At 41.7% G+C, this 144,179-nt stretch overlaps 2 protein-coding genes and 1 long non-coding RNA gene across 3 annotated transcripts; all 3 read left to right on the top strand.

Moving 5' to 3' along the window:
* The first annotated feature begins 25,091 nt into the window (after positions 1-25,091).
* Positions 25,092-28,050, top strand: LOC307014557 (piggyBac transposable element-derived protein 3-like). The gene is made up of 2 exons (XM_079642535.1): positions 25,092-26,864; positions 27,036-28,050. Exons 1-2 carry the CDS (start codon positions 25,811-25,813, stop codon positions 27,764-27,766), a joined length of 1,785 nt encoding a protein of 594 aa, XP_079498661.1. The 5' UTR covers positions 25,092-25,810; the 3' UTR covers positions 27,767-28,050.
* Positions 28,051-44,699: 16,649 nt separating this feature from the next.
* Positions 44,700-46,201, top strand: LOC307015316. Its single transcript, XR_013801468.1, has 2 exons — positions 44,700-44,761; positions 44,870-46,201. It is a non-coding gene; the product is annotated as an uncharacterized lncRNA (long non-coding RNA).
* Positions 46,202-48,162: 1,961 nt separating this feature from the next.
* ptchd4 (patched domain containing 4) lies at positions 48,163-141,355 on the top strand. Its single transcript, XM_079643717.1, has 3 exons — positions 48,163-49,142; positions 80,208-80,703; positions 135,377-141,355. The coding sequence occupies exons 1-3, from the start codon at positions 48,543-48,545 to the stop codon at positions 137,050-137,052; spliced, it is 2,772 nt and encodes a 923-aa protein (XP_079499843.1). The 5' UTR covers positions 48,163-48,542; the 3' UTR covers positions 137,053-141,355.
* Positions 141,356-144,179: the final 2,824 nt, after the last annotated feature.

Here is a 144,179-nt window from a genome sequence, read left to right as displayed (position 1 = left end):
TTTGGAAAAGACCAGCTCACCGAGGTCTACCAACCAAAAATAAAATCCCAAATTGCAAGGGTTGCTGAATAACACGTTTAATTTATACATGGGATAACTACAATAGGGCTGCAACAAACGACTAATTTGATTATCGATTAATGAAACGATTAATCGACTATTCGGACTCTTACTGTATGCCTTGCACAATTTCTCAAACGCTCTTATTTAGCCATCAACTTTTAGATTTAGCTTGAGGTTGTTTTAGGCATGTGGAAACTAACAATGAAGACAATAAAGATAAATACTTGATTCGAAAATACATAAATTGACTTAACAAATTGTGAACAAATATAACATTGATTTGTATTTAAATAAAATAAATAATATTTCACATCAAAAGAAACAACAATGTTTTAACAAATCGTATTAAATAATCTGATGACAGAACTGTAAACAGAATAGCTGAAACTTTAACAAAATAAAGAGTAACTCAGTTACCTCTCATTAACCCATGTTTGTATAATCGAGTTAACTCCGTGTGTTGCTGCTAGCATACATAACACCTGACGTGGAAACGTTACTCTTGGATGGGGCTACAGAGCTACTAGAAAGACAGTCGAACCCTGTGCATTCCTCCGTCTGGATGTGGTGCACTTTTGCTAAATGTTTAGACAAATTGCTCCTGTTACCGCCCTTACATGCTCAACACTCTTGGCAAGGAGCATTGTCCACCTCAAGACGGGTACCATTTAACCACACCTTGGAGCGCTTCTCTCCGCCATCTCCTCCGTGTGTTGCTGCATGTAGCAGCTGCGTGTGTGTAAACTGCCCCGCTCCCTCGCACACAGACGGGGGAGAGAGATATCTGGTCTGGATCGGAAAGGTCGAAAATACACCGACCATAGACGCATTTGTTTGTCTTTTTGCATGTTAGAAACGATTTGGCGACACTAAGACTGCGAGATAATGTTTTTGTAGCAATAATACATGACCTTTCTCTTTCTCAACTCGCTACTCGGAGGGAAGTCGCTGTCATATGCCTTTTGAACACTCCGATAATGCCTCTCCACGTTACCTTTCTTTGGCAGAGCGACGCTTGCTTTACAAATAAGGCAAATAACCTTTGAATGTGACATCACAAACAAATATTCTTCCTCCCATTCTGTGTGGAAGTGGTATGTCTTTTGCTTTTTGCTCGGGCTCGCACTCATTTTGTTGTTTGTCTCTCGTTTGTCTCTTTAACTTAATTTGAGTTTTCCCAGCACTTGACTGATTTTGTATCGCTTTGCATTCTGAATTAACAAACTGAAAAGCAATAGGTCGCTTTTTCTGTCAATCAAGTAAACTCCTGAATTAAGTGGCAGGGAGGCCAAGGGAGGAGGGATCAAAACCTGTTTTGTCTATTTTAACGGAACTGGATTTTTTATTTTTTATGAATGACTCGCGATCTACCAGCATTGCCGGTCGACCGCGGTCGACGTACTGGGCACCTCTGATCTAGACGATAGTACTAGTAAAAACTAAACTAGATAGTTTAGTGTTTCTTCATCTATGTTTTCTTTTGCTTCCCTTCAGCGTTTACTTGTTTGTCTTCATCTGCTGTTCCCTTTATGGTTCCCTTCTTGTCTTTCTTCTTCCGCTTTTCCCTTTATCGTTTACTACCTGTATGTTTTTCTTCTGCTGTTCCCATTAGTGTTTACGTCCTGTATGTTTTTCTTCTGCTGTTCCCATTAGTGTTTACGTCCTGTATGTCTTCTTCTGCTGTTCCCTTTAGTGTTTACGTCCTGTATGTTTTTCTTCTGCTGTTCCCATTAGTGTTTACGTCCTGTATGTTTTTCTTCTGCTGTTCCCATTAGTGTTTACGTCCTGTATGTCTTCTTCTGCTGTTCCCTTTAGTGTTTACTACCTGTATGTTTTTCTTCTGCTGTTCCCATTAGTGTTTACGTCCTGTATGTCTTCTTCTGCTTTTCCCTTTAGTGTTTACTTCCTTTCTGTCTTCTTCTGCTGTTCCCTTAAAGGTGTGGTATATAATTTTGAAGAAACCAGCTCGAGTGCGCTAGAATTCGAAAGTACACAACCTGAACAAATCAGACTTCCTTACAGAGCCCCTCCTCCAAGACACACAAACGTGTACATGACCAATGAGAGCACGAGATAAGTTTGTGCATGAGATGGAAGGCTGACAGGCAGGTAGGCCATCCAGTTATTTTAGCCGGGCTAAATTAATGATTGGTCGTGCTTTTTACAGTACTACGGCTTCCACAGATGACAATTTTGTATGTATTTATTGTCAAAGCATTTAAAATATTCATTGCTATCGGGATGCGGTATGTCTTCTTCTGCTGTTCCCTTTAGTGTTTACTTCCTGTATTTCTTCTGCTGTTTACTTTCTGTCTGTATTCTTCTGTTGATTTATTTTTCGTCCATCCCTCTGTCTTTCCATTCACTTGTTGTTGTTTTTTCTTTTTTTTCTTTAATGCAGACAGTTTAGCCATCATGAATCATGTTTCTTGCTCTCCACGAAAAATAAATTAATGGTAAATAAATATTCCTAATGTGTTTTCTGATGGAGGTAAACTAATGTGTGGTTTTAGCCACTGCTTATGTTAAATTGGCTGGACCTTTTTCTGCAGATTGATTATAATCTGTGCAGTAGCTTAATCAGATCATCCTTAACAAATGTCTGCTATCGTAAAAAGAGCAGAAAGCTCAATGAAAGCGGATTAACAATGCAAGATAACACATTAAGATAAACAATTAATATTGTGTAAATCGACCCACCCTTCTCTGCATGGAACAGCCATCAAGCAAGCCCACTTCCAATTAAAAACAGACTGACAGATTTAAGTGTGTTGTAAAAAGGATGGACGCACTGGTGGACGGCTGCTCTGGAGGTGATTCACCATGCATGTGCGCGTGTGTGTTCGTGTAGGATCGCAAGTTCAAGGAGGAGAGGTGACAAGCCTTCCATTCAGGGACTGCCAGAACAACTCACCGAGCCTAAACAGAGGTGTGTTTTACCCGGCAAACTCTGGGGCAGAGCCGGGAGGACAATAAGGAAATACCACAAACTGCAGTTCATCTATTGGCCGATAGGCGATGACTGCAGAAAGGATCAATTTCCATAGACCCCCATGTTAAAATGCCCAACTTTACAGCAGAAATAAACATGTTTCTACCCATGGATGCAATAAATATTATTATGAATATAGTTAGGTTCCACCTTCATGATTATGAATCTGTGAGTGAATTGTTTTCTAACACGACCCTTTTATTTATATTAGGTCTTAACGTTTTTGCATAAATTAGGGCGTGGTCACTTTGATGGACAGGTACGTGCCTCACTGTCAGCTAACAGCAACTTGTCCACTCTGCTAGGCTACAACGTAAGCTACTTGTAGTTACTGTACTTGATATATATATATATATATATATATATATATATATATATATATATACAGATATATATACAGAGTCCGGCATTATAGCTGGAGATCAAGGAATGCAGCGAAACGCGGACTTGGTCCGCCTGCAGCCCGCTGTAGTATTAGCTAAAGAAATAATGTTGAACAAGGCTTATTAAGCTGAACATCGCCACAATTGTTCTGCTATGCATCAGTAGCCTACTTATTTTTATTTTATTAACGTGTGAATGACAAGCATTAAGTAGACCCTCCAGAAAAACGCGGGCAAAAATCCTTGATTATGCGATTAAACATGCAGGGTTTTTGTGTGATTTTATGCGGTGAAATTGCGGGAAGTTGCGAAATATGCGGAAAGTTGCGAAAAAGAATAGATTTTTTTTTACATATTGGGCTGTCTTATTTATTCTCTCTCACGCACAACCTGCCACTAACGTTAAACCCCTTTCCTATTCAATTAAACACATTCAATGTTTATTTATTGTAAAAGCAATTGGGCTATTTTAATCTCTCTCTCTCTCTCTCTCTCTCTCTCTCTCTCTCTCTCTCTCTCTCTCTCTCTCTCTCTCTCTCTCTCTCTCTCTCTCTCTCTCTCTCTCTCTCTCTCTCTCTCTCTCTCTCTCTCTCTCTCTCTCTCTCTCTCTCTCTCTCTCTCTCTCTCTCTCTCTCTCTCTCTCTCTCTCTCTCTCTCTCTCTCTCTCTCTCTCACACACACACACACACACTAACACACTTTTCTCCACCTCATTCTGTTTTCATTTACTCGTTCGTTATCTGACCATCTTCAATCTTGTAGGCTATTCACTTCGTTTCTTGTAGCCCTCGAAAGGGTTTTGGAGGTTGATGCCTCGGTGAACGTGAGTTGTTTGGCTTTCTTGTCCGCAGCAGCAGAAAGCATTTTCGAATGTTTGAATGACGTTCACTCTACGGTGTTGTTTACCTTCTGTGATGCGCGAGCTGATGACGTCGCGTCATCATCATCACTACTTCACGTCAAGACGAGTTAACTTTTTTTTCTCTCAACTTTGTGTGGAAAAATGCGAGGATTATGCGGCCTTTTGATAAATATGCGGCCTTTTAAAAATCTGTGCCATTTTGCTGATTATTTGGTAAATTCTGCGATCGCATCTTAGCCTAAGCTAGCTCTGGAACTTCCAGCTCGGTGGCAGCAGGCTCCACCTCTTTGCCCTTATTTGGATCAAACTGGAGCAGGCGGGAGTGAGACTCTGACGTCACTGTTGAGACGTTAGTGGCCGACTCCGCCTAGTAAGGGTTTCTCGGCAACTTTGCAGAATCCTATGGGTGACGTCACGGACACTATGTCCATTTATATAGTCTATGGTTTTACCAAGTTGAAAACACATATCTCCAATACCTGCAATCCCACTCTCATAAAGGCACTGATGTTCTCCCTGCTGGTAGAGTGATGCAATGTTTGAGCGTCAGTGAAGCGAGGAGGCCAGAAAGTTGCTAACTCTGCACTCTCTGTCTCTGTGGAATAGGAGCTCTTCTCATGTGGGTAAGTGGTGGAAGAAACCCATAAGGTATCTCCAGCTCTCCCTCTCTCTGCTGCACAACTTTAAATCCTTTAGAGGGTTGTTATGTAGTGCATCTGCAGATTTATATAGCATGTTATGCATCGTCCTGAAGTGTAAGCACTGCTGCATATTCCACATGCTTCCTACATCAATTATTAACACTGTGCATTTGTGCAGTTGTTTCTGAAAAAACAGAAGGAACAGTCAAGCAGGAAAGGAAACATACTGCACATTGTAATCATATGGTGCATCCTAAAACAACAGCATACAACCAAATCAAAAGGATCTATTCTGCTCATTTTCAGGTTCGTATTTGTATTTTGTGCCTCTACTGTGACATGTTTAGATGCTTTAATGTTCAAACATTAATTTTTTTCTCATATTGTCTGTTGTTCAGAAGTAAATCATTTGAAACTGAAATATACAACTTGGCATGATCACTGTTATGTCAAAACCTTTAAGATAGCAGTCTTTTCCTTTTGTTACAATTCTCTCAGCACAGGTTAAACAATCAGGATATGATTTTTTCATGTCAGCTTCATAGCTTTTGACCATTTAATTTATATGACAACCAAGTTAGTTGCCCCTAGTATTTATGTTTGTCTAGGCTAAACATCCACATTTAAGCCTCGATCGTACATGACACAAAGTCGAGAAAAAGGAAATAAATGTATTTGTGAACAATGAATCACAAAAACATCAACCAGCATCTCATTTCAACCCAGTCTCACGGCATTTCGTGTTATAGTCACAACATTTAATCTATTGATTCGTGTTCACCAACACGATTTTCCCCTTTTTTTCGTGTCACACAGAACAATTTTAAAAGTAATGTATTTCTATTGGTAGTATGTTTCGTGCCTGCACCACGTCTTTTTGTCCGGTCAGGTCTTTGAAGACCGGAAGCTGTGGGGTTCATAAAAACATGTTCTTACTCAATATCAAGCCACGATTATTGTTTTTATTTTAAATCGTATAATGTTGGACTTTTTTTGCCGTCCGCGAGAAAAAGAAATGGGGCTCAGAGCCTCAGAATACTGAAATCTGTATTTTTTTAAATCTTTTTTTCTTTTCTAACACACTGTTATTTACTCAACAATAACATACAATTATCCTTGTTTTTATTTATTTGTTTAATTCTATAATCTCTGGCTTTTTTGCCGTTCCTCAGGTACTGAATTTCAAAATAAAGTCACCGGAAACAGACGAAGGCCTATAAGGGACATTTCGAGCATCATTGCGATACACAGCCACTGAACTGATTGCCCAAGATCCTCAGCTATGGTTTAAGCTCGGGGATTTGGATGTTGTAGCCACAATGCACGTTGGGATATGGTGTTTATGCAATATGAAATCCGAAAAACATTTTGAAAAAAAGAAAAAATACTTTGATCCGAGTGTGCTTGCTTTTCTCTTTGAAAGTCATTACATAACGGCATTGTAATACACGGTCCCTCTGCATTAAATATTACACATCTGCCGTAGTTCTTTATTTATAGAGCCCTGATGAGAAGACTTATAGACAAACTGTGACGTGTATCATAAATATATCAGCAATTAAACAACATCTTCAATTTATTTTATTTTTATCACATCTTGTAATCATGTCTATAATTTTGAGCACCAAAGTATTGAAAAGTATCGATAAGAGTATCGAAAAATGCCTGTATCGATAAGCAGTATCGGTATCGGTATCGGTATCGATCAAATCCTAACGATACCCATCCGTAGTTATAAGTTAGCAAAATCAATGAAATGTAGGTAAATTATGCTTGTGGGTGTTGGCAGCTCATCCCTTAAAAAAGATTCCTCAGATTGATATAATAAGGAGAAATAGGAAGGGTATATTTCAAGCTTGTTATGTAAATAAGTCATTGGGGTTTTTACTTTTCAACTATATGTTAGAAAATGTTTCCAACTTTAATTGACTGAATTTATTTGAAAAGTGGTCTTATTAACACATGAATAGCCTACTACTGTGTAATATATTTTTACATTTATATTTAAGAAGTACAATATAAGACAAGCAAAAGTCTCATTTGTGGGCCATATTCCATTATACTTTTTGAATTTGCTGTGGGCCGATTCAAAATGCGCCCGCAGTTTGGACACCCCTGCTCTAGACTAATGGTCATTAGAGGCTGAGTTGAAGTGAAGAAGAGCATTCATCTAGGGACAAAGGTCTGTGTTTGTTTTCTTGACATAATTATAGACTCTGTGTGCATTTGAAAGATTATTAACAATGTCAATCAACCATTAAAGCCAACACCTGCTGCTACACACTTCATGCAGCGCTCCATGGGATGGATTCAGCAGGTTTAGATGTGCTGTTGTGCAGGAAATAGGGGGCATTCATGTACTGTCACTGTTCAAAAAAGATATTCATATGGAAGACAGAAATAGAATCATAAACCCCATTGAGCGCAGATATTTTTGGGATACGAATGACACTGCTGATGTTCCTTGTGCTGACTGTGAGCTATTTTTAAATATTGATTGAAGTATCAGAAAGAATAGCTTTTTTAAAGATGCGAGAAATTGACTCTTGTTGGTGCAATGTGCAAGCTTTGTCAAAATGTAAAACATAAAAAAATAAATGAACTATCATTGTAAACCGGGAGTTGAGCAAGTATGATTTTTGTTGCAGATATAATAAAAATGTCCATGCTAACTAACTAGCACCGGTCTGTCCTGTCTTCTCTTATCATTGCCTTCAGATCGCAAGGTTTCCTACAGCAAAAAGCAGTGGATTTTTCCGTTGGACTTTTTGGAACATTTTAGAAAATAGGATTCCACATTTTTTTTAATTAATGCAATCGTCAGAAGTAATAAGCTATCCTTACAATCTATATCACAGTCACATGGCTGCGCATCACCACAGCTAAGCCGAAGGCAGCTAATGTTCAGTGTGATGACGTTTAGGAGTGTCATTTAGTTTCAAAATAAGCAACCGCTTCAAGCTTCAAACATTATTTCATGCATCTACAAACACATTCAAAAAGGTTTACTTGAAGACTCGGAACCTGAAGTGGTAAAGTGCTTACTAATTTCTGGGTTGTAAGACTCATTCCTGCACCAGAGTGTATAAAGTTGAATCATTTGTTTTAATTAAATAAAAAAGTTGTGGAAACATGGAAATGCCTCAAACTGCTTTGCTTCGTTCTCAACAATGGGCAAACACCTGTGAGATTAGTTTACCATACTTCCAAAATGTTGCCATCAGTTCCTAACAGTATAAGTAGGGTTATTGGTTGTTCCTACTAAGAAAATGTTTTTATGAACCACACAGCTTCCTGTCTTCCAAGACCCGACCGGACAAAAAGACGTGGTGCAGGCACGAAACATACTACCAATAGAAATACGTTGCTTTTAAGATCGTTCTGTATGACACAAAAAAAGGGGGAAATCGTGTTGGTGAACGCAATAGATTACATTTATTTCGTGACTATAACACGAAATGCCGTGAGACTGGGTTGGATTTTGTCAATATACATTTGTAGGAATGTTTTTACTTGTGCGTACATGTTGATCTTTTAGTGTGTTTCTATGCATACAATTGCATTTGAGCATCCCAGTGTAACTATTCACTTGCTACAGCATATGTGTGTGAGAGTCTTTGTGGAGTTGCTGATGAATGGCTTTCATTAGCAGTGAGGATGACAATGGAGCCCTAAGAGCACCCTGCGGGATTACAGGACATCTCCAGCATTCGGGAGACAACCACTGAGGCAGAAAATCACTTTCATTACGTGACACAAACCCTACACACACTCAAAAGATGCACAATCCAAAACACATAGCATACAGAAGCATACTTCATTAGAATGGCTGAAACCAACTCAAAGAAACAGACATTTATGCAAAGATAAAAATACACAGGTTTGTTTGTGTCTTTTCACAATCTCTAACAAGTCCAGCACACTTAAAAAAAATGTCAAGTTGTGCTTATGGTCACCTGATGAATGGAATTCCAAAGAACCCTCTCTTTTTTTTATCTCCACCAACTTTTAATTGAAACATCTGCATTCTTGCTGCTAAATGTGTATAATTTGTTTACCAACTAGTCTCTCCTTTCTGTCTGCATACCACTGGTAATGGACAGGTAGTGCGCACTAAAAATACCTTCATGGTACGATAAGGTGGATGGCGGAACAATTAATTAAAGCTTGTAACAATCAGCTTATATTTTTGGCCTATAGCTACCACTAAAATGATTCACGTTGTTCTTAAACCAGGCAAAGAGAGGGGCTGATCATTTTAGGTCATCATCTCAATAATACCCACTTTCCCACCCTAACTAAAAGTACAGACAGACTTGGATGGGCATCGCAAACATTTATTATTATACAACACAGCAGAGGTGGGAGTAAGTCCTACATGTGCAAGTCATGAGCAAGTCTCAAGTCCTGACCTGCAAGTATAAAGCAAGTCCCAAGTCATTTGGAGTCAAGCAAGTAGAGTCAAGTCATTGCTCAGGTCAAGTCAAGTCAAGTCATACAAAATTCTGATGAACAACCCCAGTTTTAGCATTTAAATCAGTTAAAAGACAGTGGTTATGAAAATGGATTCAACCCACCCTATGATCTTCATTACATAGACAGTTAATGATTTGAAATCTAATTTAGACCGATGACAATCATATTAGATTCATATACCCCAGAACTGTAGACAATATAGCTAGGACTCAAAAAGTCTGTTCAAAAAGGCAGAATTCCAGGTAAGAAAATCATATATGGCATTTGCCATTACACATATTTAATTTAAATGTATGTTAACACTAGAGCCGCCAACAGCGTCAGCACCTACATAGATATCATTTTCAAATCATTTAATTTGTTCCTCTTCATAATTTCCTTATAAACTAAGTAGGACGATTTAAAACTCACTTAATTGGGTTAATTTTGAAATTGCTTCAGTTTATCATCATAACAGATCAAAAAGTTCAGATTCATTTTACAATAAATCAAGGAATGATGCACTTCTACAAACAAAAACAACAAAATTAAAACATTTAAACAAACTACTAAAAGTAGATGAAATACATTATTCAAAAGTTTACAGTAACTCCTGATTATAACACAGGGGAAATAAACGAGGCATCTCTTTTCTCTCTCTCTCTCTCCCTCTCCTGACAGCCCGTCAGTATCAGGGTTAGTCAAAATGAATCCCTTGGCGGTTCTAGTGTTAATTTACCGTTTTGTCTTCTCTTTGCAATGCTTAATCGATTTGAAACCAAGTCTAACGTAGCTTAAACTTAACGTTAGCTTTCTAGCTAACACAACACATGCAAATAGCCTACCTTTCTCTGTGGGTGTTTTTGTAGTGACGAATGAAGTTGGATGTTGTGGTGGTCGTATCACTGATCTTTATGCTGCAGACCCTGCATACCGCTGTTTTCTTCTTATTAGCGTCATCGACAACATAATCCTTGAATCCAAACTTCACTATTTTTGGAGTAACGCTAGCCGCTGCCATGTCAACTGAGACTCCTGCCTCCTGCGGGTTGCCAGGTTTGCGCGCATGGCGCTATAATCACCCAATCACATTTTGAAAAAACTAAACATAATATATCAATACAAAAACAAACGCAAATATTTAATTTTAAAAAGTCAAGTCCTTTCAAGTCATCCATCTCATGCTTAAGTCAAGTCTCAAGTCATGAGTACCAAGTCAAAGTCAAGTCAAGTCTTTTATCAATGTTAGTCAAGCAAGTCTCAAGTCCAAAATATTCGACTCGAGTCCCCACCTCTGCAACACAGTACTAAAGGAATGTCCAACTCAGAAATGCAGTCTTGCTAAAACAGCTGTATAATCTATTTGAAAGCAAAAAACAAAACAAGTAATCCAAGGGAAACAAAACTTTGCAAAAAGAATACAAATATCCAAAAAGGAAGTCACTCAACCGGCTACCGAAAATGGAAAAGAATGTATACTTAAGCTTGGCTTTTGCCGCTCCTTCCTCTCTAGTCCTCAGACTCCTTTTGTTCAAATGGTCCTTTAACAGCCGAGGTAACACCACCACTTGGAGCTCAACTCACTCAAGCAAGCTGCCGGACTTCCTCTTCTCCTTGCTTCTACCAAACACCAGCAAACAATTCCCTATCAACCCAACCCAACCCCCCACCTCCCTCCCTCTCCTCACCTGAACACCTGATTATTACCTACTGGGAGTCGACAGGTTAAGAGGGACACACTGCACACTCTATAAACAGATACATTGTTCCCTAGATTGGTGGATATGTCTCAAGCTCATGTAACCCACACTCACTATAAAGCTCTGCACAGTTGAGAGGAGCTGCACATTTCGAGTGAAGATTTGACCCAGAATTACCCATTTCACACTGCTACATTTTTTTCATTTAGTTTTTTCTTATTATTATTCAAAATATACCAATCATAGCTGCTTTAATGCTTCATGTGGATGTGTACCGTTTGTTGGCTCTGATTGGCTTGTTGGATTTAACCAAGATCTTGTTACAAGCTCAGCCAATGACTTAACCAGAGTTATGAAATATGTATGTATAATATCCAAGTGACAACCGCCACCATCAATTACAGAAAAAGATGCTTGGTTGCTGCAGAACACTGTCATAATACTATCAGGTTACCGGTAGCGCCCCTCTTCCCTCTGACCGGAGGCTATGGTTTCTGAGGGAGGCACTTGGCATCCAATCAGAGGCTAAATGGAATATGGTCACTGTGCAACCTTTAATTAAGCCCTTCACAGTGGGGAGGATTTATGGTCTTGGAAGGAGTAAAGGATGAGTATATAGTATTTTCTTACTCACTCAGGGCAGTCATCCATATAGCATTTAAGTGTCCGCAAACTGTGTGTACAGATGAGGACTGAATTAAATAGTACATTTGGAATGCCATGTAAAATTCAAGAGCAAGAAAAATAAAAAGGTGGGTAATGCATTGAAAAGTGATATAATCACGAGCTGCTGAAGACTGGGAAGATAAGCGGACCAAGAACTCTTTGATACCAATGTTTTTTTTCTAAAGACCATTTGTAAAGCCTTCTTCAGCATAGCTAATAGTGTGTCACAATGAAAGGTGTTTATTTCAAGTCCACAGCAATTGAGGGCCGCTATGAAGAATGAGCTTTTGGAACACTAAGAGCCTGAAATTCACAGTGCACATACTTAAATTCGGCAGTGTTCATGGTGCAGGTTTATTGAGCAGAACTGGAGCTTTTTCATTTACATTGGCAAATGCATCAAGAAAGCCTGTGACGTTCAAAGAAAACACAAGAGAACAGGAAACACTACTGCATCTTTTGATCAGGAGGCTTGTTTGGCAGGCTGGTGAATGAGGTTTTACTCCTGCCAAGAAATTATTCAGTAGCAGAGCTAGCGACTGTACATGCCCTACTTTTTCTGCTACTTCTCCAATTTTTCTACATTGCTCCAACAATAAGAGGTGCCGCTTGGAAAATCTGACTCTACTAAAACAGGATTAAGGTCTGATTTAACAACATCTGTCTCCATCACTTATGCAATTAGATCTTGGTTCTGGTGGTTTCTTCAGTGGCTTCCTTTTGTGTTCAGACCGTAAAGTGGCTTTGATGATGATTACTACTGTAAACCCAAGAGTACACAACTGGTATTTACAGTGTAACAAGCATGAGTTAATCCTAATCCTGAGCTCTAATTGATTTTGCAGTGATGAGATGTTCACTGTAAGACATTAGACCAGAGCTAGGTTTAATCCATGTCTTTCAAACTGGTCAAAATGAAGGCAGCTTTACATGAGTCAGCGAGATACTGTAGTTTTTAATGTTATTAGCACAATTATTCAATTGTTTCCTCTTAGCATGTCGTTTGTAAAATGTTTTTTGATATACTTTACCCAATGGGTGGCTTCTATAATCTGTCATGGCTCCGTATAGTTAACAATTTATCTGTGATTTTACGCATCCATACAGTAGGGCCCATAGAGCACTAGAGTTAATTAATCCCGCCTCCCAGTGGCTCGGCCTTGGCTCATTTACATGAAATAAAGCACAAAGATCTCTCTGGATTGACTATTAGTGAATTTAGCCATTTTCAATAGACCCATTGTATAATTTAAATAACATTTCAGCAATATTGTCTTCTGATTTACAGATGTCTTTTTCCAAACGTCAATGGAAAAAAGTATTTTTGGGCCCGATGGTGTTTTGCCTTGCTTGTTGTAAAGTAACAAAGCATGATTCATTCCAACCGAGTGTGGTGTCTCACATTAGAGTTAATGCTAACCCTTTAATGTGAAGATGGTGCAGAATCTATTCCCATTGACCTGCAAGCTCAGCAGCACTCAGTGGTGAAATCTGACTGAAATGCATGAAATGGATTCCAAATAAAGCGCTGCTGAAGCTACTTCTATAACAAAACTAATGTCGTAACTGCCAAACAGACCTTGCTATGTACAGTATCATTTAACATTTTGTATTCCTCCCCTTCTCCATTCATTATCAAAAGCACATATGTTCAGCAATACCTAAATGCATGCCTCTATTTAAAACATAATTGGATAATATGGAGTAATGACTGGGGTTTAAGTGTGTGTGTGTGTGTGTGTGTGTGTGTGTGTGTGTGTGTGTGTGTGTGTGTGTGTGTGTGTGTGTGTGTGTGTGTGTGTGTGTGTGTGTGTGTGTGTGTGTGTGTGTGTGTGTGTGTGTGTGTGTGTGTGTGTGTGTGTGTGTCCTTCTTTCTATCACCGGTTATATAATGGTATTAACAGGTGCGCTATTTTGTGAATTAAAACATTTAGAGACATCCCATAGTGGCCAGTTAGCGGGCATTGCTGTGCTGTTGTGCAAGTATTATTTGTACTCCTTTCAGGTGTTCATGTGTTTGCTCAGCGGTCACCGTCGTTTTTGTAATGAACGTGAAAGGACAAAAACTGAAAAGCAGTCCAGCGACAGTGACATTATTTAATTATCACCAATTTGGCAGAACACTGTGCTTGTTACAGTTACTGTGGTGTCCTATTTTAGCTGCTTTACCCTCATTAACTTCTCCCGGATCTTTATCCTGTGGATTTAAAAGCTTCATGACGTCATGCAGCAGTACAACTCTCTGCCTTAACAGTTAATGGATGTGCTGGTGGGGTGCGGTTTTACTAAAACCAAACATTTTTACATGTGTCATTATTTTTTGTATTTCAATAATTTTCTTCTTTGGCATGGCTCTCATACCCCTGCCATTAAGTATCTTTCCAAGTTTCATCCTCCGTTTTAAAGGTCCCATGTCATGGCCATTTCTACTGATCATAATTCCATTGTTGAGGTCTACTAAAATAGATTTATACTGTGCAATTTTCCAAACTCACATTGGCTTCGCATACAGCATCTATGTAAATCTATGTGTATTCACCGGTATTCAGTCTCTGTCCTAAACGGCTTGTTGGAGCTCCTGCCCCCCCCTCACTTTGAGCCCAGCTCTGAGCGGAACATCAGTTTTACAATGGCGTCGGTACAGCCGTATATGTTTGAACCGGAGTCCGATCCTGAAAGTGAGACAGACCAACGTAATAGACCTGATCAACCGACCCAAAATAGACTAGAGCAGACGGTTTCACAGTGGAAAGTTTTTATTTAGTATCGCTCTTACATTTCAGATGTAAGTTATAACATTATGTAGCCAGCTAGCTGAAAACACCAACAGTAGCTAGCGGGGAACGTTCTCACAACTTTGGGTAACGTTACCTATTGGTTCTAATAAGGTTTTAATTAAACGTTTTAATCTGATGTTCAAAGAACCTTTTTAGGATGTTTATTTTTTCAAATAATTTTCCTTTAAGGTTTAAGGTTAACTAAGACAAAACGTTTTAACTGCAACATTCAGAGGATGTTTTGAGGATGTTATTGAGGCCTGAGATGACAGAAAGTTTTTTTATAAAATGTTCCTTTAATGCGATATGTTAACAAAGGTGGAACGTTTTGCCTGCAACATTCTAAGGATGTGTTTTGGACGTTGTTGGGTAACATATTAAAGATGTTCTTTATAAAACGTTCCCTCAATGTTACATGATAACAAATGAAGAACATTTTCAAAGCAACATTCTGAAAATGTTTTCAGGATGTTATTGAGGCCTGAGATGACAGAAAGGGTTTTATAAAATGTTCCTTTACTGTTACATGATAACAAATGAAGAACATTCTCCAAGAAACATTCTGAAAATGTTTTCAGGATGTTATTCTTTTTTTATAACACGGTCATGGTCAACGTCAGATTTATTTGTAGAGCGCTTTAAAAAACAAACTTGTTGCATTTGTTTGAAAAGGATTTTTTTTTTTTTTAAATCTGATGTCACCATATTTTCCTTTTGAAAAAAACAAAATGCGCGTAATTCATGATAAGCTGTAAGCAGATATTGCATGTTTGCAGTGGCATGTGTGAGTTCCCAGCTAGAAATGTTTGTTACCATCCGTTGTTCTAGGAATGTTTTCAGCGGGACGTTTTATTTTGGTTCCCAGAATGTTCTTCTGAAAGGTAGGATAACGTTCTCCAAAAACATTCTTAACATTTTTGGTGATAACCTTCTTAAGATGTATGAGCGCATTGAGACAATGCATAGGACGTATACAAACAAATGTATGCATGCCAATATTCACTCACATGCACTTATAATCACACCAAGGTATGTAGGCCCACAGTATTCATAATATCATATGTGTAAAATATCCGAAAATAATCACACTTTTTTCAGACTATAACCAAGCCTGTTTTTCAGGTCTCAGGCTCGAAAATGACATTCCCAGAACAAATGACCATATCTTCCCTTCTAAAAGGGTTAAATTAATAATATTTTGTCTCAAAGTAATGATAAACCTGTGAGTTGAATGTAGAAAAGTCAGAATCAATATAGATGTTTTTTATTTTAAAGAAAATTCAGATTGAACATAGTAAAAAACTGTAAATTATAGTGTCCGTCCAAAAGATTATTTTTTACTTATAGTGAAAACTTGTCACGATCTGTCTGTGTTGTGTTTTGTCTTGTCTAGCTCTGTCTTTGGTTTTCTGTCTGCGTTGTGTCTTGTATAGATCTGTCTTTGGTTTTCTGTCTGCGTTGTGTTTTGTCTTGTTTAGATCTGTCTGTGGTACCCTGTCATTAGTTTCCCTGGTGTGTCTAATTTATCAGATTGTGTTCACCTGGTGTCCCTGTGTTTTCTCTTCCCTCCTCAGCTGTGTCTTGTTTGTATGATTAGTCTTGTGTGTATTTAAGTTCTGGTTTTTCTGTCTGTCTTTGTCGGTTCGTCTTGTGATATGGCTTGTTCCTTGGTGATTGTTCTGTTCAGTCTTTGTTTAGAGTTTAGAGTTTAGCCTTGAAATAAAGGAGTTATTTTGTCACTTTAATCTGCATTTGGGTCCTGCTTCCTACACACACCGTAACATTACGAACCGACCAACAAATGGACTCAGCAGATGATCCATGGGAGATAGAATTAAAGCATTTTACCTTCTATCTGGCTTGCTGCTTCGATTGGTGGAAGGGAGCGTCCAGTGTTCGGCAGAAGAGGGCCGCTCTGGTAGAGGCGCACCGGTTGGCAGCAGAGAAACCATGTTTTGTTGAGTTCTTACCTGACTGGATTTTGGACTTCCTTTCAACATGTGATTTCCGCCTCCAGCCCCTCGTCTCCGGCCGACTCCAGCACCTCGTCTCCTGTTGGCTGTCCGTCCGACGCCAGCTCCCCGTGTCCTTTCGGCGTACCGGCCGACTCCAGCACCTCGTCTCCTGTTGGCTGTCCGCCCGACGCCAGCTCCCCGTGTCCTGTCGGCATACCGGCCTACACAAGTTCTCTCTCAAGTTCCCTCTCAAGTCTCCTCTCCTGGGCCCTCTCAAGTCTCCTCTCAAGTCACCTCTCAAGCCTCCTCTCGAGTTTCCTCTCGTTTCCTCTCAAGTCTCCTCTCGAGTCCCCTTTCAAGTCATCACTCAAGTCTCCTCTCGAGTCCCCTCTCGAGTCCCCTTTCAAGACACTTCTCAAGTCACCTCTCAAGTCACCTCTCGAGAGCCCTCTCAAGTCACCTCTCGAGACCCATCTCAAGTCCTCTTTCAAGTTCCCTCTCAAGTCTCCTCTCGAGCTACCTCTCGAGTCCCCTCTTGAGTCCCCTTTCAAGACACCTCTCAAGTCACCTCTCAAGTTCCCTCTCGAGTTCCCTCTCGAGTTCCCTCTCTGGTCCCCTCTCGAGTTCCCTCTCAAGTATCCTCTCGAGTTCCCTCTCGAGTCTCCTCTCAAGTCCCCTCTCGAGTCTCCTCTCGAGTCTCCTCAAGTCCCCTCTCAAGTCTCCTCTCGAGTTCCCATTCAAGTTCCCTCTCGAGATCCCTCTCAAGTCACCTCTCAAGTTTCCTCTCGAGTCTCCACTCAAGTCCCATGTCCTGTCCCGTTGGGGGTCCCGCCGACTACTCTTCTGCCGGGGGTCCTGCCAACCCTATGTCCTGTGCCGATGGAGGTTCTGCTGGGGGTCCTGCCGGCTCCGTGTCCTGTCCTGTTGGAGGTCCCGCCGACTACTCTACTGCCGGGGGTCCTGCTAATCCCATGTCCTGTCCCGTTGGGGGTCCCACCGTCTACTCTCCTGCCGGGGGTCCTGCTAATCCCATGTCCTGTCCCGTTGGGGGTCCCGCCGACTACTCTCCTGCAGGGGGTCCTGCCAACCCTGTGTCCTGTCCAGTTGGGGGTCCCGCCGACTACTCTTCTACTGGGGGTCCTGCCAACTCTATGTCCCGTGCCATTGGAGGCCCCGCCATCATCTGTCTTGCCGGGGGTCCGACCAACACCTGGTCCTCTTCCGTGGGGGATCCTGCCGAGGCCTATCCCACCGGCTCCGGTTCATGTTCGGCCGACACCAGGCTCTGCTCGGCCTCTGGAGCTATCTGGTCTTCGCCCTCAATCCCGGCCCCCTGAGAGCCACATTCTTCGCCCTCGATCCCGGCCCTCTGTGAACCGCAGTCTTCGCCCTCGAGCCCGGTCTCCTGAGAGTCGCAGTCTTCGCCCTCGATCCCGGCCCTCTGTGAGCCGCGGTCTTCGCCCTCGATCCCGGCCCCCTGACTCTTCCTGCCGCGGTCTTTGCCCTCGGGCCCGGCCCCCTGACTCTTCCTACCGCTGCCTTCGCCCTCATGCTCGGCCGCCCGAGTCCCCCACCTTAGACTCTGCCTTGCCCCCGGGCCGTCCGCCCGAATCCCCCTTTTTGAACTCTGCCTTGCCCCCGGGCCGTCCGCCCGAGATCCCTTCCTGGTCCTCTGCTGTGCCCCTGGGCGGTCAGCTCAGTCCCTTCCTCCTGACCCCCTCCACCCACCCTGGTGGCCTAGTGATACGTCGATTCAGTCTTTGTTTAGAGTTCAGCCTTGAAATAAAGCAGTTATTTTTGTCACTTTAATCTGCATTTGGGTCCTGCTTCCTCCACACACCGTAACAAAACTACCCTTGGATGATGGTAACGTAGACTAAAAGCTTTAGGAATCCAAAGTAAAACTATGAGTACCCTGTATCAAAATTGATGCAAAACAAGTGACATTTGACCTTTTTAGAGAGGTTTAGCAAAAAATACTCTACCTCTGAGGTGATATGGGTGGAAATGGGGGTTTTACCGTTTCTCTGGAACCCATTGGTCGATTTTGGTGATTGACATCTCTTTCTGACCGTTAGAGCCAATAGGGAATCTCTCCACTCACACACATGGTAAAACAAAAAGGTGGGGGCTTCGGGGACACAGTTTTGCATGAGAGTGAAGCTATAGAGCTATAGCTCTAGCTCTGACATCTGGAAACCGAAAAGCAGGTTTATTTCTCATGGATTATCAGAAATCATTTCAAAGGGACACAGACACATTGGATTAACTTCAGCAGCGTTTTTATCGTTTTAATGCCATTGAAGACCACTTTTGACCAGACTACGGCACAGGTGAGCCATGTTAGCGTTTTTAGCTACCTAGCGCCATATGTTTTGATGTCTGTTCTTGTTATTATTCTCGTATAATTGAGTGATAATGAAGGGTACCCTTAGATTCAGTGTCACCTCATGATGTGAAACAATGGGTTGCATGTGCAGCAAAGATAAATAAGGTTTATTGAGTGAATGTCGGTGCAGTCATCTGTTAGCATTTTTCGCTCGTTGCTAATTCAGAGGCTCAGCGTTAGCATTGTGGGGGTTTGTTTGAAAAAAAAAAAAAAGATCAGTTGGATGAGTTTCTTCCCGTTACATGAATATAAAACATTCATAGTTTATTAAATGAACATGCCCTCAAACACTGTTTCCTGCAAGATGTTGCAGGAGGGCCCCGGTGCCGGGGTCTCTCGGGCTTAACAGGATAAAGGTTGTGTCTCGTATGTAGGTTCTAACTGTTAGATAAGCTATCTGGCTGTGTGTGGTTTGTGAGGGCTGCGTATAAACAGTGTCTGCTGTTTATGCATATTGGATAAAAATCGTTATTGCACCCTTTAGATTTGAGACCGACAGACATATAGAGGAACGGACCGACTGTCGCTGCCCGTCCCTGAAACCCTTGTTACAGTTTGTATGTGTTTGTTTCTACTGTGTTTCACTCTCTCTCTGCCTGCTGGTTTGCTCTACACGGCTGGGAGCAATCTCGAATCAACCACACCTACAACCTGCTCATCAGCCAAACTATGACGGCCCGTCCACACAGCGGCGTGCGCTTGCCGGCGGGCGGGTCTGAAACTCGACCAACAACCAATCACATGAATCTCCCGCCCCTGACACACAAGTAGCGGTTTGATTGACTATAACTTATACTGGCATATGATTCGATTGGCTGACGCTTCTGCCGAGGCGTCAAAAGTTGAATATTGCTCAACTTTTGCAGCGAGCCACGCCAGCAACGCTCCGCGTCGCTTTCCACAACGCAGTTTGGCGAAAGGTGACGTCACCCCATTCAAATTGAATGGTGAAGCTTTCAACGCACGCCGCTGTGTGGACGGGCCGTGTTGGAGATTTGGATGTTTAAAACCAACCTAGTCTCCGCGTGTTGTTTGGTAAACTGGGTAAATTCGTAAAAAGGAAGGGATTAAGAAACACCAGAGTGCAAGTTAAACAATAATCTTGTTTTAATGACACAAAGTAACAATACAAATACAAAGGAAGTACTTCCTGCTCTTTCTCCTGTCTTACTCTCTGGTCAGCCTGAAGAAAAAGACAGCGAACCAAAGGAAAACATAGGCTTTCATACTAAAAACACAGGAGGAGGTGTGTGGGTGCTTTCCCCCAGAGGTCATCTTATTGGGAGAGACCAACACATGGCCTGTCGTACCCAATCAGCGCGACACAGCAGAAGAAACCCGGAAACAAAAAGTCTCTTTCAGTTTGACGAAAACCAGATACCTTTTGGTGTCTGGAACGAACCTGCTCTAAACAACAAGTTTCCTTATCTTATTTCACATCTTGCAGCCAGCACACACACATCCCCTTTATGGCTCTTTGTCCCTGTGTCCATCTTCCCCCCCTCAGGTTACCACACACAAGTTAAAAGTATGTTTTAAGATATAGTTGTTATAGTTGGCTAAATATACGTAATACATGTAAATTACTTTCATATCAATAATAACGAGGAACACATTACTTATGCTCTTAAGAAGTATTAGAGATGCTTTTCAAATAGTCAAACTTCACACAGGCCCAATATAGAGAACACACTAATTTGTCCCGCAGCCTTTCCAGTCATTTGAGCTATTGTTCACATCTTTACTTCAAATAAAAGGTCTCACATTGCATATTTCCAGCTTCCTTTACACATACTGTTATTATTAATACAAAGTAATCAACCACACACATCTATTTAAAACAAGTAGATTTCCCTGATAATTGACATGCTGAAAATCTTAAGAAGAATGTCCCCTCCCCCAGCTCTCTCGTCCCTTTCATAAAAGCTGCTTCCATTTCATATAGAGTAATAAAACATGTTTAAGCTAATTTCTCCACAATGTTTGTAGCCATTTAGTACCCACACATGAAAGAATAAAAACAGAGGTATAGTTGAACAGTAATCACGCAGCACATATATTTACTGCAATGAAAGCACACACATTTGCCCTAAGTATGTGTAACGCACCCTCTTCTTTTATGAGGGAAACATTCCAGAGTTTTGGAGCTATCCCCAAATAAGGATGTCCCCTGCTCACATCCCTCTCTAAACACAAAGACTTCACCTCAATATATTGGAGGAAAAATATACTTTGTCCCTTCAAATTTAACACACATGAATATATATAAGGTGACATTAAAATGAATATACCAGATTGAACTTTCCTGCCATAACACGTTACTTTAATCCTTCAAATAATTCAAATAATACTTCAGCCGTCAAAGCCTGCAGCCTGCACTCATTCCCTGCCGGATCGTTGGCGTGAACGGTTTGTTGCGTGCCGCTCTAGCTTTTTACCATTCTTTGACAACTTTGCCTGCTTTTGCCTCACACTCATTTTTATGTCTCTCCCAGGAGGAATCCAAAGCCTTCCACACTCCCAAGACCAGCCAGGCCTTTCCACCCTGGAACAACAGTTTCCCACTGCTGCCATAACCAACCTCCACTCCCAGCTCCCCTTTTCTAATAAACAAGCTACTTTCACCAGCTGATTCCGATTCATCCTTTTACATATGTTATTAGTAAAATTCCAATAGTTAAGTAAACTATCAAAATCATCCTAATGACCACAGTGGTCAGTCCACTTACCCAGGAATTTTGAATTGAACAATTACAGGAATATTATGTCTTTATGTTCTAACAATGTAAAAATATGTTAGTAAATTGTTACCACAGAACATTTGCATAATGTTTTAAACATAAAGCATGTTATCCTTCTCTAAAATAAAAACATTCTGTCAACATAAACAAATCTAACTTGCAGCTGAAAACATTTTAAGAACAGTAGGGCATTATGTTCTATGTTATCTCATCAATGTTATCAAAGACATTTTAAGAATGTTTTTAGAGAACATTCTCCTACCTTTCAGAAGAACATTCTGGGAACCAAAATAAAAGCTTCTGCTGAAAATATTTTAAGAATAGTAGGGCATAATATTCTACCAATGTTATCAAAAACATTTTAAGAAGGTTATCACCAAACATTTTAAGAATGTTTTTAGAGAACGTTATCCTACCATTCAGAAGAACGTTCTGGGAACCAAATTAAACTTCCAGCTGAAAACATTACTAGAACAATGAATGTAACATTCTCAGAATGTTTTTAGAACCAACTATTTCTAGCTGGGCACCCTGTCATGTGTTGTCTGCCGGATACGCCAAGAGTTCAAATGCAAATCACAAAATATTAGAGAAACTTAGTTGTTTTAAGTCTGTTAGCTTGCCAGCTAGATTAATATGCTAACCTACGTTTGCTTGTTGTTCAGTGTAATATGCCAACCTACTATGAACAACAGCTAGTGGTTCATATTAGGCTGGCAAGAACATGTTTACAATTGCTGCATTCGACTCAGTGAATCATCAGATCTTGATTCGCATCCTCCTTCGCATCGGATCCTCCTTCGCACTCACTAAGAATTTGGAGGTTCAGGCTCTGCACTTTCCGTCCTCACCTCATACCTCAAAGACCGGACCTACAGGGTTACTTGGAGAGGGTCCGAGTCCAACCCTTGTCAATTAACTACAGGGGCCCCTCAGGGCTCTGTTCTCGGTCCCCTCCTCTTCTCCCTGTACACAAACTCGCTTGGATCAGTCCGCAGCCCGCATGGCTTTTCATACCACTGTTACGCTGACGACACCCAATTAATTCTGTCCTATCCCAGCTCAGAAACCCAGGTCGTCGCAGGCATCTCTGCTTGTCTAGCAGACATCTCTCAGTGGATGTCTGCTCACCACCTCAAGCTCAACCTTGACAAGACTGAACTGCTTTTCCTTCCGGGAAAAGATTGTCCCACTCTTGACCTAACAATCAACATCGGCACCTCTGTTGTTTCCCGAGTCAGACTGCAAGGAATCTGGGTGTGACCCTAGATAACAAACTGTCCTTCACTGCAAACATCGCTGCAACAACCCACTGCTGCAGATACACTCTTTACAACATCAGGAGGATACGTCCCTTCCTGACCCAGAAAGCAACTCAACTTCTGGTCCAGGCACTCGTAATCTCACGCCTATACTACTGCAACTCCCTCCTGGCTGGTCTACCTGCATGTACCATCCGACCTCTGCAGCTCATCCAGAATGCAGCGGCTCGTCTGGTCTTCAACCTTCCAAAATGTTCCCACACCACTCCGCTCTTCCGCTCATTTCACTGGCTTCCAGTAACTGCTAGAATCCACTTCAAGACACTGGTACTTGCGTACCATGCTGTGAATGGATCAGGCCCTTCCTACATCCGGGACATGGTTAAACCATATACCCAGGACTTGCACTCCGCTCTGCATCAGCCAAACGGCTCGCTGCACCCGCGCTGCGAGGGGGACCGAAGTTCTCATTAGCAAAAACATGTTGGTTTGCTATCCTGGCTCTAAAATGGTGGAATGAGCTCCCCATTGACATCAGGACAGCAGAAAGCTTACACATCTTCCGGCGCAGAATGAAAACTTTCTTTCAACTCCACTTTGAGCGATAGAATTACTATCAAAACACTTATATACTAATAAAGGACTGGCTTATCTAAAGCCAGTTGAGTAGCACTTGAAATGTTTTGGCTCTATGAAACCTGATTTACTTAATGATTCTGTTTTCTTCAAGTTTGTATCTTCTTGGTCGAATGCACTTATTGTAAGTCGCTTTGGACAAAAGCGTCAGCTAAATGCAATGTAATGTAATGTAATTGCAATCTTATACTGGTAGTCTGCTACGTTCGGTCATTCATTGTAACTGGCATAAAAACCATGTTTTCCCTAGCAATCTCATGTCTAGCTCTTGGTAGCCTTATTTTTTAGCTCTGTAGCATACACGCTAGGAACGCCAACTATGATGTAATTAAGTTTTGCGACTGACCGTACGCTAAATCACCCGGGGTATACTGTCTGAGTATTTTGTGTGTGAATGCAGACATTCTCCTGCTATGAGATAAATGTAAGGCCATCTGCTGACATTGGAGTTGATATATGGAAACGCTAGCAACTTAGGTAGCCCAATTAGCACTGTGTCAATGGCTTAGCAGCCCGATAAACGTTTACCCATTTAAAAAGTCGTGGCAGATACCTTGTTTGTATTAAACATCATAAATACACAAACAACACTGAATACTTACAGGTTGTGTACCCGAATCTCCGTGCCCTACACTGTGCATAGGGCACTGAATCTCTGAAAGGTTTGTGAAGCTTTGTTCCGTGAAATGCCGTGCACACAGTAAAATACCGGCCCGAACATCTGAAGGAACCGTGTTAAAAATAAATTTCAACCAATGACTTTGTCGTGGTTCTGCCCTCGGTAAGGCATGCATTGAAGATTTCCCCTCACAATACAGGAAACAGACCCTCGTTTGCAATACTGGATACAGTTTTGAACTGAACCTGAGCTTCCAACAGTATATGTTCTGCTGGTAGAGGGTGTGGCATCTGGGTATTGACAAGTCAGGGAACCCAGGAAGAGAACAATGGAAAATGAGAAATCTCCAACGAGGCGTTTTGGGGCAGCATAGATAGGTCTTTGCTGTGTTAGAGTTTTACTCGCTACAGGGTGTACGTTGAGGGTTTTTGACTGCAGACCGTTTACCAGTGGCGAACCGTCAGGGCCTTCAAGGTATTTAGAGAATACCCTGGAACACTCAGATAAAACAAACAAAAACAATCGATTTAATTATATAAATAAAATGTATATAACATGAATAAATGAGAATTGTATCTGTGTCGGTGATCTGTAATATTACAGTGTTACGTTGATTTGTTTGTCCTTCTCGGGCCATGCACTACGCATTTCAGTGGTTTTGTGTTAGAAAAGAAAGCAACCAATCAGATCTTGTCCTTCAACCAAGGTATTCAACATCCTTGATCGAATGCCATGGCCGTTGCACTGAATGAGAGCGTACGTTTGGACTGAAAGTTTGATCAACCAATCATATATTGATTTGTAGCCAATGGGCGTATTCTTCCAGAGTTTCCCTCGGTTCCAGGGTACTCTAGAACAGGGGTTCCTTTATTGTGCCAAGGACCGGCAGATACATTAAAAAGAAAATCGCGGACCGGTTGTCAATTTTAACTGATTTTAACCCATAAGAACCTGAGGTGACGCGCATGTCACACACAATTTTAGGGTGTAGCAGGGGTGTCACTTCAAGTATACCCTTAATTTCAACTCATATAGTCCTGAAGCGACACCCAAGTCACATTTCTGAAAGGTCATGTGACCATTGGGATGACCTCATGTTCAATTAGCAGCCACCTTTCCTGACTGTTTTATCCACAAGCTAACTTCAGTCTGCCAGCTAATTTGCCCCTCTGCCCATCCTGAGGATAAAAGGTAAGATCCATCAAATCCTATGGTTGAAATATTGGATAACATGTTGTTTGTCGAATATAAATCATTGTTTAGACTTTTTATTTTTTATTCTGTGGTAAAAGAGCAAGTAAATATGTGTGTGACATAGACGTCACTGCAGGCATTTAGACTAAACTGGTAAAAAAAATAAGTGTTGTGACCTATATGTCACAATTAGAAAACTTGTCATTATCTGATCAGTTTACTTAATTCAATTATACTCAGTAATATATTGTTATTATATTATATATATATAGCTAGCTATAACTAGTAATAACTAGTTACTTATACTACTATCTAGCTAGCTACCTACAACATGGCAGGTTTAGGACTAACGTCATGTGGCACTTTACCTCACAGCTGGAAATGATAATTACCGTGCTGTAGGGTAAAGTGCTACCAACGTTACATGATGACATCAGCTGAAAGTCATGATTATTTTCCATATTTTCTTCTCTAGATGAACAGGAAAAATAGGTGGGATGGAGACAAGGACATCCAGAAGATCCTGGAAATAATCCTGGATGGAAACGAAAGTGAGGTGGAGGGATTAGGTGGTGAGGATGAAGATGAGGATGAATTTGATGATCCTGTCTTAGATCCTGATTATCAGGAGGAGCCATATGAGTCGGAAAGCGACATAGGGGAAGAGGAACCACCTCAACCAGAGGGAGAAGAACCTCCTAATGAAGAACCTCCGACTGCAGCATCCCACCGTTCTACTGGCCAAGAAAGATTCTTATGGCGAAAAAAAGCTTTTGAAACACCAGACCACACCTTCAAAGGAGAGAGGGTCCAACCTCCAGATGAGCTCCCCACTCCCCTGCAGTACTTCAGGAGGTTCATTACAGATGAGATGCTTGTGGCAATGATGGAGCAAACCAACCTCTACAGCGTTCAAACCTCTGCCACCCACAAGAACGTGCAGACCACAGTAAAGGAGCTGGAAATCCTAATCGGCATGTACCTGCGCATGGGACTTTGCCAGCTTCCAGGAAACCGTGTCTACTGGGAAAACGACACAAGGATTGGCATGGTCGCTGACAACATGTCACGCGACCGTTTCCAGACCCTCCTCACATCTCTCCACTTCACCGACAACGAGGCTCCATCCAACAGGCAAAAAGGGGATAAGTGCTGGAAGATCCGTCCATGGCTTGACATGTTCCGCAAACAATGTCTCCAGATCACCCCGATGGAGCACAACTCCATCGATGAACAGATGGTCTCGTTCAGAGGAACGCGCTGCCCCATCAGGCAATATGTGAAGGGCAAACCCCACCCCTGGGGATTCAAGATCTGGGCCCGTTGCTCATCCAACGGAATCCTATGTGATTTCCAGGTCTATGAAGGTGGCACTGGGAAAAGAACCACACTTGGAATGGGAGGAGATGTGGTCGTCAAGTTGTGTGAAACTCTTCCATCAGGCCAGAACTACAAAGTGTTCGCCGACAACCTCTTCTCTTCAGCCGCACTGGTGCGAGAGCTTCGTCAGCGGCAGATCTTCTACACAGGTAACACACACACACACACACATACATACACGCACACACACACAAACACACACACACACACACACACACACACACACACACACACACACAGGTAATAACAACATACCTATGGTCTCATTCTCCTTTGTTTCTAGTTTTGACTCATCTTGTCTTATTCTTTATGTATTACAGGAACAGTCCGCAGCAATCGCCTGGCTGGATGTCAGCTTGAGGATGACAAGAGTCTTGCCAAGAGAGGCAGAGGATCTTTCGATTGCCGGGTGGAGAAAGAGGGGTCCATGGCCATAGTAAAGTGGCATGACAACAGACCTGTCACCTTGATCTCCTCTCAAACAGCAGTGGAACCACAAGACAAAGCTAGGCGCTGGAGCAAACCCCAGAAGGCATTCCTTGACGTCATCCGGCCTAATGTCGTCAAAGAGTACAACACCTTCATGGGGGGGGTGGATCTCATGGATAGATGCCTTCTCCGGTACAAATACCACATGAGATCACGGAGATGGTACATCTACCTCTTCTGGCACACCCTCATGGTAGCCCTGGTCAACGCGTGGCTGATCTACAAGAACGACTGCAAGCTGATCGGTGAGAGAGCACTGAATCTAAGAAGATTCCAGGCAGAGGTGGCAACTTGCCTCATCCTCATCCAGGCAAGAAGGGGGCGCCCATCACTTGACATGAACACTCCATCTCCTTCAGCACCTCCCACGAGAAAGAGAGTCCATGTTGGAGTTCCTGATGATGTCCGTAAGGACCACTTTGGACACTGGCCCGTGAAATCTACCGAGCGTGGCCGCTGCACAGTCTGCAAAACAAATGCAACCACCACCCTGTGTGAGAAATGCGACGTGCATCTCTGCTTCACAGAAGAGAGAAACTGCTTCAAAGGCTACCATTTCTAAACAGCCAGCAGTAGGCTTGGAAAGGATAGTGTAGGATGACTGGGAGGAGAAGAGGAACGGGAAGTTGTTGAGATTTAGGTGTTGTGGAATTAAAAATATTCCTGGTGATTATTGACACTCTGTTTCACGTGTTCCAAATGGTTCCAAATCTACCAGGCAACATGTTTTCTATTGTTCAGATTGTACTTTTCCTGCTGTTGATCTGAAATAATTTCTAGCCGGACATTGTTTTTTTTATTATTCAAGTGGCATTGGATGTTGATAAAAATAAAAAGTCAGCTACATTCTCAGTCTGATTAATTTTAGACAAATGAAGATTGACATTGACCTAACAGACAAAGATCCACCTCTCACCTGGTCCAGTTTGAAATGTCAGACACCTGGTGTGAAAAATGAATGAATGGCACTTGTTCTACACTAGTAATACATGGCATATTACATATAATAGATATAATACATATTGTATTGTCTCTTGAGGACAGTGTGGGACATGGACATGGTCTTTGAATAGAGTGCAATTGCGTTATCAACACAGGTGAGTAAGGTGAGCACTAATGATCAGTCCCTTGCTGCAGGTGTGGTGCTCTGGCGACAACACTTGACCTTTATTTGATGATAACTCCTTCTGGGAAGGTCTTATGGACCTTGGGGAATGGACTTGATATAATTGTTCCTTGGGAAATGTAGATGTTAAAAAACATATGGCATGCCTAGGTGTAGAGATGTTTGGTGGGGGCACTTTTGGAGCCAATAATGGCATGCGGGCCCTTTTGGGGGCAATCGGAAATGCAAATACTCCTTTCTCTCTCTGTGCTCTTTCTGAGATGGTTTGACCATGACTTATTCATCTGAAATGGATTCCATTCCTTCTCAGCTTTCCAACCATACATAATATGCCTATGGTAACATCTTTGGAAGCTTCAGAGTTAATGGAATGTGCTCAGGAATGTCAGAAATGTCAGAAAACACTGTACATTTAATAATTTAATTTAACAATCAAATAAGACTGCAGTGACACTGATGTCCCTTTTCAGATCTCTGTCATCTGGTGGTGGAATTTAGATTTTTTTTTTAGACATGTGTTCTATGTGCTCTATTCAACCTGTGTTATGCTCCCACTAATTTTTATTGAGCCAGAAATTGGTCCAGGTTCTTATGGGTTAATATGTACTCGCCGCCAGAAGGTAGCAACAGAGGCTAATTGTATATGTAACAGCCTGAACAAATACTAGAACAATATGCATCTAAAATATATTAACAACGTTTAAAAAAGAACCAGTGTCATTTTTTGGTTTTTCGGAAAAACTGAAAACCAAAAAACCGACATTATTCAGTCTTTAAACCGAAACGGGAAAAAAGATAAATCAACATTTTGGTTTTGTTTGTATGATTTATGGATAATAGGAAAACGAGGAGAAGGCACATTATGAAGGAGATGTCCGGTCGCCAGAGTGTGTGTGTGTCTGTGTGACACTGGCATTTGTTTTCAGAAGATATTATGATAGTGTTGTTCGTTCCGGTGCACTCTGACAGCATTTAGCACTACATCGAGATTAAGATTAAACTAACTTATTTTGGGAACACCCGCATATAGGCTACCTATGGAGTTAGCCACTGTTATAGGTGCGAAAATTATAAAAAAATATTATGATAAAATATTTTTATATATTTATAATTCTGCAAATATTACGATAAACTCACAGCTGTTTCGCGGCCCGGCAGTAACACCCCCGCGGCCCGATACCAGTCCGCGGACCGGGGGTTGGGGACCCCTGCTCTAGAAGGCCCGCTCGTTAACTGGCTCGAGACATAGGATAGATGAATGCAACGAAGCAATTCATGCCGTGTTATTGTTTTTAACGTTGAAATAACAAGTGCAACAGGTGAAGATGAAGTTGTTGCGGAATTGTTGTGAGTTCCCTTTTCAAGACAACAATTCAGTGAAAAGACGGACATTATAATGCCGGGGGGGGGGGGCGGCGGGTGTGTGTGTCTATATTTTTAGAGACCCAAAAGTGACAAATGAAATAGCAAACAAAATGAATCAAAGTAAAATAAAAACGAAAAAGTACACAGGGGTTGTTTGAAATAGCAAATGTCTACACATGTACATATGCATACATATCAGCATGCATATATACATTCAATACACATACACACATACATGTGACCATACATACACATCTATACATATACAGTATATTCAAATGGTGTATAGAAACAGTCAAACAAGGGATGGTCGTCTTTGGGATATGTAAATTCTCCACTTTTTCCATATTTCTTCAAATGTGTTTTCCTGAAGCCTCATTGAGAAGGTGATTCTTTCCATAACATAGATTTCATGGATTTTGTCGTACCAGTTGTCAAGAGAAGGGATATCCGCTTTGAGCCATTTTCTAGTTATTGCTTTTTTTGCAGCAACGGTAAGAATTCCAAATATTTGTTTTTTTTGGAGTTTGTGGGGATTGAATGTACGAGCCCAAATAGAAATTCGTCCCAGTTTAAAGGGATTTTTTCCTGTAGCACTATTTCAATTTCGATATGGATCTTTTGCCAAAAAGTTGCCATTAAAGCGCAAGCCCAAAACAAATGGTAGTGATGTGCTAACTGAGAACCACATTTCCTCCAGCAGCTGGGAGGCCCTAGATCAGTGGTACTCAACCTTGTCCTAATCAGGAGCCACATTGACGAAAAAATATTTTTGCAAGAGCCACAATCCAAAAACGCTCCTTTCCTCCCTGAAACCTTTATGCATTTGAGAATATGGATAATAGTAATATGTTACTTAAGAATGAAAAGCATAATGTACAGTGCAATAACTGTGATTTCTTATTTTCACTGCAACCACAAAACACACAAAACAACAGATAACAGACAGCATGTTTACTGATAATCACAGTCCATATAACAGCAGATTATACACAGCAGGGGTTGTCAGAAGAGTAATGTTGACCTTACTTCACACTCAATGTGATTTCTGACACTCCTTCTGCCGCACAAGTGATTTGAAGTCGGGCTCTGCGCTGGAAACGGCGATCCGGAGGGCCTCTGTTGTGTGCTGCAGACTCAATCTGTTTCGGTTGCGACATTTTATTTTTGTGAGTGCAGAGAATGCTGCTTCACACCGGTATGTGGACGGAAACATTGAGATGATGCGTCTTGCCAGTCTGGAGATATTTGGTAGATGCCCCACCAGTTTCCAAAAGTCCACGACATCTGTAATCCGAAATTGACGCTGAAGTTCATCTGAGCTCTTTAACTCCACGAACTCCATTTGAAGCTGCACAAGTCCGAGCTGGTCGCTTATTTGCTTCATTTCATTGACTTCAATCAGGAATGGGTTTTTCACAAGTAGAAAAATATTGCTATGGTCCTTGAAGTCGTGGAATCTGGATGTGTAGTTTTGCTTGAGCTCAGTTAGCACCTCACAGAATTGAGATTGACAGGTCAGGAGAGCGTCTGCATGCCTCGCCATCACTTTCTGCACGGTGGGGAAGAAACGGTAATCAGAACCACGGACACTTTGGTCGAGTACATCCAGTTTGTCAGAAAATACTTTGACAGCCGTGTAGAGCTCATACACGGTCTTGTTTCTTCCCTGCATCTTGAGATTAAGTTCGTTCAAGTGCTGCGTAATGTCACACAGGAACGCAACAGACAGCACCCACTCTTTATCATCCAAAAAGGAAAATTGGGAAGTCTCCCCTTGGTCGACAATGAAGGCTTTCAGGGGTTCAATCAAGTCCATTAAATGTGCAAGCATACATCCTTTAGACAGCCATCTGATCTCGGTGTGTAACACCAAATCTCCATAGTGAGTGTCAAACTCCTCACACAGCAGTTTAAAATTTAAGTGGTTTCTTGCACGGGCCCTGATATAATTAACCACTTCGATTACATTTGCCATCACTTCATTCAGACATTTGAACTTAGCAAACAAGGCTTGTTGATGCACAATACAATGGTATGAGAAAATACCCTCAGCAGCAACCCCGCCGTTTTTAAGCGTCTCTTTCAGCAAGGCCACGGCTCCGTTCCTCTTACCAAGCATCGCCGGTGCGCCATCTGTCGTGAATGCTGTGATTTTTTCTGGGCCAATGTTAAACTTCTGTAATGTTTCCAGCACAGCGTTTTTTATTTCAATGCCCGTTGTTCCATTTTTCAGTGAAACCATGTCAAGCAGTTCCTCTGTAATGTCAAGCTTACTGTTGACCGCCCGGATAAAGATTAGTAATTGTGGCGTGTCATTGACATCCAAGCTTTCGTCCATTGCAAGGCTGACAAACTCAGCGGATGACAGTTTGTCCTTAAGAGTATGTGCAATGTTCTCTGAAATGTCTGATGCCCTCCTAGCTACAGTAGAATCCGACAGTTGCATTTTTTTGGCCTCTCGTTCCAGGTCTTTTTTCTCAGGAAACAACGTTGAACAAGCCAGCAGTATGCAGTCCTTCACCATTTCTCCATCAGTATATGGCTTCATCTTTTTCATCAGTTCATGTGTGATTTTGTAGGATGCCTCTGTCGCTCTTTCACTCGTATTAGTGTGGAAAAAGTTTTTTTGAGCAGTTCGGTTCTGTTTGAGTCTAGCCAGCTTTTCCGCCCTCAGCTCTCCACCTTTCGGAAAGTCGGTACTGAACTTCGGGTGTTTTGTGTCGTGATGGCGCTGCAAATTGGACCTTTTAAATTGTGAAATGATGTTGTCACAAAGCAGGCAGGTGCATTTTCCCGAACCGGTGGAGACGAAGAAAAACTCCAGTTCCCAGTCCTCTTTAAATGTTCGATATTCCTCTTCATATTTCCGTTTAGTCGTAGCCATTTTTGCATAGTGCTGTATAGTTTTCCCAGTGTGACGTAGCAATTATCTCGCGCGAAACAATCAGAGCGCGAAACCTGACATAATATTTGATTGGCTATTCAGAGGGGGAGGGGCGACGACTGATGTGTGACTTGTGAGTGATAATGAAATGTTGATGAATTCTTCTGACTTTGTTTTTCGTTTTTCAAAGATTTTTTAAATTTTTTTTTTTTTTAAGTAGGACTTAAAAGAGCCGCAGTTAGTCTTAAAAGAGCCGCATGCGGCTCGCGAGCCGCGGGTTGAGTATCGCTGCCCTAGATGATGTGATGACTGAGCAGGGCTAAAAAAGTACCTGCTCAGCATCTTCCAACTAAACATTCTGTAGGTGCCTGAGCTCGAGATCTTCCATTGAAAATTACAATAATTTGTCCAGACTTCGTCAAGGATGTTTTTTTTGGTTTCGTTTTCCCATTTGTGTTTTATATAGAAAGTATTTTCCTTTTTAATATCTTGAAGACCTTGGTAAAGTTTTGAGATTACTTTCATCCCTGTGTCTGATGTGTATGCACTGGTGAAAACTATTAATAAAGGGTTTTCAAGGGCCTTCTGGCTGTCTGACAGGGAACTATTTAAGTAATGGCGTACCTTTAGAAATCTAAAAAAATCACCGTTATTCAATCCATATCGTTTTTTTAGTGTTTGAAAATCAAACATGGTTCCTTTGCTGAAAAATGTGCAATATGAAGTAAGGCCATGTTTGGCCCAATCTTTAAATGTTTTATCTAGCTTGCTCGGGGTGCAATCAAAATCATGTGAGCACCATCTTAATATCTTCATTTCCTCCAGCAAGTCACTCCTGGTAAGGACCCGTAACCATAATTTCAAGGAGAGGTTTATCTAGCGGTTATCTTTTTCCAGTAAGTTTTTAACATGTCTTTTATCCCCTAACCTTGCCTCGATGGGTACTCCTCCTGATACATTATTCTCAATTTCTTTCCATCTAGCTCTGTAGTCTGGCTTTCACCATCAGAACAAGCTTCTTAATTGGGCTGATATATAGTAGTCCTTCAAGCAGGGGAGCGCTACTCCTCCCTTGTTTTTTGCTAGTTGAAGAGTACAGAATCTAATCCTTGGTTTCTTCCCTTGCCAAATGTACCTTGATATGGTTTTATCCCATTCGTTAAACTGCTTGTCTGTGATTTCAATTGGTAGATTCTGGAAAAGGTATAAGAGTCTAGGTAAGATTCAAAGCTCAGCACTGGGATCAAGTTCCATCTATTTATGTCTTCTTTTATTTTCTGACTTAGAGGGTTGAAATGTAGTGTATACAATTCCTCTGAATCTTTAGAGATGCTTACTCACAGATATTTTAAGTGGTTCAGATCCCAATTAAGATCAATGATTGAGTTTATATGTTGGCTTGGCTTGTAATTAAAGATCAGTATTTGGGTTTTTGTTATATTGAGTTTGTACCCTGAGACAAGACTATAAGTATCCAAAAAAGTCAGTAAACTCAAGAATGATTCATCTGGGTTTGACAGGTACTATATTAATATATCATCAGCAAATAATGATAATTTATGTTCCTGACCATATACTTCTACACTGGTAATATTGTTATTTTGAGTAACCCCCAAACTCAGAGCTTCGATATAAATTGCGAATAACCGAGGGCGAATTGGACATCCCTGTCGTGTACCTCTCTCAAGGTAAAAAGAATTTGATATGGCTCCGTTTATTTTTATTCTTGCATAAGGGTTGTCGTACAGTGCTTGAACAGTATTAATAAAGGTCTTGTGAAAGCCAAACTTTTCAAGAACTTGGTATAGGAATTTCCAATTAACTTGATTGAAGGCTTTTTCTGCATCGAGGCTTAAACGTACTGCCTGGAGTTTGTTTTTGGATATATGTTCAACTATATGTAGAGTTCTGCGGATATTATCTTGAGTTTGCCATTGTTTGATAAATCCTGTCTGATCTAGATTTATTATCTGAGGGAGGATTTCTTCGAGTGTTTTTGCCAAAATGTGGGTAAAGACACTTATTTGACGATAGCTTCCACAGTCACAATTGTCTTTCCCTTCCTTCGGTATCAGGGAGATTACTGCTTCGCCCCATGAGGGGGGGGGGCTATGCCTGTCTGAAGCACGTGGTTAAAAGCATCCCTCATTGTTGGGATCAGTAGATCCTTCATTTCCCTATACCATTCAGAAGGGAAACCATCTGGGCCTGCGGCTTTATTGGGTTTTAAGTCAGCGATTGCCTTTTCTACTTCTTTTCCCGTAATTTCTATAATTAATTTATGATTTTGCTCATCCCTCACTTTAGGAAAAGTTATCAAATCAAGGTAACTCCTGATGTTGGTTTTATCTATTTTAGGCTGTATTTATAGGTTTTTGTAGAAACCGACAAAAGTTTGATGTATGTCTTCTAAATTACTATGTATAATACTTGTTTCAGGGTCTTTTATTTTATAAATTGTGTTCTTGATCTGTTTTTTTAGTTTATAAGCCAATAGTTTTGCTGATTTACCTCCTACCTCATAATAACTTTGTTTTTGAATGTCGTTTCAGAGGATTTCATGGAGTTCGTTCTTTTTTTCTTTATCTATTTCCATTTTAGTTTTTGTATTTAGTGTTTTTTTATGTATATTTTCGAGATGTTTTAGTTCTGTTTGAAGCTGATTTGTTTTCTCTTTTCTTTGCTTATTTATGTTTGAGGAATATCCAATTATTTTTCCTCTTAGGACAGCTTTGCATGCATCCCACAAGATTATTGGGGACACTTCAGATAATCATTTATATCGGTCCTGATTTGAGGCCTAATTTGGTTAAGAATTCCTGTGTTCAGTCTCCAGATTGTGCTTTTCCTTTCTAGTCCTAGATTTAATGGAGCATGGTCCGAGAAGTCCATGGTCCCTATACTGCAATTTTGAACCCTATACATTTTTTTCTGATACATAAACAGATAATCAAGCCTTGAATATATTGAGTGTGGGTGTGAGTAAAAGGTCAAATCTTTCGTAGACGGATTTAGGTCTCGGCATACATCCGAGAGCCCTACGTCTCCCAAGATCAATTTAATGTTCTTGGTGATTTTTTTCCCTCCAGAGGAAAGGGGTTTTGATGTATCTAAAGTTAGGTTAAGTCTAACATTGAAATCTCCCCCACAAATTAGAATTCCTTGGGCCTCCAATGTTATTAATTTCAAAAATGTGTTTGTAAAATGACCATTCAGATCCTGGGGGGGGCATATACATTCAGGAGGGTAACTAAAGTACCCTCCAAATTTCCCTGAATAAGTACATATCTCCCATCTTTGTCCTTTTTTTCATATGTGCATTCAAAATTTAATTTACTGGAGATTAAGATTGTTACGCCCCTCCTGGATCCCTTTCTGTAAGAGGATGAATATGGACTGAAGTTCCACTTTTTAAGTTTTTGGTGTTCCTGTCCTGTTAGATGAGTCTCCTGAAGGAGGGCTATTTCTGTTCCATCTATTTTTAATTTTGACATTACTTTATTCCTTTTAATTGGATTTCCCAGACCGTTCACATTGTATGTAATTACTTTAATTGACCCTTTACTTTTCATGGTGATTATTTGCCTTTATTTTAAATCCATGAGTTCCTACATTTAAATAATTTCTCGCATCCCCTGTTGTATATATAACATTAATAAAATCCAAAAGTATAACCAAAAAAAGTATAACAAAGTAATATCCACAAACATAAGTGGCATTGACTTCCAGGTTTAAGGCCACATATTGGGCCTTGGAGTGTTGGAGTGTGGAGGGAAAGTCTCTTCCTCTTAGTGATGGAAGGGGACCCTCTTCAGCCCTTAAACTGATACAATGGTCCATAGAATACAGAGAGTAGCAATCCATGTGCCCGTGGCATAAGCCTTCTATTCAATTTGGTCTTAATTTATCAAATATCCCGATGTCGAAGCTTTCGTAACCGTTCCTTGAAATTTTGCTTGGAGCTCGGGTGCAATCGACCTCCTCGATTTCTGCTGGGTTCCCAGGTCAGCCGGTTAAGCCGGTCCAGTAGCGAGCTCGGATTTTTTAGGACAGTCACTGTTATCCCTCTCTTCACCATGCCTGCCGTTGCCTCCTCAGCCGAGTTGTAGACCACTGGATTATCATCATAAAACACTTTTAATCTAGCCGGGAATGGGCTCTGGAATCTTATGTTTCTTTCCTTAAGAGGCGCTTTGGCTTCCGCATACTGCCTCCTCCTTCTCTGCAATTCAGGTGCGTAATCATGGTCCACGTTGACCTTTTTTTCTTTGAAAGAAAAACCCTTTTTCTGCCAGGCTTTTTTGATTACGTCTTCTTTTAATTTAAAACTTGAACATTTCACCACGAGTGATCTCGGTGAGGCTTCGGCCGGAGGTTTGGGGCCGAGCGCACGGTGCGCCCTCTCGATCTTTAGCATAGAGGGGGTCAGTTCCAGGCCTTTAATTAGTAGCTCTTCCACAAATGTGATCACCGGTGTTGACATGGCTTCTGCTCCTTCCTCTACTCCGTAAATCATTACATTCTCGCGGCGTGCTCGTCCCTTTAGGTCCGTCAGTTTAGCCTCTGTCTCTGCCTGTAGCTTAACTAGGCCAGATACCACCTCTTCCCATGACTGGATCCTGGTTTCGGCTGCGTCAATTCGTTCCTCTGCTTCCTCCATTCTTTTGTTAATTTTATTGATGTCTTCCTTTATTCCGGTGAGTTGTCAGCTATTTAAAGCCTCTCTGCTCCTCTCTGTCTGCCCTCTGCTTTCCCCTACAGGCACCTGGTTTTGGTTGAGTATGTTATGAGTTTTCTGAGTTGCTTCACTTTGTGCACTTCAACACTCTCACACTTATACATGTCCATGCAATCCTCACCCTGCATTTACACTACTGATACCACTGACATCCACACTTCATGCTTCATTTGTTTTGCACTTAATTAATTTGGCTAATTTGAACTACATGCTTTAATAAAACGTATTTTGTTAAATATGGTGTGTGTCTCCTCTTTGTTGTGGCCTTTTGAGCCATGTCATAACAATACTAATTGGCAGATGCATACACTAGTTATCAGCATGAAGGACACATTTTTTCATTGTCTGTTTATGTGAAATATGTAGAAGCCATCATTAAATTGTAGACCAATGCATGATTAAATACACAAAAGAGATGAAGCTCAGCGCAAGTTCAGGCAGGAAGACCTATCACTTTGTATTGCGCGTCATGGCAATACTCGCTCCCTTCACTAAATGATAGGGAGCGCCACTCCTCAGCTAACCTATCACTTCCCTCCGTTCACAAGCCTAATCATCGCACCTGTTAATCCCTCTATATATGCTCTCCCCTTTTCCATCAGCTGTCTTCCAGGTGTCAACGCGCAAGCAGCAGCAGGGCTTCGTCCCAGCTCCGGGTATATATTCATCAGCTCCGCAGTCTTGCGGATTAAGCTACAGGCGGCGTTCCCCAGTTGGCTAGCGGTTCTAGCCGGCCACCCCGCAAACCCGGACGTGGAAGAAAAAGACAAGGATACTGGGCTCCACGGAAGTTCCTCCAGCTTAATGGAAATGGGCTATTTCAGGCAAACAATTGACACACGCCTTCAGTCTCTCGAGAGGGCATCACTGGCATCAGGGACGCTCAAATGCGGCGCTTCCGGCCTTCACGCGGAACGGGCCCTCATCGCTTGCGAAGCTTCACCCACTTCCGGCTTCAACCACAACCCCTCTCGCAGGCAGGCAGGGCTCAAGCTACATCTCATCGAAGCTACTTCTCCTCCCGGCTCAGTAGCAGTACTGGTCTCTAAGTGCGTCTTAGGTGGCAAGCAGGTAGTGATGGCGAGATGAAGCCTTATGAAGCTTTGAAGCTTTCCAGCCAATTGGTTCGCAAAGGGTTCATCTCATGAGGCTTCATCATGGGCTTCATTTGAACATAAACCCCCTGTTGGTCAAAGCGTGTAAAACAGGCAAATTGGAAATATCAACAGTTGTGCTCTATCTCATACCGAGTTCCCAATGAGTAAAGCCTTAGAATAACTCTAAACAACGAACATAAAATCCTATTTTCATGTTAACAATATTGTTTTCATTCCAGTTGAACAATTGTGATTGAAAAGCCTATAGGAGGCTGGTAAACATTGCAAAGAGGGATTCATATTCCTTAATATTATTCATAAACTTAACCACGTTGTAGCCTGAGAAGGCTAAACCATAATACATTTATTAACTGCATTATCTCATTTAGCTGAAGCTTCTATAAGCAAACCCTGCGGTCGTGGGTCGGCTGCTTTCCAGCTGAGCCACAGCCCACACGCTGAATCTACCCAAAAACACTGGATATATCTAATCTGCATTTATTCATTTATTTATTCATGTTTTATTCCTACATTTATTTATGCTTGTATCTATTTATACTTAGGACATTTTCCGACCTCTATATAAGTGAGGGTCTGAGCTCTTTTAATTTCATCGTGTCACCAGCGGACCCGGGTACAGGAGGGGTAATATGGTTCTTGTTATACATCCATGGGTATTATGAGCGTCGTGGCTCAACGGTTCAAACGATCCGAATCGCTTCCCGAAGCAGTCACGTGGTATCGACAGGCAGCGAGGTTCGCTTGTCATCGATGACGTCACTGGCCCAAAACGATACAAGCCTCGATACATGCTTCACAAAAAGATTCGGGGATTACTCGACACACGCTCCGAAGCCTCGGCGCAATACGTAACGGGTGTAACGCGTTACAGCATGGAGTTATGCAGTTCGGGTAACTACTACCCGTCACAATGCTCAGTAAGTACCGCTGTTTCAAGCTTCAACACAGCCACGGATGCTGCCCATCCGTGGTTTTTGGGGGTTTCTTTCAGGGAGAAAGAGAAGCTCATGTAAGATGATAGAAGACAGTCTAATCACCCAACCAGCACATCAGCATCTACGTCTCACCGTGGCGTAATCAAACTGCTAATTAAGCTAGTCCTATACCAGGGCTCGACAGTAACGGTTGCCAGGTTGCCATTGGCAACCATTTGGAAAATGTCAACCACTTCTTGGACTTTGGTTGCCATCAGTGGCAACCAGTTTTTAAGATAAGAAATAAGGACAGCAAAACGTGCACCCCAAAATAGATAAATGTTCATATTCGTTTTTAGAGTGATATTTAATTGTTGTGACCAGTCGGAACCTGATACTTAAATTGCACGTGCATTGGCGTGATTAAGGAGCCAGAAAGCGATGCACGTTTACTCGCGTGCGCGGTGCGCCGTGCGTTTGTTTTACAACAAAATGGCGAAGCAAAAATAAGTTGCTTGACTGTGTGATAAAAAGTTCAGCCAACACCTCAACTTCTCCAATGAATGTTCAATGTGATTCAACTGATGGAGCAAGGTAAAACCCGAACGAAAAACAAAGAGGAATGTTTTCCATTCACTTCCGGTAAAAGTTCCTTCAAAATAAGAGTCCCGATCTTATTACTACCAAAATAAAAGTGCAAAACGAAACTTTACCATAGAAAATGGTTGCATTAAATTATAATCACTTCTATAAAAAGGTAACACATTTTAAATATAGTTAGACAAATTAAAGGTAATTTACAGCATCAATAATTAATATCAAATGTTTAACTATGAATGGTTTTCATTTATTTAACATTAGAAATGTATTAGTCTGGCCAATCCAAGACTTCAATGCTGAAGGGGCAATGGGTCTATGGTGGGGGTCAGCACAAAGGTCAAGAAAACCCACATTTGAAAGGGAGACAACGGATGATCAAGAAACTGGTGACTTGCTCAATTCATTTGTGAGGGATCTACGAAGACAGGACAACAGCAGCACTACTGGTATTTTGTAGACCAGCAATTGAGGGTGGACAAGTTTACTACCACTTAGGTTCAAATAAGTGCGTTAATTACTTATTGTAAAGCATTTGAACATTCTTGTGTCACATGTTCATTTTTAAGTTGATGTATAACTGTATAGCATCTTAATTATTTAAAATATAAGGTATCAAAAAAAAAAGGGCAACCGTATTTTCAGTTGGCAACCAAAAGCGGATGCCTGGTTGCCAGCCTGGCAACCACTTTAAAAGTTAGCGTTGAGCCCTGCCTATATCATGGGTCATGTCTCAGCATTTACCTAAGCAAATATTATTTCATGCTGCTCATATTGCACTCATATATTTGGTTTCATGCTCACATGGCTTATGTTAAGCAGGGTATGATATTCATGCATCATTGTACTCAAGCTAACAGCCGCATTACATTGTCTACATCTCCCTCTTCGCCGGGCATCGGCTCGTGCCGGCTATCCAAGATCTCTCCAGCTTACCTCTGGTAAACATGCATATAACTGGTGGTGGTGTCTTAAAGGCCCAGTGAAGTGCATGTTTTTGCACCAAAATGAAATGGCAGTTTCATTCCTTACATATCATTGTGCCTGTTCATGGCTAAAATAATTTTTAATAATTCATAATTAATGAATGAATGAATTATTAATTTTGCCGTCTGAGCCTAACGGAAGTTGCAGACGATAGTGGCTGTGACGTCACAAGATGTACCCAGTTGCGATTGTAAACATGGCGGAGACTCTGGAAAGTGATACTAGTGTGAGAGAAATGATTGATTTGGACAGCTTTTCGGACAGGATAGATGAGGAAAGTGATCAATCTGGTGCACTTTGAGGGCAACATTAAGAGATTTATGGATACAGCTCTCAACACTCATATGAAACATATATTTCAATAATCAAAAAACATTGGAAGGATTTCTTAACCTATTTTATACAACTAATATTACATAGATGGAAATATTTGTTTACATAGATGACCAAACCCACTGAGATAACTTAGGCTACAGTTTACCTCCCTGAGCTGACGTTATCTCTCTCAGTCCCACAGGAGAGCACTCTCCCTCTCCTTATTGTTGAAACAGCTAATCTCCGTTAGCTCCGAGCTAGCACCAGATGCTAACAACAACCCTGTAACTCTGTCAGTCTCTCTTTCTCTCTCTCTCGAATCGACCAGTGGCCTTTATTTATCATGATCAATCAAATAATCTACGAAACAATGACACCAGCCAGGCTCACCTTCATCTTTTGGGAACAGAAACATCGCCACTTCGGCAAACTTGACATTACTACAGCCAGCGGCAATGCATCGTTTCCCCTGTGTTTTTCATCCCTCTTTCTTCACTGTCGCCTCCATTGTCAGGTTTTCTCGATTGGCAATCACTTCCAGTCGACTCCGACACACTTTCCAGGAAAATACTAGCTCAAAAACGTTGAGAAATTCGACTTTGAAAAAGAGAAAAAATGAACGGTGGTGAATGTAAACAGTGCGGCGGCGTCCATCTCGTGACGTCACGCAGTAGATCGCAAGCCACGCCCACGAAGGCGAAGGTCGACTGCAGATTTCCCCGGAAAATTCAAAACTCGTCAAATTCGTTGCTATTCCAACATCTTTTGATATGGGTTCCAATGAACAATTTTGGTCATTACTATACGTATTAGCATAACAGATCATGCACAGGTGCACACTTCACAGGATCTTTAAGAGCATTTCAGGGCTCGTTCAGGATAGGTGCAGCAAACCTGCCGCAATCAAGGTAATTGTTCCTCTTCCCTACAACAACCGCTTCTCATCCTACATTCGTCCGAACCCCAGTGCCGTGCTGGCTATCCAAAGGTCTCTCCAACCTTCAAATTGGTACGTATGCATATAACTGGTGGTGGTTCTTAGCATGTCAGCACGTATATTCGCCCCGCGGTTCATGTTTATCCTTGCATGTCTAACCCTCTACGTCCAGGTTGTAACCTTCGGGTCTGTATAAAATGTGTCCCTGCGAAGTCAGGTTGCCCCGTACGTCCGGGATGCCCCGTACGTCCGGGAAGCCCTGTATGTCCAGGACGCCCTGTATGTCCAGGATGCCCTGTACGTCCAGGAAGCCCTGTACGTCCAGGGAGGATGCCTAGGAGGCATCAGTATGTCTAAATCCCCACATGTATTGACCTCTCATTTCATCCATAGATTTCCACTGCATCCCACAAGGTAAGATTTCATCACGTTCAGTACTTCATACTTTCACTTCTTTTGGGGGTTCATCGGAAACGGTTCTTCCCTTCCCGAATGACATCCTACAAAACCTGGGCCTAATCGCCAAACACCATTTCATTCACTTGTTATAAACTGTCATCATTATGTTTCATTTATATAATGTGACCCGATAATAAACATGTATTCCATACATCACGTCTCTCCTGATTGAAATGAAGCTCAGCGCAAGTTCAGGCAGGAAGACCTATCACTTTGTATTGCGCGTCATGGCAATACTTGCTCCCTTCACTAAATGATAGGGAGCGCCACTCCTCAGCTAACCTATTACTTCCCTCCGTTCACAAGCCTAATCATCGCACCTGTTAATCCCTCTATATATGCTCTCCCCTTTTCCATCAGCTGTCTTCCAGGTGTCAACGCGCAACCCTCCTCCACTCCTTCGCCTCCTGCTTCCAACTCAGGGCCAAGCCCAACCTTCTCCCTTCCAACCGGACCTAACCACTTATCACCACCACCAGTGTCTAGACCCGGGGGGGGTTCATCGGAAACGGTTCTTCCCTTCACGAATGACATCCTACAAAACCTGGGCCTAATCGCCAAACACCATTTCATTCACTTGTTATAAACTGTCATCATTATGTTTCATATAATGTGACCCGATAATAAACATGTATTCCATACATCACGTCTCTCCTGATTGAACTCATATTATACATTAATAATTGTGTATTAGTTCTATCTTTATAGAGAACATTATACATTTAGAATCAGATTTTGAGACAGTGAGCGGCTGGGAAAGTCACACCGCCATGGGGCACAAACAGTTGCTGACGTGATGTTTTCTTCGCATTCTGAGGCATTCCATAAGGAGGGTCAGGAACTCACACTTGGGATCACCAGTGTCCACTCCATCCTCAGTTTGTCCCTCATCATCAGTGAACTTAACTGACGTTGAATGAGAGGGGTCGAATGAGGCACCTTTCAAGCCGTGGATTGCTCCATCCCACACATTGGCTCTATTCATATTGAACCTGCTGCGAGATGTATTTGTTCTTTTTGCAGAGAGTTTTGCAACAATGTCCTCCACAGTCAGGTATTCTGTGCTGGGAAAGACAAAGTGATGTATTGTAATATTAAATGATGAAGCTAGTAATAAGATTTACAGTATAGAATAGACAAATTAAGTGGTAATTGTAACAATTAATACCTTTCCTCTGCAGTTTGCTCCATTTTTTCTTCTGGCTCAGACTGGCTATCAATAATGATAAGTGCATACATATTTGTGTAGTTGCTGCAGTGAGAAGACAGTTGAATAATTACTTTCAAATACATAATATATTTATGACAGTCATATTTACAAAAGGATGTCGATCCTCTTCCTGATTTTTTTCTTTAATACATTGGGTTCTAAACTGACAACAGCACTTTTGTCATACACCTGCACAATCCTTGTAAACATTTGAAATGGATGCAAGAAACAATATCTGATCTTTGAAAAATAATTTGTGTGTGTTTTTTGTATCGTCTTCACTAAGATAGTACTAAGATACATACTAAGATCTTCATATTAGGTTGAATAATTAAAACGAAGGTTAGTTATAATCAAATATAGTCAATTATATTGTTGTATAACCCACAATGAAAATGCTTCATATTTTATGATTTTCTATATTTACAGTATAAACAAAACACAAGTGGTTTGTTAAATTTTGTGTGTAAGGCCTATTATGGTTTATGGGTTTCACTGATAAGAGAGGAGGCAGTTGCTTCTCTCTCCCCTCACAGCAGTACAAAGGGAGGGGGGCTCCGGACTTAAGGAGAAATACATTGAGGCCCCAAAAAGGTGGTTATGTCATAGCCGAGAATAATATTTTGCAAGTCCTGCAGAATAGGGGTCATGTCCTTTTTACACAGACATGGGAAGGTGTGTCTTATGACATAGCCATAGAATATGTCTGGTCATGTCCAGTCCTGTACATCAGAGGCCATGCCCAGTTTCCACAAATATGGGTATGGAGGAGGTGCTTTTAGGTTTTTCTATCCTGTTTTTGAGCATAAAGGCACTGGCAGAGAGGGAGCTAACGAGAGAGAGAGAGAGAGAGAGAGAGAGAGAGAGCTGTTGAGTTGCAATTATAACTTCCACAAGCTGAATGGTAAGACTCAGTAGCTCGGCACTAAAGCTAAAGTTAGAATCAGTGGATATGTATTTTGTCGTTTAGTTTTCCATAGCACAGATTCATGCATATTTTACTTTTCCTCAGGACACTGACGATGAAGAACAACTGCTCAGAGGTGTGTCTGTGGCCATCCTCACCGTCATTGAAGATGAAGATGCCGCCATATCACCAATGTGCGAGACGTGGCTGTTGTGTTGGAAGGGACCATTGTACTGCATGACCTACCAGACCTCTCTACTGCCTTTGGCCTACTTTATGCAATGAACATGGATTACCCAAAGGAGATCCCCGGGCGCTGTACAATAGCTGCCCACTGCTCCTAGTACTAGAGTCCTGGTAGGATGGGTTAAATGCAGAGGCCAAATGTCACTGTGTGTGCTGTGTGCTCTGCATGTGTGAGCATTAAAGAGGGTTTCATCCCTCCCAATTCTATTCTAGATGAGGTATACCTTTGAAGCCATTCAGTCTATCTTTTACGAGCTTGGCTCTCAATGCTCGCTGCACATAAGGTCTCTGAAAACAAAGCTTTTGCTGTGAATGTTAATGGGGAAGCCATGACAAGCCATGACATGACTTTAACCTATATTTCGCCTGTTCCAGTGCATTGCGGTTAGTGCTCATGTAAAACCTCACAGCATTCATTTCATTTTAGGTATATAAGTTGTCTTCTGAAATAGAGAATCAAAGAATATGTGGATCTGTAAGTTGCCAGTTCAAAAGAGGGGCATATCCAGTATTTCAACTGTTCAGGTTCATTGTTAGTGACCAAGAAAAAACTTAAATGTATGTAAATGCTTGCACATGCAGTCATTTTAAGCATGAAGTCCCATTTGCCTGTGAAATTGAAATGTGTGGAATTGTGAGTTGCCAGTTGACAAGAGGCACTGGATTGTAATATTTGTTTATTCTTAAATTATTTGATTGTGATGTGCTGAAGAGGCTGAGGCCTGATTTATCACAATGATGTCAGGTGTGTGAATCCTATTTTGGCCTGATGGATAAAAGCAGAAGCAGAAACGATCCTCAGAATCTGTGTTCAAAGGTCACCATCATTTTCTGTTTAAAGAAGCTTTGCTAGATGTTTATGATGTCAAGAAATGTCCTTAACTTTTTACAAATTCCATATCTTCAGCATGTGAAGAATGCATGTTGTCAACGTCTAGCAAAGCTGCTTTAAACAGAAAATGATGATGGCGTGGGGACAGCGAGACACAGAGGAACTCAGCCTGAGCACACACACACACACACACACACACACACACACACACACACACACACACACACACACACACACACACACACACACACACACACACACACACACACACACACACACACACACACACACACACACACACACACACACACACACACACACACACACACACACACACACACACACACACACACACAGGCTGTGTGTGGAAATCCGCGGAGCCGTGGCTGAGAAAAGATAAGGCTGAGTGAGTGTGTGTGTGGACCAATCCGTGGAGCCGTTACGTCACTATTCCCGTCACGTCACTTTACTCAGGGAGAAAAAAATGGAAAAAGAGAAATCTCCAACGAGGCGTTCTGGGGCAGCATAGACAGGTATTTTCTGTGTTTTACTCCCTACAGGGTGTACTTTGAAGGTTTTTGACTCTGCAGACCGTTTACATGTGATTGTTTTGTGTGCTAAAGTGGACAAAAGATGTCAACATGTTCATATAATTGAATTCAATCATAATAAATAACTGAATAAATAATGGGCTCTTTTTTTGTTTGTTCATTTTAGTTCATTTTCAATGTCTGACATCAATGTTGATTGCATTCTTCTGAGTGACAATATCTCAATGTTGATTCAATGACTTTTTGCTATCCGATAATAAAATTGTTTCAATGTATAATGCAACGCATACTAGTTGAATCAATGTTAATGCAATTCAACATCCTTTCAATGTTGATCATATCGAAATTGAATCAAGTTTGATTCATTGTTGGGATTGATTGAAAAAGCAATGTTCTTTCAATGCTGATCACAGCGAGCACTTTCACTGTTAATTTCAATGTCTGACATCATAGCGTGACAATATCTCAATGTTGATTCAATGACTTTGCTATCTGGGAAACCTTTCCTCTTTAAATTATTGTATTTGTCACATTTTTACTGTCCTACAAAAAATATTTTTGTACAATCTAATTTATCTTGTCTATGTATGCACCATTTTCACCAAAGCCAATTCCTTGTATTGGCGAACCTATTTGGCAATATATCTGATTCTGATTAGCTTTCTGAAAATCAGGCCCGCTATACAATAGAGCTAAATAGTCCTGGTCTATAGACTTTTTTTCAAAATGTTCATCAAATCTGGAGCATGGGCACTGACTTAATTGAGGGCATGATATTTTATGGGAGCTTTCTTATTCATGATGCTTAGACTGTAGCGTCGCTGGCAGTGGCTCAGTCAGTAGGGGCTTGGACTGGGAATCGTAGGGTTGTTGGTTCAAGCCCCCGAACAGACCTATGTATGGATTGCTACTTGGAGAGGTCCCAGTTCACCTCCTAGGCCCTGCCGTGGTGCCCTTGAGCAAGGCAACCCCCCCACCCCCATTGCTCCCCTGGCGCTGTACAATAGCAGCCCACTGCTCCTAGTACTAGACTCCTGGTACTAGGATGGGTTAAAAGCAGAGAACAAATATCACTTTGTAAAATAAAGAGGGTTTCATCCTCCGATTCTATTCATAATATGCATTTAAAACACAAGAAGTAGCAACACCAATACATCCCGAACGGGCAATGCACTGATCCGAATCAGAAAGGCTTTTTTAGTCCCAGGGGAAATGTACATCGTCAAAGAGACAATAATGACACAGAGTTTTTATTATGTGGAATCAAATAATAATTACACAAAGAGTAACAGCATTATAACAAGTGAAATAATTAGAAAGTAATGAAGTAGCTGCAGGATGACTGTGTTAAACACCATAATTACTATAGGTAAAATATTGCAGTGTTATATTACAGGTGTTTTTATGTTTAACAAAATATTGCACAAAATATGTGTTATGTCTGTGCAGTGCAAATAATGACGAGCCACCTAAACAGGTTTTTTAAATTGTATTTTGAAAAAAGAAGAAGATTGCTCTGTATGGCTTGATCTTAACACACCACCTTGCCTGGCCTGCAGTGCACACTGAACTCAGCATGAACACAAGGCGGGTTTTCCCCATTCATGAACACTGACTCATCATCCCTGTGCTTTTCGGCCACTAGCAGCGGCAGGAAACATATTTTACAAATCTCATGTTGCCTGTTGCCTCCGCTGTTCCTAAAAATAACCAGGCATCACCCTCCCCCCCCCCCTCTTCCTCCCTCCCTCCTCTCCTTCATCCCCTCCACATGGTTACAGTTAGGTACATAAATCAGGCGCCGGGGCTGGTGTGAAGTGGCGGACTGGCAGCAGACAGCGCGCATATGCTCTTCACTCCGCCGCGGCTCGTCGCTGCCACTGCAGCCGCTGCAGCTCCGCACACCGGCGGCTCTTCTCCAGCACTCGGAGGCAGAATGGCGTGAGACCAGACACCACGGACTCGTCTCTTACGGCCGATGCGCGATGGTGTTCTGACTGTCTGCCTGTCTGTTTGTGCGTCCGTGCGTCTTGCAGCGAGATTGCTGCAGTGCTGTTTTTCCAGGTATTGTGGCGCGCGTGTGTGTGAGAGTGAGTGAGTGTGTGCATGGTGGTTCTCGAATTGGACTAAGCCGGGAGTCTGATGTCACATGTGCTTCATCGGAAGAGACGGGGCATCTGCAAGCGGGATTTTGTGGAGGATGCTGCGGCAAGTGATACACAGAGGGCTCAAGGCTTCGTTCTACTGGCTGGGCTTATTCGTTAGCAGGCACCCCGTTTTTTTCCTCACCGTCCCCGCGGTGCTCACCATCATTTTCGGATCTACCGTGCTGAGCAGATTCAAGCCGGAGACGGACCTGGAGGTGCTGGTTGCCCCGACGCACAGCCTGGCCAAGATCGAGCGGAGTCTCGCCAACAGCCTGTTTCCCATCGACCAGTCGAAGCACAAGCTGTACTCAGATTTGCACACCCCGGGCAGATATGGCAGGCTGATCCTGCTGGCCAAGTCCGGGGGTAACATCCTGGAGCTGGCCGACCAGGTCCTGCAGGTCCACAAGCAGGTGTTGGATTTGCACGTGAATTACAAGGGATTCAATTACACGTTCGCGCACCTCTGCGTGCTGAGCCACCGGGACAAGCGCTGCCTTTTGGATGATATCATCACCATCTTCGAAGATATCAGGCAGGCTGTGCTCTCCAACAGCACTTTCCATAAGGTGCCCGTGAGCTATCCAAACACAACGCTAAAGGTGAGATTTAATTTGCATGACTGTCAAGCCAGGCCAGGCCTACACACTCCTACCCCCCTTTCCCAAAACACCTCCCCATCAGATTTGTGGTGACAGAGCAGCAGCAGCAGCAGCAGCAGCAGCAGCAGCAGCAGCAGCAGCAGCAGCAGCAGCATGTAGCAGGCTGGCCCTCTTTCTGAATGGGCTCCTGTTAGCTCAGGCTGTGATGGGGGGCTGCAGATTGTCACATATCAGATGGTGAGTGAACCCTCTCCATTACACACAGCCGGCTTTGCCGTTTTCACCCTCCCTTGTTGGTGCACGTGAATTGGTTGGTTGCATGTACTGCCTGCTCTCTGTCCTTACACACATTCACACACACACACACACACACACACACACACACACACACACACACACACACACACACACACACACACACACACACACACACACACACACACACACACACACACACACACACACACACACACACACACACACACACACACACACACACACACACACACACACACACACACACACACACACACACACACACACACTCACAATCACACATAGGGATATCCTGCCTTTTTTTTAATGCATTGTCTCCCTTTTGCCTTCTGCTGGCTGCACATGCAGCATGACATGTAGCTAATAGATTCCACTGCATTCATTTCTAGAGTCTGCCTCTCATTTTCTCAGTGAGGTGATTGCAGCTGTTTCGATCATTTAAAGCCATACAACAAGCATAGGAAGAAGCTGTAGACCACTCAGTAGGCCCACACATGCATCAAGTGCAGATGTGCTCTGAAGATGGAGCCTGGTGCTAGGTGTACGGGGCTATACACTGAAAATATGTTGCACACATGCATAATTTGATATATTTGCCAATTTTTTCCTTTTAAAACAGATTCAAAATATATGTTGTCAGACACATGCAATTAGTGCTGCAAAATTAATCTAAATTGGATCGAAATGGCAATATGGACTAGTGATGTACTCAGATTGCAGGAAGCTCACTCTTCGAGCTGGAGCTGCAGAGATATTCCCTGCCTACACATAGTTTTTTTACAGAGTTATACAACATTTTTGTTTGGTACAGAGCTTTTCACCATGGCCATTTAAAAATATTTTTCAATGATAATGAACAGATTGATGAAAAATTAGAATCATATAACAATGTAGAAATCCCTCAAAATTATCGCAATTAGTTATTTTATCAGAATCCTGCAGCCCTACATGCAAAACATATGGGTTTAGTTTTACTTTGCTGCATGAAGTGCTTTTAGTGTCCTTTAGGTTGCACATTTAAAGTAGGCCTACAGTAAGGCACAGATTGAATATAAAATGGATATATGCACATACACTAACAGCTAGCTTATTCTACAGAATGTGACACAAGGGTGATGTACATGCCACTGTACATCAGCCACACACATACTGTGGGCCCAACCTGACAGCAGCACATATTTAATGTATCACAGCCTGGTCTCCAGCATGGTGGGCTGTAACTTCCATTGAGAGCTGCCACAGCAGTGAGAGCTATCTGAGCAGCAGCACTCAGTGGCGTAACTATCAACGGTGCAGCCGGTGCAACGCACCGGGGCCCCGAGCCGGCAAGGGGCCCATGCAAAAAAAGAATATATATATATTTTTTAATCAGTGCATGTGGGCTATCTAAGCTACTTAACAGATGGCCCTGAGCACAATAGAGATTGTAATTAAAAATGTGAGCGGACGAAATGACGCACGAAGGGTTTGGGGGGCCTTCCCCTAGAACATTTAGATTTTTGCAGGTCTTAGATGCTGTCTGGTGCATTCTCTAGACTGAATTACAAGATGAACCAGCACAATATTATATTGTACAATTTCAATTGTATTCTTAATTTCACTTGTTTGTTTGTTTGTTCTTGTTTGTGTTTGCTCGCTTGCATGCCCTGTATAGCTATAAGAAATACTTAAGTTGTTGGTCAAGACACTTTCCATCTGATGAAGGCAAATGCCTTCCCAGGTGTAAAAAAGTAGAAAACATTACATTCAGTTATAACTGCCAAAACAAACATTATTAACACTATTATGGCCCCTGTTAAAAATGTTTGTAATGTTATCTACTGTAAATTGGTTGAACGAATGCCTCCTCATCCGGAAGCTGACCGAGCAGACCCGAGCAGCAGTCGAGAGGAGCTGAGCGCATCCGCGAAGCACACAAAATGGCGACGTCAGAGTTCCCGTTAGCCGGCAAATCTAAATCTCTTCGTTCAAAATGTCCGATCAAAATAATTTCCCTTAATGCAATACCGCTTCAGTTGCGCCACTTATGAGACAGACAAGAAGAGTATGTGACAGACAAGAATAGTCAATTCTAATGTCTAACACTTAATGTGGAGAAAGAGATGTCTTGTATGGGTTGATTGTGCGTTGATCTGTTGGTAATGCCTCGGGGTTCCGGTGGGCATGTAAACAAATGCATAATGCTGCGCTATACTTTGTGGCCTCACCCAGTTGCATAGCGACACTTATTGTTTAGGTTTCTTTTAATAAGCAGGTACAGTAGTCATATCATTAGCTAGAACTAGCTGGATCTGATCGATATGGACATAAACGCGAGTGAAGTCTAATCTGACGGGAGAGATAGATCAGCTGCTGCTGACGAGTCGACACACAGCTCTGCATGATCACATGCAGCGGTGAGTGGACAAAACCATGGGCGTGGGAAGGGGGGTGCTGAGGGCGCTGCAGCACCCCCTAGCGGCAGGCAGGGGGTGCGGAGCTCCCCTGTCTGAATTATTATTTGACGGTTATTGCTGCTCCCGCTGTGCATAATCTGTGTAATATGTAGCCAATAAATTCCACATTGTTGGTAAAATAATATTTTGGCCTGCCCCGAATGTTTTTTCTGTAGCCCCGGACAATTCTACCTCAATAATATAATACATTAACCGTGCTTTACGTAAACCTCATCAAGACACTAGAAAGGACGGCAGGACTATAATTTCCCGTGTTCAGTGAATGCAACAGAGGCAAGACACCAGACCAATCAGAGAGTTGCATGGAAATAAAAGTGTGCTTGTGTCATTCAAGCTCCCGGCTCTGTGTGTGTGCGGAAATAGCGCATTTAGTGTGTGTGAGAGAGGGGGAGAGAGAGAGGGACCGGTGCCAGCAGCAGGGACCGTGTTGTTAGCATCTGGTTAGCTAGCTGCACTAACGGACATACGGAGCTGTTTGTTCCACAACAAGCTGGAAGAGAGCTCTCCTCTCAGACTGAGAGGCTCAGGTGAGCTAAAGGACTCTCTGAGTGTTTAGATAGTTAACTTTAGTCTAAGTTATCTCAGTGGGTCTCAAACGGTTTGGTCAAAAATTATTCAAAAGATTATTTCCGCGGCACACCTTCATATGATCATTATAGTTATAAAAAAAATAAGAGAATAAAGGAAAAACAGTTATGAAATACAATATGGCAGTAAAACAAGAATACAGTTTGAAAGGGGAGTGATTTGTAAAATATCCATAAAGAAAAAGAACATCTGCTTACAGTTGTGTTTCATCTGGGTGTTGAGAGATGTATCCATAGATCTCTTAATGTTGCTCTCAAAGTGCACCAGATTGATGCTTTTAACTTCAATATTTAAAAAAAATCTTCCCGGCGGATCATCCCCCCGGACCCCCCGAGAGGAGGTGAGGTCCGCTCCCCACTCGTAAAAAATAGCACTTTACCCCTGACTATATGCCGTGAGCTGATTATCGAGCCTTCATTGTAACAGTCGCGGGTTTACTGTGTGTTTGCGTGGGGAGTTTTTTTGTGCGTGCTCTATAGTGCCCGTGTTCACTGGAGTGCAGCACCTCAGCACCCCCACTCAAAATACCTTCCCGCGCCTCTGGACAAAACACACACTTCAGGTTAGAATATCACACGTAGCTATTTTAATTACCTCTCAAACTACCTAAACTAGTTATAGATATGTTTTGTTTTACTGTTGGGTCACTCATTACTGGATCCGCCAGCTGCATGATACTGGCATAATAGATTGCCCGGTCGGGCAACCAGCAGGTGAGGCTTCATTGCCCGAGCTAAATACTAGATGGCCCCGGGCCATCGGGCAGTCATTAATGTCGAGCCCTGTTAATATTCTTTTTTAATATTTTTTTGTTGGGGCCCCAATGGCATTGACCGGTTCACGCAGTCTTCAAAGTAACCAAGCAACCTAAATTAATTTGTAATTTGTCTGTCCATTGACCTTGCTCCCTTTCCGTTTAATCAACCTGTACTGTACTGTAGCTAGCAGCAGCAAGTTCGGCAGTATTATACAACATGTAATAGCTTGCATTTATAATGTACAGCAAATCAAAGCACAAGAGCAGCGCTCAAAAGAGAAAGGACAAGAGAGAACAAGGAGATGTAACAGCTAAACTGACAAAATCAGACCGTTTTTTTTGTCATACATCATCCGCGAAATCGAGTGCTAACGTTAGCAATGTTGACGTGCAGCGGCAGCCGGAGCCGGAAGCTAACGATAGCTCACCACCATCACTGCCATCTAGCTCCACAAGTGAAGCTGTATCCGTGGCCGTGGCTGTGCAACCTTCTTCTCCAGCCAGCCGGGAGGAGAGGCTGGATTTGGCTGTGCCCGGTGGTGGTCCAACAGTTCCCCCAAGGGCCCCAACCGATAGGGGAATCTATGGCGCTATTGAGACCCCAGACGCCAAGATCAAAAGCTATATTATAGCAACCGGTCTATGTAGGCCTACTGGCCCATTCCCCAGAGACAAACATTAAGGAAACAGGTTTAATCCTCTTCTTAGTTCGCTGTGCCGTTGTCAGGCTGTGGTTGTCTGAGGCTAGGGCAGGCTGTTGTTGATAGCCTATACATGTGGCGCTTCTGAGTGGTTGTCTATGTCCGTGTGTGTGTGAGCGCATCAGCGTGCGCTTATGTTTGGGGCGATGGGGGGGGGGCCCAAAACAATATTTGCACTGGGCCAATCACAACCTTGTTAAACCACTGAGCAGCCGCGTTTGATTGGAGTAGTGAAGCCATTCATCGTCCTGTTGCACACTGTTTGCCTGCTCATATTCATGTGAAGGGGTGCAAAGATTGTTCTTGTTTTGGATTACAAGTGGGCACCAAATATGGGTTGGGTCTTGTGTAGTTTATGATAGATTAAGGCTTCAACTCCAAAACTTGATAAATTGTTGAGTCTAGAAAATGGTTACAAATTGTCCATCAGTTTTTCCAAATCCCAAGATGGGTTCCCCCATATGTCAAGTAAAACATATATTTAGTTGGGATGCTCCGATCGATCTCTGCCGATCGATCGGTGCTCTCTAAACATGCCGATAGGTAGAGCCGATCACAAGACGTAAAATACATGACACTTTTCTCTGTGCGCGGCAAAACAGGCTCGCAAATATGGCTTGACCGGTCTGGCAGTATTTTAAGGTGTCCGAAAAAGACAGTAAATTAGCGCTATGCAACGTGTGTGAAGCAGAAATCCTGCTGCTCCACCCACTGTGACGGACCGGTGAGAGGAGCAAAACACACACTAAGAGCTGGACCTAACACACTTAGCTTTTTTATCTACCTCTGGGACAAGCTAAACTAGTTATAAATACATTTATTCTTCACTGTCGGTCACTCATTAATGGATCAGTGAGCTGCATGAGATACTGAAAGGCTGTCAGGAGAGAGAGAGAGGGAGAGAGAGAGAGAGAGAGAGAGAGAGAGGGAGAGAGAGAGAGGGAGGAAAAGAGAGCGCTTCCGCTCATTTCTCCTGTGTTATTATCCAAAGTTAATGTAAACTTGAATAATGTACTTCATTTGAATGTACTAATTATGTTGGTTGTTGTTTGTGGAAGCGCCAGTGAATGAGCCCCGTTTACTGAGTTTTAAAAATCACTTAAATGGAAGATCCCCATAGCCCCCACCCACTCGATCGGATCGGCGATCGGCACCAAAATTGGCGATCGGAGCATCCCTAATATTTAGTCCACTTTCATAAAGAGACACAGAAACCAGGAATTGTTCACATCAGGACTCCGATAATTCTTTTTTTGACCTTAAATAGAGTAATGGACTATTAAGTAAAACAATAATTGAATGATCTTTGCCCCTCCAGTCCCAATAAGCCGCTTAATTCCATAATTAAATATTGCTGTTGTCTAAAAGATGCATCCCCACATTTTTTAAGTTTTAAAATGTTTTCATTATTTGAAAAGTGTCCCACGATTGGTTGATATCATTTGACCTATGAGATAAATAAACAGGGCTTTGTTTCTCTGCTCATACAAGTGAGCATCTTTACTGCATGGTTTTACAAAGTATTGGTGACAGTCATACTTTTTTTTCCAAGGGTAAAATAGCACCTATGTTATAAATAGAAATAGAAAATGTCAGAGTTAACTCTGGGTCAACAGTCCTCCAACGCTGGTTCACTTTAGGGGTGCAACAACTAATCGACTTAATCGATTAAAATCGATTACCAAATTAGTTGGCAACTAATTCAGTCGTCGATTCGTTGGTGACGTCATCACATGTGTTCTACACCCCGTTAAGCTCCAACGTTATCGCTCTTTTGTATGGGTACAGGAGACATTTAAAAACATATGTTATGTATTATTGCTACATAAACATTATATCGCAGTCTTAGTGTCGCCAACTCAGTTTCTAATATGCAATATGACTACAAAATGCGTCTATAATGTATTTTCGATCTTCCGAATTCAGACGAGCGATCTCTCCCCCGCCTGCTTGCGAGGGGGCGGGGCAGTTTACACACACACGCAGGAGATAGCGGAGAGAACATGCTCCGAGGTGTGGTTAAACTTTATCCGTCTCGATGTGGACAATGCTCGTTACCAAAATTGCAATAACAGTTTATCATATAAAGGCGGTAAAACGAGCAATTTGTCTAAACATTTAGCAAAAGTGCACCACATTCAGACGGAGAAATGCACCGGGTTCGGCTGTCTTTCTAGTAGCTCTGTAGCCTCTTCCAAGAGTAACCTTTCCACGTCAGGTGTTATGTATGCTAGCAGCAACACGCAGAGTTAACTCAGTTATAAAAACATAGGTTAATGATTAGAGGTAACTGAATTAGTTATTTTGTTAAAGTTTCAGCTATTCTGTTTACAGTTCTGTCATCACATTATTTAATATGATTTGTTAAAACATTGTTGTTTCTTTTGATGTGAAATATTATGCATTTAATTAAAATAAAAAGCAATGTTAGTTTTGTTCACAATTTGTTGAGTTAGTTTACCTTATTTCTTGTCAAAAGAACCGTTAATACTATCGTTGAAAGGACCGGATTGATAAGCAGTATTGATATAAGTAGTAGTACAGTTAAAACCTTAACGATCCGAATAATCGATTAATCGTTTCATTAATCGATAGATTAATCGATTATCAAATTAGTCGTTTGTTGCAGCCCTAGTTCACTTCTTACCGGGATTGATCGTGATGGTAACTTATTGCACCTAACCTCCGGAGTAGGTTATGTTCCAGAATTTCTTATAGAAGAGCACCACCTGTTGGCCATTCTGGTACTGCAGATTGTAACATTGTATTACACAAATCTCAGATGCGTATCCAGAAAATTATTGGAAGACGTCATCTTGGGATAATTGTGATGGTCACTTTTCTTATGTTCAAATGATGAATAGAGAAAACAATCAGATTAGCATCTAATGAAATAATCTTCTGCAGCTAATGATTATCTCATTGTCAATTGACCTACTGATGGTTTTCTTTGACCAGTTGGAGTAATCATTTGGTCCATGATAAGACGACAGAAAATAGTGAAAAAATATCGGTTACAATTTTGGTATTGTTTCCAAAATGTTTTTCCTCTAAAATGTCTTATCGTAAACATTCTGACTTGTATCTTGCCAGGTTTGTCACAAGAGAGGTCTTTTCCTTTACTGAAGAGCATTGAAAAAACTGAAACGTTGACTTTGATTAAATTTACTTGTAGCTTCCTCCAGTAAATTACACAAGGCTGAGGTCTTGATTTAAAATACGGGGTTTATTTCGTGGGACCTATTTCAACCCGTGAGAACTGGGTTATAAGACAGAAACATATAAAAGGTAAACAATAAATAAATATGTAATGCATGTCATCACTGTTAATGCTGCTAAATAAAACGGCACACATATCCCACACAGCATGTAGCACAAGCTAACAATAGCATGTAGCACAAGCTAGCGCATAGCATACATACATACACTAGGGGTTTCACAACTACCAATATTTACTAGTCGAAGCATTTTTCAAAATAGTAGTCGACTAGTCGTTACGTCATAATAAAGACACACAAAGAGAGGTGTACAACTGTATTTTATATTGGAACTCATACAGTAACATTAAACACTGCATTTTAATTTGTGTTACATGGCTGAGTAAATAACAAACAGTAACTGGACTCACCAAAATCGACAGCAAAAAACTCTTGTTTACATAAATGCCACGTAAATCCAGTGCGCAACACTTTATTCGCTGTCCTCCACGATAACGTCCACCTTTCCATATTTTTGGTTTGGTTTGAACACCAACGCATCGACATGTGAGGGAAGGAGGCTTGACCGCTTTCGGGTGACAGTGTTGCCTGCCAGGGAAAAAACCTTCTCACTCGGGGTGCTTGTGGCTGGAATAGCCAGGTAGCTCCTCGAAAGCGGGGGAAGCGGTGCAGGTTTTCTGCCCACCACTCCAGTGGATTATCCATTGTGGGGATATGCGGTGTCCACTGGCAGTAATCCCGTAGCTCATCATCCGCATCACTGTTGACCCGTGTTTTCTTGCTGTTCGTTTGCCTCTGTTCAGTGCTGACGCCGGACCGTTGCTCACTGGTGCTAGCATTACTGCTAGTGCTAGCTGTCGGCAGCGGGTGTCTCATCTTCAGATGGTTGCGCATAGCAGATGCATTTGTATTGTACTTCATTACAGCTGTACACAACTGACACTTCACTGTGGAGTTGGTTACATCTTAGTTGAAGTACTTCCATACATAAGAATGTCGGACGTGTTTTGGAGCATTTTGCAGCACCTCGTTTACCTCAATCTTTTTCACGACTTGTCGACTAGGGCCTACAGCGCCGACTAGTGGTAAAGGTAGTCGACTAGTCGACTAGTCGATTAGTTGGTGAAACCCCTAACATACACACACATAAACACACAAACCTGCAGCTCAACCACACACAATTACACAAACAACCAGCACAAACACTTACCTCGTAGGCTGCTAGTCACCTAGAGGGGCTGATAACTTTAGCTGCATTTCCCCCTTAGTTTCCTTCGTTTTTCTTTAGCATCCTGCATTGCTCTGCAGTTGCAACTACCAAGTGCGTCGATTAAACAAACATGTGTAACACAAAACAACGCAGATTAGTTCCGCCTCTATTGTTGTTAGACATAAAAAGGTAGGAATCAAAAATACAATGTGGAAAGGCTTAAAGATGTGGCATGTGATATTTGCATATTTGAATATTCATATTTCTAGAATTTCCTAGAGAAGACAAAATAGGAAAACATGATCAATAAAAAAAGTATGTTTTTTTATTTCTGGTTTTGAAGGTAGATTTGACTTCCTTCCTCTCCACCTGTCCTCACTCTATATCAGGCCCTCTACACTCTCACTGTTCCCTAATCTTTCTCCTCTCCGTCTGGCTGTTTGACGAGCTGTCTGGGCTAATTCATTTGACTGATTTTTTCTACCTCATCCTCCTCTTTCATGTCAAAACAGGGGTTTATTTCTGTGCTTCTTATACAGACAGAGTCTTCGTAAAGTACTACTTTTTGCTGAGCTGAGCTTTATCTCTGTTCCCAGGAGAAAACAATTGAAACATGTACTGTTTGTTTTGCCCTGTCTGTTGTATTTTTATCTTTTTTTTAATCTTTTTAAACTCAGATAATACGAAAATAAAATACAATAAATCGTATGATAAAGAAAGATCAGCATATGGGGCTTAAAGAGCAAGTTAGACAATTCCAACAATCCAACACCCATCGTACAATCAGGTTCTATTGAGATGTGACAAATTGACTGTACTGTGGTATAATCTTACTATAAACAAAGATAAATCACATCACCTTGCTGATGTCTGATGATAATTAATTAGAGCAGGGGTTTTCAAAGTGTGGGAAGGTGAGCCTCCCCTCAGAGAACATAAGAACAGCCGCGCCCCCCCCCCCCCCTCCCAATTATTATTGCTATTATTATTATTATTATTATTATTATTATTATCATTATTGCTATAATGCAGGGGTATTATATCCAGTGGAATGCCCTTACCTACTGGCCTAGTTAAATTAAAGTGGTTACTTTTTTTGGGCTGGGCAGTGTAGTTTTACACACCTTCTTATTTGAGTTTCTCAGGACTTAAAACTTTTTACTGGGGGGCAGACCCCCACAAAGAAGAAAATATATTTACACACGTAAGGTCATCATCTTAACAGTTTTGTATGCTCATCGAGTCATCCTTGAGCAGAGCATCAAGTTGGCATGCCTATTACAGCTGAATGCGGCGGTTACCATTTTGTTCAGCAAAACGCCTCACAAACTTATTAAGATCTAAAGCTTTAGTGCGCAAGTGACGTTTTCTGCCAGACGCTGTCTCCTCTCTCACTTTAGGTAACTTCACTAAAAATCGATCCATGTTGCCGCTTGCATAAAGTTAGCTGAAGTTAACTAGCTGAAATTCTTGTTATTTCTTTCTCACGCTGCACCACCCCTGAAGCTCTCAAGCACCCCCTGCGCCTCACACTTTAAAAACCGCTGACTTAGAGTATGTCGATTGCCTGGTGAAGTGCCAAAGTTGTTGCACCAATGGATTGGCAACACTAGTATATATTTTATACATGAAAAGAAGAACAACACATTTATAATAAGGATCATAGAGTTCACGTATATGCCATACTAGCTGCATGGCTATACAGATGGCAATGGCAGTTGGCTTGTTGAATCTTTGGTCTGTGATCAGTCCGCAACTTTCGTCCGAACTGAAATAAGCCATGACTAATTGATGGATTGTTGTGAAATGTTCCCATATTTGTCCTCTGTTGCCACTGAAATGTTTGGCTTGCATAAAACATGTCTTGTCAGTTAGGGTAGGGTTAGGTTTGTGTTTGTATTTCTATGACATTTGGTAGATACATTGATGATTTCTGATAAGCAGGCCAGTTAAGCCTCAATGAGTATTGACTTCTCAGAAACAAATGTGAAACTTACATGAAATTGTGGGGCATCCAAAGTATTTGAATTTATCACGAGACAACTTTAGAATTCAGTTTACCATAATCGTGATATTTCTTGTTGTCTTAAGGCGAGACACTACAGGTGAATAGGGTAATTTTTTTAACTTAAAGATATCAGCTAGGAATTTCTCCAGTTAATTACTTAGATTAAGACAATTGTTTTTTGTATTACGAAAATAAAAATAGCATGTTTAAATATGCAAATGAGCCAATCATCTCATTAAATATGCGCATATTTTAATAGATTTCAGGAACACAAATCTGAACATTGGATAAATCCAGGGTCAAAATTCTTATTTCATTTTGTAGTCATATTAAAATCTAAAGTTTTTTACCGAAGGGATTTTGGATATCTCTTTTTATCACTCAATAAATCAGAAAATACTGTAAACAGCCCTAAAATATCAATTTTGGCCATGTTTTTAGGTATAACATGTTATATAATTCAGGCTATGAATGACATATGAACAAATACTTCTGTAAAAACCTTCAGAATATTGATAGGAATATAACTGGAAGGTTTGGTGTATCTACGTGCTACTGAAGTGGACATTTCTCTTTCAGAATAGGAGAAAAAACTAATTTTGAGAAAACCACCTTTAAAGATTGCAGTGTGGCGCTAGCTAAAACCTCTTGTTCTTTGGATGACAGCTTGCGCCTCGATGCACTCCGTGACGGTATTTCATGTTCGGGGTCATTTGTTTTTTGTCTAACCTTGCTTCGTGCAAGTGACAATTGTTGTCATCTTCTCTGTGAACGTTTTTTTCGCCGTTCTTTTGCCATTTTCAGATTTAAATTTCCAGCTAAAGCTAAACCAGGAAGTGTTTTAGCACACCACGTGACGCATCTGAACGAATCACGTTGTCAGAAATTGACACCAGCCAATGAGATTTCGTTTCTTGGTTTAAGACCCCTTTGTACTTTCATGATTGGTTGCTGATACAAAGAAAATTACCATATTTGGATTCGATGAGATTGTGCAGGAGAGACGGAGCTTTCCAACGATACCTCTGATTACACGGTGCAAACAGCGGTCGCGGTACTATGTGTTACGTTAGAATGCTAACTTTTGGTACAAATAGACAAACTATAGTAAAATAAACACCTAAATGTGTATTTTGTATGTTTCCTTCCAAAAGCCTGAAAGAAAACATGTTAAAAATAGCACAAAATCTAAAAATTGACCAGTGCATGAAAAACAATGTTTTTGCCTGCCGTGTCTCGCCTTAATGAATTACATTTGTTTCCTGAACCTTAGCATACTGCAATAGTGGAAGTAGCTCATCAGAAAACTCTGCTTAATATAAATCAATAAGGGATTGTTTTGGAAGGTGATTACAATAACCATCTTTTTGTGGTGCATTACATCCTATATCCACACAACGTTTCAATGTTTTAATTCTGACCCAATGATTCGATTGCAAAGAAATTAGTGCGTTATCTTTTCCAACCCACCTAGCCAACATTTTCTAAGTTTCATTTGTTAAATAAAGATCAAATAGGGAGTTATTCCAATATAATACAATAACTGAGATGCACAATGCAGTTTTCCCCTGTGTCAGACCTAGAAGTCAATGTGCCTAACCTCCTAAACAACCCTGGTCCCTTCTGATATGGTCTGTTCTATCACAGTTTATGGCAAACAGTAGGACCAAAACGCAGAATCCTAACACACAGGTATATAGAACTAAAGGCGAGCTTTGTTTAAAGTATAGCCAGTATAACAAAAGATAAAAAACATGAAGCTAAGGGAGCAGGCTAAGGTTATACTGGGATAGCACAAGGAACTCAGGAGGCAAATCCACTAGGGAACACTAGGAATTGCTCATGGAACAAACACACACAGGAAACATGTCAAACCACACCAGGGATCATAGAAGAGGAACCGACAGAGGATACTGGGAAGGGCAGCCATATATACAGACAGAACTGATAATGTTGACAAGACACAGCTGAAGACGGCAGAAAAAACAAATAGGCAAAAGGTGATTACAGGTGGATAGAATCAGGGCGGGCAGATAATCACAAAGACCGGAAATACAAATACAATAATTGAAAGCAGACAAGTCACAAGGAGAGTGTTCAACAAATAACCAGGAAACATAAAAAACAAGGTCATGACATTTTCTGTCGCGCTAACCTTTTCACTACATGGTTCAGTATGATTGTTTTGTTCATGTAAGCTGCTTGCCTAAGACTCTGTTTACTAATCAGTGGATGTGAAACTGCTGTTGCATTCACATTATGTCAGTCCACATAAGTGTTTTAAATGCTATCTAAGAAAATTAAAAAAATCTAAGAAAATCTAATTACTCGTAACTGGATAAATGTCATTCTTGTTTGTTACTTTTCCAGTGTCAATTTTTGTCACATCGTATGTGGTGTATATATGTACATCTTAGGAATGTCCAAATTTGCAGGATCTTTGCCCCCAGAAGCCAGTTTTTCAAGATAAGTTAAAACAATCCAATGTTCAGAGAGTCTGGCCGACTTCTAATCGCTTCCCTGGGAAAATGTTTCCTAACATAAAATGTCTCCGGTGTGGCACGATCGCCGCCAGTTCAGCTGTCAGAACAAAATAAGTGTTACTTGTCTTGATTGGATTTTGTGTTGCTACAGTAATTGTTTTAGCCAATTATCCTCAATACCGATTTGATGTCTAAAGATAATTAAATACTTAAGATGTCATTTTAGGATAATAAGGGACTTCATAAAAAGCAGTTCTGGTGGCTCTTGGTTTCTGTTGACAAAAGCTCTGACCGTCAAACTAGATTTATATAAAAAAGTCAGAGGTGTGCTATTTCTGAAGTACATACACATTCCAACATTAGTGTGTTCGTCAAGATTAAGCTTCACGTTTTATTCAGGAGTCGTGAATGATGGATTGATTTAAGTCATGGGATAGTTTGGGTTGTATACTGCCAGGCAATGTCAAGCTAAGGTCAATGTCGGTTTTACACCCCCTATTCTCTATAATAAATAATACAATCTAAGGTGAGAGTGGCACTGACAAGCAGCAGGAACACAGCTGGAGGTCTGACAGTGTAAATACTGCAGGGGGGGGGGGGGGGGGGGTCTGGAGAATGGCAGAACAGACAAGGCACTGGAATTGCAGATGGGTTAGCTATATGTGGTTCAATAATTGGCTTGCCCTAGGGTGCGTTTGAGTACATGGCAATATAAAATGGTCAATGCAATCATTAGATGTCTCCCAAAACTGCATAGAACTTGGAAATATCTTCAGCATTAGCCATTCAGCATATTATAACAGTTCTGAATTATTTCCCAACCCTGCCAAAATAGATAAATTGGTTCCATGGATAACAATGAATAGAGTGAAAGTAGAACAGCTTGAAAAGGTTGCATTTTTGGCCAAAAGAAAGAATGCATGATTATTTCTCAATGGAAACCAGAAACAAGTAAGGTTTTGATTTGATTATGTTATCACAAAGTGAAGGTTGCTGTTTCTAGGAATGCCTGGAGATGCGTACGTCCAATTAATCTGCAGAATGACACCAATATTTGTTTCCTACTTTGCTGCAGGCATGACCTCCCTACACTGCCACTGATTGGCCAAGTCTTGTACCCTTCATTGGTTGGGATGTTTTGATAAGGAATAATAATTGGTTTGGGTGAGGGTGAGATGAGGGTGAGAATATCATGGCCAATCAGAGGCAAAGAAGGTTGTGGCATGCCTTCCACCTCATTTTACGTAATAATTAAATATATGTCATAAACCTCTATACAACCAGACTATTTTTTGCCATATTAAATAATCAAATTCAGTTTTCCAATCTGGAGTTTTCTGCTCAGTCAGGTGACAAAAACACTACATGATGCAACTCAATAGCATCTTTCGCTTGCAACACAATATCTTTCTCATACTCTTATCAAAGACTGTAAATACACAAACACATATATATCCCTTTTCACATAACTTTTCACAGAAATTCAACTGTGAATCCCAAAGCTGAACTCTAGGCAGGGGCGCCGCCAGGGATTTTGGGCCCCATGAAAAGATATCACATTGGGCCCCATCACCAGGCCCAGGCCACGCCAACCAAGCACAATTGCTGTAACCACACCTCCAGAACCCAACCCACTCATTTATGCTTTAAATAACTCTACCTGTACAGGCTTGCCTCTATCTTGTAGTCCAATACTAAATGCACAATATTTACTGACACTGAGCGGTGAACATATAACACTGTGCAGACTGCAAATTCTACTGCAACATTCTGCTGCAGTAGAATTTACTATTTGATATAAGACTAACATTCCTGACAATAGATCTCAATAGTCATCTTTTATGGTGTACATGCCTTTTTAATAACATTTTTCAATGGAACATTCATAAATCTAAATAAATATAACTTAAATATACATGACCTCTTAAATTAAAGTAAAGTGAACATTAACACCAATATTATCATTTATAAAATGCTATAACAAAAGAAATAACATAAGCAACAGATTTTTTCAATTAAAATATACATACCAACTACAAAATAAGCGGGTATTAAAGTGTAAATGGACAACAAAACGGAAATGGAAATGGAAAGGCCTGATGGTGGTGTTAAATTAGAGCCTATTACCTGTTCTCAGTCTTGTGTGTGTAGTGATCCAATATCGTTACCATAGCCTTGCCCTTTAACAGTTATTACGAGCCCTTGCTCAGCCTTCACCAAGAGCCCAGCGCCTAGCCTTCTTACAGGCAAAGTCACTGATAAAGTCCTTGAAGTCCAGCTTTCTAGCCAACTGGCTTTCAATGGACAGCGTGGCAAGACTGCAAAGCCTTATGGCGGGACAGGGCTGCTGAGCCTAGAGATGGATCTGTTGGTCCTGGCACCAGGGGGAGGGACAACTGATTTAGTATGAATAGCTGCTAAAAATGTACCTGCATTTATTAAATGTGAGCTAAAAGAGGAATGAAATGAAAAACCTCTGAATTTTCTGTGAAGATATTGACAGTACTTAATGTCAGCAAAACATTACAATTATTATTTACAATTGACTAAGCTTAGCTGACAGACTAATTTCCACCATGGACCACCCACCTTTTCTTTTGAAAAACTGGGTGACATACTGTCGCCCTTTAGTCCCTCTCTCCTGTCTTTTCTTTCTTGAAAGCTTGACTTTGTGAGTGGTTGAGAGATGGCACAGACGTAAGTACTAGCATCACTCCTCACATGCTCCCATTCTCTGCCAGAAAGTGCGGTGCCGCACAGCATTTGGAGGCATGAACAAACCATTACATGTAAATAGAGAGGGGTGTACAGAGGCTTTGGATAATTAACTTTTGGCAGAAAAAAAGGGAAATGAATCGTAAGTGTAGTGAGTACATTATGAATGTAACTTTATATTAATGTTAATTGTTGATGATTGATGAAAGGTTGCTTAAACATTTGTTCTTAATGTTCAAATTTTTTTTGGGGCCCCTGTCATTCACGGGCCCTTAGAATCGTCCTAACCTAACTCTAATCCTAGCTTGAAGCATGATATAGTCAGGGCTGCACATAACTGGTGCGCAGGCGCACCTCTGCCAAAAAACGAGCACCGTAATGTTATGCTCAGCATGGCAACGATCAGCTGTTGAGCCATGCGGAGGGCCGCGAGTAAATAAAAGACGGATAAAAAACAGTGAGTAAAGGACTAATATTAGGAATGAGATGAACTCTTAAGCCAGAAGAAAGATATTAAAGATGATCGGGATGTGGATATATGCTGGATGCCTGCCAAGATAAAGAAACGGAATGGAGCAGAGAGAAATGTTTGTGACGACGCAATGTTTGGATTAAAGTGCGGATTGAACGATCAAAATAATTGATAAAGTGTGATCCTAAGGACAAGGAAATTATGTCATGATGGCTGAAGAACCTGATAAAATAGACAATGAGTTAAAAACTCTCAGTGCGAAGCGCAGAGGGAAACTGGGCGCGTGCACACGCAAACTGAATGAACTCAGACCACTGCTTGCTGATAGTGGAAATAGTGAAAGGGTGTTACGAGGTGTGGAACAATTAAAAGTGACTCTGGATGAATTTAAAGATGCTCATGCTGCTGTCCAAATGCTTTTACCTTCTGAAATAAAGGAAAATGAGACGTTGGACTGGTATGAGCCCAAAATGGAAACATTTGAGAATTTCCTAAAGGAAGTGGTTTCATGGAGCACTTTTCCACCAGACCCTCAGATGCTTATTAATCCTCATGATAGTATCTCCAATGTATCCGATGAGTCTAGGATATCAAAATGTTCAAAACAAACAAAACAATGTGCAACTTCGATAGCCTCAGCTCATCTTAAAGTAGCCACGGAGAAAGCTGCATTACAAGCACGGATGTCCACATTAAAACAGAAACAGGCATTCGAAATGAAGAAGAACAGATTAAAAGCTGAATAGGAGAGAATCGAACTGGAGGAGCATATAGCCGAATCTGAAGCCAAATTAAAGGTATTTGACAGTTTCTATGTGGGCCCCGAAAGACATTCTACAGTACAGGAAAGAGATGGAATGAATGAATATTTGACAAGTCACATTGCTAAAACATCCCTTCACAGCCAACCCAGAGCTCAAATATCTGCACTTGCATTAGAAACCTCTGAACCAGCTCCATTGTTGAGCCCGAGAACATCAGAGCCACCAGCTCCATTGTTGGGCCCGAGAACATCAGAGCCACCAGCTCCATTGTTGGGCCCGAGAACATCAGAGCCACCAAGGAGTGAAAATTCTGAGGAATCAGACTCTAGTAGTCATAGTAAAGACTTGATAACTGTGATCCAGAGGCAAAATGATATTGCAGATTTACTAATGTTACATCAGAAACAATCCTCACTTCCCTCCAGACAAATACCTGTATTTGATGGTGACCCTTTAAGTTTCCAAACATTCATGCGAGCATTTAAACATGGCATTGAGAATAATACTAGTTATGATGATGATAGACTTTATTACCTTGAACAATACACTAGTGGCCAACCTAGGGAACTGGTGAGGAGCTGCTTTCACGTGGAGCCAGAGAGAGGTTATGCTGAGGCACGAAGACTTCTGAAAGTTCACTTTGGAGATGGATTGAAAATTGCAAATGCCTACATGGAAAAAGCTCTCAACTGGAGCATGATTAAAGCTGATGATGGAAAAGCATTACATGCCTATGCCCTTTACCTGAGAGGATGCTGCAATGCTATGAAGGAACTAAAAAGCATGGAAGAACTGGATCTTGTATCTACTTTAAAGCTCATTGTGTCAAAACTGCCATACAAGCTGAAGGAAAAGTGGAGAAATACAGCATTCGAGCTTCTGGAACGAAACCAAAGAAGGGCCACATTCTCTGATCTTGTTGAGTTTATGGAAAAGCAAGCCAGCATTCTGCAAGATCCCCTCTTTGGTGATATTCATGATGTTATGCCATCCCAGAGAGCCATCCCAAAAGCTACTACATCCTACTCCAAACAGCAAATCAACCAACGAGGTAAAGGTAGTAGCTTTGCCATGGCAATAGAAGCACATCAACCTTTTGCACAGAAAATCTGATGCGATGGCTGAATACAACAGGACGGAAGACTACAGTTATCCTGCAAACAATGGGTCAAAAGAAACCAGTGGATAGCTATGAAATAACTGGACTACAAGTGGATGATTTGGATGGGAATAACTTTATTGATCTGCATACACACAAACAAAGATACCAGTGACAAAGAGGAACCTTTTCTCTCAAAAGGATCTCAACAGGTGGCCTTACTTGAAGGAAATACAACTACAAGAAATTGTTGCGGACGTGGAACTCTTAATCGGAGTACATGTCCCAAAGGAAATGGAGCCCTGGGAAATCATAAATAGCCAAGGTAATGGTCCTTATGCTGTAAGAACTCTCTTAGGATGGGTCGTCAATGGACCGCTTAGTTCAACTACAGCTGTGGACACATTTGGAAGACCAGTGGCATCAGTAAACCGCATTTCAATTGAACAACTGGAAAAGCTTCTTGTAAATCAGTATCATCATGATTTCCAAGAGAGAGAATATGAGGGAAAACTTCAAATGTCAGCTGAAGAAAGTAAATTCATGCAGCTGGTATCAAGTGCAGCTACTCTGAAGGATAATCACTATTATCTACCTTTCCACTTCGTAATAGTGATTTCATCATGCCCAATAATCACCATATAGCTGAGCAAAGACCACATTACCTTGCTAGGAGATTCAAGAAGGATGCTGCTTATGCTGAAGAGTACAAGGTTTTCATGGAAGATGTAATCACAAAAGGCTATGCGGAGAAGGTGCCATCAAAGGACCTTCATCCAAATGATGGCAAGGTGTGGTACATACCCCACCATGGGGTGTACCACAAGCGAAAAAAGACACTAAGAGTAGTATTTGATTGTACATCTTCATACAAAGGAACATCACTCAACAATGAACTCTTACAAGGACCTGACCTAACCCACTCACTTCTTGGCGTTCTGCTGAGGTTTCGCAAGGAACAGTTTGCCATCATGGCAGATATTGAAGGGATGTTCCACCAAGTTCGAGTTCACGAAAAGGACACAAACTTGTTGAGATTTCTATGGTGGCCAAATGGTGACACAAGCCAAAGTTTAGAGCAATACCGAATGAAAGTTCATTTGTTTGGTGCCATCTCCTCACCAAGCTGTGCCAATTTTGCCCTGCAAAAGACAGCAGAAGATAATAAGAACAAGAGTGATGCAATTGCAGTTGACACCATTAAATCAAACTTTTATGTTGATGACTGCCTGAAATCTGTTGCAAAAGAAGAGCAAGCTATTATCCTCACTAAGAATCTGAGTGAACTATGTGCTCAAGGAGGTTTCAAAGTAACAAAATGGATTAGCAATAGCCGTGCTGTCCTGGCTGCTATACCAGATGAACACAAAGCCAAACAGATCAAGGAACTGGACCCGGATAGAGAGAAGCTACCTGTGGAAAGGGCTCTTGGAATGTACTGGAATATTGAAGACGACACATTTGGATTCCAAATTGCAATAAAAAAACGGACCCTTACCCGACGAGCTGTGCTCTCTACTGTCAGTTCAGTATATGACCCGTTAGGTCTTATTGCCCCCTTTGTACTAAAGGCAAAACAAGTTCTCCAAGGTCTTTGTCAGGCTAAGTGTGGATGGGATATAACAATCCCTGGTCAGTTCTCCAAACCATATGAAAAATGGCTGACTGAGTTGGAACAATAAAAACATTTGCAGGTTAGCAGATGCTTCAAACCTGAGGATTTTGGCCAAGTGGAAACCATACAGTTGCATCACTTTAGTGATGCCAGTGAGCGAGGATACGGCACTGCAAGTTATCTCAGATGTGTCAACAGCTTGGGGGAAGTTCATGTTGCTTTAGTGATGGGAAAGGCTAGAGTAACCCCTCTCAAAAAGATGACTGTACCCAGACTGGAGCTTACAGCAGCCACCCTAGCTGCAAGGATGGATCGGATGTTATGCTCAGCGCTACAGCTAAACCTCCAAGAATCCATCTTTTGGACAGACAGCCAGTCTGTACTTAAATATATCTGCAATCAAACCAAGCGATTCCACACTTTTGTAGCTAATCGGATTGCAGTTATTCACGACATGTCAAATGAGACTCAGTGGAGATATGTGGACACCAAACGAAATCCGGCCGATGATGCTTCCCGGGGGCTAAGACATTGAAGGCTTCCTAAAGTCTAAAAGATGGCTACATGGACCCCAATTCCTGTAAGAGGAGGAGTCTCAGTGGCCAGGGAACCCAGACAAAAATGTCACAAAGCTCTCTTTCTCCAGATGATCCTGAAGTGAGAAGGAATGTCAAATGTGATGAGTATTGAGGGGAAAAGTCCCACAAGTGAACTAATTGAGCACTACCCAGATTGGAACAGCCTGAAAAAAGCTGTAGCTTGGATCCTGAAATGGAAAAGATTGCTCTTGGAGATCACTCAAAGAAGGAAGGTGACAAACCCTGGATTGCTGCTGGAAACTGGAGATTAAGTGGACTACTGGCTGAAGCTAGAAAAATCGATTTACATTTTTTTTTTTTTATGAACTCAAGATGAATCTCATCTATGAACTCTGACAAGAAGAACATTAATATATTTGTTTTGAATATTGGCTCTATTTATTATTTGTTGTAATTGCTATATTCTATGCAATTAGGGGCTGGAATGTTAGAGCCATTTTCTGTGTTGACAATGAGAGTATTATTTTCTTATTAATTTAGATCTTAATATATTCTTTCCATTTATGTATTTTTCTCTAATGAAATATTCGGAGAAAAACTTTGATTTACTGTGAGCCACACCTGTGATATAAGGAAGGGATGGGACTGAGCGTGAGGAGGAAATTGTCTCCAGCAATGAACGGGAAATCGGAACAGTCTTTGACCTCACGTTACACTGATCATTTTGTTTATTTTGTTTGTTTAAGTACTGTATATGGAAGTAAATAAATCGGCCAAGGAAGACAAAGAAATCAGCGCCTACAGAGCTTTATTTGGATGGTGTTTAACGTGTGAGTCAAGAAGCGGATCCCTGTTGACGTGTCACAGTTTTAGATATCCCACAAGAATGGGCCACGACAGGTAGTGATGACAGCTTTTAGGATTACTGGTCATGCTAATGTTGTCTTGTTTTCACCTCTGCATGTGTGTTCTGTGTTCAACTCTGCATGTGTATTCAGTGCCGTGTGTCTGGCAAATAAAGTCAAGACCCCCTCAAAAGTTACGGTTTATTTCAGTTTAAGGATGAGCACCAAGCAACATCTCCAGGTGCTCCTTTGAGAACCAGGGCAAAAAAGTTATGTGCACCCCTGGATATAGTCATTGCCCCCCCCTTAATAATTTTCTGCTTAGCCGTGCAGTTTTATTACTAGTACTGTTTGGATGTGCTTAGAATGTATGTTCTGTGTATGATGCCATTTATATAAAACTAGCTAACACACTGACTGTGCTTTTGGCTCACTAAACAAATAAATACAACTAACCTGTCAAAAGGAGTGTTGAGGCTAACAGACAAAGAGTAATTGTCATATTGGGAGTGTCAACGGATTTATATGTTGGTTCAGCCTACATTAAACAGTTAGTGTGAAGTTGCTCAAGTTTTTAGTCTGTCAGGAAACATTTTGTAAGCCTTGACGATATGAGGCCTGTTAGCCATTTTCGCTCCCTTCAACAGTGGTAAGCTAGCGTATCGGAAATTTGCGGAGAGTTAGAGGCTAGTTTGGGGAGCCTAAGTGAGCTATTGTAATAGCACAGTTAACAGGTCTTGCTGTTTTAGCATTAGCGTTTGCCCATAGTACCTGGGATATTTTCGAACAAATTATAAGAGAAATCAAGAAACTTGTTGTAAGCTTTGGTCCATTTTAAGTTAATTCCATCATCACAGGGTGTATGCGAATGGTCCGAACGAAAGTCACAAATTGACATTGCTTGTGTCTAAAGCTGCCAAACATATTACATAACCTTGTCCAAAAAACTTGAAACTTTTTCTGTGTTATTAGCCAAATGAGAGTGCTAACATTACAGTATGACTAGGCAACGGTTTGCGAAAAACCTTCATAGTTAGCATAGCTTGGAACAGGGACATGCACAGACATTTGGAGGGGCTATTGCTCTAAACTGGAAAAAAGGCCTCCCCCCGATAAAAAACACAAGACCTTTTGAAAATTGTAACTTGTTTTTAATGTAAAAGAAACCAAACTATTATTACATCAACTAAATTGAACAGTAATTCACATCTTATAACAAAATAAGCTAAGGTGACTACCGATACTTGCATTCGGTAACTTGATTTTAAAAATTAAAACCTTTTTTTTTTTTGCGGTCCATATCTCATCAAAAAAGTCTAATGTTAGTAACTATTAAAGACAAAATCGGGACAATTCTGTTCTAATGTAGTTTGACCATTGTAACTTCTGTGCAGTCCAGACATACTGATAAAATAGGGCCTCTAACTAATTACCTTAAATAAACTCACTAATGAATGAAACCAGTTCAATATGCATTATTCTTATTCTTATCATTCTTTATGAGCATAGCCAGTAACGGTAAGGTATCTAATTACTTATTTATTTAGTATTCCATAACTTAATAACAGAGATGGTCAAACTAAAGTGGTAGAGACATGGCAGAAATCCTACAATGAAGCAGGACAGTGAACTGTTCACCTGTGAGAGGGCGATCAAGAAAAGAGAGCGAGCGTTGAGGGAGTTTAGAGATGAAAAGACACAGAAGCACAATAACAACTGTTGTGGATATTTTAAAATTTTAAACTTGCGGAGCCCCTGCCCCAGCATCGGTAGGCCATGCTAGGAGAAGAGAGGTATGCGTGACATTAGGGAATGCTTGGGACGAATTGATTCTATCGGGAAATCCTTTTACTAGACAGTCTGTGAGATTGAATTTTTCAGCGCCGCATGTGTTTTTTATGATACGAGTGCAACCCGTGGTTGTGCCAAGGTGTAAGCCTATGCGGTTTTTTCCTTCTACTAATGCAGACACTATGGGTAAGGTTTTCTAGACGGCTGGGGTGAACGCGTGCCACCGGGTCGTACAATTCGAAGGAGTTAGTCATCATCTCGGTGGAGTTTATTGCGCGCAGTGTGGCGTTCGCCATGTGCTCACATGGTGCTGGAAGAGAGGCGTTTGCAAAATACCATTTATTCAACCCTCTGGTAGACCCGGTCAGGGCCATAAAGGCACACAGCTGTTCTGTGTTGTTTAGAGGTCGTGGGCGAACAGGTAATGCCATTGATGAGTCCTGGGGGAAAAGGGTGCATGCATAACATGAACCGTTTTGCCCTGCGGCCTGCAGAAATGACCTTAGAGTGTGCCACCATACGTTACCGTCTAGTCTATTACTAGTTTTCCAAACGTCGTCTTTTAAGTCGTCAATGCTGTTACCTACGGAAGGGTCATGTTTCAGAACGGTTGATGTGCCTATTGATGTTAGAACTTGTGTTAGAGGTTTGGCTTTAGGGGTGTCGTTTTTGGGGGTGATGTCTATATAAAACGCGCCGCATGGGTCTTTGCTAGATACATACGCGCAAACAACGTAATAGCCCCTGTCTGATATTTTGGTCTTCTGTAATTGTAGTAGGACGGCGGGACTTGATGAGTTGACTTTAGAGATAGATAGTCTCCTTTTGATTTTTGTTTTGTCGGCCCATAAGGTATAACCCCAGTCCTTGCGTGAGGTGGTCCATAAAACCAAAGCCCATCCTCCGGAATAGTGGGTACTAGTGTAAGTGCCATCTATTACATAGCAGATGTAAACGTCTGCCCGCCCCAGCTTCATAGGGTCGGGGCAAGGGAAGTAGTTACACGGGTCTAACTGCACTGTGCTATCTTCCCCTTCTCCCAGAGTAATGTTACCAATCCCTGCTTTGATAAGCCCCTTTGACCATACGGTTCTCCCGGATTCCCCAACGTACCTTTTTGCTACTTTGACTTTGATTAGAGGGTTGTGTACTAACCATGGATACATGAAGTATAGGATTATGGCAAACACAAAACCCATAAGGAATATGCAAAGGATCCACTCTACTAGTGTACAGACCCTCCAACAGTTTCTGCATTGCTCACGGTTGCGTTGTCGTCTTTCCAGGTGGGCGTTAGCCAATTCTTGTCCGAGGGGTTCCACCTTCAATCACTCGCCAGCGATCAGGCACAAAGTTTATGTTGGTGTCGTTGTCTGCTTCGTGGATGTGTCTAGTCTGACTGAGCCCGTGCCTTCATGACCATGTCAATTAAACCCCACACCATGACGGCACAGACGAGGAACCAGAGGCATATGAAAAAGCACAGCTGGCCGTCAGCCATGAGTCTTGTGTGTGGTACTAGGGTGTATGTGCTGCGTGTGTGGTGCTGGTGGTGACTTGGCACGTCACTTGTCGTCGTCGTCTGTTTCTACTGGAACGGCTAGACTGGGGCGGAGATGACAGCTTTGCAGTGGCTGGCGTGGACCCACGTGGCTCTCTCGGCGACCTTGACCGCTGTCTGGGTGACGAGAAGCACCTGGTAGGGACCTTGCCAACGGCTGGATCTCCAGCTCTTTCTCCGGAAGTCCTTAACCAGCACGAAGTCGCCTGGTTGGATACGGTGGAGTGGACCAGTAGCAGGTAGAGCTGCCGCTACCTGGCGTCTGATATCTGCTAAATTGGATGACAGGTTAACACAATATGACAACATGTTGATTGATAGCCTCTAACATCCCCCCTTTTGACACATTATCCAACCCATGTGTCAATTTAGCAAAATGTGAGAAAAAATGCCTCGGGAGACATGGATTGGAATTTGGATCAACCCAGATGCTGGAGGTGGGGTCAAAGGTAGCACCAGCAGTTTTCCACTGTGCTTTTTTTGTTGGTGGAGCTAACTGCTGCATGGCAGTTAGTGACGACATATTGTCAGTGATGGAGGAAACAGGGATGTTAACAAACGAGTGTGCGTGTGGAGCGAGAGGAATCAGGGTGGCTGCCTTTGCAGCTGAGTCAGCAGCAGCATTTCCTAATGTTTCCTTGTGGTACAACAGGTCGAGTTGACCAATACAATTTCTAAGCATAATATAATCATTTGGTTTTACCATATAAAGTAACAAAATAAATTGCCACTACACAACAAATAGGCTATATTTAGTTGTTTTTTTGTAAATAACCGACGGTATCAAGAGGAAGTAAAGTCCCTTGGTTTGTCCCTTATACCCTAACTGCCATGAGACAACTCAAAATCAAGTTTCCAAAATCCGACACTGAGGTGGTCTTAACGCACCGGCAGATGACAGCGCTGACTAAGTGTGTTTCCCGCAGCGAGACGCTACAATACTAATTGTGGGCTTATCATGTTGATTCGGCCAAAAATAAAAACAAACTCTCGCTCCCTCCAGAGGGGCAGGTCAGCCAAAAAGGCCAAACGGGCCGTTGCCCGGGCAACATTAGCCCGTACCTGTGCACGTCCCTGGCTTGGAAACATTGCTTCAGTGACCTTCGGGTCATTGACCTTAGTGATGGGTAATATATTGAAATTATGGTATATGGTTATGGTCATAAAATATATATAATCTTTGATTTTGGATATTGTTATATCGTAATATGTCAAAATTATTGTCTTTTCCTTGTTTTTAAAGGTTAAAGGGTAAAGGGTTTAAAGGGTAAAGTGATGTTATTTAAATAATTTCCTTTACCCGCTATGTCATTATATCCACATTATTGGTGATAATGTATCAAAACCTGTTAAACCTACAATACTGTTGCACGATCGGTGTTGAGTTATTAGGGGTGTAGAAATTAATAATTTCTACGATGCATCGCAATGCGGACGTGGACGATTTTGCATCGATGCAGTGACAGAACATAATCGAATATAGCATAGTAACGTTGCTTCCTGATTTTACGGCCGCGGCTTTACAATAAAGTTTTTTTTCGGTCACTTTAATATCAAATCGGTCGGTGACGCAGAGATCAAGGAACAAACGTGACAGCGGCACAGCGACACCAAACACGGAGTCTGCTTTATCCACCAACACAAGAACACCAGTCCAGAACCAACAGCAGAAGGACCCACTCTGAATCACTCACAGGGATTTATGTTTTAAAGAAATACTCGCTTTACAATCATGTCAGGTTTTTGGTGGATTTAGTTAAGTCTTGGATTGCAGAGTATGAATGTCATCTTGCTATTTTCAGCCGATATATACGTGTGTAAAGTTTGTGAAGGCAGGAGGAAAAAGCTTCAGCGATCACTGTCTCCTCTGTTCCTCTAAACCCCGCCCCCCCTGAAAATAATGAGTGACAGGCTGATAGTAACTTGATAGAAACTTTATTATTTACTTAATCACTGATTGAGATATGATGAAGCTAAATTAATCTCATACAATCATGGGATTAACAGTAAGACAGAGAATGTAAGTGTGCAGCCACATGCACAGTGGCGACGGGCCATTAGGCACAGCCCCACCAGTATTAAAAATAATTATTACAAAAAAAAAAAAATATATATATATATATATATAAAATATATTTTAACACCATGTTTAATCATCTGATTCGTCTGTACATTGCTGTGTTAGTCTATGTTATTCTAATTAGTGTCTACAGTGCCGTTTTGAGCCATGTGGGACAACACCCGATCATGCCCCTCCCTCTCACTGTCTAAGTCAATGTTGACTGTAAAAACTACACTGCTTATGCTCAGAGTATTTTTCAATTTAACGTGTGTGGCAAAAAAATAATGACCATAGGGGCACTGAGCTGCCATCCCCACCATACGTCATCTCACCTAATTCAGAGCTGATTAGCTGTAAGTACGTCACGTGTGCAGTGCTGCGAAACGTCACGTGTAGTGTGAAGAGGAGACGAGAGAGCAGCATATAGCTAACATCACCAGCGATTAAAAGAAGTAAAAAGCTGAAAGAAAATGAATGAAGTTGACCATTTACTGGAGCACACATTTGAGACACTTAGTCTCCGAGAAAACTGGAGGTAAAGCGCCTCGGTGCCCACCATCCACCGGATTTCCAAATGGTCCAGACTGCGGGCAAAGTTAAACGCGGGTTTAACGCTGAGTGGTTTGCTAAAAAGAAATGGCTAACGGCGAGCATCCAGAAGAATTCCCTCTTTTGCTTTCCTTGCCTGCTTTTTGGTGAAGATCGAGGTAATTGGTCGAGGACAGGTTACAAGGACTTAAAGCATTTTTCGGAGAGGACAATGAAGCATGAGAGCAGCAACAGTCACTTGGAAAATGCCGTAAAATTGGGATTACTGGGAAGGGTGAATGTTGCAGCTCAGATTGACAGCGCCTACATATGCGGCATTGGTGATCGTAATAGGAAGGTGGAAGAAAACAGGTACGTGCTGCATCGGATCATCACTTGTATCAAACTGTGGGAAATGTGAGACAGCACTGCGGGGCCACAACGAGTAGGCAGACTCTCTGAATCCAGGGATATTCAGGTCAACTTTCGAGACGATGTGTGAGGGCGATTCCAGGCTTCGACGGCACTACGAAGCTCTGCCCATTTTCAAAGGGACATCAAGCACCATACAGAATAAACTCTTAGACTGCATGTATGCTGTGTACAGGGAGGAAATAGGCAAGCAAGTGGACAACAAATCATTTGTTGTCGTTCAGGCCGGTGAGACAACCGATGTCTCCTGTAAATCGCAAATGGTGATTGTGCTGCGATACATTATGCCTAACCTCACAGTTACAGAGCGTAGAAGTAAAGGACAACACTGGTGTAGGTCTCTCTAACAGCATCAAGGCTGTTCTGGAACCCCTGAATCTGAAAGAAAAGGGAATCGCTCAGACCTAGGACGGGGCGGCCGTCATGAGCGGTAACGTGCGCGGGGTACAGACAGTTTGTTCACTGCTACAGTACGCCCACCAACTGAACCTGACCCTGCAGCAACTGTGTTCAGCAAGGATGAGCATCCTGAAGGTGTTTTTTGCAGATCTAACTGCTTTTTCAGCATTTTTCTCTGGTGCTCCAAAACGTGTTGCAGCCCTTGCAGAGGCAACACAGAGACGCATACCACGACCACCGGCTGTGAGATGGAACTTTAAAAGCAGAACTGTGAACGCGGTTTGAGAGACCCGAGAAGCACTGCTTCCAGGATGGGATGCAGTCACCATAAGTGAGGCATACGGCCTGTCAAAGAAACTGCGGGACCGAGCATTTATGCAGCTCCTGGAGTTTTTTTCGTTGCTTGTGCCGGAAGTGGATGTTTTATACAACAATTAAAAAACGAAGCATCGATGCACCTATGATCAACAGCGCGCTCTGCCGTTTCAAGGAAAATGTCCAGAAAATGAGGCAGCAAACTGATGCATTGGCCGCCACCGCTCATGATGGAACAGACGAGCCAGGCCGACGAGTCAGCAGCACAGCGCCGGTGATGAAGGAGGCTTGTGTTGTCATCTCACAGGTGGAACCGAGGTTCTCACAGAGTGACCATTTCATCGCTGCAAAGCTCGTTGACAGCTCATTCTTCCCACAGCATGTCCTGTCATTTCCTACACCTGAGCTTGACTGCGCCGTGAAATTGTGGCCTGCTTTGGGAAACAAGGACAAGTTCAAGTCTGAGCTGACCACGCTCTACCGCCACAGTGAGGTTCACAAACACTGCCCTGTCTCTGTTGAAATCCATTCACGAGAACAACTTGGAGGATACGTTTGCTGAGACTGTTATTTTGGTCAAAATAATAGTAACAACTCCGATGACGACATCCGAGTCAGAGAGGAACTTTTCCACCCTCAAAAGGATAAAGACTTTCACTCGCAATGCCATGGGACAGCCGCGACTTAACGCATTGGCCATGCTTTCAATTGAAAGCCAGTTGATCCAGCAACTACAGGACTTCATCCCCATAGTGATAGACACATTCTGTCAGAGGAAGGACCGCCGTGCCGCTTTTCTTTTCAAGTGATTCTTCAGCTTTGGTAAGTTCATTTATGTCATATATTTTGTTGATCTTTTGTGTTTTGCCTCTGCTGGATCGATTGATATTGTGACCTCGGTGATGAGTGTCTGTGTTTTCCTTATATTTACAGTCTATGTTGTTTTAATGCTAAAGCATTACGGTTGTTCTTATTGTTAAGAATTGCTTTGTGATGGTGCCCTTTACTCCATGTATTAAGGTGCATTACAATATGACATCCCCACGCTGTGTACGTAAATGTATGCGCTCACAGTGTTGCTCCGTGTGGTCTTCAGTATGTAATTTGACACTCCCCCCCTCTCTCTCTCCCCCCCACCTCTCTCTGCCCCCCACCTCTCTCTGCCCCCCCAGTTTTGTACACATAGAAACGCAACTGCACATGCACTATTTTTGTCTTTATATGCTGTTGTAAATACTCCTGTTGTCTGCTGTGTTCAGACTCAAGTCATGTTTGTGATGCCACATTCAGGACCTTTAACAGAAGACCGTTGCTATAAGCTGCAGCTAGACTGCAGAAGCATTCGTTTTTTGTTTTTGAGGATGAAACAATTTCACACACAGATACTGTATAGGGATGCTAGAGCTATACAATTGATTTATTCTGGTTTATAAATTAATGTCAAGACATTTATGTTATCGATTTCTGAAGCACTTTCTAAATAATAAAAAGAGAGTTCATATGTATTTACTGCTTATTCATTGATGAAAAAGAAGCCATGTGCAGTAATATAGACAATTAAAGATGCAACGCATTGGTATGAATCGTGATGCATCGGGATATCGAATTGAATCTGTGACAGGATAATCGTAATCGAATCGGGAGACCAGTGAAGATGCACAGCCCTATGAGTTATGTTCTTCATAATGCCCAGCCCTATGTGTAGTAGCTAAATAAACAAAGTTTATCATAATAGTGGCATCCTATGCATATACTTAGCCACCTTTACAGCTTAAATGTGAGAAATGGCGTGCAACCATTTAACTCAAATCTGTATTTCTTACTGAGGGACTGACAGACTCACTTTATGGCCTCAGTTGCCTCACTGAGCTCTTCTCTGCTTTGCACAATTCAAATCAAATTATCTTCAAACTCTTGTCACTGTGATGTCCTGCATGTGCTATATGATTAAATGGAGCTATTCATAATAACGTAGCAGCACACCAACCTTCCAACCCAGTTCTGTCCACAGCAGTAAGGTGAGTTCAAGTTAAATGGTAAATAAACACTGAAGCAAATATGTCAGAGGACTGCTGCTGCACTGCTCTGTGTGGGCTGGAACTTTCCAGTATATAGTACATCTGGCTGCTCCCCAAACACTGTGTTTCTGTCTGGGGGAGCCTTAAAAACAGTTGAATAATGTATTTTTAATAACTTTCATCAAAGCTAACGCCAGGTATCTGTAATTACAGGATGGCCGTGTCTCCTTCATCGGCCACCAGTTGGGTGGTGTGTCCTTCTCGCAAAACAGCCGCGACCAGCAGGTCAAGTTCGCACGTGCCGTCCAGATCACCTACTACCTCCGCAACCATGGACCCGTGGTGCAGGATGTCATCGCGGAACGCTGGGAGAACGAGTTTTGCGCCCTTGTCAACCGGCTCTCCACGGCTGAGGCACCCCACGCGTCCGACCAGCTCCACATCCAGTCCCTCACCTCCTTCAGCCTTTGGCGGGACTTCCACCAAACGGGTGTTCTGGCAAAGGGGGAGGTGCTGGTCAGCCTGGTGCTGGTGCTCCTGGCTGCCACCATCTCCAGCTCCATGCGGGACTGCCTGAGGGGGAAGCCGTTCCTGGGGCTGCTGGGAGTTCTGACCATCTGCATCGCCAACGTGACGGCCGCAGGGATCTTCTTTATATCGGACGGGAAGTTCAACTCTACACTGCTGGGGATTCCGTTCTTTGCCATGGGTGAGTGGAAGCACAGGACTGAGACTGGATGTGTGTTTTGCATGGGAGTGTGTGTGTGTGTGTGTGTGTGTGTGTGTGTGTGTGTGTGTGTGTGTGTGTGTGTGTGTGTGTGTGTGTGTGTGTGTGTGTGTGTGTGTGTGTGTGTGTGTGTGTGTGTGTGTGTGTGTGTGTGTGTGTGTGTGTGTGTGTGTGTGTGGTGGTTGGTTAAGGGGCTTATCAGGGTTTGCCACTCTCATCGGGTTGATTGGGGAAGGGATTAGCACAATTGTGATGGGTTTTCCCTTGGAGGGGACACCAGCAGTCTATTTTTTTGTTGCAGCAAAATTGGGGCTGTGGTGTGTGTGCATGTACTTACTGTATACCTTGCATCTTCATTTGTGCAGCACATTCTTTGTCAAGACAATTTAGCATGTTTCTTTCTCCAAAATTAGGGTATGGTTTTTCTTATTTCACTGAGCTTTAAGTGATTGTTTCCTCTGTGTAGCCACTGTGTTACCACAGAAGTGCAACACAAGGCTAACACTTCTCAGATTCTGGACTACAGCATTGGGGAAATAAACTGGTGAAAATAATGTTAAGCCACATACAAAATGAAAGTATTTTATGTTTCAAATTAGGATTCAAATTCCTATGTCAGTAGTCTCTCACACACAAATTGGTTGTCCTGAAAAGAAATGTGAGGAAGTAGTGCTATAACTATAGCAGGTTGGACTAGAGCAGGGGTGCCCAATACGTCGATCGCAAAGGTAGTGTGGGTAGATCGCATGGCATTGAAAAAAAAGAAATATATATATTTTTTAAGTTAGCCTATCATCCATCCTTACTATGGCATTTGCCACTTGATTGACGTACAGGTAAGCCAGTCTGAGTTGTATTGTGCCATACGGGTTCATGCAGTTATGAGGGGGCCTCACCTCCTCACCACCGTTTAGTCTAATATCTGCCGTTTAGTCCACTATCTGTGTCGCACCCTATAGGTAGATCATTTGGGCGTGGTCATTTTAAAAGTAGCTCCCAAGCTGAAAAAGTGTGGGCACCCCTGGACTAGAGTTAGCTACGAATTGGACTTTGTGCGTAATTTTGACCTGACACAACCTCTGTAATCATCAAAATTCATGGAGGGTCACCCGTACCGTAATGGCGGTTATTTTGTGAGATGAAAACATTCTGAAATGTCCCATAGTGGATGTTAGCAGATCTGACAAACTTGTGTTATTGGTGACTGAAGGCATTAGATTGGCCTTTGCTCTCATGACGTTTGTGATGACTCATTGCAAAACCTGCAACTTTTTAAGATGTACTTTTTCACCTATAATCCATAGTTACAGTGTGTAGTCAGGGAGGTATGACTATCCAGCTACAATTATACTGTGGACGTTGTGGTTGCGTGGTAACTACCAAGACATCAGATCATCAAAAGGATCACATGGTCATCCCATAAGAAGGTCAATGACATCAAAATAGTGATGACTTTCCTGTAGGAGGCAGAAACACACAACTCAGACAGTCAATGTAGCTATAGATACATATACAACCATTCTTTCTTATGTTGTGGATGATTTAAAGCAGATATTCATTTAGATTTTCGATTTATTTTGGGAAACAGAGCACATGATCACTGGGCCGGCACAACATAATTATTTCCTACATTTTTGGAAAATGTGGGCTTGGATCTATGGTTCTGATTCTGATATGATCTGATGTAGTCTTACACTGCAAAAAGTGAATCAATTTTGAGAATAAAAACATATTCTATTGTATCTGAATGCCCCCTATGGAAACAAATATAATACATGCACTGCGTAATAAAGGCCAGTGATATTTGTAATTATTTGCCCTAGGTAAAATAAAAACATCTACAATAAGCTATTACAATTATGACCTTTACACAATTTTCACTGCACATCTTCTTGTTTATCCTCATCCTGATGTTTTCTGATACACTCTGTCCAATTACACCACAGTATATATAGTGCATTTCCTCCTCTTGCACTTCTAAGGTGACTGGATCCCTGGGGCTTTGCTACAGCTCCTCTGCAGGCCGGCTGACATAACTGAAGTTTAAGTAGGACCCATGAACATTACATTACATTACATTACATTACATTGCATTTAGCTGACGCTTTTATCCAAAGCGACTTACAATAAGTGCATTCGACCAGGAAGATACAACCTTTAAGAAAACAGAATCATATAAGTACATCAGGTTTCATAGAGCCAAACATTTAAAAGTGCTACTCAACTGGCATTTAGAAAGCCAGCCCTTTATTAGTATATAAGTGCTTTGTTAGTAATTCTATCGCTCAAAGTGGAGTCTAAAGAGATGAGTTTTCAGTGAACAGGAGGCTGGATCAGCTTCTGGTGACCTAGAGGCAGGGGACGGGAGACGAGGGGGGGAGGCGTGTTGCGAGAGGCTAAAAAGGGAATATCAAGGAGAAACGAGCTGGAGAAAAAACCTATGTGATGTATAGGGATGAAGAAAAGCATGGTGTAGAGGAAGAGGAAACATTCAGAAACAGAGGGAAGAGCTAAAAGAGAGGGACAGTCACAGAGAAAGGGGGGGAGGGCAAAGGAGATGGAGAGGACTTGATTAAGTCTGTAATTCCATGTGACAGGACCTCAGAGGCAGCATATGTCCACCCTCCTCTTAGGAGGTCCTGACGGAGGCACACCCCTATCACTACATCAACGCCACATCAGGGCAGACACTGAGAACCCAAATGGATACTGATACCCAATGGCAGTGTGGCGCCCCCTACTGAGATGCTTTAATGGAAATTATCTGTTTAAAATTTGATTCATAATTTCGTTTTTTAAGCCATATTGAAGATTTTCAGAAAAGCAGCAATGACATTAACACAGGTGTTGTCACCTTACATGATGTCATATGACAAAGTTAATGTACCTACAGCAAATTATGTGGTAGATAGTAGTGATTCTAAAGGATGAATTTAAAGGGGCCCTATTATCAATTTGAGGTTTCCCCTTTCCTGTAGTGTGTTATATTGGCTATTGAGCAAGTTAATTGTCTGCAAAGGCTAAAATTGTTTGTAGTGACATCAATATATGACACTGGCGCTTCTATTGGCTAGCGCTCCATTGTACGGGATAGGAGAAGGGGCGGGACATGCGGTCTGTTACTGTTGACCAATCACAACCGAGCTGGCCAGCTTACCAATCAGAGCAAACTGGGCTGTGGTTTTAGACAGAGGGTGAAAAGAGGTGCTGCAGCACAGGCAGTATGAGACAAATAAAGAGCTTTTTGAACATTAAAGCATGGAAACATGTCACAGGAGAGGCACAATTATGAACCAGATAATTAGCGTAATAGGGCCCCTTTAATCACTCCAACCTATTTGACTGGATGGACAATTACGTCTACTCACAACATCATATATTCTCCTACTGCGAAGTTGCATTTTGGGTAAGGTAGAAGTCTTTAAGTTGTGTGTATCAAAGGTTCTTAATTTGTCATCAGTTAATAAGTCATCAGTTTATCCTACTGAAGCTTGGGTAGAACACAATAAATGTGGTGAAAATGGTGGATATGAAATACATAAATCAAGCTGATCCATGTGGATTACTTTCTGTAGTAAGAATAAGGAAATTGTTTTGATACTACAGCGTTGTGATAAGCTATCTGTTGTTGTGTCTCGTCAAATGTGTTAGTTATGTTTATGTATTTTGTCCGTCATTTTCTGTTTTATTTTGTACTGACCTTTTTCATTTCAGGCCCTGTTTCTTCCTCCCCTTGTGTGTTTTTCCCGCCATCATCAGTGTCTGCCCCACCCCTGATTGTTTACACCTGTTCCCACTCACCTGATGTTTAAATAGCCTGTCTCTCCCCTGTCCTGTGTCAGATCGCCTTGTTTGTGTCTCTGAACGGTCATGCCAAGCCTCAGCTCTGAAAGGATTGCGTTTCACTCATGCCAGGTTTTGTAATGTTTGTTTATTTGGTTAGGCTTAAGTTTTTATTAAGTCCTCTTTTTGTTACGCTAGTTTTTTCCTCCTTGTGAGCGCTTTTTGTCATTTCCACTACCTACTCTGTTAAAAGGGATTACCTAGGAGGTATACTACGAAGCAGGATTTTCGCTTAGCCGGCTAACTTCAGGGAAAACTCGGGGTTTCCGGTCCTACGAAGCTGGTTCTCTTTTTAGCGGGCTAGATCTCCATGGTAACTTATGCTGAGCGGCTAACCTGCCCCGGAGCAGGTTAGGTTGCAGGCTAAGAGATCAACTCAGTGAAAGCACTGCCTGCTGACCAATCAGAGCTCAGTGTGCAGAGTTTAAAGCGATCAAGTCATATTACAGGAGAAAGGAAAATACAGAAAAGCTGCCGTTGCAGGAAAGACGGTCGGCAAAAATCACCGACTGTGTGAACGTGAACATTAATAGAATATCACCTCCCATCTTCAGAGCAATCTGACTATTATAACATTAGCGTTAAGAAAGCTTACTTAAATATCTGCCACAACATAAGTAACCGGATCAGAGTAACATTAAGTACAGTCCGCGGCATATCACATCATAATGTATCATATTTCCTTATCTGAGTCAGCTGAGCCGTATCTGGCCGTGCAACACTCACAGTGTCACATACTGTATGCAGAAGTATTATTTTAAGCAACACATTAAGTTGACGAAACACTCGAGACAAATGTAATTAAAGTCAGATCCACTCCTGTCTTAGACGGGGCAGTGATATCATAAACCTGTTAATGTACGCATTCAAAGGCTTTTTCTTTTAACAGCTGTATTCACCTTGCAGGTGCAGCTATGTGGCTTTTATCCTGGATAAAGTGTTTAAGTCATGGATGTTTAAAGTTTAACGTCTTCATATATTTGTCTAATATTATAGTTGACTTTTCATTCAGGAAGTATGACGCTGCGCTGTCAGTACGCTTCTCCATGTTTGTGATTGGTCGAATGCTCCAAATACCGCCCCTTTCATGTGAACAAGCACCTAACTAGATAGGGCACGGCTGGCTTGAGCGATCCACTTGATAACCCTCGTCGTAGGACCGTTTAGCGAGAGCGCGTATGTTTTGGATTAGGCCAACCGGCTAACTCAAACATATCCAGGTTAGGTTGAACCAGCTTCGTAGTATACCCCCCAGATCTGTTAAAATAAATACACTTTTTTATTACATTCAAGACTTTGTCTCTGGGTCGTGCATTTGGGTTCATCAGTTTGTGTCGAGGTCCTGACATCTGTCCAGTTATCCACTAGTTATTTTCCCAAAATGTGAATAAACATTTATAAAGAGATTCAGATGTATTTATAACTTTGTTATCCTTGTACTTATGAGTTATCCTGCAGTGACTGATATCTGTAGGCCACAATGCTAACAAATTACTTTGCTGACGCAGAGGTACACACAATCCTGTGAAATATATGTGCTGGTGATATACACTATAGACCGAATTATTTTTGCTGAGTATCGTCCCCCTAGCTTTTCAGCTCGTTCTGGCTCCCTTCATGTCCTCCTTGGAGACTACAATGATACCTGGGATCATAGAGTACTATTCAAAACTCCTTATGTAGAAAATGATCATGTTATTGTCGTCTTTCACAATTGGTAAATCATGGAGGCTGAGTTTTTTACCGAAGGTTTTGATGTCAATAAGAATGTTTCGGATAGAGAATACTGAAATAGGCTGCATACTGTTTAAAACAAGAAACTATCTGATCAGAAAATAAGCAGATGCCACCCTATTTACTTGACCGAAAGTTTACATGTTCCATAATGAATACTACAAGGCTCATGCTACACTCAAAGAACAAACACAATAACGCACCCTGTCCAAAGTTCCTCTAGTCTGAAACTAAACGTTGCTTGTTAAATGTAAGGCTGTGTTTCCTTTGATCTTTTCCATCAAAGCCTACTTTAACACCATAGTAAAACTAATTCATTATTCTCTGTGAACAATCCAGCTAGTGTCATCTCTGGCCTCGAATCATGTTGAGGAAGACCTTCTACATGGGGCAGGTACCTTCACATGCGGGCGGACCCTTGTTTAATATGGAACAGCTTCTCCTCCCGTTTCTGTCCCCTGTGTCTATCTGCCGTGTCATCATCGAGATGCCCAATTACTGCTGAGCTGAGCTTGTCACTTCTTCCTCTCTGTGGACATGTGAGAGCTGTTAGAAGTGTAAAAACAGGGAAGGAGAGCAGGGAAGGAAGCAGAACTCAAGAAACATACATACCCTGATATAGGAAGTGACGGATCGGACTTTCTCTGGCAGGCAGTGACGGGCCTTAACCAGCTGAGTATATTGATTTTTTCCAAACTGTATTTTATTTACTTCCCAACATGCAGCCACTGTTCATCCCACCAGAACGTTACAGAGCTTTGAAGCTCCGAGCCGTAATCCAATCTCTTTTAACCCGGTCACAGTGAGAGCATACATTTTTTCAAATGGCTGCCTTGACTGAACTGTGGGCAGGTGTATTTGTTTTCTTTTGGGTGGAGAGTCAACCAACAAAGTAGAGTTTTCTTACTTTTATTCAAAAATCCCTATTCGTCCTCTCAGCAGTGTCATAGAAATTGCAGCAGGGTGGACACTAGGGCTGAACGATATACCGTGTCATGGCGATAACCGCGATATGCACATGCGCGATATTCACATTGCAGGGACGTGCAGTATATATTTTTTTTTTGGGTGTTCGATATTAAGTAGGTAAATTCATTCAAACACGTCATGTTAAAATATTTTGCTGCTTGCTACAAAAGGAAAACTTGCGCGGCTCTCATGTCAGGGGTACTTGAGTGGAGTGACATGCAGGCTCTGAGTCTGCACAGCAAACAACTATTTCAGATGCCTTTGCCGGTGTTACACCATATGAGAGGTTCAAAACGGCATAAAGGAGCTGGTCTATAGCTGTTCTTAATTTTATTTTTATAATGTTGTTTAAAAGATGTCCACTACTTTGCTGCTATTTGCACAAAAAAGGTTTTAATTGTGGAATAAAAAGTTAAATTACCTATTTGGTCACGTATGTTAATTCCCTAATGTGATAATGAAGCTTCCTATAGTTTAATGTAATACGTTTAATCTCTTGGATCCCTTCTAGACACCACTCTTCTTCATTCACAGATGAACCCCCTTATTTGAGGGTAAGCAACCTGCATTATCATGACATGTTAGATCATGACTTAAGGTATGATGAGTCAACCAGTTAAGATCCAGACGTCCGTGACTAAAATCCTTCATCCGGTTAAATATAGTTGAAAAAAACGCAATATATATCGCAGGGGAAAAGAATATCGCAATGTCAGTTTTTTTCAATATTGTGCAGCCCTAGTGGACATAAACAGGAGAAATACCTGCATTGTGACTTAAATACAGATCTCCTTAAAATTGTGGTGTTTTTACGGCAATTTCTCCTTATGTAATGTAAAACAGTCCAAATTATGAAACAAAAAGTAATTAAAATCTTTAGGCATACTGAATGAGATCACACCTCAGTACACCTCAATCTGAGAATGATTCACAAAACAAAGCAGAGATTTATTTTCACCACATGATCAGATGTCCCTCTTGGATGTAATAAATACTAAAAATGTATGACATATCTTCGGAACATTGCCAGGGATGGATAACAAATGAAATGTGATTAACGGCGTGTGCAGAAATGACATATTTTTTAACTTGATTTAAAATCATATTGGAGAAAAGATCTTGGGCAAACACACATTTATAATACTTAGACTACGTTTTGTTCAGCAGGATAATCTCCACATAAAAAACACTTTAATGATTCTTATAGCGTAAATGCCAATGCCAGAAGTCAATAGCTAACGTTCCCATTTAGTCATTCATTAGCAAACGCTGTTTTCATTACATCTTTTGAAATCCTCCAGCGTGGCATTAACCATTAATATGGTCCACCAGGATCAAAATTAAAACTAAATATCGTTCCAGGGCAGGCTAACTGAGGCTAACCAATGAGCACCTGCTTGTGCGTATGAGAATGGCCCTGACACCATTTCAGCCCAGATTTAAACTCCTGGCAGGACAAGCTCAAGCTCAATTCTCACACTGAATTAAAACAAAGTGAGTGAGGGACTGCAATATAAGAGGGAAAGAAAGAGAAACTTTAAAACTGTTCAATTGTTATGATGTGTAAAGACTGATATTGTTTTATAATCGTCTGAAACAGTTAAGTCATGATGTGAAACGTTTAACAAAGAAAAAGAGAAACTCAAGCTGCTGCTACACTTTATTTTATTTATCTAAAATTAAGCACTTTTAAGATGCACATATTTTCAAAAGCTATTTTATTTATTTTCTCTATTTTATTTTTTTAAATGCAGCCCGAGAGGAACATTACACATATCCACAGTATTTACTGTATATCTGTATAGTTCAATGTTAATTGACAATAAATATTGTTGTTTTTGAATTGTACTTTCTTTATTTGATTGGCAGTCAGTTGTTGATTACATGCAGACGTTGATAAAGCTACAGACTACTTCAATATATATCACACTAATTCATAAAGCAAGTTAGACATTTTGATGTTCCAGACCTTTGCATGGGGAGATTTTCTCTAACTGGACCTTGTTGAATTTTAGTTGAATACCCCTGTCCTACACGCTCTTCAGCGAGTGGCATAGGACAGACAGGGCCCCCAGGTAGAGGGCTCCGCCTGTGCTTATATAACTAGGGGTATAATATGTAACCCACTGTTATATCTCAATATAGCCCCCATGTATAAACGCCCTGCCGTCCAACAACATCAACCGATCACACTGTCCCTGACCGGCTTTTGGCTAACATCCACCGCATCCCCACTTCCTCCCGTTCGGTTGTAACCGTGGAGAAGTCGGGGCCGCAGCTTGGATAAGGCACACTCACATACGCTTACCCCGTGTAGAGTGTGCATGGAAAAAACAGTGCGGAGACTCTGTATGGAGCCCCCCACGCATCATGTTCCCCAGGTCCCTAAGGAGCATGGGAAAACATAAGTGCACCACATCCCCCACAGTCACACACGCTTACCCTGTGTTGGGTGGGCATCAACAATAGTGAGGAAGGTCTCCCAGCCTGCCCATAGGGAGAGAGGTTTTCCAGCCACACCATCCCCAAAGCACACAAACAGCTGTTCAGTGGGCCTAATGGCAGCCGTGCGCTCTACATAACATGCCAGCGCCCGCACTGGGCAGAGGATGTGCAATTTAGCCTCCCTGGCCCCAATATGGGGGTGAAGATTAAAGCCACCTAACTGAATAGCCCCTGACCTGAACAAACTCCTTAGGCTCTTGGGAGCAAAGGAGGAGTTCGGTCTGAGTGTCGGTCTGAGTGTCACCCCGCTACGGTCACCCCGGATCAAAAGCAAACTTGGGTGCACCGACAGAGCGGTCAGCTCGGACTCTCTCTTGGCCGAAGTCAAGGCAAGTAGCAATACCATGACAGTGCTTTCAGGGAGGAGAGCTCCAGAGGCTCAAATGGTTCAGTGAACAGAGCCTCGAGCACCAACGGCAGGTCCCACTGGGCGCTGCCTCCTGACCTCCTGCAGAAACTGCAACATAAGCGGCTGACTGAAGGCTGACCTGCCTCCAAATCCCTCATGGCAGGACGAAATGGCTGCTGCATACACTTAAATTGTGGAATGAGCCAGCCCCCTGTCCACGAGTATCTGTAAGTAAGAATAGAGCCCAACGTACACGACAGAGGCTCTAGACTCCTTTCTTCGCACCATCGCTGGAATCCCAACCACTTCGTCATGTAACAGGCTGTGGTGGATCCTGCTCTTGCTGCTTGGATAGTCTGAATTACGCTGTCAAACAGCCCCACATGTCTTAGCCTGTCCCTCTCCGGAGCCAAGCCTGGAGAGGTTGGCCCAGAGTGGGTAACGCCCCTATTGCACCTTCTTCCTGAGACAGCGCCCCCCAGGGCTGAGGAATCGCCCAGGGCTGGCCCACCATCATCTGTGTCACCTCCGCGTACCACGGCGCCAAACGGCAAAAAGCCTCCGCTCGTCTGGCAGGGGCCCGCCTCTTGACATGAGGTCGCCCCCCCCGTTTTCCCATCCCGGGATGTGCAGGGCCCTTAGAGACAACACATTCTGTGAAGCCCACAACCACAGGTTTTCTGCTGCGGTCAACAGGGCTACGGAGTGGACTCCGCCCTGCCTGTTGATGGACGCCACTGTGGTGCGTTTGTCGCTCCTCACGAGCACATGTTTGCCCTGTATTAAGGGTTTGAAGTGCCTTAGGACCAACATCACTGCTTGCAGCTCCAGGAGGTTGCTGTGCCGAGCCTCTGTCAGAGGCCAGCAACCACCTATAGCTCTCTCTAGGCATGTCCCCCCCCCATCCTGTCACTGATGCGTCTGTGAAGACTAAGATATAGGAGGTCACTCACCCCAGTGGAGCTCCCCTGTGCAGATTCTCTGGGGACCCCCAGAATCAGAGGTTACTATCTACTGAGGGGGGGATGGTCACCAGACGTCGTTTGTGCCTCTTGGGATCTAAAAAAAGGCTGAAAAACCACCTCTGCAGGCGACGTGTATGCAACAGTCCGAGTGGCACTACGGAATGAGCAGCCGCCATGAGACCCAAAGTCTGCATGATGGTCAAAGCTGTCACCGTCGCCCCCTGACGCAGTCTGCAAACTGCCCGACGCAGCGATGCCTGTCTGCCAGGGTGGGACGTAGTCTGCCTGCATCGAGCATCACCCCCAGATATTCCACCTGCTGGTGAGGTATGGGGGAGCTCTTTTTCCAATTGACCGCAAAACCCAACTTCGTTAGGTATAGGATCAATTGGGCTGTGTGAAACATTGCCCATTCCCTGGACCTGGCGATGACTATGAGGTCGTCTAGTGGTTCTCAAAAAAAATGCAATAATGTACCCCCTTTGAAAAATAAATTCAGCCAAGTACCATCTGATCAGCGCAAATTTGTTAAGGAAAAAATGCCTATATAAAGAGGTAGGCCTACAGTACAGCGCTGCACCATCAGTGTCTGATTTATTAAAACAACAACCTTGTAACTGAGAAACACTTAAATGCTACATTTCAAATGTTTACACTGATCACTAAATGCATGGCAAACCAATTTTAAAATCATGCAATAACAGTAAGAAGACATTAGTTGCAGTGAACTAATCTTTTTAATAAGTTGTCCTTACAATTTAGTGAGAAAAATGGGCTTGTGCTTCGACTGAAGCGCCGATCGAATCATATGCCAGTACAAGCTCTAGCCAATCAAACCGCTGCTTGTGTGTCCGGGGCGGGAGATTCAGGAGATTGGTTGTTGGTCTAGCTTCAGACATGGCCGCCGGCAAGCGACAACGCACGCCGCTGTGTGGACGGGCCGTAATGCTGCGCTATACTTTGCGGCGACACGCCGTTGCCAAGCAACGCTTATTGTTTAGGTCCTTTGATAAGCAGGCAGTCATATCATTAACTAGAACTAGCTCGATCTGATAGATTTGGACATAAACACGAGTGAAGTATAACCAGACGCGAGAGAGAGATCAGAGATCAGATCAGGTGCTGCTGACGGAGAACACGCAGCTCTGCATGATCACAGCTCCTCCGCCGCTGTGACGGACCGTTGAGTGGAGCAAAATCAAATACACTAAGAGTTAGACCTAACACACTTAGCCAGTTTATCTACTCTGGAGCTAGCTAAACTAGTTATAGATATATCTATTCTTTACTGTTGGGTCACTCATTACAGGTTCAGCGAGCTGCACGAGACTGACGGGCTGTCAGGAGAGGGAGAGGAAAAGAGAGCACCCTGTTTATTTTTCCCATTTTATTGTCCAGAATTACTGTAAACCTTTGAATAAAGTAGTTCATCTACTAATAGTAGTTTGTTTAAATGCATTACTTATGTTGTTTTTTCATTAACATAAAATAATTCTCACGTACCCCTAGGGGTCCGCGTACCCCCATTTGAGAACCACTGGTCTAGATAAAAGAACACCCTCATGCAATGGTCGTATAGTGGCTGCAGCGCCGTGGCCACACATTTGCTCAACGTGCGTGGGGATTAGCCGAACGGTAGTCTGTTGTACTCGTAGGCTACCCCCTGGCAGCACGCTCTCGTGGGAGCGCGCTGTGGTGCAATAATTTTAATTTGGAATATTTCACCACATTTGCATCAAAGAGGGAGGAGGCGGGATTCGTCCTCGCGTCCTGGGTGGAGAGAACCACTCTCTCCGCAGGGACGCTTCCTCCCCGGCCAGACAGCTCTGGTAGGACGGTGCACCCCACCCAGAGGCCCTCTGCTGAGGTGGAGCCTGCCGGGGTCGGGCAGCCCGTCCCCGCGAATGCCGGTATTGAGCCGGCTCCGCGGGACGAGCCGAGGCGATAGAGGGGGCAACAGGAGTTGCGGGGGCTCTGTACAGGCGTCTCTCTCTCCTCCTCACCGTAGCGCTCTCTCCCCTGAGGAGGAGCGCGAGGAAGAGCATACGTCCTACAGCAGGGGTGCCCACACTTTTTTGGCTGGTGAGCTACTTTTGAAATCACCAGCTAACCGAGTTCTACCAACCAAAAATAAAATCCCAAATTGCAAGGGTTGCTGAATAACACGTTTTATTTTTACATGGGATAACTACAATAGGGCTGCAACAAACGACTAATTTGATTATCGATTAATCTATAGATTAATGAAACGATTAATCGACTATTCGGACTACTACTGTGTGCCTTGCACAATTTCTCAAACGCTCTTATTTAGCCATCAACTTTTAGATTTAGTTTGAGGTTGTTTTAGGCATGTGGAAACTAACAATGAAGACAATAAAGATGAATACTTGATTCAAAAATACATATATTATTAAATTAACTTAACAAATTGTGAACAAAATTAACATTGCTTTTTATTTGAATTAAATAAATAATATTTCACATCAAAAGAAACAACAATGTTTTAACAAATCTTATTAAATAATCTGATGACAGAACTGGAAACAGAATAGCTGAAACTTTAACAAAATAAATAACTCAGTTACCTCTAATCATTAACCCATGTTTGTATAATGTAGTTAACTCCGTGTGTTGCTGCTAGCATACATAACACCTGACGTGGAAACGTTACTCGTGGATGGGGCTACAGAGCTACTCGAAAGACAGTCGAAACCGGTGCATTCCGCCGTCTGAATGTGGAGCACTTTTGCTAAATGTTTAGACAAATTGCTCGTGTTACCGCCCTTACATGCTAAACACTTTTGGTGACGAGCATTGTCCACCTCAAGACGGGTAACATGTAACCACACCTTGGAGCGCTTCTCTCCACCATCTCCTCCGTGTGTTGCTGCATGTAGCAGATGCGTGTGTGTAAACTGCCCCGCCCCCTTGCAAACAGACGGGGGAGAGAGAGATCTCTTCTGGATTGGAAAGATAGAAAATACACCGACCATAGACGCATTTGTTTGTCTTTTTGCATGTTAGAAACGAGTTGGCGACACTAAGACTAAGAGATAATGTTTGTGTAGCAATAATACATGACCTTTCTCTTTCTCAACTCGCTACTCGGAGGGAAGTCGCTGTCATATGCCTTGTGAACACTCCGATAATGCCTCTCCACGTTACCTTTCTTTGGCAGAGCGACGCTTGCTTTACAAATAAGGCAAATAACCTTTGAATGTGACATCACAAAAAAAGATTCTCCCTCCCATTCTGTGTGGAAGTGGTATGTCTTTAGCTTTTTGCTCGTTCCCGCACTCATTTTATTGTTTGTCTCTCCCGGCACTTGACTGATTTTGTATCGCTGTGCATTCTGTGTTAACAGACTGGAAAGCAATAGGTCGCTTTTTCTGTCAATCAAGTCAACTCCTGAATTAAGTGGCAGGGAGGCCAAAGGAGGAGGGATCAAAACCTGTTTTGTCTATTTTAACGGAGCTGGATTTTTTTTAATTTATGAATGACTTGCGATCTACCAGCATTGCCCCCGCGGTCGACCGGTCGACCGCGGTCGACGTACTGGGCACCTCTGTCCTACAGCATACGGCTGAGCTGCACCCTTTCTTCCTCCACTCGACTGAAGCGCTGTGTGACCGACAGAGGTGGGAGTAAGTCCTACATGTGCAAGTCATGAGCAAGTCTCAAGTCTTGACCTACAAGCAGTGGCGGCTGGTGGAAAATATTTTTGGTGGGGCTGTTGATATAGTGAGTAAAACGAATTTTTTGGGAGAAATGACCCCTTAAATTGGGACTTCTGGTGATGTAATGGCCCCATAAAATCGTGGTTCTAGGGCCAGGAACAACCAGGCTGAGTCGGGCTGAGTATGCTAAACTAACTGGTCAAGCCAGCCTCCACTCGGGAAAACCTAGTCAAGCCAGCCCTCACGTGATATTGCGGTGCGCGAATATCCTATGCATTACGGTAGAGTAAAACAAAAATCATCCCTCTGTGTTTAGGTGAGAATAAAACAAAAACTGTCCAGTATCAAAGACTCATTTCACTTCAGGGTGATAGCAGGACATCCCTGTCCCCAAAGGTCTTTTATTTTGAAACTGTACATCAGAATGTCCTGATTTCTTCTGAGTGACTAGATGGGGTGTCCTTCTATCACCCTGGAGTGAGATGGATCTATGATACTGGACAGTTTTTGTTTTATTCTCATCTAAAAACAGGGATGATAGCTCATATATGAGACTTCAAAGGTCTTTTATTTTGAAACTGTACATCAGAATGTCCTGATTTTTTCTGAGTGACTACATGGGGTGTCCTGCTATCAACCTGGAGGGAGATGGATCTATGATACTGGACAGTTTTTGTTTTATTCTCATCTAAAAACATGGATGATAACTCATACAATAGAGATTTCAAAGGTCTTTTATTTTGAAACTCTACATCAGAATGTCCTGAGTTTTTCTGAGTGACTAGATGGGATGTCCTGCTATCACCCTGAAGTGAAATGAGTCTTTGATACTGGACAGTTTTTGTTTTATTCTCATCTAAACACAGAGGGAGGATTTCTTTGGACTCTACCGTAATGCATAGGATATTCGCGCACCGCAATATCACGTGAGGGCTGGCTTGACTAGGTTTTTCCGAGTGGAGGCTGGCTTGACCGCAGTCTAAACTAGAGAGAGAATCGCTGTCAAGGGGGCTACAACTACAACAAGATGAACATATTTGACCGTGATTTAATTGTAATACACGTTTCAAAATGATGCCGAAGTAACAACATACTGATACCGGATAGTAAAAACCATGAATTAAGGCTTTGACAAGTCTGCAGACAGACGGCAGGCGAAAAACCTTTTAAAATGCGCGTTTTCCAATGGAGATTTGGCTAAGCTAACGTTGTAAATGCTCCGACCGTTATGGTTGCCACCTTTCAGAAATAGAAATAAGGAACACCCCTCACGCCGCGCGGGTGTCCGAAACTCCTGAAATGCATAGAAATATATCTATTTTTTATATGAACCAAAATGCTTTGATTTAAATAATTGACATGATTTCACATACCATAATAGCCTCTGGGCCCTGGGGTCACTTGGTGGTCAGTAAGGAAGGGGTAGTCAAGAAAGCATTTACTGTAGTCATACTTAGTTTAAAGTGCTTTATTAGCAATGAACTTGTAAACTTGTATGTTTAAATACATACTGTGCATAGGCTGAACTAGCCTGAACCTGAGAACAGCACCTAAATTAAATAAGCTACAATAGAATGTGCTTTAAGTGTAACATTTGAACCTGAGCATAGCCATAGTAAATTAAACAAAGCCTGCCTGCATAGGGCACGTTAACTGAAACAGAACAGCACCTAAATTAAATAAGCTACAATAGAATGTGCTTTAAGTGTAACATTTGGGAACAATTAAACTTAAGGCAGAAAACAATTAAATGAAACACACTTGTAAACTTGTTACGGTTGATTAGACTGACCTAGGCTGAACTTGAGCATATATGCTAGTCTGTATTATATGCATATAAAGTGCTGTAACAGCTGTAACAAAGCCTGCCTGAGGACTCTTTTACGAATCATCTTAAAATGAAACACTTTTGTGAACCTGTTATGATTATCTGATTGAACAAAATGACAAATGAAAAGATTGATAACATCACTCCCTGAGCCAAGTCTGAACCTGGCCGCATACCCTCTGCTTCATAACTGGGAGCCACCAGTGGAGTCAAGATACGCCTAAAGAAAGTGCATAACATAAAACTAATAAACAGATAAAAAATAAAGTGCATAGCTTCCCTCAACTCCTTTATGTCCTTTTTTCGTTAGAACAGGTTTAAACAGTCCCCTCTCTTCCTCACTTCTTCTTCCAGGAGTACTTCTTGTTACTTCTTGCAGCACTGAGCAGCTCCTTGTCTTTCAGAGCTGTGGTGTGGAACTCTGGACAGGTCTGCTCAAAGTTCAGAGTAATGAGGAGCTCACTCCTGATGAGCTCCACTGAGCACCTGCTCCTGCAGTCACTCCACTTGTTGGTCATTCTGGAGAAGATCCTTTCCACGTATCCAGTGGATGTTGGGATGCTCAGGATGTGTCTCATGATGGAGAGCATGTTGGGCACATCCACTTCTTTAAACACAGCCATCCACCTCGCAGCCACACCCTTGGACTTCCATGCATCAGAATATTCTTCTCTGAGCCTCCTCAGGATTGTATTGGCTGTGGTACACTCATCGTAAAGCTCATTCATCTTCAATTTATTGATGAGGTTGAGTTTGGTAGCCACCTTCTCAATTTGATTAAAGGTCAGGTTGCCATGTTGGAGTAAGAGAGGCTGCAGTGAGAAGAGCCAGTTCTCTTCGGAGAAGTCGAACCATTTCTCAACATATGAAATGGCTGTATTGAGGAATGCAGTGAATTCGGCCCTTGCCATGTGTGCGTCATGAGGGAGGAGGCGCTGCAGCTTTTGCCTTGTTAGGTACCCATAGAACTGGTCGTCTCGTCTCTGTATGAGTTTTTGCCTGAATTCATCCATGATGGAATACAACTCAACACAGGTGGTTCTATTGCTCTCCAGGCTCTTTACTACTTCCTCAAAGAGGGAGAGTATATTGTTGCAGAAAAGAAGGTAAATCTCCACAATGTCTTCATCTTCCACAGTTGAGTCTCTGTTGAGCTTTAACAAAGCTTGCACTTGCTTGGGACACTCGTCTCCTAGACTGATGAAGTACGACTTCAGTGCAGTCCAGGTCTGCATCAGCCGATGGATGGCTGGATTGAGGGAGAGCCACCTGGTTGTCACATGTCGTAGGATCTCTTGGAATTCAACGTCACAAAACTCACAAAATTCTTTGAGTGACTCTCTTCTTTTTGCTGAAATGGAGAAGTGGCCATAGACCTTCAGCACAACATTCTCCACATCTACAGTAAGCTTGTCAAGGGCGTGCTTCACTGTGTTGTGCACTATGTGGGCATGGCAGTTTCCTCGCAGCAGATCGTTTTGCTTTCTCTTCAGGTTGGTGAAAACAGAGTTGTGAATACCATAATTGACATTTGTGTTGTCAGCACTGAATGCAGTCACTTGATCCATTGACAAGCCAAATTTCTCAAGGGATTGTTCCAGGAGAGCTACAATCCCAGCAGCTGACTCATCTGGGTTCTCTATGAAGTCCAGCATTTTGTTGGTGACACCAGACTCTGGAGTGAAGTACTGGACAGCAAGGGGAAACATCTTCCTGTTCCCTTTATTGGAAGCATCGGTCTGTATGGAGAATGGGAGGGGTGGTGATGTTAAGATCTTGAGAACATCACCCACTGCCTTCGGGGCCAGGACGTCTTTCACCAGTGCCTCTTGCTTTGTTCTCCCCAAAGTCATCTTCTTCACCATTTTGGAATCAGATAGAGTCTTTTGATTGAGCTTGTGTCCACAGTCAGCACTGTTGTAGCTGAGGTTATGTTTTACTGTGTGGTATACCTGTGTCACCTCAGCTGCAGTAATCTAGAGGGGGGAATGGGATGATGTCAGATTATTACTTTCATATTGTTGTCACTATTTATTTTATTTATCAATCAATCAATCAATCGTATTTATTCACAGTAGGCCTATTTATTCACAGTATTTATTTGCTGTTAATCTATTAGGAATAATTTAAAATGAGCAGCATTAGCATAACAACATAAGAGTTCTGATTCTGAATCAGAGATGTTCTTTATGGTTACATTTCATTCTATATTGATAATATTAAATACACGTTTATTTAATAGACTTTAAAATCATATCGGTATGATATGGGACCAGGGGTGGGTAGAGTCTCTACCCACCCCTGGTCCCATATCATACCGAATCAATCTCAGGAGATGTTTCAGCTATGAAGAACTGTGACACTGGTGCTTGGCTCCTTTGTGTTCTGATATTTCTTGAGTGGAGATCCCCGGCTGCGTGCTGTTTGACATCAGACAGCCCACCGTGCGACACTGAAAATGTTCTGCGACATGCTTTGCAATTTGCCTTGTAGTCATCTTCAGGGACCCTATCAAGCCACTGGTTTGCCTCTTCCCATTCTCGTCTGTATTTCTGTTGTCGGTGTTTCCTCTTTTGAGGACGAGGTGGCGTATCTGAAGACATCTTGCATTTGTTTTTAAAAATCACGCCGCGACAGAGCGGCGTAATGACGTAACGTAGCGAGCGTAACGACGACAGGCAGCGCAAAGGGGCCGGGCCGGGCTGACAGGCAGACAGACAGGATTTGGCACAGAGGCAGAGCAGAGAGGAGAGTCCGCGTAAGGTCTTGCGCACCTCCCGCCAACATATTTTGCTGTTTTTAATATTTCCTGTCCTTTATTTTGTTCATTATTGTTTGTTCAGTGTTCACGTGTGTGTGTGACAGACGTGCATGGGACAGATTGTGAAAATACGGGACAAACTGCGTTCCGTATTGGTTCAATACGGAACGCAACATTTAATTCCCAATTACGTAACAAATACGTATTTCAAGGAACGGGTGGCAAGTCTACCGACCGTCCACACTCACAACAACGGCCTATACAGACATAAATAAACCAGCGACTGTATTCGCCATGACACAGACAGTATGTGGTTTGTACTTGTTTAACTTTTGTCTAGTTTCTGAACAGATATGAAGAGCTGTGAGCTCTGAGTGCTAAGAGCTAACGGCTGTGTTGTTTTTGTGGGGAGCTCATTGAAGATGACGTCACGGCTCCGCAGTTCCTCACGAGTCTAAAAAACAACTCACGTCAACGCACGTAAGCAACGTGGGCGCCAACGTGAGCGCTCTCGTGACCAAAATATTTGACGGCGCTGATTGGCTGAAATTATGTTTCGGCGGCACAGTTTACTATTGAGACTTTTGCAACGTGCTGGTTGCTGCTGTTTGGCTCGGGGGCAGCGCCCCGTAATGATAAACTAATGCCAAGGGCAAGGCCAAGGCCAGGCAGGAAACATGTGACTTATCAGTAACTTTAGACATCGTAACACAATTTTAAACAAGATTTTATTGTAGATTATACATTTTACTGATACCAATTGTATGATATTTACCTTGTTCATTAAAAATAAAAATATAAAATATATATTTTTTTTTAAATATTTTTTTTAATATTTTTTTTTGTATGTGGGAAGAGGTGGGGCGGCGCCCCTACCGCCCCTATGGGCCGGCCGCCACTGCCTACAAGTATCAAGCAAGTCCCAAGTCACTGTGGTGAGAGTCAAGCAAGTCAAGTCATTGCTCAGGTCAAGCAAGTCACAAGTCAAGTCATACGAAATTCTGATGAATAAGCCCAGTTTCCGCATTTAAATCAGTTAAAAGACAGTGGTTATGCAAATTGATTCAACCCACACTATGATCTTCATTACATACACAGTTAATCATTTGAAATCTAATTTAGACCAATGACAAGCATATTAGATTCATATTAACCCCAGAACTGCAGACAGCAAAGACTCAATCAAAAAGTCTGTTAAAAAAAGCAGAGTTCCAGGTAAGAAAATCATATATGGCATTTGCCATTACACAAATATTTAATTTAAATGTATGTTAACCGCCAACAGCGTCAGCACCTACATAGATATCATTTTCACATCATTTAATTTGTTCCTCTTCATAATTTCCTTATAAACTAAGTAGGACGATTTAAAACTCACTTAATTGGGTTAATTTAGAAATTGCTTCAGTTTATCATCATAACAGATCAAAAAGTTCAGATTCATTTTACAATAAATCAAGGAATGATGCACTTTTACAAACAAAAACAACATCATTTAAACAAACTACTAAAAGTAGATGAACTACATTATTCAAAAGTTTACGGTATACAGTCTTTAATTAACTATTAGTAGAGAATAACGAGTAATAAATATCCTTTATAGGGATCCTATTAATATCTAATAATAAAATAATACAATTCAATAACGTGCTTTAACCACCAGGTGTCCCTTTCTATCAGCTCTGCACCGTTATGGTGTAAATACAGCCTATCTACCAATTGGATCAAATATAAAAGTCAGCCGAATTAGTGTTGATCCTGCGAGGATACGTATTGTGTGAAAAGAAATGTAAGATGCTTTTGAATTGCTTATATATTTATGATTCACGTTTTCAGTTTTGGCAGCAGTTCTCCTGTGTGTCGAGAAGTCTTCTCATCAGGGCTCTATACATAGAGAACTAAGGCAGATATGTCATATTTAATGCAGCCAAACCGTGTATTACAATGCCGTTATGTGATGATTTTCAAAGAGAAAAGCAAGCACACTCGGAATAAAGTATTTCTGTATTTTTTAAAAACGTTTCCAGATTTCACATCACATAAACACCAAATCCCAGCATGCATTGCGACTAAACCATCCAATCATCGAGCTGAGGATCTTGCCTACGTCTGTTTCCGGTTTCGTTTATGACCGATGTATTTTGTTATACACACATTCCTTCACATTTACATTTTAATTTGCATTAAAGTATTGTGTGAGGCCTTCTAACATGTTTTTTAATATAACTACGGTTGTAGTTGAAGAGTTTGTAAATTAACATGAACCGAAGCTGTTGCCTGGCAACTCAATCGCACAACATCACGTCCGTTAATTCCACATCCACACGCACGGATTAACATCGATTTAATACATTAAAGTAGCCTTTGTTTCTGCTAAAAGAGGTGCCGACCAGCTGGGGCAACAAGAAAATTGGCGTAATCGAGTGTGACTATCAACAAATAAATCATTACGTCGGGGTAGCATTTGCTTGGTATTTCTCCACTGGTTAACATCGGTTAACAATACCGTGTAACTGTCACGTTTGAAGGGACGAAAGCGTGACATCTTCACGTCTCCCAGCATGGTAAATCGTCACATGTTCACGTCTTGCATTGATATCGGGTTGGTTATATTAGCTGTACAATTTACCACATATGGTGTTCTTAGTTTCCAGACCTCCTGTGTACGCATGGTTCAGAGTTTGCGTGGAGGACCGTACATTTTCCCATCAAGTTTGTTTTTTATAAATCGCAAACATTGCGTAGAAACTGGCGTACGCCATCTTTTGAGCGTACGCACTGTTTATAAATGAGGCCCCTGGCCTTTAGGTACAGCCAGGAGAACCCTTGGTGTTTCTTGTAAACAAGAGGATTTATTCTGTTAACTGAAGTTATCTAACATCCTGTATATCACTGGTGTGAAAGCTTAGTATAATTCAGTCAGTTAACACAAAACAGACAATTAAAAGACAATAATGAAGAAAAAAAGATCTAATGAACTATTGAAGTATTCTGAAACTCATAAATATTCAGTATAAGCAAAAATATGTATATTATGGAATGCAAATATTGTTACTTATGTTTTCTTTTTAAACAAACCTGTCTCTTCCCCAGAAAAACGGTCCAAACTGAACCTGAATACAATAGGTGTTCTTCTTTTTGTTTAATTTTAAGTGAGCCTGGACACATCAGCAAAATGGTATTGTATTTGGCAGCATTGTTTTAATGTTCCATACTTATTCTTATGCAAGAACCATTTTTTGGATTTGTTTTTACCCTCGAAAAAGCACTCTGCAGGTACTGCTGTTCTTTCTCCCAATAGTATTCTTTACCATTATATTCTCCATTCCTGTTCATGTGTCCTCACGCAATTATTACTGGCCCCGTGCATCTCCTAATCATTATAACCGGCCTGCTCTAGTCTATCCCACATGCTCCACTGAGATCCAACATCTAGTTTCAGGGGGCCTGTGGAACTGCCAGTCAGCTGTTCCTAAGGCTGACTTCATCTCTGGCTACGCTTCCCTGCAGTCTCTGGATTTCCTTGCTCTCACTGAGACCTGGATTACTCCATCCAACATATCCACCCCAGCAGCTCTCTCCACAGCATATTCCTTCTCCCATACACCCAGACCCACTGGCAGAATGGGCGGAATTTGTACGGTTAACATTGTGTGTAAGTGTAGCATTTGTGGAAACAAAAGACACTCAGGTTTGGATACAGATCAAACTCATTCTTATTAGAACACGTACAGTGTTTCCCCTAGGATGGAGTCATAGCAGCGGTGCTAAGGCATGTGGGCCCAGCATAATGTGAGCGCGGAGTGCGTGGAATTTTTTTGCGCGTGCGAAGTGCGCCCCGCCAATTTCTTTCTATGTGTCAGCACAAGAAAGGCTCTTGAGGCCTAGTACCAGGGCCGGTTCTAGACAATTTGCTGCCCTAGGTGAGATTTTAGCCGACATTTTATATGTAAAGAATAAATGAAAATCTCTACAAAAGACAAATACACTGCAAAAACAGAAACTTATTGACATAGGTAATAGACGTCAAAATGGCTTCAAATGTATTCAGTATTGTATAAACATTTTTGAATTGGGGGGTGGACGTCACATCCTCTAGGGGGGTCCGGGGGTATGCTCCCCCGGGAAGATTTTATTTTTAACATTTTACAGTAAAATGCTTCAATCTGGTGCACTTTGAGCACACAATTACTAGAGACCTGATCTAGGGGGTACAACTCTAAAACGCCCATATGAAAAAGATCGGTTTACATTTTAATAATCAAATAAGTATGTGAACATAACCAATAACCTACCATAGCCAATAACAACTAAATGTAGCTTATTTTATTTTTGTTGTTCATTCATATCTTATTTTACCTAGTTAACATTTATTTATTGATGCATATTTTTGTATCTCTCCAACTTTGAACGATATTTTTGGTTTACTGTCCTATAGTATACATTGGAATGATTTCAAACCCGTTTTTATTTATCCTAATAATTATAAAGGAGTGCCTTGGAAATATGTGTTTACATAATTTGTGGTCAAAAACGTTTGAGACCCACTGAGATAACTTAGACTAAAATTAACTATCTAAATACTCAGAGAGTCCTTTACCTCACTGAGCCTCTCAGTCTGACAGGAGAGCTCTCCTCCACCCTGGTTGTAGAAACATCTACTTCTTATATCCGTTAGCGCAGCTAGCACCAGATTCTAATAACAACAGCGCCGGTACTGGTGCGCCCTCTCCCTTGCTCGCTCTCTCGCTACCACGCTCGCACTTTGGCTGTGAGCTGCGGGCGCCTGATAAGCCAACATCCCCCACTTTCATCACTTACAGGTCCCACCGTACAGGGCAAATTAAACGTGTAACCGGAGTGAAAAGGATGTTACATTTACTTAATTATGAATGTTGTTACATCTCGGCCGAACATTTGGATGAGCGCCAACGGTCAAAAATGTTTTTTCCCTCCCAGAGCAGCGCCCCCCAGATCTGGCGCCCTGGGCGACTGCCTGTGTATTATGCCAGAAATTGGCCCTGCCTAGTACATACAGTGGCAATGTCTCAAGATTTAGCAAAAATACACCTTACACCATACAGTAACACAAATACTACAAATCCACATTACAAACAATCAAAAATGAAAAAGGGTCGCAACTTATTATTATTTTAAGAAAAAAAAAAAAAGTAAATTTTTTTTTTTTATTATTGTTATCATTTTTTTTGGTACCTTGCTGGCGCCCCCTAGCAGCGGCGCTCATATTTCAGCAGCGGCGCTGCGCCGCCACTATTTGTATATAGGGGAAACACTGACGTAGTGATCTGTGCATTATACAGGGAGGAGGCGGATTCGCCCTCTCGTCCCGGGCGGAGAGATTTTCTCCCCCTGCCAGGCCAGTCAAATCCGTGAAGACGGGCAGCCAGAACCTGTGAGTGCCGGCACGCCGGTTCCACGGGGTGGGCTGAAGGGGTGGAGGGTGCCGCGGGCACGAGATCCCTTCGTCTCACCGTCACGTCGCACTCCCTCGTCTGCAGAAAAGCCTGTGGAGGAGCGCGCGCTGCGGTGACTCTTCTCTCTACTGAGGTCTTTGAACGCACCGTGGCCCGCCCTCAGGGGAGGGGGGCCACGCGCGCCGTCACAATGCCGTCTCTTCGAAACGGACAATATGGGAAAAAGTGGAATTGTGAAGAGAGATTACTCTTACTCTGGGATAAATGCACTCTTTCTCACTAAATGCATTTTTCCCACACACACACACATCACTCTAGAACTAGAGTTTACAAACGTAAACCACCGTTCCCCTGCGGAGGTCCCTGAACGCACCACGCATTAACGCTGTATTTCCCATTCAACGGTTAAATGCATTAATCGGAGCTATTATACTAGGCAAGGTGTGTTTTCTGACAACAGCACGCCGGCAATAGCGTCTCTTGAACCCGCACAGTGCTTTGACAGCACTCGGTTTATTCCACTCACGTGCACACGCCCACCTGCTGGCTCCCTTTACTGGGGTTTACAGCAGGGGCGGGGAGTGTAGGACAGTGTTTCTTCCGCTGGGGATGGGCAAGAATCAGCCACGCTGCGATTACTCCTTATCCCGTGAGCAAGGAGATTGATCCAAAGAGCCCTTCCGTAAAGACGGGTGCTCCCAGGAGATCAACACGGTCCTCTTTGGAAAAATGCCATGCCGGGATATCCCAGGGACATCACAAGGCAGGCCGCAGCGGCGGCCAGTGATGAAGTAGGGTCAAGCCTATATCATGTGAAGCCACCGAGCACGGGTAACTTGGAGAGGGTCCGAGTTCCGACCCCTGTCAATTAACTACAGGGGTCCCTCAGGGCTCTGTCCTTGGTCCCCTCCTCTTTCTGTACACATACTCGCTCGGATCGGTAATTAGCCAGCATGGTTTTTCATACCACTGCTACGCTGACGACACCCAATTAATTATGTCTTTCCCCGCTCAGAGACCGAGGAAAATAACCTAGGCTATTTGTAGATTTATTACATGTGTCACATGGAGAGATGTACTCGAGAACTGCAGCCACTCCTCCTCATCAAGTCAGAAGGTATTGATTTCCACATTACTGTCAGAGTCTCCTTGTCAGGAGATAGCTGACCTTACTGGTCATGCTGGGAAAACCAATGAGAGCATTTCAGTTGCCCTATAACACACACAGACGTCACATGTGTTGCGTGAGTTCATTTGGATGCAGTATGTCCTCACATAGGCGAGATGCAGCTGTTGTATGGGCGGTAGAATGGTCTTCCACCAATCGGAAGATTATTGGTTTAGCCAACATGTCGAAATGTCCTTGGGCAAGCTACTCAAACTTAAATTGCTCCCAATGGCATACCAATGGTTTGTGTGTGTGTGTGTGTGTGTGTGTGTGTGTGTGTGTGTGTGTGTGTGTGTGTGTGTGTGTGTGTGTGTGTGTGTGTGTGTGTGTGTGTGTGTGTGTGTGTGTGTGTGTTTCTCCTGATGAGGTGGCTCCTTATATGAAAGCTTTTACCCCTACACAGTTTGTGAATGCTAGAATAATACTATATAACTGCAAGAAATTTACCATGGTCCAAGCAAATGTTGCTAATGCTAATACACAGTTTATTCAAAGCATAGCATCATGCATTTACTTACTGCTACGCTATTTCCAAGTATGACGTAACGTGGTAGAATTCTAATCGACACTAAAGTAATACATAATAAACTCCCTTTTACAGATCACTTCACGTGTAACAAATTACATACCAGTAACCGGGAAGCTGTGTAATTTTTCATTGATGTGTGTCGCGGGCACTAATGGGGATTTGAGGCCACTGCTTTGGCCGACGGCTTTATCATGCTAGAACAGCACTCCCATGTTCAGCCCTGAAGATGAGAGATAATGATATACAATGATTAAGGACTTATTTTAATTTGATGTACGGTGGCTGAACAATCAATGGTCTTTAGATGAAAGCCATTTGCAAAGAGTGCAATCTTTCAAGTTGCAGGAGAAACAATTTTGTAATATCAAGCTTTAAGAGGAGAACGTTTTACTCAGCAATCAGGGTTGTATACAGTGAACAATCAATCTGGGAAAAAATATTACTGGGTAGAAATAGCCAGAATTTGGTACCCACACCTGATGATACATTAATCTCTTACAAAGCGTAAATTAATTAAAAGAAAAAAGTCCAAACATTTGAAAATGTTTTTTTGCACACAACACAACATAATCCCTCTTCATGTGGTAACATTTTTGAAAGTGATTATTACATTAGTATAATGTCTAACTAAATTATGTAAATCTGTGATTTTAAAAACATGTTCAACTGTTTGTAATGAATAGATATAAAGAATTGAGCAAATTATAAGATGAAACGGAAACATTTTAACCAATGCCGCGATAAACTAAAACATGTTTTTGTCATCAGTAATCAGTCTTGAGAGTCTTGATCTTTATCTCAATCACACACTTTTTAAGGGAGGAGACACCAGCTCATGATTCATCTTAATCACCCGTTTGGCAAAATGCTCACAAGCCACCCAAACCATTTTACCCTCCTCACAAGTAACCCAATTAAACAAACTGATATCCCATTTGTGTGAGTGTATGAATATTGACCAGGATGAGAGCCACTTTAAAATATAAGAGCCAATGAGAAGGTGTTAGGGGGGTAATAAATGTTTAATGAAACATTCAGCAGGAAGTGGGGTCTCAAAAGGACCCCTCTTAACAAGGCTAAATATAGCACCAACGAGTGGTGAGCTCGTGAATATTTAATGGAACAACAGAAGAAAAAAAGTCTTCCTCATGTTCACGGTGCATCATACTTCATTTGACTGTATTGTGGGCTTTTTTGGTATTTTGTGCACTAATTGCTTGTGAACTCAAATAAAAAATAACAGAACAACTGCAATGATTTTTCCCATATTTTCTCAGACTCATGTTGGTAGATGTGGCTGTACCTGACAGTTAGGTGAAACATTTAGAAACAAAGGCCTTTGGTTATATGGCTGAGTAACTATAGATTGGAGCAGGAATGAGTCCTAAACATCCGGAATGAGTTAGCATGTTACCACTTCCGGCTTCCTCGTCTTGAAGTCATCGGTTTCTTGAACGTATTCGTGGGTAGATTACTGAAATAAGTAATGTGGTTAACACAATCTTAAGAGACGTCACGTTAAAATATATGTATATACCTTACATGTACACTTCTGAAGCTTTTCTGCATCCAAGAAACAGCGGTTGCTAACATGTGTCTAAATGAGACCCGTCATCCCGCCCAACATTATCCGCCTTTAGCTTAGCTGTGGTGGTTTGCAGGCCACGTGACTGTGATGTAGTTTGTTTCTAGACTAAAGCTTTTTACAAATTTCATTTACCCTTCAAAACCCATAAAAGTGTTGTTAAAATGTGGAGATTATCCTTCTGAACAAAACGTGTTTCTCCTTTAGACAGGAAATAATGGTGAAATCTCCACCTTGTGAAAGCATTCTTTGAACTTGTCCACGATAATGAATTGGAAGATTAGCAATGGTTTACTAAAAATGTTTTGTACCATTGTAATCCTGCTAGTTATCAATGTTTTTCACAAATGTACCAGTAATCTGATTAAACGTTATTTAAATGTTGGGTTACAGTGACCTTTTGTGTATCCTGATTATGTAATCCCTTTACATGTAGGCTATTCCATTATTCTCAAAGCCTGGTATTTATATATGTTGTTAAATAGTTATATGGTATTTAAGTGTGGTGTTATACGAGTCAGAGGACACTTTTTAACTAATGTATTTAAGGTCTGACACAAGCAGAAACAAGCCTATAAATACACAAATGAATGCAGCCTAGTCTCAACACTTCATATATCTACAGAAAGCTACTTCTTCTGACTCTAATGGCGCACTTCCACTGCAGGGCCTCGTACGGTATAGTTAGGCCTTGGTAGGCCAGGCTCACTTTATGCTGCGTTTCCATTACAGTTTAGGAACTGGGGTAGTAACTATAGTAACGCAGTGTAAGCGGAGCCGTGACGTCATCTTCAATGCGAAACACAAAACCAACATCAGTCGTTAGCTGTTAGCCCTCAGAGCTCCTCATATCTGTTCAGAAACTAGACAAAAGTTAAACAAGTACAAACCCCAGACTGTCTGTGTCATGGCGAATACAGTCAGTGGTTTATTTATGTCTGTATAGGCCGTTGTTGTGAGTGTGGATTGAGAAGTAGCACATATATTTTCTTCCTAAAGAGAGAAAACTTTCAAAATGCAAATGCCAAAATATGCTAGGGGCAACCCAACCACACTCCTACTCAAAACCCAGGATAGCCTTGCTGCTGACTGTGTGTGTGTGTGTGTGTGTGTGTGTGTGTGTGTGTGTGTGTGTGTGTGTGTGTGTGTGTGTGTGTGTGTGTGTGTGTGTGTGTGTGTGTGTGTGTGTGTGTGTGTGTGTGTGTGTGTGTGTGTGTGTGTGTGTGTGTGTGTGTGTGTGTGTGTGTGTGTGTGTGTGTGTGTGTGTGTGTCCTAGCATTACTCTCCTTGTGAGGACCTACATCTGTTCACACAGTCACGTGTGGGGACTCGCCTCCCTTATGGGGACATAATGGAGGTCCATTCATTTTAGGGTGAAGACTTGGTTAGGGTTAGGCATGTGTTGGTTAAGGTTAAGATAAGTCAATGTAATGTCCCCTGAAGTGATGTATCAACCCAGTCTCATGGCATGTCTTGTTATAGTCACGAAATGTAATCTATTGATTCGTGTTCACCAACACGATTATCCCCTTTTTTTCGTGTCACACAGAACGATTTTAAAAGCAATGTATTTCTACTGGTTTTCTCCAGTCGGGTCGTGGAAGACCGGAAGCTGTGTGATTCATACAAACATGTTCTTACTCAATATCAAGCCACAATTATTGCTTTTGTTTTAAATCGTATAATTTCTGACTTTTGTTGCCGTCTGTGAGGAAAATAAATGGGGCTCAGAGCCTCAGAATACTGAAATCTGTATGTTTTAAAACTTTTTTTCCTTCTAATTTGTTAATTTGTTTCTAAATAAACACACTGTTATTTACTCACCGATAACACACAATTATCCTTGTTTTTATTTATTGGTTTAATTCTATAATCTCTGGCTTTTTTGGCGTCCGTCAGGAACTGAATTTCAAAATAAAAATAACCGGAAACATACGTACTGTAGGCATTTCGAGCGATTACCCAAGATCCTCAGCTATGGTTTAAGCTCGCTGATTGGATGTTTTAGCCGCAATGCATGCTGGGATTTGGTGTTTATATGATATGAAATTGGAAAAACATTAAAAAAATAATAATAATACTTAATTCAGAGTGTTCTTGCTTTTCTCTTTAAAAGTCATCACATAACGGCATTGTAATACACGGTTCGGCTGCATTAAATATTACAGATCTGCCGTAGTTCTTTATTTATAGAGTCCTGATGAGAAGACCTTTGGAAAAACTGGAAGAAATGCCGCCGAAACTGAATACTTGACGTGGATCATAAATATATCAACAATTAAACAACATCTTCAATTTCTCTTCACACAATACGTCTTCTGCAGTATCAAAACTAATTCGGCTGACTTTTACATTTGATCTAATTCATAGATAGGTTATATTTACACCATAACGGTGCACAGCTGATATAATAGTTTTTAAAGATATTATTGATTTTCTTTGAATATAAGAATGTAAATACTGAGTCTGAAATAGTACAGCAATATGTTGTAAAATGATGTGAAAGCATGAATAAAACTACACATCTTCAGATATTGTACATACATAAGTGTCCTACACTAATAATACAAAGTTATTATGGCTGTGTGTACCTTGTGTGCACCGCCTAGTGGTTAAAGCACGTTATTGAATTATTGCTTTTATGTGTTATATTTGATTAAAAAAATATTAAGAGTATATACTTTCATAGGGGGGAAGTAGAAGGTCAATGGTAGAAATATAGAATATAAAACATCAAGAAGATACAATAAGTATTCTCTACAATAAAACAGTTTAGTGCAGGATGCACAAAGATATTAATATGAGGATGTGCAAAACAGAAAAACGAATTAACCTTTATTTAAACATTAAATAATACTTTAGATTAAGGTCTTCTTTTAAATAAGAAAAAAACTTTGGGGGTATCAACAGACAAATATTAAGCCTGACAAAGTACTTAACGTCTAATATATTGCTTTCCTGCAATGTTAACTATGTTGAAGCACTTATTGTAACTGATATTATACACATTAATTATACTCTTACGTATGTAGATAGTATAATACATTTGCAGAATATGACAGTTTAATGGTGGAGGTACACACATATTGATAGATGTCTTGTAATGTGCTGTTGAGGAACCTGTGACCCAAGATTTTCATTCATTGCATACACCGTAGTTGTGTATATGATATGTCAATAAACCTTTGAAAATCTTGAAAGGGATGTGCAAAATAGCCATAATATACAGTCTTTAATTAACTATTAGTAGAGAATAACGAGTAATGAATATACTTTATTACTCGTTTCCATTCATGTCAATTGCAGATAAATGTTTAGTCTTCTCAAGCACCAACTATCAAATATCTCTCCTAATTGTTGGCACTTGACAATCACCTTACCTGAATTTTACTCAGGTGTAACTAAAGTCTGATTTAAGGGTTGTTTATATTTCACATCATTAATCAGAATCTGCAAAGTAACTCAAATAAGTGTAGTGGAGTAAAAATACCAGGTTAACCTCTGAATTGTAGTGGAGTAGAATTACAAAGTAACAATGAGCTGTCATGTGGGTATATATTAATGCTGCGCATTATGGACACAAGCGATTTTCACCCATTTATTAATTATATGTTTTACATTTGATAACACCAATGTGTTAAATACTGGCAACTTCTAATTGCGGGAACAACTAAAATGTTCAGTAGAGACGTCCCATAGAACATTTTGCGAAACACAATAGCCAGCATGTGTAGTTCTGGGGGGGCGTTCGATTCCAGTTTTGGATAGTCTGGCGTGGTTTCGTTGCATTTCAAACAGCTGTTTGACGCTCAGCATAACCTTGGTGCACTGCCACTCCAACATCCAATCCCAGAGCTTGAAGATTAATCACGGGGATTGTAGTCCTAAACGATAGCTGGGGATTATGGTTAGTATATTGTCTTCGGCCATCCTAAACTCCTCGAGGCCTACGTTTGTTTCCGATTATTTTTATTTTGAAATTCAGTTCCTGACGGACGCCAAAAAAGCCCGAGATTATGAAATTAAACCAATAAATAAAAGCAAGGATAATTGTGTGTTATTGGTGAGTAAATAACAGTGTGTTATTTTGAAAAGAATAACAAATTAGAAGGAAAAAAAGATTGAAAAAATACAGATTTCAATATTCTGAGGCTCTGAGCCCCATTTATTTTCCTCACAGACGGCAACAAAAGTCAGAAATTATACGATTTAAAATAAAAGCAATAATTGTGGCTTGATATTGAGTAAGAACATGTTTTTATGAACCACACAGCTTCCAGTCTTCCACGAGCCGACCGGATAAAAAGACGTGCTGCAGGCACGAAACACATTACCAGTAGAAATACATTGCTTTTAAAATCGTTCTGTTTGACACAAAAAATAGGGGATAATCGTGTTGGTAAACACAAATCAATAGATTACATTTCGTGACTATAACACGAAATGCCATGAGACTGGGTTGGATGTATACATGGTATGTGTGTGTGTTTGTGTGTCCCATACAAGTTGAGCAATCTTTGTGATGCAGAACAGTTTGCAGATATTAAAGACAGAGAACAGCAGCATTTTTATTTTTAGTTCAAAATACATGTTATGTGGTTTGCGTCAATCTGTCTGCAATGAAGTGAATGATATTTAACTATCAATCATTTTATCATGATAGAGATATAAGATGTTACCTGTTTTATGGTCATTTTATTATCGTCGAAAGGTAGCATATACACCTTTTTAATTATCACTTGTATTTATTATTATCAATTTTTGTTCCATTCATATCCAACAACAAAAAAGCGTTCTGACACAAGGCATACAATAAGCCATGTTTCTTTGTTTAGGTTTAGTTATATAAAAACATGAGTTTGTACATGGACAAACCAAATCAATAGCTAATAGCTGAATGTTTGTCAATGTAGGTCCAATTTAGGAGGCTCATAGAATCTGATTGAGAAAATGGGTTTTCTGGGGATTCAAGTGATTTCAAGCCAAAGAAAAATGAGTTTCCTTTAACTTGTTATTTTCTGTTTATTGCAGGGAAATGACTTCAATAGTAATTACTCAAGCATGGTCGAACTCACCACCAGCGGAAAAAGTGTATGAGCTGCAATTAGCAAGGCCATCAAATGGAGGTAACATTGTGGAAGTGTACATTACATTTTACAGATTAAAGCTGATATTAGTAAAGCTGGTACAAAATACAAGAAACAAAGGTAGCAGGATAAGGAAATAAAAATAAAAGTAACAAAGCACAACATTGTGGAACACAACATGATGATGACACAAGCAGCAAATCCACAGGGAGAAAGCTCAGGCGGAAAACAAAGAGAAAAAACCTTGTCGAGCAGGACCACAACACGGGAAACATGGACTGGAAACATTGACGACGGAATGACATAGAACACTGGAAAAGGCACACATATACAGGTAGAGCCACTCATCACATTAACAAGACACAGCTGGAGAGTGCAGGCAAAACAATGTTGCAGCAGGTGATTACACACAGGTGGAATAAATCAGGATGGGGCAGACAATCACAAAGGAAGGGAAAACATAAAGGACAAGTAGAGAATAATTTTCTAAATAAAACAGGAACACAAAAACCAAGATCGTAACGATTTTGTAGTTTATAGGATTTATACCACCCATATATTGATATGAATGTGAAAATGATTTTGTATTTTCTTCATCCATAAAGGGTGGGTGCAACTGACACATTCTCTCCCTGTGATGGATGTGTTTAGGGGGTCTGCATGCCAGTTTTAGAGCAGTAATGTAGTTTAATTGCTTTGGCTTTTCGTTCGACCAGGGGAGGAGAGGAGAAAAATGCAGGTTGGGCCTCCATTATAGGAGCAAAGTAGTCAGGCTGTGAGACAATGAGCGATATTCTTTTCTCCCCTGCCTGTTTTTCTCGGCAAGAAATACAGACTTCAGGTCAGGCGGTGACAAACTGCCCTCTTACAATCCATTCAGGGGAGGACCTGCATCGGGGAGAGGCTCGAGATACAACTCCTCTTGCCTATTCATCCTTTCATTCTGAGCTACAGCCTATCTTTCTTTCTCACTTTATCCATCTTGTCCCCCATTATAGTAGGGGGATTGATTTAGTCAAAGAGTGCACAAAAGTTTTGAAGTTGTGCTTTGCAGCTGCTGTCTGTGCAAAATCAATCAGGTAACAATTGGCTAAAGCCGGCTAAATCATTAATAGTGACCACATATTTACCAGAATTCAATGCTCAAAGCAGTCAGGGTCATAGCCAAGATTTTAGAAATGCTGAGGTCATGCGTATAAGTGCATGCTGAGGCTAGGATACCGTGTAAGCCTGGACGAGATTCAATTATAAATCTTTCTTTGGTCTGCGAGAGGAGGGGGGATCATGACCTAAAAGTGGATATATGCTTCAAATAAAATCAAACTGCACTCCTTTGGTGACCTTGGCATCACAATACAGCTCAGATATGACATTCCTCTCATTTAGATGCACCTAGACTTGCAAATTAAACTAACCTTGGACCAGGAGAGTTAAATGGACATTTGTACCTTTATATCAGAAATGTAAGAATAAATGAAGGACAAATCCATAGCAATAGGATGCTACATTGAGAAATACAAATGACCCATGGTACACTGCACTCTTCTTAGTATGTGCGTCATGTCTGAAGTCTGTCAAGCTTTCCAATTGAGCATTGCAAATATGCAGATCTCAAGATTGATAGTTAAGGCGAGACACAGCAGGCAAAAACATTGTTTTTCATGCACTGGTAAATGTTTTGAGTTTGTGCTATGTTGATTCCATAACATGTTTTTTTTCAGGCTTTTGGAAGGAAAACGTACAAAATACATATTTGTTTTTGTTGTTAGTTGGATGGTGGAAGATTCAAGCGAGAGATATGGATACATAAAAAAGGTGTTTTAAACAGCAAGCCAAGCACACAGCTGATGCCGACAGCCCCGTTCCTGCCGCTCGCTTGCGGCAGACCATGCTTTAAAGTTTGCCGGGGAGGCGCCAGCGATAGCTAAATGGGTGGCTACAGCTTAACATTGTGGAGGACGAGAGGCTGAGTTAGATAATTCAGATCGCATCCAACGTGTCGACTGCACATCACAGCGCATTATTTTGACCCTAGGTGGGAACTTCAGTCTCATGCTTTGACTGTTATGAAGACAGAGGAGCGGCATTTCGCCGACAACTGTAAAAAGGCTTGTCTGTTTGAGCAACTGGCTCAGTGCAGAGAAGTACATATATATATATATATATATTAGGAGTGTAACGGTTCACAGCATTAACGTTTCGGTATGTACCTCGGTTTGGGGGTCACGGTTCGGTACGGGTTCGGTACAAGAAGAAGCTAAAAAAAAGTCCCAAATGCATAATTCCAGTTTTGTTTTTATTTATTTTCAACAGTAGTGCAAGTTTCAGTTTAAAAAATAAGGAACTCTAACATTTTAAATAATTAACTTTATTACACTGTTAAAAACAAACAGTACCACACACACTCAGATGGCCATATTATCTATAATGGCTGATGTCAAACAAAAAGGTTCAATAAGCTGTAAAACTAAAAAGAATGTCTTGAAAATATTACAAAATAAATAATAAGAAAGTGTTTCAATCACTATCAATAAAAGCCGGGCTCCTCCACTATTGCATAAGGGTGCATAGCAGTTGAAAAACATATGCCAAAAGCTTCCGTTATTTATTTTGGTCTCTCGGCTTTCATGTCTATTGGCTTCTTAAAAACAACGAGGAGAAGCTGTTGAACTGCTGCTGTATTTTGCCGGGCTCCGGTGATTGCCAAATCTGGGTGATACCTTCTGATGTGATTTAGCATGTTTGGCGTGTGTTACCATCAGCATACCACACCACTGTCGAACAACGCAGCCACACCGTCCTCGTCAGATCCACCACCCGAAATGTTCCCACACAGCTGATTTAAAAGAAGCAGGTGGTTCTTCTAGCTCCTATGTGTTATCTGAACTCATCATACTGACTTTTCTTCTTCTTTTATTTTGTTCGTTTTGTTGTGTTTTCTTCTTCTTCTTCATTTGTTGTGTAAGGGCGGCTGGCAAACAGCTTTTAGGCGCAATACCGCCCCCTGGATTATATATAGTGTAATGGATACTGCCCTGAATGACCGACCTTTTTTCCACTCGTAAAAAAAAGGCGTATTCGTCGTGTGATTGCATGTGCCGAACCGTGACGGTATGGGACGAATAGGGATACCGTTACACCCATAATATATATATTTAAGCAATAGCTCACGACAGGCCGTGGTATATGCTCATTATATCACAGCTAAGGGGCGTGGTTCGGCCCGACGCGAAGCGGTTGAGCTATTGCTTTTATAAAACGGTTACCAAGTGTGGCAATATGAAAGAAAAATACAAACTCTAATTTAAATAGTTTTTATTATTAAATAATGATGTTCAAAATAAAATAGTCCCTCCGTTGCCTTCTGCACAAAACATAGTGCGAGGTGGTTGCTATGCAACAACACTAACAGCTTGCGAACATATTAGACAGAGAGCGTTGATCCATTATTTTGGCTATTTATTTACATTCATTTGTATGTTGCCGTTTATTGTGCAGCCACTGAAAAACTGTCCAGCATCAGTAGAATTGCTTACGCGGTTACTTTTATAGATTGAGGTTGTTATAGGCTGTTGCTTGGCGTGGCGAGAATATTGCTCCACTTTCTCCGGTGCCCGAGATTGGGCTTCCAGTAGCTCTGGAGAGAGCTTTCGCACCTGTGGCCACTAACGGTCCTCATTTCTCTGCTTTGTTTCAAGACCCGCATCAGAAAGCTTTTGAATGGTGGTACTTTTCCAGTTGGTCCACCTGCTCTTCACGTAGCTCTGCATGTCGTTGTTTAGGTGCTTTTTTTTTCTGGAGATAGGCACTGCTCAATCCACTCCTCCATAGTAAGACCCCACCGGAGGTCGAAGTTAATCTTAAATGTTTCCATCTTATGCTTTGTAAGTTTGTTTCGTAACGGAAAAAATTTAAATATATTTATAAAACTGACAAGTCAAATCAAGCAATCTGATTGGTCGATAGCGTTTTTGCGGACCTCTTTGATTACAGATTTGAAAACATTGTTGCTTGCTTTAAAAGTAGCACAATACATTATGTCAAACCTTGGAAAGTATCTAGATATCCCTGCCCTAATGCCAAAGGAACTGCACACTGAATATGTTTTGCCGTTTGATGTCTATGTCTGGACCGCTGCGTAAAAAGGAGGGTTTATGCCCCGTTACTTCTCCGCTGCTTTCTTGTTCCAGTTTGAAAAGCAAACTGCAGGCAGTTTGCTTTTCAGCCTAACTGTATACTGTTTTTCTCAGGCGCGGAGGGATACTGACTTGTTGTGAAAAGTAACTAACAATTCTACCCGTGGTATACGCTCAGTATATCACGGCTAAGAACCAATCAGATTGCTTGATTTGACTTGTCCGTTTTATAAATATATTTATATATTTGCCACTTGCTGAAGCAATTTCTGTGAGCCACAAGACACAGTGTCACATCAGACCGCGCACATTTCCAGATGGAACGTTTCTTGCAGAGCACACATTTTCGCTGACCTTTTGTTACCGTGTCTCCTGACCTCCGTCTCGCAAATGAGTCAATTCCCTCTTCCTCCTCCTCGTCGTCTGCACCTACTGTCACGTTTGAAGGGACGGAATCGTGACATCTTCACTTCTCCCAGCATGGTAAATCATCACATGTTCACGTCTTGCCGTGATACCGGGTTGATTCAACCACACAACAAGGTGCCATGATGTTTTCTTTTTGCCATTTCCCCATTTCCTTTGCATACACGTTCCTGGTGACAGTGTCTCCATTGAAGGCTTGGTGTATTGTAGAGCACACTGACACCTCTCTCGTATCCATCCACCTCACAAACAAAAGCTCCTTCTCTCTGAGTTTTGGGCCGGTGTAGAAATTGTCTACAAAAAGATGGTAACCTCTCCCCAAGTAGGAATTATCCATTAGGCCACTGACAACATCATAGGAGAGACCCTGTCCTGGAATGAAGAGGCTCTTTCCAGTATGGATGGAAAAATCGATGGTATAGCCATTGCTGGAGTCTGCTAACACAAACAGCTTCACATCCCACTTCGTTGGCTTGGCCTTCATGTACTGCCTCAGTCTAATTTTGGCTTTTGTGGCCACCATCCGTTCATCAATTGAAATGTCTTTCCTAGCCTGCCACATTGCCTTGCATGCCTCTTTTATGGTGGCTTGAAGTGGTTTTAGGCGATGGAGTGGATCGTACTCTGGGGTGTCCTTTTTCCAGTCATTTGCCAAATCGTGGCCTGGGTCGCTCAGGTGTAAAGCTCTGCTTATTGCCATGAACCTGTCTCTTGTCATGACAAAAGCAGGAAAGAGAACACTTAGGTATGATCCCTTCCTCCAGTAGTCTCTTACTTTGGACAGTTATAGAAGTGGCATGAACATCATAAGGCCGACATAGGCCTACATGAGGAATTTTACCGGCTTTAGCCAAACAAACTTTTCCCCCTTGGCCTGCTCCTTTTCAGCATTTTTTTCAGAGATTTACAGCTTGGTTATTGAAAAATAGTGTAAATATTTGTGCTGGAGCATATTCCAAACCAACAAAACCTTAGACTCCAGGGGCTCTCTTCAGGCAAAAGTATGGTAGTTGTTGGGCAGTATCTGGCATCTCAGGTCCGCTCAAACAGCTCCTGGCTCTTCTGCCAGGAGCAGAAAAAGATGACGCCAGTGTATGTGGCTTGCCATATGTCGCTCGCAACCTGGTTTATGTTTATACTGTTTATGTCACTTGTCACTGATAATGTAAACTCCCTATGGCGTATGATCATCAAACACTCCTGGATATTCGCCTCTCTGCCAAGAATCTGTGGGAGTTTGATCATTGTGATCAGAAAACTTTCTGTCCCCTGTTCCTGTCTGGGATACCTGCTCACCTATACCGGGCTCCGCCTCAACCTCCTCTTGGGAAGCGCCGCAGGCGCCGTGGCACCCGCGGAGGCCAGCTGGTGAAGCTGAAAGCTTGGTTGGCGCTATCCTCGTCCCTTCGGACTGAAAATGGAGCGGTTCAACTCACTTTTTCTCGGCGTTTACTGGATCCTATCGACCCTTGGCTGGTACCTGTCGTTGGCTCTGAGGAAACCCAGACCCCCGGCCGCTGTCATTCCCGTCTAGGCAGACGCGGAGTGAATCCTCTGAACCTGCGGCCGCTGGATCGGGTTTAAGTCATATCTGTCTGAAAGAAGTTTTAATGTAAATCTTAATGAATTTACTTTCTCCTCTGCTCCTCTCCCATACGGAGTACCCCAAGGCTCCATTCTTGGGCCGATTTTATTTTCCCTATACCTGCTCCCCCTGGGCGCTATCATTAAGAAATATGGCGTCTCATTTCATTTTTATGCAGATGACTCGCAAATCTACATGCCCCTGAAAATAAATAACCCAAACCCTGAGCAACGCCTGTCTGACTGTCTGCAGGACATCAGAGCCTGGATGGCCTTGAACTTTTTAAAATTCAATGAAAAAAAGACAGAGGTCATAATGTTTGGACCCAGTGGTGGCCCCAATGCCCCGCCTCTGCTGGATTCTCTTGTCCCATATGTGAGACCCATTGTCACAAACCTGGGTGTACGGATTGATCGTGATTTTAAACTAGACAAACAGATACATGTTGTCGTAAAATCCAGCTTCTTTCAGCTAAGACTTTTAGCAAAGGTCAAGCCTTTCCTTTCTTTTGATGACTTTGAGAAAGTAATACATTGTTTTATATCCACTAAACTTGATTACTGCTATGCTCTGTATATTGGAGTAACCAAGGCTTCCCTGTCACGCCTACAGCTGGTCCAGAATGCTGCTGCGCGCCTCCTTAAAAGGACAGGCAGGCGCCTGTACTCGCCTCGTTACATTGGCTACCAGTCTGTTTTATAATCCAATTTAAAATGTTACTGTTCGCATACAAGGCCCTAAACGGTTTAGCCCCACCGTACCTGGCAGATCTTTTAAAACCATACACAACCAGACGGTCACTGAGGTCCGCTGACAGACTCCTTCTGGTAGTCCCAAAATCGAGGTTAAAGCAGCGAGGAGACAGAGCCTTTGCTGTTGTAGCTCCAAAGTTATGGAACAAATTACCCCTCCAGGTTAGACTTACTCCAACTCTGCCTGTTTTTAAATCTCGTTTAAAAACCCACTGCTTTTCCCTGGCTTTTACAGACCAGGTATGACCCTTGTGCTTTTAAATTTGGGTTTTTATTAGGGCTGTCAAAATTATTAAAGCCACTAATGATTTTAACGCGATTAACGCTTGTGTATTTTTTGTCCTCAGCCGCCCCGTAGTTTCAGAGCGCATCGAGTTTCAAATAGCATCTACAAGCTGATGCTGACAGCCCCGCTCCTGCCGCCCGTGTGTGGCGCGAGCAAGAAACCTTACGTGTATTGTTGTTGTTAGCATCTGGTGCTAGCTAGCTGCGCTAACGGATATAAGGAGCTGTTTCAATTAAAACAGAGGAGCGACATTTCGCCGACAACTGCACCGAGCACTTCACTTTATGGAGGTAGCCAGACAGTGGGACATTGTGGGAAAAGTCAGCACACTCAGCAGGGATAGTGCGCGCAACATGATTTCAGCGTCCAGGCAGCTCCCGTTCGAGCATATGCCTTGAGTTGCACATAGCTCCAACGATCCATCACACACACACACACACACACACACACACACACACACACACACACACACACACACACACACACACACACACACACACACACACACCCCCACACACACACACACACACACACACACACACACACACACACACACACACACACACACACACACACACACACACACACACACACACACACACACTTTGTTTTGTATTATTGTATGAGAGAGGTTCCAGATTGAATTGAGGCGAATATTTGTAATGTTCAGAGGTTGTTGTGTTTAATATTCATGAGAATATTTGTCATTGTTCAAATGATAATAAACAATTGAACAAAGCATATTTGTCCACTCATATGTTGATAAGAGTATTAAAAACTTGAAAAATATTCCTCTAAGGTACATTTAGAACAGATAAAAAGTGTGCGATTAATTTGCGATTAACTATGGACAATCATGCGATTAATCGCGATTAAATATTTGAATCGACTGACAGCCCTAGTTTTTATCTTACTAGTGTCCTGTATTGTTTTTACGTCATGTAAGTTTCTCGGTCTGTGGCTTCTGATCTGGTTTTATTGTCTCGTGTTTTATATTTGTTTCATGTCCTGTCTGTTTTTATGTATTTATGCTATGTTTTTATACAGTTGTTGATGTACAGCACTTTGTTCAACTCTGTTGTTTTTAAATGTGCTATAGAAATAAAATTGATTGGATTGGATTGGATTCTGGGGTCAGAGATGTTTTTTTCCCTTTTCCTCTTCCTCTTCATCTCCCTTTCACTGTCAGGGGGGCTGGCATTGAGGTACGGTTTGGTTTGGCCTTTTTTCTGGATGCTGCACCCTCCTGGCCACATTCTTTTCCCTCTCGGTTTGAAGGAGGCCTACTGATGGGGACAGTGGCTTGTGCATCCCCTCTCTCATCCTCTGGACTAAAATAAAAGGGAGGAAAATATACAGATATAAATGTCTGAATTTATTTTATTTCTTTATTGCTTTTATTTCTCCAGTGTCATCCTATCTATTTTCTAAACACAGTCTCAACTTTTGATTTGATACACACTTTATCGCTCTGCTAACATTACTAGTTGATGGAATCAGTAACTGAATTGTAATGTAATGAATATAATAACATTAGACCTTATAACAAACAACCAAAGAGGGCAAGCGGAATGAGGCAATAAATGAAAGGTATTGCTTGACGTTTTTTTACTGAAAATAAATAGTAGCCTCTATTGATAGTGAATCTTGAGCTCAGGACTTCACTTTATGACACAATTACGGCAAATGGCCATGCATTATAAATACTCTTAGGACGAACAATTTACGGGGTTATACAGAAATAGCAACCGATAAATGCGACACAAACAATAATTTACTAATAAGTTATTAAGCAATTTAGAACGCTACCTCTTTGAAGCCGCGGGCGGCTCGCTCGGTCTTTAAGGGTTAAAGGTTGTTTTCTCAAAATTAGTTTTTTCTCCTATTCTGAGTTCCACTTCAGTAGCACTTACATACACCAAACCTTCCAGTCATATTCCTATCAATATTCTGAAGGTTTTTACAGAAGGGTTTGTTCACATATCATTAGCCTGAATTATATAACATAAAAAACATGGCAAAATTGATATTTTAGGGCAGTATTTTCAGATTTATGGAGTGATAAAAAGAGATATCCAAAATCCCTTCTGTAAAAAATGTAGATTCTAATATGGCTACAAAATGAAACAAGAATTTTGAACCTGGCTTTATCAAATGTTCAGATTTGTGTTCCTGAAATGTATAAAAATATGTGCATATGTAACAAGAGTATGGCTAATTTGCGTATTTAAATATGCTATTTCAGAAAACTTGTAATACAAAAAACAATTTTCTTAATGTAAGTAATTAACTGGAGAAATTTCTAGCTGATATATTTAAGTTTAAAAAATGTACCCTATTCACCTGGGGTGTCTCGCCTAATTGTTGGATGTGACATTGATTTCAGACATAGGTAAACAAAAGCAGGCTGAAAAAAGCCATCTCTTGGAGACTTTTTAATGTTTCCAGTGGAATCAAATTAAACTGCAAACCATTCTCAATGGTTCTTCTTTATAAATTGAAATGCTTAGTTAGAAAAACCTGAGGCCGAAGCAGCACGACTCACATGAAAAGTCAGCATTTTAATGACCTACTGAAATGGCAGCATTGTTCTTGTATTGCAAGGACAACTACTTAGCAGTTGTATTATGTACCTACATATGAAATAATGTATACGCTTCTAATTTAATCAGTACAGCTGTCTTAACACCTTTAATTCTGTTTGACGAAATTAGTGCTTATAATTTTGATTTTGGAAAAATCTAAAACAAACACCTTACTGTAAATTATTTTGATATTGAGTAGCAAGGCTCAGGATTGGACAGTTTGTTTTGCATCCACATAACATTATTATATTGTGTCCAAAGATAGGAGCATATAGATACAGAATAACAGAGGACCCAGGATTGACCCCTGTGATGCCACATAAGAGAACCGGGCATCTACAATGAATCTCTTGTACAATAAACAATCACATCCACATCTAGAGTAACATCTCTAGTGCCAACAGATCTTTTGAGAGGGGTTGATTAAAACATTGTCCAATTTCTCAATGAGTGACTAAAAGATAATTCAAATAAAGGGAAGCCTTTATTCAAATTCCGGCTTTAATTCAGAATGTTGATTTTAATTTCAGTCCAAGAATCCCTACGGACACTCCAATGGTATCATTACCGAAAAAATACTGACAAAATGATCTCATTGTAGAAAATAGCAGATACACTTGGGAAAAAGCTAAACCACACCACTTGTAAAGCACATTTGTATTGTTTTTTGCAGGCTGATAACTGGCTTTTCACAGCTTTTTAGAACTGTTTGCCCTTCACTGCAGCTCCCAGAAAATGTGTTTCACCAACAGCAGTTTCATAGGGAAAAAGGAGGAGGTAAAAGGAGGCAGACTAGTTCATTTACTCTCAGCATGTGGGTGTTTGTTCAACAGCGTCTGTGTGTGGGTGAAGATGGCGAGAGCAACAGATTATATGAGCGTGGTTTTCCCTGCAGAGCCATAGTTGTGGCTATAAAGTTCTAAGAGGGTAGTCACATTGTGTGTGTGTGTGTGTGTGTGTGTGTGTGTGTGTGTGTGTGTGTGTGTGTGTGTGTGTGTGTGTGTGTGTGTGTGTGTGTGTGTGTGTGTGTGTGCGTGCGTGCGTGCGTGCGTGCGTGCGTGCGTGCGTGCGTGCGTGCGTGCGTGCGTGCGTGCGTGCGTGTGTGTGTGTAGTGTAGGTGTGTTCCATTGTTCAGGGGTGTTCACTTTGACACTGGTGAAGTTTTATCTCTGCAATAATGGGGAATGCATTCTCTCCTTATGTCTCTTGTTACATCACCCCGCTCTTCTCTCTTCATTCATTCCTAACGTTCTCAGAGGCCCAAGAAAAGAATTGGACATTAAGTTTTGCATCTATCAGCATTCAGAAATTCAGAAAATTGTCGGTTCCCTCCAAATCTGATTAACATTGAGCGGCAGTCATGCTTCCAGCCATGTGCTCCACTCCCTCCTGCTTCCTCCACTCTGTCATTGATTAAAGCTGCTGCACTGTCCAGCCGTTTAATTTTTTTGTTCATTTGGACTACGGTTACGAGTGAAACATTACTAAACAGCTTCTTTATCAGGCCAGATGTGTCATTCCTCATCTAAATGAGTATTAGCATCAGTTACTCCTGAGGGTGTAAATATGAAATAGAAATAGAGGATTCAGATGAATTTCTATGTGTACATAGCACAACACCATGTATTAAGAACTAATTTTTGTTTTTGGTTTGTGCTTTTTAATTTTAATTAAAGGTGGGGTATGTAATTTATTTCAGAAATATTTTTGTTATATTCCATGGAATGCTCTTAACTGCCCGATAGCAATGAATACATTAAATGCTTTGACAATAAATACATACAAAAATGTCATCTGTGGAAGCCGTAGTGCTGTAAAAACCACGACCAATCATTTTAGCCGGCCCAGCTAAAATAACTGGATGTCCTACCTGCCTGTCAGCCTTCCATCTGTGCATAAACTTATCTCGTGCCCTCATTGGTCATGTGCACATTCGTGTGTGTTGGAGGAGGGGCTCTGTAAGGATGTGGCAGACTTTTTCCCGTTGTGGATTTTCAAATTCTAGCGCACTCGAGCTGGTTTCTCCAAAATTACCTACCCCACCTTTAAGTGATATTTTATTTCCTCTTTTTGAATAACTATACAGGCTAAGTTTGAATTTACAATCCAACCGTAAATACAACATTTTAAGTCGTTGTGATTTTTTTTATAATCACTGGATTTCCAAAATATGTTATATCTCCTTGGTAGCGCTATATGAAATACTTTTCAAAGTCGAATGTCCCGACGAGTTGGAGAGTTTTTTGGTGTTATCCTTGCTGTTCTTGTTGCTGACTTCAAACATGTTGTCCAGTGGAGCGCCTGTCTTAGTTTGACATGGTGGGAAATATGTATCTCCTCAGCCAGTGTCTGCTGTATTTCATCTTTGATTGCGCTTTTTCACTTCTCTCTTGCCCTTCTAATTGGTATTCTTCTGACATTTGAGCATACAGCTTTCAAAGACAAAGGTAGTTTCACAGAAGACAAGACAGGTGTGAAATTTCAAGTGTCATTGATTGTACTCTTACTAGAAAGCAGACAGAGTGCCAACACTACAGTCTCAATCTGTTTCAAAGGTCTCATCCATGTTTTAAAATGTTTTATCTTATCTACTACAACTTACATGTCACATTAGCAGCATATGCTTTTAGATGTTAATGTTGAAGTAATAATAATAATAATAATAATGCATTTTATTTATATAGCGCTTTTCACAACTCAAAGACGCTTTACAATATGAGGGAGGGTAGACAAACATGGACAGGCAAACAAGTAAGTATAGTAAAATAAATAAAAAGGCAGTCAAGAGGAAATTGATTGAGAGGAGGGGGGCTTATGGGTAGGAAGAGTTGAAAATATGTGTTTTGAGGCGGGACTGAAAGACTGTGAGGGACTCAGAGTCACGGAGATCTTGGGGGAGGGAATTCCAGAGCCTAGGAGCTGCCACTGAGAAGGCTCTGTCCCCAAAGCTGCAGAGTGTGGATGTGGGAATGGATAGGAGTCCGGCTGCGGTGGATCTGAGGGACCGTGGGGGTTGATAAGGAGTGAGAAGGTTTGTGAAATAAGGGGGGGCCAAATGGTGGAGTGCTTTGTAGGTGAGGACCATAATTTTGTAATTGATGCGATGGGAGACAGGAAGCCAGTGGAGGTCTTTGAGGACTGGGCTGATGTGATGCCATGATTTGGTATGTGTGAGGAGATGTGCAGCTGCATTTTGAACCCGTTGGAGTCTGTTGAGGGATGTAGTGCTGATGCCGTAAAGAAGTGAGTTGCAGTAGTCAAGGCGGGAGGAAATGAAGGCATGGATTAGCAGGGCTCGACATTAAGGACTGCCCGATGGCCCGGGGCCATCTAGTATTTAGCTCGGGCAATGAAGCCTCACCTGCTGGTTGCCCGATTTGGCAATCTATTATGCCAGTATCATGCAGCTCGCGGATCCAGTAATGAGTGACCCGACAGTAAAACTAACCATATCTATAACTAGTTTAGGTAGTTTGAGAGGTAATTAAAATAGCTGCGAGTGATATTCTAACCTGAAGTGTGTGTTTTGTCCGCTCACCGCTGCATGTGATCATGCAGAGCTGCGTGTCGACTCGTCAGCAGCAGCAGCTGATCTCTCTCTCCCGTCAGACGGTCAGATTAGACTTCACTCGCGTTTATGTCCATATCGATCCGATCCAGCTAGTTCTAGCTAATGATATGACTACCTGCCTATTAAAAGACACCTAAACAATAAGTGTCGCTATGCAACCGGGTGAGGCCACAAAGTATAGCGCAGCATTATGCATTTGTTTACATGCCCACCGGAGCCCCGAGGCATTACCAACAGATCAACGCACAATCAACCCAGACAGGACATCTCTTTCTCCACATTACGTGTTAGACATTAGAATTGACTATTCTTGTCTGTCACATACTCTTCTTGTCTGTCACATAAGTGGCGCAACTGAAGCGGTATTGCGCTAAAGGGAAATTATTTTGACCGAAGAGATTTAGATTTGCGGCTAACGGGAACTCCGACGTCACCATGTTGTGTGCTTTGCGGATGCGCTCGGCTCCTCTCGACTCCTGCTCGGGTCTGCTCGGTCAGCTTCCGGATGAGGAAGCATTCATTCGACCAATTTACAGTAGATAACATTACAAACATTTTTAACAGGGGCCATAATAGTGTAAATAATGTTTTGTTTTGGCAGTTATAACTGAATGTAATGTTTTCTACTTTTTTACATCTGGGAAGGCATTTGCCTTCATCAGATGGAAAGTGTCTTGACCAACAACTAAGTATTTCTTATAGCTATGCAGGGCATGCAAGCGAGCAAACAAACAAGTGAAATGAAGAATACAATTGAAATTGTACAATATAATATTGTGGTGGTTCATCTTATAATTCAGTCTAGAGAATGCACCAGACAGCATCTACAGTAAGACCTGGAAAAATCTAAATGTTCTAGGGGGAGGCCCCCCAAACCCTTCGTGCCATTTCGTCCATTTCAGGGCAATCTCTATTGGGCTCAGGGCCATCTGTAAATTAGCTTAGATGGCCCACAGGGCCATCCCCCAAAATCCTTAATGTCATGCACTGATTAGTCGTTCGGCTGCGGGGCGGGTGAGAGAGGGTAGGATTTTTGCAATATTGCGGAGGTGGAAAAATGAGGTTTTGACTGTTTGGCGGATGTGAGGTTCGAGGGAGAGGGTGGGGTCAAAGATTACGCCAAGGTTGCGTGCCTGATTGGAGGGGGAAACAATGGTGCCATCAATGGTAAGTGTTATTTTAGTGACCTTGCTGAGGGTGGATTTGGAGCCAATTAGAAGGAGTTCTGTTTTGTTGCTGTTCAGTTTGAGGAGGTTATGTTGCATCCAAGTTTTAATAGCTGTCAGACAGGAATCGATGTGGGTAAGGGGTGGGTTATGAAGGGATTTGGTGCTGAGGTAGATCTGAGTGTCATCAGCATAGCAGTGGAAGTCCAGGTTGAAGTGGCGGAGTATCTGACCGAGGGGCAGGATGTAAATGATGAAGAGGAGGGGTCCAAGTACTGATCCTTGAGGAACGCCTTGGGTGACTGAAGCTGTGGCAGAGGAGTGGTTGGGGAGGGAGATGAAGTGGGATCGTTCAGTGAGGTAGGACTGGAGCCACCTGAGTGCAATACCTCCAATATCAATGTCCCTGAGTCAGGTGAGCAGGATGTTTTGGCTCACGGTATCGAAGGCTGCACTCAGGTCGAGGAAGATGAGAATATTGAGGGAACCAGTGTCAGCAGAGGTGAGGAGGTCATTGAGGACTTTGACGAGTGCAGTTTCTGTACTGTGGTGAGGACGAAATCCAGACTGAAGGGGTTCATAAAGCTGGTTGGTTTGGAGATGGCAGTGAATTTGATTGGCTACAATGCGTTCAAGAGTTTTTGAGAGGAATGGTAGGTTGGAGATGGGGCGGTAATTAGTGAGGGAGGAGGGATCAAGACCAGGTTTTTTGAGGATTGGAGTAACGGCAGCAGTTTTGAAGACAGAGGGGAGGGTTCCATGGGACAGCGAGGAGTTGAAAAGGTTAGCAAGATAGGGGCAGAGGGCGGGGAGGCAGGACTTCAGGAGAGGAGTGGCTAGAGGGTTAAGGGAGCAGGTTGTGGGATTTGAGGAACCGATCAGATGGAGTATTTCAAGTGGGGTAACGAGGTTGAACTGGGAAAGGCGGCGCTGGGGAGGAGGAGTCAGGAGGTCAAGGGAGATGGGGGGAGAAATGGTAGCGGTGGAGGTTGGGGGAGATGCTTGTATATCAGATGGAGCTGAGAAGGAGTGGTTAATGGCGTTAATTTTGTCTGCGAAAAACTGGAGGAATGAGCTGCAAGTAGCGGAAGTAGAAGTAGGGAGGTTATCAGCACGAGGTTTGAAGAGCTTGCTAACTGTGGAGAAGAGGGTCCTGGGGTTACGGGAGGGGTCAGTGAAGATGTTGGAGAGGTAGGCAGATTTAGCGGCAATAAGAGCATCTCTGTATGCATTGAGATGGAGTTTGTAGCTTATGTAAAATGACTGTGAGGGATGATTTCTTTGAAAGACGTTCAAGTTGGCGGCCTCGCTGCTTCATTTTACGCAGTGCGGGTGTGAACCAGGGTGAGGAGGTCTTGAAAGTAACAGTTTTATTTTTGAGGGGGGCTAAAGTGTTGAGGGAGGTGAGTAGGGTGGAGTTGAGGTGGTTGAGCAGATCGTCAGGTGAGCTGAGGGTTGCGTCCAGGGGGAGATTAGACGATAGCAGTTCAGAGAGATGGTTATGGTCAATGGAATGTAGATTACGGAAGGTGATGTTTCTGGGTGGGCAGGGGTTTCGGGTGGGGGAGGCAATGGTGAATTGTATGAGTTTGTGGTCGGAGAGGGGAAATGGGCAAGGGTGGAGGTCAATCACTGGGAGGTTGGTAGAGCAGACGAGATCAAGAATGTGTCCTTTGTCATGGGTGGGGAAGGTGAGATGTTGGGTGATCGAGAAATTGTCCAGTAGGGTTGTGAATTCGGATGCCAGCTTGCAGGTGGGTGAGTCAATGTGAATGTCGAGGTCACCAAGTAGTAACAGATGTTGAGAGAGGGATGAGGCAAGTGTGAGGAACTCAGTGAAATCGGAGAGGAAGGAGGGATGAGGTTTAGGAGGCCGGTAGATGAGGATGACTGTCAGTGAGGGAGGGGCTTTGAAGGCAATGAATTCAAAGGATGATACTGAGGGGAGGGTTAGTTCTGTGATCTGGATGTTCTGATGATTGTGGATTACAGCAAGGCCGCCACCACGGCGGGAGGGGCGGGGTTTAGTGATGTATTTAAAGCCAGGGGGGGATGTTTGGTTGAGGGAGAAGAAGTCATCGGGCTGTTGCCAGGTTTCGGTGAGCAGAAGGAAATCAAGGGATTTTTCCAAGATTAGTTCATGGAGGATGAGGGCTTTCTTGTTGAGTGATCGGATGTTAAGGAGGGCAATATTAGTTGAGTGGGAGGGGGGTGGTATGGTCACAGGCTGAAGAGGTGAGAGGTTGTCCAGGTTGACAGTGCGGGGAGGAATGTGAGATGGGGGGGAGGAGTGGAGAGGAGGTGGACGGAAGTGTGTTATTATCAGTTTTTGGTGGTTGAGGGCGGTGGAATCCACTCCAGGTATTTGGGCCAGCTCTGAGCAGAGGGCAGTGGAATCCACTCCAGGTATTTGGGCCAGCTCTGAGCACAGGGCAGTGGAATCCACTCCAGGTATTTGGGCCAGCTCTGAGCAGAGGGCAGTGGAATCCACTCCAGGTATTTGGGCCAGCTCTGAGCACAGGGCAGTGGAATCCACTCCAGGTATTTGGGCCAGCTCTGAGCAGAGGGCAGTGGAATCCACTCCAGTTATTTGGGCCAGCTCTGAGCAGAGGGCGGTGGAATCCACTCCAGGTATTAGGGCCAGCTCTGAGAAAGAGGGCAGTGGCATCCACTCCAGGAATTTGGACCAGCTCTGAGAAGAGGGCAGTGGAATCCACTCCAGGTTTTCGGTACAGCTGGGATTGTAACGGACCAGTGGTGGGTGTATAATATGGAGTAATAAGTGCGCTCAGATGACATGGCAGTTGTGGGACATGGCGGTTAGTCGACCAGATAGATGTTATGGATGATTTTCCGGACTGGGAGTAAACAAATCTGCGTTTGGAACCTCTATGGACATACCTCGGTCTACGTAGAAGCCCGAGGCAATTGATGACAGACAAGCTTAGAGGAAGCGCAAAAAAGTTATTGAGATTAAAAAGTTGGGAGACAGAGTATCGTAACATCGTAGTGCCGCGGTAGGATGCTAGCGTTAGCACAGCGCTGGCTATGGTTGTAGACCAGCGGCGCTGAAAGTGGAGCTGTTGGCAGCCGTCAGACAGGATGAGAGGTCAGTTGCAGGCTGTCCTTTACAGCAGATGGGGGGACCGGCAGGAGCGGGAGGTTTAAAGAACCAGAGTCAGGGCCCACGGGAGGGGCAGGACGAAGAATGGGGCTGGTTATTTGATGGATGGAGCAATGTTAGCAGGTAGATGTAGCAGGGTAGAGAACCAAAGCGTCCGTCAAAAATGGCAATCGGGTGTAACAAATATGTCCAGATCAGAACACAAAAGCCAAAGAATAGTTAGCAATCTATAGCAGTAGCAAGTGGTCAGAAACTCTTAGATTAACACAAAGAAAGACGAGATTTTCGGAGAGAGAAGCGGCGAACAGTCAGCGCCAGCGTCCTCTCACGCCGAAGAAAAAGGTACATATGTAGATACGATAGCTACAAGGAAAGGCTACCTGTGTCCAATTTAGTTTTTCTGGAATGTTCTTGCTACTCTGAAATTGTCTTTGCCAACAGCTGTCCCCTAAGACTTGAGAGAACACATAACGTGTAACGATACCAAAAACTCACGGTACGATAATATCGCGATAACAAGTCGCTAAGGTATTTATCGCGATATTGAAAAATAAAGAAAAATAGACTGGAACAAGAACAACCAGTGTTTTTTTACCTACTAGTACCAAAGAAAGTTTCACTTTAGTTTTTCAATTAACTCAACACTAACTCACTCACTCAGCATTATCAGACAGGTTTAGGAATATTTAGGAATATGAGCATGTCCACATTTCCAGGTAGAAGCTGGGATGTTTGGGCATTTACAATATCCCCTGCTTTTGAAAAAACTCTCTCGCTTGGTACTGATGTTGCTGGGACAGCTGTGGTCGCGCTAACCGAATATTTTTTTTAACAATGAGGACAAATCTGAAAGCAGTCTGTCATTTTGACAGATTAGAACAAACTCGGAACAGCGCCAAAGTTTCCCCGCAGCGAGGCTCTGGTGTTTGCCGTGTTATGCATGCCCTCCAAAAAGGAAATGATTTGGTTTCCAAACCGTACTTTGCCGTACAGATCATTGAAATGTCTGGGAGTTTTTGCTTTACGCTTTGCGCGCTCCCGTGAGGTACATGCATATTTCGGTGGGCATGCATAACACGGCATAACACCGTCCCGTCCCCTCGTTGACAGTTCACGAGCGTGCTCTCTCTCTCTCTCTCTCTCTCTCTCTCTCTCTCTCTCTCTCTCTCTCTCTCTCTCTCTCTCTCTCTCTCTCTCTCTCTCTCTGACACAGGGGGAGACCCTGTGTCAGTGTGACACGTTAGTGGCGAGTTCAGACCTGACAGAAGTTTTCGGACAGCGAAAAAGTCTAACGCCATCTCTGTGGGACAGAGAGATATGCTTTGGCCATGGGTGACAGCAGTGGGTAAAACTGTGCATTGTCTCTCCACCACTTCAAAAACAATACAGTTTTTGCCAAGAAGGTGAGGCTTATTGACAGGGCGAGATATAAATATACTGTTGGTACTTGTCAATGTCTCTAGGTGTGTAAATGCAGGTTTAGCCCTGTAAATATGATGTCCTTTTGTGTTATCTGTTGTTTTATGTTCAGGTTGTAACCTACTTGCTGCCATGTTGGACAGGTCTCCCTTGGTTAAATAAAGGTTTAGAAAAAAAAAGAAATTAACTATAGATTTTGTCAGTCTCACGAAGGTATTGAGACTTTTATTTATCGCGATACCGCGATATTCGGTATATCGTTACATCCCTAGTAATAATACGCAATATGATGTACAAAAGAAATGTCTTCAAGGAAAAATTCATATAGAAGTGAAACAAATAGAGGCAAATGGTTGATTTGAAGGTAGAAGATGCAAACAAATCAATGTTTAAGTGCCAAATATGGAATATTATAATTACAGTGGGTGTGAAATCTAACTTTTCTAAGATGTCCAACATATACTGTCTATTGTTATTCTAGATGTTATATGTGAGCCATTAAAAAAATGCAAAGTTTTGATTTAAATAATGAAAGCACATTTGCAGAGAATTAACCCACAAGCTTTTTTTATCAATAAATCACTCAAAATGTGTATGTTCCAGCAATTTGAGGACATTCTCCCTTTGTCATCTTGGTGTCATTGTGAAATCATTATATGTTGGTCTTTTGGTTGGAAAAACTGCTAATAAATCATTCACATAGTAATTGATATTGCAGCACAATTAGATTAACACTACTGCCAGAAGTCGCTGTATACCTAAAACCGCCAACGGGTCACATTTACCCGCTATTGATTTTCCAGGTACAGTGTTCTTTTGTTTATCATACAGAACAGTGAGTTTTGATCGCACAGGGATGAAACTTATACCAATAGAATCTGTGGACTCTCAGCTTTTCATATGATATAGTTTGTCCAGATAGCATGAAGTATAAAATATCGCTACCAGTGCTGATTTAAACGCTTGGTGCTAGACTTGTGTTTTGTTCAGGTACAAATCTCTCTATCTCTATCTATAACTATCTATCGATCTATCTATAATGTTCTGTTCTATGGACATATAATTGTCTACATAAACAGATAACGCGGACTACTTCTTTCATTCCGAGTGTCCATCTTTATTCAATTGGCACGTAACCTGCACACATGCATTACGTCCTCAACGTGAGCTCAGTCATCCAAGATGTTACACTATCAATAACTATCTATCCGTCCATCTCTCTCAATCTATCTCTCTATCTATAAGGAACCGCAGTAGAAATTTTTTTCCAAGTCGTGCAGCCCAAATCCTAAGTATTGTTGAATAAGTGAAGGAATACCTCCTAAGATACATACTTTTACACTTATTATTGCTATGGTAAAAACATTCTAGTAAGAATCCTTCAGTGGTGTAAGCGGTGATACTAACCAGGGCCAATTAACCAGATGGTCTCATAATTTTTTCTCCCCCACCTCCTGCCAGCAATCAATCACTGTAAAGTAATCTCAAAGCTTTTCGAATCATGGTCAGAAAATGCCCCGGTACATAACGTCCTACTTGGTGACTGGTGAATGGAAACGCCCCTGGTGTAATGTTGGGAAAACCCTGGGCATGGATTTTCCTTCTCTCCACACCCTTTAAACCAACTGACACTAACTAATTGACTTGCAGCACTGCTTAATAAAACTAAAAGCAGGAAATGCCATCCAGCCAACTCATTACAAAGGCCTAATCCTTTATAGCTAATTAACTTATGCTCTGTCACAGACAAGGGGACATTTACAATGCTGTCAAGGGTAGCAGTCCTCTCACGTCCCTGTCCAGTGGCTTGATTTGAAAGGAATTTTTAAAAGCTGATGTTGGCTGAGAAAGATATGCACGGGCCGAATGCGGTGTTCACTTGTACTGAAATATTTACATGGTGGAGGAACATTCAAATGTATTCTCGCATTCAGAAATGTATGGCACATTCTCTCGCAGCACTTTCCCCCCTCATCAGGAATGCGGCTCCGACATTTTACAAATAAATGAACAGTGTGGGTGGGTGGACGGGTGTTCCTGTGTGGGAGATGTTCCACTACTGAGCATATGCCTTTGAATGTTGGGTATTCATGTCTATATTTTTTACTGGTGAAAATCCCACAGATTTGACTCACATGAATGGGCCTGCTCACTAGTGCATGGTAATGAGGAATGTGTACAGCTCCATCTCAGATATGAAAAGAAACACTAAGCCAGCGTCTCTATTAGTAGAGTAAAACCAAGGATGTTCAAGTTTTATTTTCAATCCGTTGTTTCATACAAAGACGCCTTAATGGTAATACTGAAAATCCCAAAAACTACAGTACATTGTCTTTTGTATTGAAGAGTGTATTGTATTGCGGGTTATATACATCGGCTGACATCAGTACCCTGAATTACATTTACTGGTTTCATGTAAGCTCAAGTAAATTGTGATAGCAGTTGTTAATAAGCCTCAATAATTCAGATAAACAATCACATCAAATCAAATCCTTATTTTTATAGTCACTGCCAAGAAGTTGTTGTTAATACATGACCAATGTTATATCTATTGTATATCATCTTACAAGGTTAAAGCTGTGGCAAATTAAAATCAGTTGGTGTCTAGGGAGTGATGAGTGAGGCAAAAAATGTACAGGTTACCTGCTCTCTGTATTTAATTGCTTAAAATATTAGAGTTTTCTGTTTTTCAACTATAGATTGGTGTCCTAAAACCTGTCAAAGACTTAGCAGTTAAGGTTTTTTTTAATGTGATTTTAGATAGAAGCCTGAAATAAGATCCTAGGTTAACACAAGCTTATGAGATGTTCTTGTTTTGTTCTACGACATAAAATACGTCAGTTTTGTACAGCAGGATAAGGTCCAAATATATCATAAAACGTGTGTTAGCCACAAAACGTACGCTTAATTCTGGGTTGATCTACAAAATTAATTAATCACTGCACTATTGGAGCTTTCTCTAGTTTCTGTATGTAAAGCAATGCTTCTTACAAAGGACATTTTGGAGCATTATATGCAACAATAGATCCCATCTTAAAAGGGTTAGGGTTAGGTAGGGTATATCATTCAAATGAGCCAATTTTCCTGAACATGTGATTTTTACTGCACATACTGCTAATACATAAGTTTAAACATAATTATTACTTGCTTGTCTCTCTTTCTCTTAGGCCATGGAACCAAAGGAGTGTTTGAGCTGCTGGCAGGCTGGAGGAGAACGAGGGAGAACCTTCCCTTCAAGGAGCGTGTGGCAGACGCTTTTGCCGATGTGATGGTGTGCTACACCATGACCAGCTCACTCTACATCATCACATTCGGCATGGGAGCTAGCCCTTTTACCAACATCGAGTCGGTGAAAATCTTCTGCCAGAGCATGTGCGTTGCCATCCTGGTGAACTACTTCTATGTTTTCTCCTTCTACGGCTCCTGCCTGGTGTTTGCCGGACAGCTGGAGCAGAACCGCTACCACAGTGTTTTCTGTTGTAAAATCCCCTCAGTGGAGTACCTGGACCGCCAGCCCACGTGGTTTAAAACCATGATGAGTGACGGCCATGACTTGTCCACGCACCACGACAGCGTCCCCTACCAGAATCACTTCATCCAGCACTTCCTGCGTGAGCACTACACAGAATGGATTACCAACACTTATGTCAAACCTTTTGTGGTTATTCTATATCTCATCTACGCATCTTTCTCATTTATGGGATGTTTACAAATCAGTGATGGATCAAATATTGTGAACCTGCTGGCGAGTAACTCTCCGAGTGTTTCGTATGCCCAGACCCAGCAGAAATACTTCAGTAACTACAGTCCCGTGATTGGGTTTTACATTTACGAACCCATCGAATACTGGAACTCCACGGTGCAGGAGCACCTGAAGACTTTGAGTCATGGCTTCAACAAGATCTCTTGGATGGACAACTTTTTCCACTACCTGCGGGTGGTGAATGTGAGTGCGTCAACCAAGGGTGACTTCATCACAATCCTCAAGGGCTCCTTTCTGCGCAGCCCTGAGTACCAGCACTTCTCGGAGGACATAATATTCTCCAAGAACCGTGAGACCGATGAGTACGACATCATCGCCTCTCGGATGTATTTGGTTGCCCGGACGACGGAGAAGAAGCGAGAGGAGGTGGTGGAGCTTCTGGAGAAGCTTCGTCCCTTGATGCTGATCAACAGCATCAAGTTCATTGCCTTCAATCCTACGTTTGTGTTCATGGACCGCTACAGCTCCTCTGTCATCTCGCCTATCCTGACCTCAGGCTTCAGCGTACTCACAATCCTCATCCTCACTTTCTTCCTGGTCATCAACCCCTTGGGTAACTTCTGGCTCATCCTCACAGTAACGTCCGTCGAGCTGGGCGTCTTGGGTTTGATGACCCTCTGGAACGTTGGCATGGACAGCATCTCAATCCTGTGCCTTATTTATACCCTCAACTTCGCCATGGATCACTGTGCACCACACTTGTACACTTTTGTGCTGGCCAATGAGCACACTAGGACGCAATGCATCAAGTTGGCACTGGAGGAGCACGGGGCGGCGATCCTGCAGAACACATCCTGCTTCGTGATCGGGATCATGCCCCTGGTGTTTGTGCCTTCCAATCTGACCTACACACTGTTCAAGTGCTCCCTTCTCATTGCGGGCTGCGTTGTGCTGCACTGCTTTGTCATCCTGCCCGTCTTCCTGACCTTCTTCCCGCCGTCCAAAACGAGACACAAGAAAAAGAAAAGGGCCAAGCGTAAAGAGCGGGAGAGGGAGCGGGAGAGGGAGAGGGAAAGAGAAAGGGAGGAGATAGAATGCATTGAAGTCAGGGAAAATCCTGATCATGTGACAAATGTCTGAGTAGTGTGTAGTTTTAGCAATGAGTATCAGTGGTTATCCGTCAGTTATTGATGGATTAGAGGTGTCCTCCAATGGTAAAGCGCCTCTTGAGGTGCAGGGGAGTTCGAGATGTCCCCTCAGGAGTTGGAACTCCAAAACAATAGCAGCTAAGCTGGCTGGAGTAGAGTGCAGACCCACTGGTTAGTCTTTCAGTCCTTCAGTCTGAACAGTGTATCTCATTTGCACAAACTGCAACATGGTTCTAAATCTCTTTCCCAACCGTTTGGTATACAAGACTAAGACTTACGCTTTGCTAACAAATTGTGCAGGAGACGACTGTGCACGCACCTTACTCCTCACACCCAACAAAAAGAAACTATCCCAAATTCTGTGGAAAGAGAGGAACTGGGAAAAGCACACCAAATGCTTTTCTGTGAAAGATACAATAGCTTAACAGCTGAACAGGGCAGATGGCATACACTGTGTCCATTATGAAGAGTTACCTTGCACATTGCATTGTGTGAATACAGCCACGGTTAATATAAGCAGGAGATATGTCTGCTCTATTCCAGAGGTTAAATAAGGTTGTATGCAATGTCTAAAGGAACTGCAGTGGGCTGCAGCGTACGAAGAGGAGGTGATAAGGGACTGTCGTGCAGCAGTATTTGAATAAGCAGCAAGCCTGAGTATGACTCAAGTTAATCCTAAACTGCTTTTGCACCAGACCAGTAAAACCAAAAGTGAAGAGTGTTTCCGAGGCATGAAATATTGAACTTTATAGCAGGTTGAAAACAATGGGAAGTCTATGTGAGAGAATGAATGTCTCTGTGATCAACTTACACAAGCTTACTGGCATGGCACTGGTTATTGTTCTGAATGTTATCCAAACCTAGCAGTGGTGCCAAATAGTGTATATTTTAGTTTGACTGAGTTCTATAACAACAAAAACGTCTCAGTTAGTTTAAACTTTCATATAAGTCAACATGGATCATGAATTATTTAAGCTAATTTCAATGAAATACTAAATGTCGTTCAGATGAAGATTGTGAAACAGGCTTTTAATTAAGCAGTAAGGCACTTTTAGTTACATACACCATATCTGAATAATGTGAAAAACTGATAGATAGCCGAAGTGAAACCATTACCTTCAGGTTTTGTTCCAGAACTACGAAAGCCTCATGCAAAAATGTGACATTTGCATTAAAATAATTACTATAAGTCTAGCCCTACCATATCGATAAGAGCAGCACTACGTCACAGCCTTGCAACGGCCCGCCCACTTTCTGGTTAAGAAAAACAATTGGCGGAAAGCGGAAAAAATTGTTGGATCATGCTTAACACTTGGACCGCCAGAGGTCACTGTATACCTAAAACCGCCAACGGGTAAAATGTACCCGCTATAGATTTTCAAGGTACAATGTTATTTTATTTATCATACAGAACAGTGAATTTTGATCGCACAGGGATGAAACCTATACCAATAGAATCTCTGGACTCTCAGCTTTTCATATGATATAGGTTGTGCAGATAGCATGAAGTTTAAAATATCGCTAAGAGTGCTGATTTAAACGCTTGGTGTTAGACTAGTGTTTTGTTTAGGTACAAATCTCTCTATCTCTCTCTATCGATATATCTGTAATGTTCTGTTCTATGAACATATAATTGTCGACATAAATAGACGACGTGGACTACTTCTCTCATTCCGAGTGTCCATCTTTATTCAACTGGCACACATGCATTACGTCCTCAACGTGAGCTCAGTCATCCAAGATCTTGTATTCTCCAAGATGTTACACTATCTATAACTATCTATCTGTCTATCTCTCTCTCTCTATCCACCTATCAATATATCTATCTCTCTCTCTCAATCTACCTCTCTATCTATAAGGAACCGCAGAAGACAAAAGGCCATGCTATAGCAACACGTCACGTTTACGCTGCATTTTTTATGAGGTAAATATTACCCGCTGGTGGATATAGGTATAAATGGCTTTTTTTTGGGCGATTTTTTCAATCTGAGTTCATATTGACAATTGTTAACAACAGAGGGTGCTACATAACACACTTTCAGGAAAAGTCACGGACTGGGAGACTTTAATATGTTATTGAACAAAAGTTACATACAATCAAAAAACAGCTGCGGGTAAAATGTACCCGTTGGCGGTTCTAGTGTTAAAGCTGTTGTGTCATGTATTGCATGTCAAACAACAACAACTAAAAACATTACTTAACAGCTACATTATGATACTAATAACAATAGCGTCAAATTGTCCATGTACACAGTTGTTATGTTAAAAGTCAAAGTAGTGACTGTAGTCGCTGCATTAACATATAAAACATGACAAGCCAAGGAAATCCCAGTTTAAGTTTTAACCTGCTGCCTGCCAGTAGTCCACCGGCAGACTGAAATAGATCTCCAATGACGTTATGTAACTATTTGCTGACTGACCATCCTTAATTCACAGTATTCCTAATTTTTTTATGTGATAGGTAAAATCCTTCCAGAATCTGTATATACCGCCAGTCAAATGACAGAATGTTTTCACCCAAAAAGGGGCGCGGCCTTGACGTAGAGGGAAGGTTCTGGATTGGTTGCTATCAACTATAGCCCTTGTATGGTCTTCACTCCATTTTGTAAAGACATGGTTAGTATTTTTGAAAAAGCAAAATCATTGTCTATTTAGTAATTGCCAGCCTTTAAAGCTACACTTATGGATAGATCAATGGATCAAAAGACAATGTCACAAATAATCATCACACATCTGTATAATGGTTCACCTCAGCTCTGCAGAGCGTTTTAGCGTCTATTAGCTTGTTGTTGTTCATGCACCCTCATGTCACAAAAAAGTGCTGCTTTATGAATTCCATTCACCCCTAGCCTAAGAGTATTTAGGGCAAACATCAATCATGACAAATACGAGCTAAGGAATATTCTGTTAAAATAAGAAAAATGGCTAACAGTGATGCCACGCTAGGTAAATGCTGTGTTTCCATGTTGTGTTCAGCAAATCAATCTTTAAACTTTGGTTCAATAATCAAGGGTGAAATAATAGCACGTACTATAAAAAACACTCATCCTAGACTGTGGATAGTTAACCTCGTAAACATTTAACTTCTTCAAGTAATTCATTCTAGCTGCAAAATAGTGAAACAGAACTCCCCTGGAAGTGACGTTGAGACTTTGGCTTTCTATCTGGAAGACTAATAATGACATATTTAGGCCCTGAGCTGGTCTTGTCCATGTAATAAATAAGTAACATTTGACCTAATGCTTCAAATCTCAAAATGTCCAGTCCACAAATACCCTTCCTCAATGTTCAGTCTTAAAATGGCTCTCACCTCCCCAGTGTACACAATATTATCTACATGTGCGAAGGCGCAATTAGAATCTATGTTGGAGACCCGATACAAAGACACTCAAGGTCAGCAGCTCTGACGGATACAAATCTGAAGCTGACCTCCTGCATGTGATAGAGACACCATGTATAAGAGCAAATGTAGCTGATTTCAGACCAGTCAATATGCTTTTAGGGGATTGGCTGGCTCTAAAGGGGCTATCACTATGAGGATACTGCTTTCCTGTTTTCTTGAGGTGTGAAGAGGGATAGTTTGCCATTAACAAGAAGCCAGTCCACAGCCAGGGTTATTAAACCCACTTATACCCACCCGCAAAATTAGATGCAGAGGTGAAAAAGAGGTGAAAAAGAGTCATGAATTACCTGTCACCACATTTGCAGCTTTTGTGGAGTTAGAAAGTAATCTTAAATGCTGAATTGTCAATGATAAGAACCTTAGGATTTTTATTTACAAAACCATGCTTGGAAAGTAGATGTTTTTGGCAGGCTACTTCATACAGCTGCTGCAGTAAATGTCACATTATGTAAAAGCCATGTCATGTATGTATAGCAAGAAGGCATGAAATGTTTGAAACACGGGAAAGAAATGCAAATCTTAAATAATTTAATACCCAAAATGAACTGTGTTTGCATGGCACTGTAATGTATGTATGCATGAATTTAATTTTCGTGTATGAAGTCTGCGTATTCTTTATTTTTGCTACACTGTAGTGACTTATGTTTGTTGTTTCGATGCATATTCTGTAACACCATGTGCTGCAAAAGAACAACTTTAGTCATATCTGTGCCAAAACAGAAGCCAGAGGTTAATTTCATGTGTAAAATAACTGTAAATTACACTTTTCTATATTTTTTAAGAAAAGAATATACTATAGAAAGATTTTTAATGACATAATTTTCTTAAAAAAAGAATAAAAAAGGGAAGAAAAGTTGAACACAGTAAGCCAGTAATAAACAGTGGAATGTTACCAGTATACTAGATCTTATTTCTTGCACAATGCAGTGTCAATGTTTGTTGATGATTCACATTTTTATACTGGAAACTCTGGCCACCTTTTTATTGTTTGTTTTTGTGTCTTGACTTCTTAATAATATCTACTATTCACCCTCATATTTAAGATAACAGTTATTTACTCAACAGCCCTTTTTAAACAACAGCGGCCTATCAGGCTGTGTAATAATCACTCTAAAACCTGGTTAGAAAATAAGTGAATTTTTATGGCATCGCCAATTTATGTCTGAAATACAGCTATTACATGCGGTTAACAGCATAGCAGCAAATGTTTTTATTGTTTAGCTTTTAGGCTCTTCTGGATCATCATTCCAAAATATACTTGGTAATTTCTTAGGGGACGTGTTATAGCTCAACCTACACATTCACGATGCTTCAGATTTGTTACAATTAGCATTATAGCCAATGCTGAGTAATGTCTGATTAGGCTCCTGTGTATTTCAATAGTAACATTAGAATCTAATAGAGTTTATTCTAAGGCCATACACTGGGTCTTACCGATGGGTTATGGAAACGGCATGTTATATCCAATATTTAAAATCACATTATCAGAGTGTGCTTCGTCTTCTTTTGACACACGACTTAAAGAACGAGGTGACATTTTTCTAAAATGTTCCTCTTGTCAAGAAATCCACTAAAAAGACCTCAAACAAAGTGTTCATCTTTCTGAGATTCTTTCTGAACTACATATCTTTAGCACTTAATCCCAAGCCCACTGAAGATCAACTTGTTTTGAATGGGTTGCAATGCATTTATACAAGAGGAAAAAGTACATTTGTAGGTCTATTCTCAGTTGCATATTTAATATCCCAGCAATAGAGCTCGATAGCATGAAAGGACTAAACTGTCAGGCTCTGATAAACAGGATCATTTGATTGGTAGTTTTGCTATTTTCTCATGTTTGGTTTTCAGTAAGAATACTTTGCTTTTCAACTTCATAAATCAAGCCATTCCTTAAAATAATGATTTCCTAAAGGGTTGCACATTATCTTACATTACGAATCCGTTTCACTGGACTTTATAAGATATATGTTGTGCTGTTACCCCTTTTGTCTTCTGTGGGGATAACATAACTAAACTATATGTATTGTGGCATTAAAGCTAAAGTATTTTTATGAAACATGTTCATCAGATTGGATGTTGTCAAGGTTCCCTCCAATCTATTAGTTATTCCACTAATAAGTGCAATATATGATCATCAACAGCACAATATTTCCATTTAACTTGTTATATAACCCACATTGCAACCTTAGCCTCCGAGACAAATTGTTGTTTTATTGCAACTCATCTGTCTTGCATGCCAACTAACTAAGTTGCCCCATTCATCAGACCTGTTATTTAATGGCTCCTACTTCAACATTTTTCACAAATTCTCGACGTGTGCAGAAGGTAACTAGGTCAAAACAAAGTAAGGCTATATCCGTCCCATTTGAGTCCAATTACTGTTGATGAAACATGCATTGTTTGCTTCATACAGTGCAATATGGGAATTTATATATATATACAGTATATCCAGAATTACTTAATATTGTGAAGTACAGCAATACTTTACAGTTTTGTAGCTGTCAAAAGCAAATGTTGTGCCACTGTTTCCCTATCCTGGCCAATACAACATTGTCTAAAAGGTGGTCTAAAACTCACCCGATTTTGAGTTTTGTGACTCAAACACGTTGAATAATAATACAATTCATGTCTATAGCTGTCAATGTACCTCTGGTACAAGGTGTTGTTTGCGTTTAAAAGTATTTGGAGGATCCTGGTCAGTTTCATTTTGCCAAAGTATGAACCTAATATACTGTGTCTTAGAAGGGAATACCACTCAGTAAAATAAGTTTAGTCAGTATGTGCATGGTCAGTACATCCTCAAACCACAAAAGAAATGATCTTGAAATGCATTGAAGAATGTTAACATGGTGTTACCATGTTATGTTTCCATACACAGGACCTGAAAGTCAGGTGATATTGACTTTCATATCACACATGGGTAATATGAACTTTTCAGGTATTTTTCAAATCATAGTCTTTGGAAGGCAAACTTTTAGGGTTACTTTCAGGCTTGAAATTAGAAATGTAGAAAAAGTACATCACATTATACCAAATGAGAAATAATAGACCGGTTTAAATGTGCAGATAAGTCTGACATGAACACATGAAACCAGCTACTGAATGTAATAGTAGATTGGTCCCTAGAATATTCTTTAAAGCGAGATATGTAACATTAGCTTAAGTGTGGCCATCAACTCTACAAGTGACAGTTACGGAATAAAGATAATGCTAAAAGCAGCACAGGTATAAAAGAGTCATCAAGTCACTAAACTGACTCAGTATTATAAATTAGATCAATTAATCAATAAACCGTCTAAAGTTTGCTAATATTTTCTTAAATGAACCACTATGTTTATATGATCCTGTCCACAATTGATCATTATTGAATACATTTCAATGCTGCAATTTAGTGTAACAGCAGAAAGAGCTGAAAATAATAACATAATTGGTAAACTAACCATGTAATGTGTGTTTATTAACACCTTCCTGCTTGCAAACACAAGCTAGCATGAAACACCAGAGGCTACTAGCCATGCTGTAGCAAGAGAGGTTGTACGACTAATCTAGAATATACTGAATTGTGTAAAAAGTAGTTTGTTCCCTACTGATTCCATTTCCTTAATGAGATGAATAATATGTAGTTGATATGTATTTATCTAAACAGTATAATCCAGTTAAATAGCAACTTCATACCTTTGCTGTATCTAGAGTTTGCTAACATTAGCTAACATTAG

This window comes from Notothenia rossii (assembly GCF_949606895.1).
Source record: "Notothenia rossii genome assembly, chromosome: 8".
NCBI classification, from domain to species: Eukaryota; Metazoa; Chordata; class Actinopteri; order Perciformes; family Nototheniidae; genus Notothenia; species Notothenia rossii.
This window is presented reverse-complemented; position numbering and strand designations above follow the sequence as displayed.

What these genes read in the sequence shown, in the direction of transcription:
- LOC307014557 (XM_079642535.1), top strand. Translation starts at nt 25,811, where the DNA reads ATGAACAGGAAAAATAGGTGGGATGGAGACAAGGACATCCAGAAGATC. An exon ending in GCGGCAGATCTTCTACACAG is followed by an intron (nt 26,865 to 27,035) that starts GTAACACACACA and finishes TATGTATTACAG; the next exon opens with GAACAGTCCGCAGCAATCGC.
- ptchd4 (XM_079643717.1), top strand. Translation starts at nt 48,543, where the DNA reads ATGTGCTTCATCGGAAGAGACGGGGCATCTGCAAGCGGGATTTTGTGG. An exon ending in ATCCAAACACAACGCTAAAG is followed by an intron (nt 49,143 to 80,207) that starts GTGAGATTTAAT and finishes CTGTAATTACAG; the next exon opens with GATGGCCGTGTCTCCTTCAT. An exon ending in GATTCCGTTCTTTGCCATGG is followed by an intron (nt 80,704 to 135,376) that starts GTGAGTGGAAGC and finishes TCTTTCTCTTAG; the next exon opens with GCCATGGAACCAAAGGAGTG.